This window comes from Ovis aries, chromosome 23 (assembly GCF_016772045.2).
Source record: "Ovis aries strain OAR_USU_Benz2616 breed Rambouillet chromosome 23, ARS-UI_Ramb_v3.0, whole genome shotgun sequence".
In the NCBI taxonomy this organism is placed as follows: Eukaryota; Metazoa; Chordata; class Mammalia; order Artiodactyla; family Bovidae; genus Ovis; species Ovis aries.
In genome coordinates, this window is record NC_056076.1 from 498,470 (window position 1) to 608,455 (window position 109,986).

A 109,986-nucleotide genomic window follows, 5' to 3' on the forward strand; every position below is an offset into this window, starting at 1 on the left:
CAATTTCTGTCCTTTATTGAGCCCATCTTTGCATGAAATGTTCCCTTGGTATCTCTAATTTTCTTGAAGAGATCTCTAGTGTTTCCCATTCTGTTGTTTTCCTCTATTTCTATAAATGATTACAGCCAAGTGTTAATCTCCTGGTTGTACATCATGGAGCATCTGACCTTTAATCCAAAGACTAGTTATTGAGATAAGCTTTGGAAACAATCTTAGAGTGTCCTTTTCAATAACTTAATTAAAACTTTTAGCAATATAACATAACAAGGAACTATCTCAGAAGTGAGTCTTAGTAAGCACACACCTTAATTAACAAAACTAGAACTTAATACTTAGTGACACATAATTTTTTCTTTTTTTTTTCTTTTTTTTTTTTTTTCAGAACTCATTGTGAGGGCATTAACAATGTAGCCATGTAAGGCTTTAACCCATCAAATAAAACTAAGGACTGTCAGAGAACTGGGAAAAGCCAAGCAGCCATCTTAGATTTCCCATAGCCCTGGCTCTTTGATTTTCAGTTGTTGTTTATCTATTTTTAATTTCCTGATTTAAGAGCAGACTATCACCATGTTTTAAAGATATCAAGATAGTAAAAGTCTAACCATGAGGGGTTATCTTTTGCAGAATTTAAGTTTTTCCACCAGCTTAAACTCATTTAGGTAAACTTAATTAAATTTATTTTAAATTTAGTCAGTCCTAACCATGCACAAAACTTTTTCAGGGTCCACCTTCCACAAACCATTTAATCACTTTCTGTAACAGCTACCTGTAAATCAGACTTACTTTCTTTTCCCCTTATAAAATGTAATTTTATTTTTTACATTTTCTTTATTAAAAACATACATCCTACTTTCTTATTAGATTACCAAACAAACATTAATACTAGATATTTAACACTGAATATTTCCCAGTTCACTTGAATCTGAAATTTATTTAGATTAATTTTTCTTGTATTTAGAATTGTTTAATTTGTAAGGGCTTACTTTTCTTTAGGCCAATTAAATTATAACTCGTTTACAACTTCAATGATATTATCAGAAAAAAGATACATAGTGAGACATACATAAATCCAGACAGACTGATTGACTGAGATCTTATTGTTTTTTGCTTGAGATTTAAAATATATCTTTGGGTCCCAGGAAAGGTCCATCTAGTCAAGGCTGTGGTTTTTCCAGTGGTCATGTATGGATGTGAGAGTTGGACTGTGAAGAAAGCTGAGCACTGAAGAATTGATGCTTTTGAACTGTGGTGTTGGGAGAAGACTCTTGAGAGTCCCTTGGACTGCAAGGAGATCCAACCAGTCCATTCTAAAGGAGATCAGCCCTGGGATTTCTTTGGAAGGAATGATGCTAAAGCTGAAACTCCAAAAATAATAAATAAAAAAAGACCAAAAATAAAATAAAATAAAAAAATAAAGCTGAAACTCCAGTACTTTGGCCACCTCATGTGAAGAGGTGACTCATTGGAAAAGACTTTGATGCTGGGAGGGATTGGGGGCAGGAGGAGAAGGGGATGACAGAGGATGAGATGGCTGGATGGCATCACTGACTCAATGGACGTGAGTCTGAGTGAACTCTGGGAGTTGGTGATGGACCGGGAGGCCTGGTGTGTTGCAATTCATGGGGTCGCAAAGAATCGGACACAATTGAGCTACTGAACTGAACTGAACTGAACTTGGGCCCCAGCCAAGATGTCTGACATGGAGAGTGATTTCACATGCAATGAGGAGGAGGACTACGACGTGGAATACTCTGAAGATAGTAATTCTGAGCCAAATGTGGGTTGGGAAAATCAGTACTATAATTCCAAAGCATTAAAAGAAGGTGACCCAAAAGCAGCAGTAAGCAGTTTCCAAAAGATTTTGGAACTTGAAGGTGAAAAAGGAGAATGGGGATTTAAAGCACTGAAACAAATGATTAACTTCAAGTTGACAAACTTTCCAGAAATGATGAACAGATATAAACAACTATTGATCTATATTCAGAGTGCTGTCACAAGAAATTATTCTGAAAAATCCATTAATTCTATTCTTGATTATATCTCTACTTCTAAGCAGAATTCTGGTTTTTTATGTCAGATGAATTTACTGCAGGAATTCTATGAAACAACACTGGAAGCTTTGAAAGATGCTAAGAATGACAGACTGTGGTTTAAGACAGACACAAAGCTGAGGAAATTATATTTAGAATGAGAGGAATATGGAAAGCTTCAAAAAAATTTTATGCCAGTTACATCAGTCCTGCCAGACTGATGATGGAGAAGATGACTTGAAAAAAGGCACACAGTTATTAGAAATATATGCTTTGGAAATTCAAACATACACTGCACAGAAATAACAAAAAACTTAAAGCACTCTATGAACAGTCACTTCACATCAAGTCTGCCATCCCTCATCCATTGATCATGAGAGTTATCAGAGAATGTGGTGGTAAAATGCACTTGAGAGAAAGTGAATTCGAAAAAGCACATGTTGATTTTTTTGAAGTCGTTAAGAACTATGATGAATTGGGAAGTCCAAGATGAACCACTTGCTTAAAATATTTAGTCTTAGCAAATATGCTAATGAAATTGGGAATAAATCCATTTGATTCACAGGAGGTCAAACCTTACAAAAATGATCCAGAAATTCTAGCAATGATGAATTTAGTAAGTGCCTATCAGAGTAACGATATCACTGAATTTGAAAAGATTCTGAAAACAAATCACAGCAACATCATGGATGATCCTTTCATAAGGGAACACACTGAAGTGTTTTTGTGAAATATCAGAACGCAAGTGCTTATAAAATTAATTAAGCTTTACACGAGAATACATATTCCTTTATTTCTAAGGAGTTAAACATAGATGTAGCTGATGTGGAGAGCTTGCCGGTGTGGTGCATATTGGATAACACTGTACATGGCCAAATTGATCAAGTCAACCAACTCCTTGAACTGGATCATCAGAAGAGGCGTGGTGCCCGATATATTGCACTAGATAAATGGACCAACCAACTAAATTCTCTCAACCAGGCTGTAGTCAGTAAACTGGTTTAACAGAGAACAAGCTTTTACAGACATGCTTAAGGCAACAGGGCAGAGATGTAACCCTTAAAAGAACTGGGAATGGCAAAACTACTGTCGGCTGATGTGTCCTGAAAATTGTTGAAGTTATGGCAGAAGTGCTTTTTTTGATCAACTGGTTTGTGTTTTGCTGCTGCATTTATCCCAAAGGGGGGGGGGGGGGGGGAACAGCTTTAATCTCCAGAAGAAAACCAAAATGCCATGGAATTTATGCTGTATTGACATCTTGCCCTAAAACATACAACATCATAGTAATTTGTCATGGGCAACATGACCAGAGAGATTTTTGTCATGATTTTAGATACACTGACATGCTACTGTTGGTTAAATTTAAACATGTTTTACCTGCAGAAATTCTCTCACAAATAGCCTGCAATAACTTGAAATGCATACCCTTTTGAACATACCCTTTTCTCATGTATAAATTAAAATGTTTGCTGCATTTTGCAAAAATAAAATAAAATATATCTTTGACCCCTTTTTTTCTTCGCTTGAAGTTTTAATTTGCCTAAGGCTGAGGTCTCAGGCATAGCTGGCTGTGTATTTCAAGGACATGGAAAGGGTTAACTTCAAGCTTTCCCCTGGGCAGGTCTTTTCACAAGCTCATTGTTTTTAATTGCATATGCAAAAAGAATTGGTTTTGCAGTTTCCAAAAAGAAAAATTTCTCTCACTCTGTTCAATCAGCAATCACACACTCACAATCATCAGAGGCTATCACAATGCTTTCCTTACCCTGAGTCCCCAGGTCTCCCAATCTGTTGCTCCCTTCCTGGGAGCCCAAGGAGGTGATCAGTCTCTTCTTCCACCCGCTGCGGTAGGTTCCTGCCTGGGGATTGGCCCTGGGGCCTTACCTTATCCTGTGGCCATTCCTGGTGAGTTGGTCCATCCCTCCAATGAGTACAGTTGGAGCTCGGCCGTCTGGAGAGTCGGAAAGCCAGTATGAAAGAGAACCCGGAATACCGTCAGGTGGCGCGCCTCCTCCTTCGTCTCCGGGTTCCTTCACTCCAGCCTGGCCGAGTCACCAGTCTGGTGCCTCAAGGGGCTGGCGTGGTTGGAATCTTGCTGGGGCCTCAAGAAATGTTGCAGAAACCAGTACTCAAGAAACCAAGCACCACACTTGGAGAGTTGGAGAACTCAGGTTTATTATGCCAGCAGGCCCAGAGGAGTTAACACTTCACGCTCTGAGCCCGGAACAAAGGGATTAGAGAGTTTTAACAGACAGACTGTAGTGGGCAACACTAGCTGTTAATAGGCTGGTTTAAACTAAGGAAAGGGTGTGTGAGATAAACTCCAGTTCCTAGTATTGCAAGTACCCACTTTCTGAGACTACGTGATCCAGACTTTTCAAGGGGCAAGGTGAGTTACAGAGGCAGAAGGAGGTAAAATTTTAACTTTTCCTCTTCAGGAGGAGAAGGGTATGACAGAGGATAAGATGGTTGGATGGCATTGCGAATTCTATGGACATGAGTTTGAGCAAGCTCCAGCAGTTGGTGGTGGACAGGAAAGCCCAACGTGCTGCAGTCCATGGCGTTGCAAAGAATCAGACACATCTGAGTGGCTGAACTGAATGGAACTGGACAGCAAAGAGATCAAACCAGTCAATCCTAAAGGAAATCAACCCTGAATATTCATTGGAAGGACTGATGCTGAAGCCAAAGTTCCAATACTTTGGCATCAGATTTGAAGAGCTGACTCATTGAAAAAGACCCTGACGCTGGGGAAGATTGAGGTAGGAAGAGAAGGGGGCAAGATGGTTGGATGACGTCACCAACTCAGTGGACGTGAGTTTGTGCAAACTCTTGGATTTAGTGAAGGACAGGGAAGCCTGGTGTGCTGCAGTCCATGGGGTTGCAAAGAATAGATGCAACTTAGCCACTGAACAACAATAAAAATGAAATTACCAAAGAAAAAAAATTGGGGAGTGAAGAAATGCTGCCATCTTGTAGCCGTTCACTGTAACAGCAACTTTTAAGGTGTGTTTGTGGCTCAGGAATGTCTGATTCTTTGCAACCCCATTGATTGTAGACTGCCATGCTCCTGTGTCCATGGAATTTCTCAGGCAAGAATACTGGAGTGGGTATACATTCCCTTCTCCAGGGGATCTTCCTGACCTGGGGATCGAACCCAGGCCTCCTGCACTGCAGGCAGATTCTTTGCCATCTGAACCACCAGGAAAGCCCTTAAAAGGTGTGCTGATGGGCATTTAATGTTCACATGGCCTGTGGGGCTGTAAGTAAAACTCACCTGCCCTCAAGAAATGTCATAGGCATGGTCATCAATTTTTAAAAATCCAATACACAGCAGAAGTTCAAGAAGCCAATTTCAAGAGACATGTTTCACTCACACCCTTTTAAAAAATCACATGAAAAGAAAGATGTCAGCATTGCTAAATATTAGAGAAATGCAAACTAAAACTACACCAAGGTATCACCGTAGAGTGGTCAGAATGGCCACTGGCAGAAACCCTACAAAGGATAAATGCTGGAGACAGTATGGAGAAAAAGAAACCCTCCCACACCGATGCTGGCCATGCAAATTGCGAACAGCCACTCTGGAGGACAGAGTGGCGCTTTCTCAAACAATGAAAAGGCCAGTGAAATTAGAATACTCCCTAACACCACACACAAAATTAAACTCCCAGCAGTTTAAAAATCTAAACCTAGGGATGGGTACTATAAAACTCCTGAGGAAAATATAGGGAGATGTAAACCACAGCAAGTTCTTTTGGGATCTACTTCTTACAATAATCAAAAACAAAACAAGAATAAACAAATTGTGCCTAATTAATCTTAACAGCATTAATCTGCACAGCAGAGGAAATCCTAAAATAAATTCATTTCTTCTTCTCCAGAAAATAATTTAGGATGCACTGTAAATATAACCACAAACTGAGTCAAATATTACAGTAATGCTTTCTTATTATCCAGACAAAACATATCTTAGAGATGTTTTCTTAGGAAACATATATATATATGTTCTTAGGAAATATATATATATATATATATATATATATATATCTGTAACAGATATTCAATCATAAAAGAGTCACCCACTTGATTTTCTCCTAACCCCCACCTTTACAGATTAAAGTCTTGGTGACCAGTGACTATTTAATAAATACATTTAAGAAATTGTTGGCAGAGATGGATCTTTTAAACAATAAATTGTAGTTATATCTCCGAACATAATTTACCTACAAAAAACACTTTAAGTATAGGGAAAGATTGCTTCTGTTTCCCTCAGCTGCAGGGATGACTGCAGTGGCGCGCAGTCTCCCCTCACGTACCACCCTGGGCAGGCCTAACCCTCAGTCGCTCACTGGAGCTCAGCTGCAGGGCTGGCCCAAGGAGCCTCTTCTGTCGAGGGGGATTCAGACTCGTGCTCCCCTAAGAGCCCACAGCACATGGAGCTAGGAGTGCTCACTGCAGCCCCCAGGCTACATGGTCTCATGAGGAGCTACTGTGGGAACAGAGGCGGTGCAGGCCTACACTCCACATCAGTTCAATTTGCCAACTCTGATTTGTGTCCTGAACTGCTTTTCTTTCCTTCTTCTTCTTTCAGAAAGCTATTTTTCTGGTTTTATTTATATTTGTGTCACAGCGTGGTTTTCGGGATCTTAGTTCCCTGACCACATTGGTGCCCCCTTGCAGGGGAGGCCGGGGAAAAACCACAAGGGAACTCCCTGGAACTGCTGTGCTTGGGGTGGTTCTGCTATGTCTGTCTTTCACCCTTTAATTTTACATAATAACCATTAGAACCAGTTTTTAGTTGAAGACAAAAGGATGATTTTTCACTAGGAATTAGCCAGTTATTTTGCACATCCCTTGGAAATTCAAACATTGGTGGGTATTCCTATTTACAAACAGTTATTATACAAGACCAAATGCCATGTTACATGGTTAGATGATGTTGTCAGGCAGAATCCACTTGCATGTAACAACTTGCACCTGGAAGGACCCAGAAATCCCAGGCCCCACTTTGTCCCAGGCCCTGCACCCACCAAGGCTGGGGGCACGTGGAGAGAAAGGTTTGCCCTGCGCATCCTGTTCTAGGACCACCGGTCCAGGATCCAGGCAGCTGCCATCAGTCAGCCAGCACACGCAATGGAAATTCACATCCACTGGAAAGGACAGACAGAGAAACAGAAAATGACAATGTGGCGTGGCATGTGCTATGAGAGGAGACATTCAGGGGAACAACTCAGACAACAGGAGGGCCAAGGGGGTGTGCAGGGCTGGCCAGACCAGGGTGGAGCTGTAGAGGCTCGAGGAGGTGGACACAAAGGTTTCCTTGAACAGCACAGGGGTCGGTGTGACCAGGAAACAACCAGCAGGGGATGCTGAGGAGCTGCCCAGGCACCAGGAAGAGATGGTAGCTGGCCCAGCTCAAGACAATCAGCCAGCACCTTGGGTCACCCAGGCCTGCTCTGGCCTTCTGTTTCCCTGGACACAGGCCACCGAGACAGCTCTGGGCAAAACTGTGTCTTCACCCACCTCCACTCACTCCCTCCTCACCCACCTCAGGTCTTGCTGAGCCCAGAGCACCAGGGATGCCCACCATCCTCCCAGCTGAAGCCCTTCGAGGTCCTGCCAACACACTCACATGGGTGGTCACGAGATGCAACTGGAGTCCAAATCGCACAACCACTCATTTCACCTTGAGTTACTAGGAAACAGCTCTTTACCCATGAATCACACTTTGCATTTGTACTTCCATGCATTTCTGGTCCTTTACAAAACACATTTTCTTACGGACTTTTACACTGAAGTGTCTTTTGCAAAGCAAACATTCAGTTACAACATTTATTTTGGTACAGTTTTTTTATGTGCATAGATGTGTAGTTAAAGAGGGCCATGTATAAAATGAGCTGCTTAGTTTGCCATTTGTTTGAAGTCTGAGGCACCTGAGGGTGAGCTCGCCTGGTGTTTAGGATTGTTTTCTTAGAGTACTGTCTCCCCACCTTCAGCTCCAGACACAAGGGAGATGACAAAACAGGTCCGCATGCTAAAAAATGTCTTCAGGAATCTTCAAACCCAGCTTCTTCCAGGAGTTCAAGGTTAGGGACCAGGACAGTGAGAGGGTGTGTGGGGGAGGGAACAGCAAGTCACCGAAACCAAGTGTCTGTGACCAGCCCACCTTCTGTCAGGAGCACCACCTGGAGCTGGTCTCTGCATGGGCCAGCCCTTGTGCTGAGACAGGGGGAGCAGCTGACCCCAGAAACCACCAGCTAAGTGCTTGTGAGACCAACTGTAAGCCCCAAGCTAAGGTTAAACCGTAACTACATTTACCTGCATATTTACTGTGACAGGCAGTATGCTCAGTACCCTGAGTGACTGTATTCTCCCCTACTCTATTTCCTATAAACCCACTTTATGAAGGTATGATTGACATACAGAAAGCTGAGTTTGGAGAAAGGTTACATCCATGAAGCCATGACCACAGTCTGCACCGTAAACATTTATTTGTAATTACCAGTATCATCATCATTTATGTGTATGGTAAGAATACTTCAAATAGGCTCCATCCTATCATAAATTTTAAGTACACGGTGCAGTATTGTGAAGTACAGGGGCCATATTTCACAGCCAACCTCCAGGACTTATTCATCTGGCGTCACTGAAATGTGTGCCCTTGCACCAGCACCTCCCAACTTCTCAGGGACTCAGGAGGGTGAAGTATTGCCTTGGGCCTTTATAGCTGGGATTGTAGCAGCAGAGACTTGGTGTCTTCCTGCTCTGTCCAGACCTACCTGAGGTCGGTAAATGCTCTGCTCCCGACCCCAGCCCCTTGCTCACACACTGTGGTATAGAGCCCTGAGTTTGGACCCCACGCCCACCCATTCACTAGCAAAAGAAGCCCTTGCTCCCTGGACCACTCTGCTCCTCTTTTCTGGTCTTCTCTCCCCCTAACATGCCCCTCCTTGCTTTCCACCAGAGAAGGAGCTGGTGGAGAAAAGGGAAGCCATCAAGCTACAACAATGGCTCACACATAGGTGTTTCCTGGCGTGAGGGGCTGCTCTGTGTGTCCTGTGGGGTCACACATTAATCTTCATGACAACCTCATGAGGGAAGTTCCCATCACTACGTCCACTTCACGGATGAGGGCCTGAGGAGGGGCAGTGCAGGAATAGAGCACCCTCACACACAATGAGACCCAGACATCCTTAACCTGTGGCTCACCTGGCTTCAGCCACTGCATCCTCGTGTTCTTGGAGACTCTGCTAGGTCCTTTCCACAAATCCCCTCAAGACTTACAGGCTTTTAACTAATCTATATGGGCAAGTTACTTCAAGTTTTCCTGAAAAACAACGCCAAGCAGGCTTCTACCCAGCTATGAGCACATGGGCAGCTGCAACCGGTGCACATAGCATGGCCGAGAGGAGTTACCCCACGTCCAAGGTCAGGGGCAGAAGCCAGGAGGACCTCATGCCTGAGGGACGGTGGCCAAGAAGAGTTACCCAACGTCCGAGGTCAGGGGCAGCAGCCGAGAGTGCCAGTCTGCGATGGCACAGGAACAGCCGAGAGGAGCTACCCCAGTCCGAGGTCAGGGGCGGTGGCCAGGAGGAGCAACCCCACGCCCAAGGAGCAGTGGCTGCATGGGCGCAGGAGAGCCTAGAGGAGCTATTCCATGTTCAAGGTCAGGAGGGGCGGGGGTGAGGAGATACCCCTCGTCCAAGGTAAGAGAAACCCAATAAGATGGTAGGTGTTGCAAGAGGGCATCAGAGGGCAGACACACTAAAACCATAATCACAGAAAACTAGTCAATCTAATCACTCTAGGACCACAGCCTTGTCTAACTCAATGAAACTAAGCCATGCCCTGTGGGGCCACCCAAGATGGGCGGGTCATGGTGGAGAGGTCTGACAGAATGTGGTCCACTGGAGAAGGGAATGGCAAACCACTGCAGTATTCTTGCCTTGAGAACCCCATACACAGTATGAAAGGCAAAATGATAGGATACTGAAAGAGGAACTCCCCAGGTCAGTAGGTGCCCAATATGCTACTGGAGATCAGTGGAGAAATAACTCCATAAAGAATGAAGGGATGGAGCCAAAGCAAAAACAATACCCAGCTGTGGATGTGACTGGTGATAGAAGCAAGGTCCGATGCTGTAAAGAGTAATATTGCATAGGAACCTGGAATGTCAGGTACATGAATCAAGGCAAATTGAAAGTGGTCAAACAAGAGATGGCAAGGGTGAATGTCGACATTCTAGGAATCAGCAAACTAAAATGGACTGGAATGGGTGAATTTAACTCAGATGACCATTATATCTACTACTGCGGGCAGGAATCCCTTAGAAGAAATGGAGTAGCCATCATGGTCAACAGAGTCCGAAATGCAGTACTTGGATGCAGTCTCAAAATGACAGAATGATCTCTATTCATTTCCAAGGCAAACCATTCAATATCACAGTAATCCGAGTCTATGCCCCAACGAGTAACACTGAAGAAGCTGAAGTTGAATGGTTCTGTCACGCGAGTGTATGTTCCTCGATTCTTTGTCTCGTCACAACAAAGATTTGGAGTGACCGACATTAAAGCCCCCTTGGCGTGTCACAGCTCTCAGGTCTTGGATAGACCATGTTATAGCTCTCAGGTCTCGAATGGACCATGTTATAGCTCTCAGGTCTCGAATGGACCGTGTTATAGCTCTCAGGTCTCGAATGGACCGTGTTATAGCTCTTAGACAAATCAGTGCTACAGCTCAGTGTTACAGCTCTATTTTATTTAGAAGATAGCAGGAAAATCCATCTTTCAGGTGTGAGCACGTCGATCTAAAGAGACGAGGAGAAGAGCGCCCCAGCGCGTGGGAGAGAGAGAGAGAGCTGGCTCTGGCTCTTCTATTTATATGTTTATCTCTCCCTGGGCCTGTCCTATGTAAATTAGGCCAGCCAGGAGTGTTGTTTGTTTTACCTGAGGTTCTCACTCCGGTCCTCGGACCTTCTTTTGTTTCATTTTCCACGGCTTTTCCCTTCCTTGTCTGTAGCCACCACCATTTTGGACTCCTTTTCCCTGTTCTACCTACCGAACAGTTCTGTGAAGACTTCGAGACCTTCTACAACTAACACCCAAAAACGATGTCCTTTTCATTATAGGGGACTGGAATGCAAAAGTAGGAAGTCAAGAAACACCTGGAGTAACAGGCAAATTTGGCCTTGGAATGCGGAATGAAGCAGGGCAAAGACTAATAGAGTTTTGCCAAGAAAATTCACTGGTCATAGCAAACACCCTCTTCCAGCAACACAAGAGAAGACTCTACACATGGACATCACCTGATATCAACACCGAAATCAGAATGATTATATTCTTTGCAGCCAAAGATGGAGAAGCTCTATACAGTCAACAAAAACAAGACCCGGAGCTGACTGTGGCTCAGATCATCAACTTTTTATTACCAAATTCAGACTCAAATTGAAGAAAATAGGGAAAATCGCTAGACCATTCAGGTATGACCTACATCAAGTCCCTTATGATTATACAGTAGAAGTGAGAAATAGATTTAAGGGATGAGATCTGATAGATAGAGTGCATGATGAACTATGGACTGAGGTTCGTGACATTGTACAAGAGACAGGGATCAAGATCATCCCCATGGAAAAGAAATGCAAAAAAGCAAAATGGCTGTCTGGGGAGGGCTTACAAATAGCTGTGAAAAGAAGAGAAGCGAAAAGCCAAGGAGAAAAGGAAAGATATAAGCATCTGAATGCAGAGTTCCAAAGAATACCAAGAAGAGATAAGAAAGCCTTCCTCAGCGATCAATGCAAAGAAATAGAGGACAAGAACAGAATGGGAAAGACTAGAGATCTCTTCAAGAAAATTAGAGATCCCAAGGGAACATCTCATGCAAAGATGAGCTCGATAAAGGACAGAAATGGTATGGACCTAACAGAAGCAGAGGATATTAAGAAGAGGTGGCAAAAATATACAGAACTGTACAAAAAAGAGCTTCACGACCCAGATAAACACGATAGTGTGATCACTCATCTAGAGCCAGACATCCTGGAATGTGAAGTCAAGTGGGCCTTAGAAAGCATCACTATAAACAAAGGTAGTGGAGGTGATGGAATTCCAGTTGAGCTATTTCAAATCCTGAAAGATGATGCTGTGAAAGTGCTGTACTCAATATGCCAGCAAATTTGGAAAACTCAGCAGTGGCCACAGGACTGGAAAAGGTCAGTTTTCATTACAATCCCAAAGAAAGGCAATGCCAAAGAATGCTGAAACTACTGCACAATTGCACTCATCTCACACGCTCAAAATTCTCCAAGCCAGGCTTCAGCAATATGTGAACTGTGAACTTCCTGATGTTCAAGCTGGTTTTAGAAAAGGCAGAGGAACCAGAGATCAAATTGCCAACATCCACTGGATCATGGAAAAAGCAAGAGAGTTCTAGAAAAACATCTATTTCTGCTTTCTTGACTATGCCAAAGCCTTTGACTGTGTGGATCACAATAAACTGGAAAATTCTGAAAGAGATGGGAATACCAGGCCACCTGATCTGACTCTTGAGAAATCTGTATGCAGGTCAGGAAGCAACAGTTAGAACTGGACATGGAACAACAGATTGGTTCCAGATAGGAAAAGGAGTATGTCAAGACTGTATATTGTCACCCTGCTTATTTAACTTATATGCAGAGTACATCATGAGAAACGCTGGGCTGGAAGAAACACAAGCTGGAATTAAGACTGCTGGAAGAAATATCAATAACCTCAGATATGCAGGTGACACCACCCTTACGGCAGAAAGTGAAGAGGAACTAAAAAGCCTCTTGATGAGAGTGAAAGAGGAGAGTGAAAAAGTTGGCTTAAAGCTCAACATTCAGAAAATGAAGACCATGGCATCTGGTCCCATCACTTCATGGGAAATAGATGGGGAAACAGTGGAAACAGTGTCAGACTTTATTTCTGGGGGCTCCAAAATCACTGCAGATGGTGACTGCAGCCAGGAAATGAAAAGATGCTTACTCCTTGGAAGAAAAGTTATGACCAACCTAGATAGCATATTCAAAAGCAGAGACATTACTTTGCCAACTAAGGTCTGTCTAGTCAAAGCTATGGTTTTTCCTGCGGTCATGTATGGATGTGAGAGTCGGACTATGAAGAAACCTGAGTGCTGAAGAATTGATGCTTTTGAATTGCGGTGTTGGAAAAGACTCTTGAGAGCCCCTTGGACTGCAAGGAGATCCAACCAGTCCATTCTGAAGGAGATCAGCCCTGGGAATTCTTTGGAGGGAATGATGCTAAAGCTGAAACTCCAGTACTTTGGCCACCTCATGTGAAGAGTTGAATCATTGGAGAAGACTCTGATGCTGGGAGGGATTGGGGGCAGGAGGAGTAGGGGACGACCGAGGATGAGATGGCTGGATGGCATCACTGACTCGATGGACGTGAGTCTGAGTGAACTCTGGGAGTTGGTGATGGACAGGGAGGCCTGGTGTGCTGCGATTCATGGGGTCGCAAAGAGTCGGACATGACTGAGCTACTGAACTGAACTGAACTGATGAGCACATGGAAAACTGAGGACAGACCCCAGAGCCCAGGTCCCAGCAGACAGGAAGCAGCTGCTTTCACTGGAAAAGCAGAGGCAGACCTTGCAACTGGACAAGAGGAAGCGGGCCTGGGAATGAGGGGCCGTGATACCCCGTCACAGCCCGGTCCTCCACTCAAGCACAAGTCCTTAGCAGTGTGCTGGCTCTGCAGTCAACACACTGAAGATGACACGCCCTGTGGGCCAAGGCCAAGTGCCAGCCAACATCCACAGAAGCGAAGAAAAATATAAAACAAAGAGCTGTGCTCTGAGTTTTTGAGATTGAACTGTGATGGGCAACAGCAGCATCACCCCTCTCTAGCACATGTCTGTGCCCAGAGTAGCCTTTTCCAAGGGCAATTGTTGACATTTGTGAGACACTGTTGTTATTGTTGTTCAGTTGCTCAGTCGTGTCCTACTCTTTGTGACCCCATAGACTGCAGCACGCCAGGCCTCCCTGTCCATCACCACCTCCCGGAATTTGTCCAAGTTCATGTTCATTGCATCTGTGATGCTGTCCAGCCATCTCATCCTTTGCTGTCCTCTTCTCCTGCCCTCAATCTTTCCCAGCATCAGCGACTTCTCTAGTGAGTCGTCTGTTCACATCAGAGGACCAAAATCCTGGAGCTTCACCTTCAGCATCAGTCCTTCCAGTGAATATCCAGTGCTGATCTCCCTTAAGATTGACTTGTTTGCTCTCCTTGCCATCCAGGGGACTTTCAGGAATCTTCTCCAGCCTTCTTTGAACCACGGTTCAAAGGCATCAATTCTTTGGTGTTCTGCCTTCTCTTCTGTCCAGCTCTCATACCCATACATGACCACTGGGAAGACTGTAGCCTTGACTATATGAACCTTTGGCGACAGAGTAACGTCTCTACTTTTCAACACACTGTGTAGGTTTGTCATCGCTTTCCTGCCAAGAAGCAATCATCTGATTTCATGGCTGCAGTCACTGTCCGCAGTGATTTGAGGAAGCTGAGAATCACAGAACTCAAGTCTCCCAGAAAGGAGCATGCCCTGTCTACAGGTTTTAAGTTGTTTCAGAAGGTCAGCACTGCTGGCCAGGCCCCAGCTTCACACAGAGGGTCAAGAATTGGGCAGGATCTTTTTGTAAAGCTGCCCCACTAAGCTTCCACTCTAACAAGGTCTTGATTACAGAAATGTATACTCATGCAGATGTTTTTACAATGCAGAAAATAATGGAGAGGAAGTCAAAACTCCCTGTGATTCCATCCCAAGAGATACTCGCCACTAACCTATGGATCCATGTCCTCTCCGCCTCGGGCTGACTGACCTCTCTGACCTTGACTTTGGTCTGGGATGGACATCACATCCCACACTACCCCCTAGATGTCCAGGGTGGAGCTGGCAACACACTGAGGGTCGAGGTGGGGGTGTCTGGCTGGAAGAGCCATCTGAAGAGGCACACTCTGAAGGGCCTGGGCTGCAGACTTGGTGTGAGTCTGTGTCCTCGTCAGACCTCTGTTTATCAGCTGACCCCAGAGCCATGTGACTAAAGGGTCCTCCACAGAGCAGCCACGACCTCACTTCTAACTGGCCCAGTCTGTCTCTTTCTACCCCAAACTCCACATTGTGTATTACCAGTGAGACCAAGACCAAGCCTGCTAGCACCAAGCCCAGCAGCACCCCCTGACTTTTCAGACCCTGCTCCACAGCAGAGGGGAGGGCAGGGAATTTGGGGGTTAACCAGGCCCTCGATTTCCAACTCCTGAGGCCAGGCCACCAGGTCATTCACAAACACTGGACAACAAAAGGTCCTTAAGTCTCACCAAGCTACAGGAGAGGCTCGTCCCTGACTCTTGGGCAGAGAGAGGGATGGGCTCTCCTCCTTCTCTGCAGGCCAGCATTACCACATGCCTAGGCTTCTCCCCCTTGGCATTGCTGACATTCTGGACTGAACTGCTCTGTGTAGGGCTGTCCTGGGCACTGAGTGTCCCGGCAGGGAGGGCCACATGGTTCTGCTCTGGAGCCCCACACTTGCCGCCCTGCTCCGATCAGCCCAGGGCACCCGCAGGCAGGACTCACCAGGCACTCTGGAGTCGGGGGTGGGACTGGAGTCTTCTCCACTGCAGTTGACATCCAAAAATCCTAACTGCTAATTCAGTAACTCATGTGAGGTTGACATTTCTCCTCTCTGTTATCAGGGTCTTAAAAACAATTTATCTCTTTTCATTATTAAATCCCTTTTCATTCTGATGAAACACCTTTGGTCTTCAAATACCTAGAAGTTTTGGGGTTTTTAAAGTTTTTGTCTTTTTTCCATTTATTTATTTGGCTGCACTGGTTCTTAGATGCAGCGTGCAGGACCTTTAGTTGCAGGATACTATCTCTGGGTTGCAGCCTGTGGGATCTAGCTCCCTGACTAGGGATCAAACCTGGGCCCCCGCACTGGGAGTGTGGAGTCACCACAGGACCACCAGAGAAGTCCCTGGAGGTTAAGACTTTGTCTACTGCTACTTGCATCTTGGATGCTGATGACGGTGAGGCATACCCAGGACTTTGGGGAAACCTATTCCCTGGGTCTGTGGCATGTTTCCCTCGACATTGGGGAGATGGGGTACCAGTTTCAGATGGACTATTTGAAGCCATAGACATGAGGAGGACTGTACCCTTACACCTGCCCATTTTCCTTCTTGGCCTCTGTCTGTAACTAGTCTGAAGCCGTGTACACATAGGGAGTGTGCACCTCTGCAGCTGGGCCTTCTGTGCAGACACACCTCTGCTGGGCCGTGCACACTCCCAACACCCTCTCCACGAGACCCAGCTGTGGCTCAGGGAAGGTGCAGCCAGTCTGACTGACAGACCTCTTTAAAGACTTCAAAGTGGGGCCACATGGTGTCCTTTTGCTGCCAGGATACGGCCACGAAGTGGGTGAGGGAAGAGCCGTGGTGCCCACCACACAAATAGAGAAGGCCGAGGCTCAGCTGAGAGAACAGTCCAAGCTTGCCTAGACCCAGGCCCCCATGGGTGCCTGCAGGATGCACGACTGAAGTAAAAGGCCTCCCCATGCTCCCAGCCCTCTGCTGAGGGCCTTATTTAATTGCACACGCAGCTCTGGACACCTCACTGAGGCAGCCAGCTCAGTGATAATTAACAGAACCGCATCTTATGTCGGGATTGTGAGGCAAGCGTGTACTTTGCGTCTGCCAGCCGCAGACAGCCTCCCAGTGAGGCCTCCCAAGACTCCATGACCCCACGGGCCAGCCAGGTCAGGATGCACGGGAAGGTTTTCAATCAAGCTTCTGGACTTTGAAGAGATTTTCCCATTGGAAGACTTTGCTAGGCAAATTGATTGTCTACACTGAACCCACCCACAGGCTTGAAGCCCTCAAGGACCTTGTTCAAGTCTCAGCTGGATGCTCAGCCTCCACACACAACCAGCCAGTGTTCCCAGCCTTTCCTCCTGCTGACTGCACCAACCGACAAGAGCCTGCAACAGAGGAGAGGAGAGGAGAGGAGAGGAGAGACGGGCAGGAAAGACTGCAGAAGGCCGGGGGTCACTGACAGCGCCGAGCAGACACGTGGCGGGGCTCTGACCATAGGCCACCAGCGTGGCAGAGGTGACCACTGCTCCACCAAGTCCTGTGGCCTCAGCCTCCTCTCTCCCCCACCCAGAGAGCTGCTCATCTGCCCTCAGCCTCTTTCCCTCCTTCTTAGAACGTTTGGGCAGGAGCACCCTGTGGGCATGCCCGGAGCTGCTCCTACCCCCGGGAGACAAGAGGCAGCAGCAACCTGGGACTGTCCTTGGGGCCGAAAACCTGCATTCAGCTTAGGAAATCTCCCTTTGAGAGAAAGTCAGCGCTTCTGTACACAGTTTGCTCTGCTACTTGCCCAGTGTGTATCTTTGACATTTTTTGGTTCTACCTGGAATGTACGAGACTTCGTGTAGATGACAGGTTGATCCCAGTCCTTTCTAGCTATCAGAACAACGCTCGGGCTCAGTGTGCTGTCTGGAATAGTCTCCTCTTGACTCTGCGGAAATCTCTCAGCATTTCTTCTGTCTGCCTGCTTACTCCACTTGTTCTGGAACTCAAGTTCTGGCCAGCCTGCTGTTTCTCTTAAGAGCAGGGACTGTAAATCACTGCCTCTCTGATCATAGTCCCTGGCATCCAACAGCATATTTATTAAAAGGAAATAAAAATTAAATTTTAAGTACTACAATTTTGCAATCTGTATTGAAGAGGTTAGAGATATGTGTGCTTTATGGCCTAGTATTTTCATTTTTAGGAGTTGATTCTAATGAAATCAGAAATAAGTAAATTCAAGAAACAGACGATTAGATAAAATCTAAACATTGGAAACATTCTAAATATCCAATAATGAAATGATTAAAATTACACCTGTATTCAAATATTAAAAACAATATTTTCTAAGAACATTTAATGAAAATGCTTTTTATATAACATGAGGTTAAAAAAAGATGAAAATTTTTAAGATATATCAATATATATGCAGAAAAAGAAATAAAGATAAAATATACCAAAAGGTAATAGAATTGATTGCTAAGTAGTATGAGTGATTTTAACTTTTTCTATTTTGTGTTTGAATTCTCCAGATTTATTTCACAGTGAGTTTATGGGCTTCCCTGATGGCTCTGTGGGTAAAGAAAGAAAGTGAAGCTGCTCAGTGGTGTCCGACTCTTTGCAACCCCATGGACTGTAGCCTACCAGGCTCTTCCATCCGTGGAATTTTCCAGGCAAGAGTACTGGAGTGGGTTCCCATTTCCTTCTCCAGGGGATCTTCCTGACCCAGGGTTCGAACCCGGGTCCCCTGCATTGCAGGCAGACGCTTTACTATCTGAGCTACCAGGGAAGCCCCAGTGGGTAAAGAATCTGCCTGCAATGCAGGAGACAATGGAGACGCAGTTAGATCCCTGGAGTGGGAAGATCCTCTGGAGGAGAACAAGGCAACCCACTTCAGTATTCTTGCCTGGAGAATCTCACGGACAGAGAAGCCTGGCAGGCTACAGTCCATAGGCTTGCAAAGAGTTGGACATAACTGAAGCAACTTAGCACAGCACAGTGCATTTTAACAAAGGTACAGTAGTTAATTTCACATTCTAGTTCCTGTCATTTTATTTCGTGAATGCTGATCAATGCAGTATTCACATATATTAGATCTTCATGTCGGCATACCACCATTTTCATTATAAAGGTTCATTGTATGCATGTGTTCCAAAAAATAGAGCCTTTTACTTAAATATCATGTAAGAGATTCCAAAGTCTTGTGAAGACTTCATCACAACTGAGTAAATTTAACAGGAGTAAGGAATAACATTATCCTTAAAAAAAAATTTTTGTCCATCTGATTTTTTTTTTTTTTTTGGTCCTCTCATCTGCGGTATCTCATTTCCATTAAATAGGGTAATGTCTTTGTCCCTAAAGCCACATAATCTTAAATTAAGAACCCCATTTTCTCTCTTTCACTGTTATTTTAAATTTCATCCTTTCTATGTCACTTTGTTGTAGTTGTATCTCCTTTACCATTTTTGACTGGATATTACTTAATGAACAAATCTGAAAGTCTTAAAATAGGTGCGTTTTATCTCATTCACGTTTACAGGCATGCAGATTATATATACTCTCAGTTCCTATTTACTCCACGTTGTGTTTTCTGTCTGTGGAACTGCTTTCTGGCTGCAGGGGCTCTGCACTGCCCTCTGCAGCTCCTTCTGCTGCACATGCACCTTTAGCTGCCCGGCAGCATGTGGGACCTTGGCTGCCTGGCCAAGGATGGAAACCCCGCCCCCTGCATTGGAAGGTAAATTCTTAACCACTGGGCCACCAGGTAAGTCCCTATCTAAAGAATTTTATAAGTATCTCACAATATGTTTGCATTAGTTTCGCACTCTATATATACATAGAATGTTCTGAAATTTTGGAGAGGCTATATTTTTGTTCTAATTCTGTTTTTGATTACATTTAAAACCATAAGTTTAACTAATACATCCCTCTGTATGTATAATTAGCACGTTTGTATTTCTTCTTCCTTTTTCTCCTGTGAATTCAACTAAGAAAAAGTGATATATAATCTACTGAATTGGGTTGTAAATTTGTGTAGCACGCTTCACAGAACTCTTGAAGCACCTACTGGTCCTGTGTTCTTGGCTTCATCAGAGATTCCTCAAGAGCGAGGATTTCGGTTTCCGCAGCCCCGCTTCCAAGAGCGCTCTAGACAGGAAGCACCCACGACATTGCTCACACCTGACGATGTCTTTCTTCCGTTTCTCGCTTCTGCCAGCCCTGGCAGAAGTCTTCCTTCTCATCAGACAGGCCTATGGGTGCTTCTGACCCTTCCGAACCCTTTACCTTTGGCCTGTGCTAGACTACGCCTTAGGATGTTGCCTCCGTGCAGAACCTCTGCCCAAACCATCTACCACCTGGCAGCTCTAACGGACAGATGGACCCAAGGGGGTCAGGCTTCCGTGAGTCCAGTATCACCCAAGACAACGTTGAAAATCAGCCAAAACAGACCCCTTTCCTGGACGACGGGAGGAGGCTAACAAAATCTTGGCGGAAGCGAGCAAGGGAGAAAAAGTGTGGACGTCCCGGGCGAGTCAACCGGGCTTCTCTCCCCTGCTCTTGATTTTGCGGACGGGAGTGAACACCCACCCGGCAGCGGCGTCCTCGGGGGCGGGCCCGTGGGCGGGGCTCGGGGCGGGGACTGGCCGGGGGCGGGCCGACGAGCCCTGGGTGGGGCGTCGGGTGAGTCCTCGGGACGGGGGGCGTGTCCTCCAGACTCGGAGGGTGGGGCCTCAGGGCGCGAGGCTGGGCCTTGAGGCTCGTGGGGCGAGTCCCCGGGATGTGAGCCGGGTTTTCTCAGCGCCGGGCCAGTCCTTAGGGAACCGGATTAGCGGCGGGTCTACAGGGCGCCGAGCGGGACGTGGGCCCTTGGGGCTCGTGGGGCGGGTCCTCGGGGCTCCGGGCGGGTCCTCGGGGGACGGGTGCTCTGGGCCCGGGGCGGGGACTGGCGGCGGGTATTCTGGGCGCTGGGCAGGGATTGGTGGCGGATCCTCCGGGCTCGGGGCGGGACGTGGGTTCTAGGGTATCGGGGGGCGGGTCCTTGGGGCGGCGCGCGCCGCCGTACCCCGCTCCTCCCGCGCGCGGCCCCTTGAGTGCCCAAGGCGCGCGGCCAGCCCTGCTCGGGCCGCTGCACTCGAGCTGCCCCGCGGCCGAGCGAGCGCGGGCAGGGGCCGGGGCCGGGGCCGGGGCCGGGGCCGGGGCCGGGGCCACGGCGGCGGGTGGCGCACCCAGGGTCCTTCTGCAGTCCCCATAGCGAAGAGCGAGGGCGAAGCCAAGGCTAAGCGGGGCCGGAACCATGAACCGGAGTTTCCACAAGTCTCAGACCCTGCGCTTCTACGACTGCAGCGCGGTGGAAGTCAAGAGCAAGGTGAGCCGGGGGCCGGCAGTCTGCGCACCCCCCCCAACGCCCCACGAATGAATGGGCACCCCGAAGGGGACTGGGCGGCGCGAGAGGGGCCGGCGCCGACCACAACTTCGGAGCGCGGCGCGCGTCCGTGAGATGCGCCGGGGTCCCTCAGTCCTTCCCGCCCCTGCGCGCGCACAAAGCCCGGCAGCCCGGTAAGGTTCGGCTCGAGCCCCGGCGCTCGGAGGGCCGCGCGGCCGCCCGACCCTTTGCGAGAGTGGCTCTTTTGTTCCACAAGCCGGCGGCGATCCGGCGCACCGCGCGGTGGAGGGGCGATGTTTCCGGGGCGACCCGGGGGCTGATCGGATTCGGGGCCCTGGAGGGGCCTTGGGGGCCCGGGCCGGGGAAGGGCCCTGGCTGCGCCGCCTCCTTCGCAGCGGAGGAACCTTGGAACCGGCGAGGGGGAGACACGCAGCGGGTCCTCGATCCCCGGACCGGACCCCCAGTCCCCAGCACGGCCCTGCATACCAGCCCCTCAGCCTCCCGACGCGCCCCAGGCCCAGATTCCCCGGGCGCGCCGGACCAGCGGCCCCTCCCGCTGCCCGCGCCCGGGCCCAAGCGTGCCCGAACTTGCGGGTGGCTGTGCGCTTTGGATAATTGGCTGATAGGATCTGGCGCTTCTGCCCGTTGCGGGGGCGGCACCTTCGCGGCAGAAGCTTTTGTCTGCGAGGGTCTCAGGGGTGGACCTTGCCGCAGATGAAGAGCAGCAGTTGTTCGGGGTCCTGGAGGAGGGGGCCTCGGGCGTACCGCTGCCTGGGATCGGCTTTCGCCCCTTCTCTGCGCTCCCCCCGCTCGGCGCGGTCAGGCAAGGAGGAGAACCCCAGTGGTGGTAGACGGGCCAGACCCGAGGGTGGGCTCTGACCTCCAAGTCTGTGCACACTTGGTCGCCGGCGTGTGTGTCCTGGTTCGCTCTCTGGGAAGACTAACCCGATGGCCCCTGTCTGGGCTGCCCGTACCAATCAAGGTGGGGTCCTTTGACATAGGATTTGCAAGGCTTCCTCCGAGGATGGGGGTTCTCTGCAGGAGTCCCACAGAATGAGTTGTGGGATTTCGTCACATCTTGTTGGGCAGTCTATTTATGAACCCTCATATCTAATTACCTCCAATGCTAATTCTGTGACCCTGGCCCAGCACTCATCTCTTTTTAGCCCCAGAACTCCCCACACCCCCAAATCAAAAGTGACCTCTGTGAGTTGTGTGGGGGGGAGGAACCAACAAGCCTGAGTGGGAGCACCAAATAACTGACGTTTCTTCAACTCAGTGGGAATGTGGCTTCTTAGAACTCATTGTCCCCTGACAATAGCCACTGAGCACCCATGGTGTTTCACTTTAACTATTTATTTTGAGATCATCATAGATTAACAGGCAGTTGTGAGAAAGAACACAGAGGCTTCCCCACAGGTACCGTCTTGTATCACAGTGTCACATCCAGGGCCTTGCGGTGTTTTCAGGTCAGTTTGTCATGCGTGCGTTCCTGAGGCAGTCTCCACGAGGACCACTTCCATCGCGAGGGGACCTCCTGGCAGCCTTTCACCCCTGCAAGGTGGCTGTTTGGTTCTAAGTGATGAACACCCCAGGCTGTTCACGAATCTCGCTGGCCGAATGCCCTGGGCTCTGCAGCCATGGTGGCAGGCAGCTGCCTGACCAGATGCAACTCCGGAGGGCTAGCCCTGGAGGAAATGCCCTCACCAGCCTTTATCCTGCAGTCGTGCGCTCTGGACACGGTGGACCCCTGAGGCCTGAAGAGTAAGAGTCTGCCTTTGCCTCTCCCAGGGAACTGGGGGCCATAGGTGTTCTGGTGGCCCAGTGGGTTACCTCAGGCTGCCCCTCCTCCTTGACCCCCAGTGAAGAAGGAGGGCTGCCCCATGGCCCGAGCCTGGGTTCAAGTTCAGATGCAGTGACTGCTCCACCAGGGGTGAGTGGCAGAGGGGCAAAGTTTTGGTTGAATTTGGGAACAGTCCTGGAGGGCCACACCAGGCTGGGCCCTGCTGGGCTGGCTGGTTATACACACAACACCACCGCCCCAGGCCCTTTTCGATAAGGTGGTTTGTCTTACTGTCTGTCCAGTGGGGCCACCTGGCTCCCCCTTCTGTACCACTCTGTCACCCACCCACGGAGTCCATCTCTGCAGGGAGCCTTATTCCAGCTGCTCTTGTCAAAATATGGGAGGCAAACCATTATGACAGTGATGTTTTTATCCAATCTAAATGGTTCACCATAACACCTGGGTTTGCATGTGAAGAAAAATCGTGCCAAAATCCAGCCAGTTCTACCACCCAACCTTGTGAGCTTTCAGACAAGTCATTTAACTTTTCTGAGCCTTAGTTATTTCATATGTACAATGGTCATTGAACCTATTCTGGTAGCCCGACAGGATCAAATGAGGCAATGAACGGTAAAGCACCTGTAAACTGCAGGGCACCCACAGTTGTAAGAGCTAAGCCTTGCAGATCAAGACTCTGTGGCATTTCAGGATATCAGGTCTGAAAATTGCCTCTGATCCTCTCAGAATTGTTGGTGTTAGCCCTCTGCCACAGCTGGTCAATTCCCAAAGCCTTGAGACAGAGAAACTGTCTAGATCTGATGGCTCCCCCCCATCAGATAGCCCCTAACTCTACCCAGCATTTCTGTCAAATACCTGTGATTTGTCTGTCCCTCTCCCAGCCAGCTGCATGCACTTCTGACTCCCCAGTTCTGGTAACGGGGCTGGCATTTCACACTCAATCTGACTTTTTCCTCTCTTCCCAGAAGACCTACAGTGGGAACGGGCTATGCAGATGTCTGGGGAGAATGTCTCAGGCCAAGGGGAGCTGTCTTGGCCCTTCAGAGGGATAGGAGGAAGTCCAGTGCTGGAGAGGAGTCTACAGGGGCCAAGTAGTTGGAATTGACTGGCTGTGTGAGGGGAAGACAGAAGGCCACACAGGGCCATTTTGAGCTCTGTAGTAGCTTTCACTATGTGACTGTCTCATCAGCCCCACCAGCATCTGCATGTGCCTGGAAAGTCTAAAGGAACACAGCTTCCTCATCTCCGCAGTGCGCTCTACACTGCGCCCACCCCCACCCCCGCCTGGAGACCCCTGCCTTAAGTGAGGTCCATGGCGTCCCGGCTTCCTTAGCAGGCAGGTCTCTTCTGTCTTCTCTTTGGCCTCTGGGGCCCTGGTTATGTGGCTTCCCGCACCTGAAGTGTTTTCTCCAAGAATCAGCGCTATCCTGACATTCCTCCTGCCAAGCCTCCTGACGTCTTTGCAGGCAGAGCATTTTCCATCCCACGTCCCTTCCCCACGTTTCCCTCGTTTTGTGGCCTTAGTACTGGTGATGGGGGCCCAGGGCTATGTGACTCACCCGTGGCCTCTGGTGTCCATTGTGTGGGGGGAGAATAACACCACTAAAGGTTTTAATCCAGTTTTGGCTGCTTGGTTTAGATACTGAAAAGTGAAAGTCACTCAGTCTGACTCTTTGAGACCCCATATTCTCCAGGCCAGAATACTAGAGTGGATAGCCTTTCCCTTCTCCAGGGGATCTTCCCAACCCAGGGATCAAACCTAGATCTCCTGCATTGCAGGCAGATTCTTTACCAGCTGAGCCACAAGGGAAGCCCAAGAATACTGGAGTGGGTAGGCTATCCCTTTTTCAGCATATCTTCCCAACCCAGGAATTGTACCGGAGTCTCCTGCATTGCAGGCAGATTCTTTAACCAACCAAGCTATCAGGGAAGCCGTACTGCTGGAGGCTTTTCTGGATTTTAAACAAATACGCTATCATTGTGGAAGATGTGGAAACCACAACAGGCACAAAGGAGGTAATTCTCGCATTCCAAGCATGGTCGCATGTCCCTCTGGCCCTTTATGTGCATCTGTGCATGAAGATGTCTTCGTCAGACAGAATCAGGTCGTATTTTATAGGTGTATTTCTCAGCAGCCTTCAACGTTCCACTTTCAACTTAACAGTGAAGTGTTGTGTTTCCTTATGTCATTAATATTTTCAGAAGACATGTTTTTGAAATGACTACATAGTATTTCATCTTATATGTGAACCATAATTAACCTAACCAATATCCTATTTGGGTTATTTTCCATTTTTTTAGAGTAAACAATGTTGTGAATAACAACTTTGCATTTAAACATTTATATAAACAGTACATATAGAATGTATATCATATAAAGTATATAAAGCATGTCAGGGATTGGAGAAGGAAATGGCAACCCACTCCAGTACTATTGCTTGGAAAATCCCATGGACAGAGGAGTCTGGTGGGCTACAGTCCATGGGGTCACAAAGAGTCGGACACGACTGAGCACGCCAAGTTTATAAAGATATTGATTCTCTTACTTCATTGCAGGACTTTTATTATTTCTTTAGGACAGATTCTTAGAAATGAAATTACTAAGTGAAACGTATGCAAATTTTTAAGACTTTGTATACCTATTGCTGGATTTTCTTCCAGAAAGTCTCTTCTATAAATGTGTACACCCTGCTTCATGTCTATCCCCTCCCTCCCTCTGTATACCCTCCGGTACTGGGTATTTTCTTATTCTTTTAAAATTAGATAAGTGAAACACTACCCCACTGTTTTAATTTGTAGTCTTGGGTTATTGGTGAATAGAATATTCTTATATGTGTTAGGTATCTCTGTGTGTATTTTTAGCTGCCGTATTCTTTCCTGCGTTCTTTTGTCAGTGATCTTATTTTTCACTGTTATGGACCTGCTCATCCACAGGAGATTTTCCAATCAGTGCAGATGCTGCTAGGTGTCGGTGCACCCTGTGGTCCCAGATCTTGTCTCTGCCTGGCCATGCCCTTCCATCTGGGGCTGGAGCGGAGGCCACGCCCTCCCCACGCGCTGGCTGGGCACTTGCCTCCTGCGGGCCAGTTAAGAACCGCCTGACACAGTTTGACTCACCTCTGTGTGTGGCTACACCCTTTTAAGATTCTGGTTTTGTTGTATCATGCACGTCTGTGTTTAAACAGGTTCGGTGACTTGATTTGGGAAATTGCGTCCAGAGGAGACTGTCATCAGAGACCCAGGTGGGGAGTGTCATCTGGTGGGCATGGATGGTGGTGCTGCCCACACCCTGTGAGCAGCAGAAAGCCCCTGTGGACCTTCCTGGGGGCACCCAGTTAGCAGAGGTTCCGGCCATTTCCTGGGACTTGTGACATTTCAAATAGAGGGGTCTTCCAATTTTAGGGCAGGGAAGGCATGTCAGGGATTGGGAGATGCAACCATTCAAGTTGCCTTGAGGAGTCAGAAGGTTAGGGTCAGGGTTAGGGTTAGGGCTACTGTTTGTGAATCAGCAGAAAGAGAGCGGCATCTTGCCCCTTTCCTTCAGAGGGGCCTCCTGGACTTTTAGAGGCAAGCAAGGAGGGAGCCCGAAGTGACATCAGAGCATCGCTGAAACGGACCTCGGGGGCCAGGGAGCGGCAGCACAGTTAGAGTCCAGCGGGCTGCTCACCTGCTTACTGCTCCGCACGTCCTCTCACAGGTTGCTCCTACTGTGAGCCTGAGGAGCAACGAGAGGTGCTGCACACCTTCCAAGCCCCAGTACATACCCTGCAACCCTCCTCTGAGGCGCCCCTGAACACAGGGTCCAGGCTGGACACTGCCCTCTGCGAACAGGTTGCATCCAGAAGTATTTCTTTATACATATATATATAGGCTTCCCAATTGGCACTAGTGGTAAAGAACCACGTGCCAGTGCCGGATACATCAGAGATGTGGGTTCGATCCCTGACCTGGGAAGATCTTCTGGTGGAGGGCATGGCAACGCACTCTAGTATTCTTGCCTGGAGAATCCCATGGACAGAGGAGCCTGGCAGGCTATAGTCCATAGGGTCACAGAGAGTTGGACATGACTGAAGCAACTTAGTGTGTGTGTGTGTGTATACACATATATTATATATAATATACACGCATATATAATATATATACACATGTATAATATATACACATATATAATATATATGTTTTTTAAATTTTCCTACACCAGGTGTGTTAATTGCACTGTGAAAGATCTTTTAGTTATAACATGTGGGATCTAGTTCCCTAATCAAGGACTGAACCCGGACCCCCACCACTGGAAGCACGGAGTCTTAGCCACTGCACCGTGAGAGAAGTCCCAGAAGCATTAAAATAAGTTTAACCACATATATATATTCATAAATACATTTTAGTTGCAAATGATAATCCATTACTCTCCATCACAACCTTGCCAGATAGGTTCTGTTACCACCCCCATTATACACTGAAAAGTCTGGGGGGTTCCACTCAGCTGGGCCCAGTCGAAGAACTCGGGCTGTTCGGCTCCAGACTCCAGTCTCTACCATGCACTGTCTGTGGCCCTAGTGAAGGAGGGTTCCTGCCCTGCCTCCTCCGACAAGCCCTCAAGTCCGGTCCAGATACTGACACAGGTATTCCCACGTAGAATGAAACAGACCCCTTGGGCTCTCTGGGTCCAGAGTTTGGAAGAGTTAGGCCTAGTGCTCAGAGGAAGGAAGTTCTATTTTGCTTCCATCCCTGCAGCAGGTTTTAGCTGTGTGGCCTCAAGGGAAGTACACTCTGCAGTAGTTATTCTTAAAAGTCTACCATCCATTCATGTATTCACTTACTGAGCACCTACTGTATGCAAGGCATGGGGTTCATGCTGGGGTACAGAGGTAACCAAGATAGCCACTATCCCCAGCTTAAAAGCAAATGGCCCAACGAAGGTCCAGTTGTGTGTAGGCAGACTGGAGTGGGTGGGTGTGGGGGTCCTTTATCCTGATGCCCAAAGTATCGCCAGAGCCACAGGGTCGCAGCTGGAGGCTGAGGTCTCCAACCCCCCTGCCACCCGCCCACACAGCAGGAGTAGTCGTGGTGCTCGGGCCTCTAGGAGCTGCTCTCAGCTTCTCTGGAACCAGCAGCGGTGGCACCTGCGCGGGCCGCTTGGAGCCGAGGCAGAGCGCCCTCTCCCCTCCTTGCTTCCAGGAGCAGCTAGGCTCCTCCGGTCTCCAGTTTTCCTCGCCCGGGGACTCTAGTTCTCTCCTAGCCCTGCATTTCTCAGTAGTATGCTCCAAGGAAAGATTCAGTATCTAAAGTGACCAGCAGGGCTTTGCATGAAGTAGGTGCCCAGTAAATGCCACTCGAGTTAACTTCAGATGAGGAACAGGTTTTCCAGCTAGCTACTAGTGCAGGAGATAGTGAAGAACAGGGGAGCCTGGCATGCTGCAGCCCATGGGGCCTCAAAGAGGCGGACATGACTTAGAAACTCAACAACAATGGCTAGTTCAGCAGTGGTCTTTTAGGGTACTTTAGAAAGGAACTGCTTTTTGAGGAAGGTGACCAAAGCTGGAATCACTAATTGACTTAGCCCCAGGGCATCTCTGAGAGGGCTCAGGGGCCTTGTCCCCTCCCCACTAGTGCGTGGAGGGAAGGGAAAGAAGTGGTACAAGATGAGCTAAACAAAAAAGAGAAGCTTTGGAAGTCCAAAGGAAGCGGATTTCAAAGGCCACTTTGGGGGCTTCCTTGGTGACTCAGGCGGAAAAGAATCTGCCTGCCGATGCATCAGACACAGGCTCGATCTCTGGTCCAGGGAGATCCCACAGGCCAGAGAAACTAAGCTCGTGTGCCACAACTACCGATCCTGCACCCTAGAGCCCGGGAGCCGCAACCAGAGAGGCCCCTGCAGTAATCAGCCGCGCCCCACAGCCAGAGAGTAGCCCCGACTCAAGAGAGCTCACGCAGAAATGAAGACCCAGCACAGCCAATTAAATAAATAAAATTATTTTTTTTTAAATCCACATTGATAGTGTCACCTAATTTCCTTAGGTGACAGCTTCGGGGGCTCAGGGCACCTCCTCAGAGCCAGCCCTACACATCTCCCTGCGTGGTGCTCACACCCCTTCCCTGGAGACGGCGCCAGCCTTCTCTGCCTCCTTCAGAGTCACCAGGCTGCCCTGTTACCCACAGGACTGGGTGGGGCAGGACTGGGCACCACTGTTACAGCTGGGGCATCAGTGACCTTTGAAACCTTTCCCCATCCCCTCATTCAGTGCGCCTCTGGTTCCTGGGCTCTGGGAGGTGTGTCCCACACCCCACCGTCCAGCTCTCCGATTTCCAAAGGCTGTGCTCCTTTGGGGCTCTGTGAAGATGCTTGTTGGCAGAGGAGACAAGGGAATGGCTCCTTTCACCATCCCCAGCCAGAGCATCTGCTCTATATTTTGGGGAAAGTGTGTAGCATTTTACTTGTTGCTGCCAAGTCGCTTCAGTTGTGTCCAACTGTGTGCGGCCCCATAGATGGGGGTCCATAGATGGCAGCCAGGCTCCGCCATCCCTGGGATTCTCCAGGCAAGAACACTGGAGTGGGTTGCCATTTCCTTCTCCAATGCATGAAAGTGAAAGTGAAGTCGCTCAGTCATGTCCGACTCTTTGTGACCCCATGGACTGCAGCCCACCAGGCTCCTCTGTCCATGGGATTTTCCAGGCAAGAATACTGGAGTGGGATGCCATTGCCTTCTCTGAATTTTACTTGAGGAAAGTAAAAAAAAAAAAATGTTGCTGCTTAATGAGTTCAAAAACCACCTGGACCCTTCTGCACTGCCCATCCCTGTTAATTCTTCCTTTGTCAGCCTCCCCTTGTCCACAGGCTGCCCTTGCACGTGATCCTCTCCTGCAGTTCAGTTCAGTTCAGTTCAGTCGCTCAGTCCTGTCCTACTCTTTGTGACCCCATGGACTGCAGCACCCCAGACCTCCCTGTCCATCACCAACTCCCAGAGTCCACCCAAACCCGTGTCTATTGAGTTGGTGATGCCATCCAACCATCTCATCCTCTGTCATCCCCTTCTCCTCCTGCCTTCAATCTTTCCCAGCATCAGGGTCTTTTCAAATGAGTCAGCTCTTTGCATCAGGTGCCCAAAGTATTGGAGTTTCAGCTTCAACATCAGTCCTTCCAATGAATAGTCAGGACAGATCTCCTTTATGATGAACTGGTGGATCTCCTTGAAGTCCAAGGGACTCTCAAAGAGTCTTCTCCAACACCACAGTTCAAAACCATCAATTCTTCAGTGCTCAGCTTTCTTTATAGTCCAACTCTCACATCCATACATGACCACTGGAAAAAATCATAGCCTTGACTAGATGGACCTTTGTTGGCAAAGTAATGTCTCTGCTTTTTAATAGCTGTCTAGGTTGGTCATAACTTTCCTTCCAAGGAGTAAACATCTTTTAATTTCATGGCTGCAGTCACCATCTGCAGTGATTTTGGAGCCCCCAAAAATAAAGTCTGCCACTGTTTCCACTGTTTTCTCCATCTATTTGCCATGAAAGTGAAGTCGCTCAGTCGTGTCTGACTCTTTGCAACCCCATGGACTGTAGCCTACCAGGCTCCTCTGTCCATGGAATTTTCCAGGCAATAGTACTGGAGTGGATTGCCATTTCCTTCTCCAGGGGATCTTCCCGACCCAGAGGATCGAACCCAGGTCTCCCACATTGTAGACAGACGCTTTACCGTCTGAGCCACCAGGGAAGTTTGCCATGAAGTGATGGCTAATAGAGTTTTGCCAAGAGAACACACTGGTCATATCAAACACTCTCTTCCAACAACACAAAAGAAGACTCTACGCATGGACATCACCAGATGGCCAACACCAAAATCAGATTGATTATATTCTTTGCAGCCAAAGATGGAGAAGCTCTATACAGTCAGCAAAAACAAGACTGGGAGCTGACTGTGGCTCAGATCATGAACTCCTTGTTTCCAAATTCAGACTAAAATTGAAAAAAGTGGGGAAAACCACTAGATCATTCAGGTATGACCTAAATCAAATCTCTTATGATTATACAGTGGAAGTGAGAAGTAGATTTAAGGGACTAGATCTGATAGACAGAGTGCCTGATGAACTATGCACGGAGGTTCGTGACATTGTACAGGAGACAGGAATCAAGACCATCCTCAAGAAAAAGATCCTTTCCTGCACTTGCCCAGAAAGCTCTGCCGTGCCTCGAGGCTGAGACTGCTGCCTTTCAGGGACCCGTTCACATGTGACACTGGAGTCATTCCTGAGTGGAGTTCAGTGTGTGTGACAGTGTGTGTGTGTGTGTGTGTGTGTGTATTAGTGGCTCAGTTGTGTCTGACTCTGCAACCCTATGGACTGTAGCTCACTCACCAGGCTCCTCTGTCCATGGGATTCTCCAGGCAAGATACTGGAGTGGATAGCCATTTCCTTCACCAGGGGTCTTACTAACCCAAGGATCAAACCCCGGTCTTCTACACTGCAGATGGATTCTTTACCATCTGAGCCACCAGGGAAGCTGTGCGTGACAGTAAAACACACTAATCTCAGGCGTGCAATCTGATGAAATTTTACATGTTTGCACACCTGGTGAACACTGTGCACATCACAGTAAGTGTGCAACACTCCAGCCTTTGAGAAGGTCCCTCCATGTCAGCACCCACCCCCAGTGTAACCGCCGTCAGGGCTTTGTCACCAGGGTGAGCACGCTGGTGCTCAGACTCAATGTCACGGTGCACTAAGCATCCAGAGGGTCCATCCGTGTTGTGTGTATCTGGAGATCGGTTTTTTTAAATGGATTCAGAGTATTCCTTATGCATCTGTATGGATGGAGATTCAGGGGCCCAAAGCCTCCTGTGAGCTCCTCTTCAACACACTTGTGGATTCCACTAGCGGTTCTCAATGTTGCTGTGAGCTGGCTGGGAGCCCTGTACAGCCCAGTGTGCTGTCCCGGAGCCCTGTACAGACCCCAGCCCTGGACTTGAGTGGACCAGGGTGGAGCAGCTGCTGTCAGAGGTCTGAGGGTTCAGGAGTTCCTGAAGGCCTTGAACCACAGCTTATTCATTGTCAATTAATAAATCAAATCAGGGATCTGTTTACCGAGTTGAAAGGCTTTCCTAGCCCTTCCTTTAATTCTGCACTGTGACTCACAGCTTTCAGGCCGTCCTGTGCATTCCGTTACCTGCTGTAGCCCTCTCGGGGGGCTGAGACACCAGGTGGACAGGGTCGGGCCTGGTGCTGCTCAGTGGGTCCAGGACAGCACGTGCCACAGTGTCTTCGAGGAAAGTGAACCGCTGTCCTTTTGAAAGTTGTCTGACTTTCACGTGTGAAATGAAGACCCCGACAGCAGCCTTGATGGTGGTGGGCTGTGGGGCCATGCGCTTTGGTGGCCTTCACTTGGGGTTTGCCTGTGTCGTCCTGCGGCTTCCCACTCGCACACCTGAGGGTGTTGGTGAGTCACATCCTTTGCCTTTGGGAATTTCTTTGCTGCTCCTAAAAGTCCTGCCTAGTGATCGGGTATGTTTATTTTCCGCTTCATCACGTCAGTGTGTCTGTCGAAAGCTGAACTGTGTGTCCATCGGTCTGCAGAGCTTCTCTCTCTGCACCTTTGCTCCCGAGACAGGACACGGGGGACTGAGGCACAGGCCCAGAAAGCCCCTCAGATGGCGTCTCCTGGGAGGTGTGCTGTTGTGCATGGGCCTGGGTAAGGGCCATGGAAGCAAGCCACACCGGCAGCTAAAGCCGGCGTCTACACGGCCAGCTGTGCCTGAGGAACTGGGAGACTACAGTGCTGCTCGCATCCTGTTTTGTGTGGCTCGGGGGCCTGAGCCACTGGCTCCCCGCCCACACGTCATGACCTTGCTTCCCTCACCGGTCTGGAATAATAACGGGGTGTTGCTATGTGACCAAACAAATACTCTGCCTGGAGTGTGGCCCCTCTCGTGGAGGAGGAGCCCCTGGCTCCAGCAGCAGCTGCAGGGATGAGCAGGGCCCCCAACCTTCACAGGAACGCGCTCCTTTTGCCGGAAGGTGATGCCGAGGCTCCACAGGTCAGAATGCTCTTGTGAGAAATGGTGTGTTGGGGCAGCTGCACTCCACCCTCAGGAGAGGATCTGCCCTGGAGCAGCTTTGTCCCTGTTCACCTGGAGCTGGAGTCACTGCGCTCCCCCGCCCCAAACTGGGAACCGTTTCCCAGGAATGTGGCCCACTGCTTGTCAGTGGTGAGCTGAGGGTCCAGGAGGGGCTGGGGAGGAAGGGAGAGTGACACACGCAAGCCTCCGCACCAGGCAGGTGTTGTCTATCTCCTCACAATGCCTCTTCTCCACCCACCCGGTCACAGCCATTCATCAGAGGAGGGTCAGCACCTGGCCCTGGAGAGTAAGCCAACGTGCGCTGTTGAGGTTGCCCTGTGGTTCTTCCTGGAGAGAATTCTGGGGGGCCACTGTCTCTGGGCTCCCTCCCTGTCCTAGGAGCTCGGTCCAGCCTGGTAGGAGCAGTTGCCGCCCGGTCACATCACCTGAGTCCTTTTCTCTTCTTGGGGTTACCACGTCCCTTCTTAGAGCATCAGCTCTGTGCCAGCCCTTCTACTGGGCACTCAGCTCAGGTGCTTCGTGATGCTCATGACACCATACCTGTGGGCTGCAGAGAGGATGCTCATGACCCCCATGCCTCTGGGGTCTGGACCAGGCTGCTAACTCGCCCCAAACAAGGCCCCAGCAACCTTCCATTGCTCCACCATCCTGCTTCTCACCTAGTTCTTGTTATTCCCTGATTCTACCTCGTGGAAAACGGACAACACCTACCTGGTCCAGACTGCTCTGCAGCCCCAGCATGTATCGCTCTCTCTCTCTCCCCAGCCCCTCCAGGACATGGCTCAGGGCTGCACTGCCTCTTCAGTATTCTTCCCGTGTCCTGGGAATCCCCCTCTCTGAGGCCGCCCCATGCGCTTTGGCCTGTGTGCAGTCTGCTGGGGGCAGAAGGGGTGCTGCAGGCAGAGCCCCCTCTGCAGCTGTGCTCAGAGTGTCAGCGGTGACCGAGCAGAGGCCCCTTGGGCTGCAAGGCTGGGGTGGGCAGCTTCTGCTCAGCTCAGCTCTGAGTCCCCATCTAGAGATCGGAGTTAAGGTCATGCTCCTGAGCACCACTTTTCTCTCACAGAGTAATAAAAAAGTGTTTCCTTGTGAAAAAAAAAAAAAAAAAACCCTGAAAAATAACTGCCAGTGATGGAAGGGACAGGGCCTAAAAAAGTCATGACTTGTATTCAGAAATTAGGAAGGTGGCTTAATTGAAGAGGGGTGTACTCCTGTAGGGGCATGCTTCCTGCTCTGTCTTTTATAAACCACACGGGCAGAGGTCTCAGTGCAAGTCTGGGTGCTTGAGAAGGGCTCTGGCAGCCCTGTGGTGCATGTGGAAGCCTGGTGTGCCCTGTACACCTTCCCCACGTGCACTTGGCCAAGAAGAGCAAAAGCTCTGGAACAAGGTGATCGAGTGCAAGCTGCTGTTCAATGGACTCTCACTCAGAACAGGACAGGGATTTGATTCAGGACTCACAACAGCCCTCTGGGGAATATATTGTGTCCTTCTTTTACAAAGGAGGAAATATGCTTGGAGAAGTTTAAATGATCCAGTGTCACCAGCCAGTTCAAGGTGAGTCAGGAGCTTGAACCGAGGTCTCCATCCAGGACCTTGCCTCTTGATGCCTCTGCCTTCTGTCTGCTAAGGCACCACTGACCCAGGCAGTGTCCCCCTCAGCCCATCCCATCCCTGGACACTGCCTCTTTTCCAGGCACTTTTCCTGAGCTCAGGTCCAGATGTGACCGTGCTTCCCTACTCGGGCTGGGGCTCCGGGCCTCTGCCTGAGTGCATTTCTGGATTTCTGTTCCGGGGAAGTGCTATGAAGGAGAGGCGGATGAGCAGCCTGGCACTGACCTCCACACCTGGCCCAGGTGGGCGCTCCAGCCCGCCAGCTCCACCTCGACAGCAGGCTCCCTGCACCTTTTCCTCAGCTTCTAGAGCAGCCGGTTCTGGTCTGCGATATTCCGCCCGCCATGTGTGCCAAGTCGCTTCAGCTGTATCCAGTTCTTTGCAGCTCTGTAGACTGTAACCCACCAGGCTCCTCTGTCCATGGAATTCTCCTGGCAAGAATACTGGAGTGGGTTGCCATGCCCTCCTCAAGGGGATCTTGAGTAACATTGAATTACTTTTCTTGATAAGTTTGTAAGAGAATACGAGGTATTAATTTAATACTGAATATTTCCCAGTTCAAGTGAACCTGAAATTCACTTAACTTCTCTTGCATTTAGAATTGTTTGATTTGTAAGCACTTACTTTTCTTCAAGCCAATTAAATAGAGCTCATTTACAAGTTAACCATGGCAGTATTATCCAAAGACATATACTGAGACATACATATACCCAGACAGACACGAGAGATTTAGCTTCATTTTCTAAACTTAGTCATGAATCAGCTATCACAATGTAAAATTCACTAATTTATAGTGAATAAATAAAAATTGGAATGAATAAAAATTTTGGAATAAATTTGGAATAAATTGGAATTGGAATAAATTTGGAATAAATAAACATGTTGAAGGCTTCTCCTGCCCACCATGGCCCGCTTTGTGCCCGTTGCCAGCTGGCCTGGGCGTCCCCTTCCCGTGGAATTCCCGCACCCCCCGCGGGCGCTCCTTAGACCTCGTCTAGACCCTCTGCAGCGTCAGCCTCAGGTCCTCTCTTTGCTAGTAGCCTTGTGCCTGTGCACAGCTGTTGAAACTTCTGGGTCTCAGCTTCCTGGTCTGTAAAATGGGAACAGCGACACCTGTGGGGTGCTGTGAGGCGAGCTTGGCCCGGACCACACCTTCTCTCCCACCGTCGCGACCACAGCCGTGTCCCGAGATCTCTCTGCTCCCTTCTCGGCCCTGCCCCACTCCTACATTGAGCAGTCCTGGGTCCACAGGTGGAGAGCACACGCAGGGCTCACACAGCCCCCGGCAGCTGCTTGGCAGCCTCACGCAGGAGCCGCTGCTTGTCTGAGCAGTTCTGCAGGTGCTGACGGCTACGCCATCACTGCTCCAGATTGAAGTGGGTGGACGGGGCACAGCAAAGGGCCAGGCTCGGCTGTCCGCTCCACCCCGTCTGACTCACAGGTCTGTGGCCTGATTTTAAACTGTCCCGACGTGTCTGCCCCGGAGGTCACCCCCTGGCAGGTCCCACGCTCTGACAGATGCCTCGTGAGGTTGGCAGCCTGTGCTGCCCGATCGTCCCATAAATGGACGTCTCTCCATGGTTTTCTACACGGCATGCGTGTGTGCGCATGCTCCTTGGCACTGTCCTGAAGTGGCCCTGACGTGTTCGTGCTCCTTCACGGTTGGATGTGTTGTGTTGATTGTGATTCCAGGACCCACCTCGATGAAAAGCAAGCAGGACGTGAGGCATCACAGCCCACGGGGCTGCCCTGTGGCCTCTGGCGCGCAGTGAGGTCCTGCCCCCCTGGTCCCGGGCCATGGTGTGGGATGCGCTCTGGCCCTCTCTTCATCTGATTCCTGCTTTCCTGATACACTCAGTTTAAACCAGGGCCTACGTCTGTCATACAGCGTCTTTGTGTACTTTTCTCAGTTTGTCCTTACACATTTGCACATGCAACCGAAACATCTCAACATTGGGCTCTCAAACCGTCAGCCTTGTGAAGACACTCAACACTAGCCCAGGGCCATACTGGGCACTCAGTTCAGTTCAGTCGCTCAGTCGTGTCTGACTCTTTGCAACCCCATGAATCGCAGCATGCCAGGCCTCCCTGTCCATCACCATCTCCCGGAGTTCACTCAGACTCCGAGTCAGTGATGCCATCCAGCCATCTCATCCTCGGTCGTCCCCTTCTCCTCCTGCCCCCAATCCCTCCCAGCATCAGAGTCTTTCCCAATGAGTCAACTCTTCGCACAAGGTGGCCAAAGTACTGGAGTTTCAGCTTTAGCATCAGTCCTTCCAAAGAAATCCCAGGGTTGATCTCCTTCAGAATGGACTGGTTGGATCTCCTTGCAGTCCAAAGGACTCTCAAGAGTCTTCTCCAACACCACAGTTCAAAACCATCAATTCTTCGGCGCTCAGCCTTCTTCACAGTCCAACTCTCACATCCATACATGACCACAGGAAAAACCATAGCCTTGACTAGACGGACCTTAGTCGGCAAAGTAATGTCTCTGCTTTTGAATATACTGTCTAGGTTGGTCATAACTTTTCTTCCAAGGAGTAGGCGTCTCTTAATTTCATGGCTGCAATCACCATCTGCAGTGATTTTGGAGCCCCCCAAAATAAAGTCTGACACTGTTTCCACTGTTTCCCCATCTATTTGCCATGAAGTGATGGGACCAGATGCCATGATCTTCGTTTTCTGAATGTTGAGCTTTAAGCCAACTTTTTCACTCTCCTCTTTCACTTTCATCAAGAGGCTTTTTACCTCCTCTTCACTTTCTGCCATAAGGGTGGTGTCATCTGCATATCTGAGGTTATTGATATTTCTCCCGGCAATCTTGATTCCAGCTTCTGTTTCTTCCAGTCCAGCGTTTCTCATGATGTACTCTGCATAGAAGTTAAATAAGCAGGGTGACAATATACAGCCTTGACGCACTCCTTTTCCTATTGGGCATTCAGTGCAATCTTAATGAATGAATGAATGGGTGCTAAAAACTAGCCCATAACAGTAACTAGCAAGGTGCTTCCTGGGATGTTCATGACACAGCTTTTTAGACTTTAGTGTGCACCTGAGTCCCTGGGGATCTTGTTAGACTGCAGATTCTGAGTCCCTAGGCCTGGGGCCTAAGGTCATGCATCTCCAGCAGGTTCCAGGTGTTGCTGGCATTGCTGGTTCAAGGAACACACCTTGAGCAGGAGTTGGAACGTAGCACAGGCAGGAGTCCAGGCCTGGGGCTGGGCCTTGCTGCTTTGTTCTGTGTTCAGCCCGAGTACAATATTTTTCTATCTGATTGGGTCACATTGGAGACTTACCCTTGGGTTGTGTTTTCTCTCACTTTCCATATTGTAAAGGCTTCCTTGAGTCCTTCAACCCTTTCTAATACAGCACTTCTGTTGGCTTCATCCTGGCAGCAAGTTTAATCTGTTTGATGAGCTTTTACAGTTTCCACTTTTCACCTTTGTGCATATTTTGATGATGATTTTCCATCAAAATCTACCTGTGCTTCTGATGTCCTGTGATTGCTTTCACCTGAGAGGTCTGAAGTGGCACTTTGGTATGGGTGGGGCTTCGGGGTGGGGCCTCGGTGGGCGGGGCCTTGTGGGGGCGGGGCCTCTGCTGCAGGGTCCGGAGTGCTTGGCTGGGTTTCTGTCTGCAGTGAGGAGCTTGGAAAGATGAGTAATGTGTGGGTTTCCTTTTAACTTTGCGTTGTAAGACAGACTTTAATTACAAGGGGTCGGTCGTCTGTGAAAGAACACAGTAGCTCCCTAGATGCCCTGAGTATGTTCATGATAAACACAACATTTCACAATAGGAGAACAAGCTGAGGAATCCTGGGTGCTTCAGCCCCAGGCTCCTGCCAGGGAGCAGTCAGTGGATATTGGAATGTCTAGGATCCTCCTTGGTCCCTCGAGACTGGGGCAGTTTTAGGATCACTGGAAGAGTCTAGCCCTGAAGGATTTTCCAAGGAAAGTACTGCTATCATAGTAACAAAATGTCCCTTGTGGCACTTACAAGACAGGAGCCAGATGACTTGATCTTTCTCATGTTCAGGAGCATCTGCAAGTCCAAGATACATACCTACCTCCTGGGACTATAAACATCCAGCAAAAGAATGTTTTTCAAGTATAGCAGATAAGTGAAAAAAATCAGAGTAGACCAGTGTGGACAACATACTGCTTGTCAGAGAAGAGGGCAAGGGGACACAGGTCACAGATACTTCCTTTTGAAGGAACAGAGGACTGAAATCATTGGTTCCTGTGGAGACTGTTCACTGAATACCTTTTGAATTTTGAGCTGTGTGGTTCTATTCCATTCACACCATAAAGAAAAATATACCAGGCTCTATGATCCTAATTTTTCTTTAAAAAAAAAAAAAGCATGTTGGAGAAGGTTGAGGAGTGTCCTCTCCCCCATGCAGAGCTTTAGTCACTGGGCCTGCCCAGGTGAGGCTGGGACGGCTGCAGGACAGTGAGCCCTGGGCTCCCAGGGCACCTCAGTGTCACATCACACACTGGACCGGATTTCCCTCCTTCTTTTCTGTCCATCATGAATCTTGCTGCTTTCTCCAGAGTGACTGTGCTCACGGGCACGAGTAGTCAGCTCTGTGGACTGCCTCCAAGGTGAAGATTATCGTGAGCTGTGTATGCAGGAGGGGAAAGAATGTTGTTGTGTTTTTTTAAGAGTATTTTAAGGAAATGATGAAGGAGGATAGAAATTCAGAGTTGCAGACATTTGTCCTTAAAGTTCAGTTCCCCTTTTTTTGTGAAAACTAACCTGAAAGGGTGGAGAAGGCAGTGGCGCCCCACTCCAGCACTCTTGCCTGGAAAATCCCATGGATGGAGGAGCCTGGTGGGCTGCAGTCCATGGGGTGGCGAAGAGTAGGGCACAACTGAGCGACTTCACTTTTCACTTTCATACATTAGAGAAGGAAATGGCAATCCACTCCAGTGTCCTTGCCTGGAGAATCCCAGGGACGGGAGAGCCTGGTGGGCTGCCGTTGATGAGGTTGCACAGAGTCGGACATGACTGAAGGGACTCAGCAGCAGCAGCAGCAGCAGCAGCAGCGGCAACCTGAAAGGGGAGGTGAGCTGGGGGTTGGAGGTGATTGAGTCAGATACGGTGGCAGAGAGTGACCAGAAACATCTCTGGATATCAGTTACCTATATCAGGGATTGAGGAGGGGGCAGCTTGACAGCTACAAGAACGTGGTGTGCTTCCTGCCCCCCCCAAAGCTGTCAGAGACACAGCCCCATGTGCACCGTCACCTCCCACGGCCTCTCCCCAGGTGATGGAAACAGTGGCCCTGGGGCCACCAAGGGACAGCACATGGGGTCAGGTGTAGGAGCGCTCCCCAGACAGAAAGACAACAGCATGAAGGCCCGAGGTGAGAAGACAGTACCATTTATAATCTTCCTCTCCCTCCTTTGATGTTAGATCAGCAGGAGGGTGCTTTACTCAGACTAGGTTTCTTTGGGAATGATATTCCAGTATTAAGCCAGAAGTGCATCTTAATCATCAAAAATATGCTAGACTTTTTAAGTGAAAGTAGCCAAGTGACTTTAAGATGAAACCTGGGGACCATGATTTCAGTTGTAAAAAGAATGAGCTTTTTGGTTGGTTTGAAGTGGCAGTAGCTTAGTGCTGCAGATGGAACACAGGACCAGAGTCGGAAGATGGGTCTGTTTCCAACCTGGAATCCATCAGCTCGACAGCTCTGGGCAGATCTCTCTCCAAGCCCCTCAGCATAGGAGTTCAGAAGTGCACTTCTAGGGGGAACTTATGGTTTAGTTGCGGGCATGAAGACAGCCAGTAAGACTTGCTGCTGCTGCTGCTGCTGCTGCTGCTGCTAAGTCACTTCAGTCATGTCCAACTCTGTGCAACCCCATAGATGGCAGCCCATCAGGCTCTGCCGTCCCTGGGATTCTCCAGACAAGAACACTGGAGTGGGTTGCCATTTCCTTCTCCAATGTGTGAAAGTGAAAAGTGAAAGGGAAGTTGCTCAGTCGTGTCCAACTCTTCGGGACCCCATGGACTGCAGCCCATCAGGCTCCTCCGTCCATGGGATTTTCCAGGCAAGAGTAATGGAGTGGGGTGCCATCGCCTTCTCCGAGTAAGACTTGCAGTGCACACCAAATGAGCCTGGCATGTGCTGAATTAAATATGTTTCCATACAAAAGGGATTTGTTTAAACATATGGATAACTGTAGAGAGAACTCCTCAGGTCTCAAGAAAAAGAAAATTTTACATTTTTAACCTGGAAAGTAAGAGATAATTATGGTAGTGGTAATGAATGAACCATAGAGTGACGTGACTTTGGATGATGAAAATACATTTGTATTGTCAGAGACTTGTGGCTCCAAAAGCATCATTCATATAAAGTTTTAGCTTCTACATGGGACAAGAGGGCCTGAGGGCCTTTTGCCGTTTGGGGTCAGGGTGGAGATGGGCATGTGAAGGAGGCAAGTCCTACCCTGTTCAGAGTGCCTGCCCTCTGTCTTCCCTACCAGTTCAACACTGTTGGACCAATTCAAACTGGAAAAGCTTGCCCTTCCAGCTTAGATGAAGTCTCACATCCTGTTCTCCTCTGCAAGGCCCAGCAGTAATGGGAGTGGGGGTTTCCCTGAGTTCTTAATACATCTTCATCATCTAAACTGATGTGTGCTGACGGGGGATGCCGGACCCTTAGTCTCTCAGTGTTTTCCATCTGCCTGGAGCGAAAGCAGGAGCCTCCATGTGCACCAACCAGTCTGCCACCACCTTCTGGAGTTTCCATATTTCTCAACACAAACTTCCAAAAAGCCTTCAGTTGGCTGTTAAAATAATTATTCTTAGGCTTCTCTGTTTGGAGAAGGCGATGGCACCCCACTCCAGTACTCTTGCCTGGAAAATCCCATGGACGGAGGAGCCTGGTGGACTGCAGTCCATGGGGTCACGAAGAGTCGGACACGACTGAGCAACTTCCCTTTCACTTTTCACTTTCACACACTGGAGAAGGAAATGGCAACCCACTCCAGTCTTCTTGCCTGGAGAATCCCAGGGACAGGGAAGCCTGGTGGTCTATGGTGTCGCACAGAGTCGGACACGACTGAAGCGACTTAGCAGCAGCAGCAGCAGGCTTCTCTGTTGGTTCAGTGGTAAAGAATCTGCCTGTCAATGCAGGAGATGTGGGTTCCATCCCTAATCCAGGAAGATCCCACATGCAACTAAGCCCATGCCCCACAATTACTGAAGCCCGAGAGACCAAGAGCCCGTACTCCCCAACAAGAGAAGCCACCGCAATGAGAAGCCCATGCACCGCAGCTAGAGAGCAGCCCCTGCTCGCTGCAACTAGAGAGAAACCCGAACAGCAACGAAGACCCTGCACAGCCAAAAATGAATAACTAAATAATTTTTAAAAATTATTCTTTGAAGTGAAAGGTAAAACGCCCTATAAACTACAATTCATATGAAATAAAATTCGTATCTTTGAAGTATAAATTCAGTAGGGTCTAGTATTTTCAGAGTTGTGCAGTCATTACCATTATCTAATTTTAGAACATTTTCTTGCGCCTAAAAAGAAACCCCATACCCATTAGCAGCCATTCTCAATTACTTACTACTTCTAGTCCCTGGAAACCACTACTCTACTCTCTTTATGAATGTGCCTGTTCTGTATATCTCATATAAATAGGATCATACAACATATGACCTGACGTGTCTCATGTCTTTCATTAAGATAATGTTTTCAAGGTTCAGATTCGTCATACTTCTCTCCTTGTCATGGGTGAATAATATTCAGGAGTAAGAGCATGTATGGCTTTTGGTTTATCCGTTCATCAACTGAGGAGTTTTCACTCTGTGGCTATCCTGAATATCGCTGTTATGTACGAGTTTTTCTGTAGACCTTTGTGTCCCTTCATCTTGGGTACATACCTAGGGATGAAATTTCTGGGCTATATGGCAATTCTTTGTTCCACATTTTTAGGAGCTGCCAAACTGATCACCAAAATAAAGACATATTTTATATTCCTACAAAAACGTATGAGAGAGTCCAGATTCCTCCACATTCTTACCAACACATTGTCGTTTCTGTCTCTTTTTTTCCACATCAGATGGCACACAGGATCTTACTTCCCTGACCAGGGATTGAACCCATGCTCCCTGCAGTGGAAGCATAACATCTTAACCACTGGAAAGCCTGGGAAGGCCCTGTCCCCTATCTCTTTGATCGTAATCATGCCAGTGGATGACATGGTGGCTTATTACAGTTTTGATTTGTGTTTTCCTAATGACTAATGATGTTGAACATCTTTTCATGTATTTATTGGCCATGTGTATATCTTCTTTGGAGAAATGTCTATCTAGTCCTTTGCCCATTTTTAATAGGTTGTTTGTTGTCATTGAGTTTTAAGGGTTCTTTATATATTTTTGGTGCAAGTCCATTATATATCTAATTTGATAATTTTCCCCCCATTCTGTAGATTATCTTTTCACTTTCCTTGCACAGAAGTTTTCAGTTTTGATGAAGGCCAATTTATCTAATTTTTTTCTTTTGTTTTGCATGCTTAGTATCATATTGAAGAAATTATTGCCTAACCAAAGTAATGAATGTAATCCTATGTATTCTTCTAAGAGGTTTATAATTTTAGTTCTCATATTTATGTCTAGGATCCAGTTTTAGTTTCAGTTCAGTTCAGTTCAGTCACTCAGTCATGTCCGACTCTTTGCGACCCCATAAATCGCAGCACGCCAGGCCTCCCTGTCCATCACCAACTCTCAGAGTTCACTCAGACTCATGTCCATCAAGTCGGTGATGCCATCCAGCCATCTCATCCTCTGTCGTCCCCTTCTCCTCCTGCCCCCAATCCCTCCCAGCATCAGAGTCTTTTCCAATGAGTCAACTCTTCGCATGAGGTGGCCAAAGTACTGGAGTTTCAGCTTTAGCATCAGTCCTTCCAAAGAAATCCCAGGACTGATCTCCTTTAGGGTGGACTGGTTGGATCTCCTTGCAGTCCAACGGACTCTCAAGTCTTTTCCAACACCACAGTTCAAAACCATCAATTCTTCAGTGCTCAGCTTTCTTCAGAGTCCAGATCTCACATCCATGCATGACTACTGGAAAAACCATAGCCTTGACTAGACGGACCTTTGTTGGCAAAGCAATATCTCTGCTTTTCAATATGCTGTCTAGGTTGGTCATAACTTTCCTTCCAAGAAGTAAGCGTCTTTTAATTTCATGGCTGCAGTCACCATCTGCCATGATTTTGGAGCCCCCCAAAATAAAGTCTGACACTGTTTCCACTGTTTCCCCATCTATTTCCCATGAAGTGATGGGACCAGATGCCATGATCTTAGTTTTCTGAATGTTGAGCTTTAAGCCAACTTTTTCACTGTCCACTTTCACTTTCACCAAGAGGCTTTTTAGTTCCTCTTCACTTTCTGCCATAAGGGTGGTGTCATCTGTATATCTGAGGTTATTGATATTTCTCCCGGCAATCTTGATTCCAGCTTGTGTTTCTTCCAGCCCAGCGTTTCTCATGATGTACTCTGCATAGAAGTTAAATAAGCAGGGTGACAATATACAGCCTTGACGTACTCCTTTTCCTATTTGGAACCTGTCTGTTGTTCCATGTCCAGTTCTAACTCTTGCTTCCTGACCTGCATATAGGTTTCTCAAGAGGCACATCAGGTGATCTGGTATTCCCATCTCTTTCAGAATTTTCCACAGTTTATTGTGATCCACACAGTCAAAGGCTTTGGCATAGTCAATAAAGCAGAAATAGATGTTTTTCTGGAACTCTCTTGCTTTTTCCATGATCCAGCAGATGTTGGCAATGTGATCTCTGGTTCCTCTGCCTTTTCTAAAACCAGCTTGAACATCAGGAAGTTCACGATTCATGTACTGAGGAAGCCTGGCTTGGAGAATTTTGAGCATTACTTTACTAGCATGTGAGATGAGTGCAATGGTACGGTAGTTTGAGCATTCTTTGGCGTTGCCTTTCTTTGGGATTGGAATGAAAACAGACCTTTTGCAGTCCTGTGGCCAATGGAGAGTTTTCCAAATTTGCTGGCATATTGAGTGCAGCACTTTCACAGCATCATCTTTCAGGATTTGAAATAGCTCGACTGAAATTCCATCACCTCCACTAGCTTTGTTCGTAGTGATGCTTTCTAAGGCCCACTTGACTTCACATTCCAGGATGTCTGGCTCTAGATGAGTGATCACACCATCATGATTGTCTTGGTCAGGAAGCTCTTTTTTGTACAGTTCTTCTATATATTCTTGCCACCTCTTCTTAATATCTTCTGCTTCTGTTAGGTCCATACCATTTCTGTCCTTTATCGAGCCCATCTTTGCATGAAATGTTCCCTTGATATCTCTAATTTTCTCGAAGAGATCTCTAGTCTTTCTCGTTCTGTTGTTTTCCTCTATTTCTTTGCATTGATCGCTGAAGAAGGCTTTCTTATCTCTCTTTGCTATTCTTTTGAACTCTGCTTTCAGATGCTTATATCTTTCCTTTTGTCCTTTGCTTTGCTTTTCTCTTCTTTTCACAGCTATTTGTAAGGCATTTCTTTTCCATGGGGATGGTCTTGATCCTTGTCTCCTGTACAATGTCACGAACGTCCGTCCATAGTTCATCAGGCACTCTATCTATCAGATCTAGTCCCTTAAATCTATTTCTGAAGTAGGAGTCCAACTTCATTGCTTTGCCTGTGAGTATCAAATTCCCACACCATTTGTTGAAAAGATTACTCTATGCCGCCATTCAGTTGTCTTAGAATTCTTCTTAAAATCAATTGATCACAGATGTAAGGGTTATTTTCCTGGACTCCCAATTTTATTCTATTGATTATATGTCTACTTTTATGCCAGCAGTACACTGTAAGTTTTGAAATTCAGAAACATGAATCCCTGCTGTTCTTCTTTTTCAAGAATCTTATGGATTTTCTGGGTCCCTTGCATTTCCATATAAATTTTAGGGACAGCTTGCCAATTATTGTAAAAAGGCAGCTACGATTTTGATAGGGCTAGAAATGGTTCTGTATTAACAGTCTTCCAGTTCATAAACATTGAATCTTTTTTCCCTTTCCTTCCTTCCCTCATTCCTTTCATGCCATAAGTAACCATCTGCTTCCTGAAGATGTCTGCCAATAACTTTGAGAAAATACTTGGCAAAATGCGAACTCATCAGAGAATTATAGGTAATATATTAGAAATGAAGAACAAGATGGCTACTATTCCAAAAAGTCTTACTTTATGAATTAAAGACTGTTTATTTTGTCCTTTTACATGTCTATATATGTGCTCGCACTATTCAGGTCTTCTTTAATTTTTCAACAATACTCTGTACACTGTAGTTTTCAGTATATGAGTCTTTCACTTCTTTTGTTACATTTATTCCTAAATATTTTAATCTTTTCTGATGCTATTATAAATGAAATTTTCTTAATTTCATTTTCAGTTGCTCATTGCTAGTGTACAGTAATAAAATTAATATTCATATGTTGATACTGTTCCCAGCAATCATACTGAACTCATCTATTAGGTCTAATAAGTAATTATTGCAGATTCCTTAGAGCTGTCTACGTATAAGAATGTATCATTTGGGGATAGACATATTTTTAATTCTTCCTTTTCAACCCAGATGTCTTTTATTTTTTCCCTAGGTGCCCTGGGTAGAACCTGTAGCACAATGTTAAACAGTAGTTGTTAGAGTGGAAATTCTTTCCTTGTTCCACATCTCAGGGTGAAAATCTCTGTCGTTAACCATTAAGCATGAGGTGTTGGGACCGTCCTTGTGGCTTAGATGGTAAACAATCTGCCTGTAGTGCAGAAGACCCAGGTTTGATCCCTGGGTCCGGAAGATACCCTGGAGAAGGGAATGACTACCCATTCCAATATTCTTGCCTGGAGAATTTCATGGACAAAGGAGACTGGTGGGCTACAGTCCATGGGTTGCAAAAGGTCAGACATGACTGAGCAACTAACACACTTTCAGGGTTTATTTGGAAACAGCAAAAAATTGCAATTTGAGCATGCAATCTATGGCAAACCACAGGCATGTTCACAGAACAAAGGAAAGGAATCTGCTTTTATGGGGAAAATGGGGAAGTTGCAGGGTCTGTTCTAAGTGAAAGTTCATTGGAGGAAGGTAGAAGTTCAGACTGGTGATGGCTTCTCATTGGTTGAGCTGTGATGTTTCTCATTGGCAGGACTGTTGCTGAGCAAGGAGAAATTCTTCCTTTGGGATAGTAATGTAGTCACTTCCTGTTTGGGAGTGCAAGGTATGCTTCTTCCTTTGAGGTGTGTACATGAAGATCAGTGTGTGCAAATGATGGTGAGTGGTAATGCACGAGAGCTCCCTCTGCAGGTCATTCCCGACTCTAGTTTTAGTTGAGGTCTCCTTTATTAATTTCCAGAGGTTACCTATGGATTTTCGTAGAAGCCCTCTATCAGGGTGGAGAAGTCCCTTATATTCCTAATTCATTGAGTATTTTAGATCATTAAAATGTGTTAGATTTTGCCAAATGCTGTTTCTGCATCTACTGAGATGATCATGTGGCTTTGTTCTTTATTAATATTATATACAACATGATGTTCAGGTGTTAAACTAATCTTGCATCCCTGTGATAAATCTCACTGGTCATAATGTATTGTTCTTTTTGTATAGTTCTTTACTGGATATGGCCTACTAGTATTTTGTTGAGAATCTCTGAGTCTCTATTCACAGTGGATATTAGTTTGTAGTTTTCCTGTAATGTCTTTTTCTGGCTTTCACAGGGTAATAATACTTCAAAGAATAAGCTGGAAAAGTTCCTTCTTTTGCGTTTTAGATTTGAGAAGAATTGGTGTTATTTATGTAAATGTTTACTAGAATTCACTAGTGAAGCCATATGGACATGGGCTTTTCTTTGTGGGCAGTTTCAAAATTACTAATTAAATATCTTGTAATAAGTTTAATCAGGTTGTCTATTTCTTGTTGAGTCAGTTTTGGTAATCTGTGTATTTCTAGGAATCTATCCTTTTCACCTTGGTTATCAAATTTGTTGACACACAGTTATTAGTAGCATTCCTTTGTCATACTTTTAAAAAGAAAACTTTTAATTTTAGAACAACTCTAGATTTATAGAAAGTTGAGAAAATAGTACAGAGAATTTCCATATGTATACCACATCAAGTTTCCTCTGTTATTACCATCTAATGTTAATAAAATCTAATGGTACATGTGTTATAATAGGTCTGTAAATATTGTACATTTCAATGGAATGCATATTTATTTTTCCTTCAGTTCAGTTCAGTTTAGTCGCTCAGTCATGTCCAACTCTTTGCGACCCCATGAAGCGCAGCACGCCAGGCCTCCCTGTCCATCACCAACTCCCAGAGTTCACTCAGACTCACGTCCATCGAGTCAGTGATGCCATCCAGCCATCTCATCCTTGGTCGTCCCTTCTCCTCCTGCCCCCAATCCTCCCAGCATCAGAGTCTTTTCCAGTGAGTCAACTCTTCGCTTGAGGTTCTCATCTAATACTCTTTTAGCTTTGTGTTTCAAAATCCTGTACAGGATACATTATATTTGTTGTGATATCTCCTTAGGTTCCTCTTGACCATGAGAATTATGCTCTGTTTTGTACTACCTCTATAAGTTGAATGTTGAATTTAATCCATATGTTGAATCCTTAATCCCCAGTTTGATGGCATTTGGGAGTTAATTAGGGTTACATTAGGGTCATGAGTGTGGGAACCTCATGATGCAATTAATGTCCAGAGGAAAAGACACAAAAGTGCTCCATCATGTGAGGACACACAGTATGAAGGCAGCCATCAGCAAATCAGGAAAAGAGCTCTCACCAGATACCGAATCTGCCAGCACCTTGACCTTGGAATGTCCAGCCTTAAGAACTGTGAGAAAAAAATTCTTGTTTAAACTAGCCAGTCCATAGTATTTTGTTATAGCAGCTCAAGAGGGACCTGAGCAGTTTTAAGGAGTGTTGGTCACTTAAAATCCACTATCTTTGTGGATTGTCCTTCAGTGAGATTTGCCTGTTGGGCTTCGCATTACTGTACAGAGAGTACTGGTTTGGAGAGGAAGACTGCAGAGGTAAAGTGCCATTTTCATCACATCTTATCAAGAGTGCACACTGTCAACATGGCCCATTACTGTTGCTGTTGACCTTGATGACACAGCTGGGAATGTTTGCCCCATTTCTCCACTTATCCTTTCTCTCACTTTCCATACAGTATTTGGGATGAGCTCTGGGTTATGTTCTGTCTCCTTGAAGGTGTGTATCTACATCAATTACTTGGAGTTCTTCTGCATGATAGATCTGTCTATTCTCTCCCAATTACTCTTCAGCCATTTATTATGTCATTATGGACATGTGGACATTTATTTTGTACATTGAGTTTAATCCAGTACCACTACTGATTTTGTTGCTCATATTATACCAGCTTCAGCAATTTGGAGCTTTTTCAGTTGGTTTGTATTTCTCTTTGACATATCCCCATGCTTAGGTATTTTGTTTTTAGCACTTTCCTACTGTCTGGTATTATAAAATTTCCCAGGCTCATCTTGTGTATTCTGTATACCATTTCTAGAGTCAGTCAATTCTTCAAGGAGTTTCTTGGGTGTTAGGTATGAGTGTTACTACTGAGATGCTTATGATCCTTCTTTTTTAATATAAACTTATTTACTTTAATTGGAGGCTAATTACTTTACAATATTATATTGGTTTTGCCGTACATCAATCCTTCTTAATCCCTTAAGCTCAGTAGTAATGTTTTCCTCTTTCATTCGTGATTTTAGTACTCTAAATCTTTTCTTGACCCCTCCTACCTAAAATTGGTCAATTTTGTTGATCTTTGATCTTTTCAAAAATCTATTTTTGCGTGTTATTTTCTATAGTTTTTCTATTCTCTATCACATTCTGTTCTAATCGTTATAATTCTTACTACTTGTATTGGATTACTTTTGTGCTTTTTTAGTTTCTAATGGTGGTAGTTTTCAAAACTATGGTTTTTCCAATAGTCATGTATAGATGTGAGAGTTGGACTATAAAGAAAGCTGAGCACTGATGAATTGATGCTTTTGAACTATGGTGTAGGAGAAGACTCTTGAGAGTCCCTTGGACTATAGGGAGATCAAGCCCATCAATCCTCAAAGAAATCAGCCCTGAATATTCATTGGAAGGACTGATGCTGAAGCTGAAACTTCAATACTCAGCCACCTGATGCAAAGAATTGACTCATTTGAAAAACCCTGATGCTGGGAAATTGAATGCAGGAGGAGAAGGGGACGACAGAGGCTGAGATGGTTGGATGGCTTCACCGACTTGATGGACATGAATTTGAGCAATCTCTGGGAGATGGTGATGGTCAGAGAAGCCTGGCATGCTGCTCTATGGCTATTTATAGCTGTGAATCTTTTAAGCACTGTGTTAGCCAAGTCCCTGTTTTCATTTTCTTTAATCTCTTTGTGTTTGCATTGTGCCAGTGTGTTGGTGAATTTCCCAATTTCCTCCAGATTCCCTTTCAGTCCTTTCAAAGTCCCTGAGTCAGAGTGGACTGTAGTGGAATTCTAAACTAAGATCTTGGATTGAACCCCATGCATTGCCAGCTATACCCTAAAATCTTCAGGAATTGAAATTCCAGGCGGAGTGAGCTATCAGGGAAGCCAATATATTTTGAAGTTTACATCTAAGTTTTTTTGTAATAAATGTAGTTGATTACCCCAAGGACTATAGCCTACCAAGCTCCTCCATCCATGGGATTTTCCAGGCAAGAATACTGGAGTGGGTTGCCCTTTCCGTCTCCGGAAGATCTTCCTGACCCAGGGATTGAACCCAGGTCTCCTGTATTGTAGGCAGACACTTTACCATCTGAGTCACCAGGGAAGTCCCTAATAATGTAGTTACAAAAGATAATTTCCAGAGATTTCCCTGGTGGTCCAGTGGATAAGACTCAGAGCTCTCAATGCAGGGGGCCTGGGTTCAATCCCTGGTCAGGGAACAAGATCCCATGTGCGGCAACAAAGACTGAGCATGCTACAGCTAAGACCCAACATAGCCAAATAAATAAAGATTTAAAAAAAAAAAAAGATAATTTCTATCACATTGTAAAAATTCCATTTAAAAATGAAACTTGTACTATATAATCTTTATTCATTAAACAATTGCTGCTGATTGTTTTTAACAGATGTCCTGAGGAAAGGGCTTTTCCCAACAAGTGAGTTCTGACTCAAGCCAAATAAAGACAAACCCTGTGAACAGGGCTTTTCTAGGGACCTGTGAAACAGGTTTAATGATGACAGCTCTGTGCATATGGGGCTCTGAGGTGAGCTCCAAACCAGTTCTGCCCCCTGTAAAACTATTAGGCTGCTGGTTTTCAAAGCTGAGGAACAGAGCACAGGAAGTTAAAACACCGTAAAGCTTGCCACTCTGAGATTCAGATGCTTTTCTGGAATAAACACACCTTGCATTGTTGCTTGCAAACCTTTGATTAATTTCCAGAATTCTCAAAAAGTTGGATTTTTTTACTCTCTTTGCCAGTGCTCTCATTGCTTTTATGGAGGAGCAGGTTTGTGCTGATCATTACTCCACTGTTTTAGACATACTTCAAGGTTAACTTTTAGGACAGCAAATAACTTGTGTTTCCCAAGTTCTTAGCTTTATTGGGTTTCTACCACTCGTTTTGCCTCTTTGCTTCTTGGCCAAGGAAAGGCTTCTCAGTGAAAAAGAACTTTATCAGAAACATAGTTTACTCAATAGCATATTATGTTTGTAGCAACTGAGTCCTAGGTATTGTTCATTCAACAAGCATTTGTCAGAAGTATCCCTTCTTCCTGAAGGAAAAGAGTGTCAAAATAGATAAGACAGATAAATCTTTGTTTTGAAATTATAATGGTCATTTTATTACTTAATATTTTAAAGGAAATAAAAGTGAGTTTCATTTAAAGACTGATTCATTTTTGCTTACTGAGTTCCTTATTTCATTTGAGATAACTAAAAATTTTAAAGAAGTGAACTCCACCCTCCCCTGCCATTTTTACTATTCTATTGTAGGAATAACAGGTATGGTCAGCTGTAAAATTCAATAAATATTAATGCTTGATTCTTTCTTTTTATTTACGTATTTTCAAAATAGTAGGTTGGGACTTCCCTGATGGTACAGTGGATAAGAATCCATCTGCCATTGCAAGGCACATGGGTTTAATCCCTGGTCCAGGCAGACTCCACATGCCACAGAATAACTGAGCCTGTACACCACGACTACTGAACACATACTGTCAACAAGAGAAGCCACTGCAATGAGAAGCCCACACACCACAACACAGAGTAACCCCCACTCACAGCAACTAGAGAAAGCCTGCACAGTAACGAAGACCCAGTACAGCCATAATTGGAAAAAAAAAAATAGTAGGTCGGTTCCTAGGAAACTTCCAGAAATTATCATCCTTATCAATGATAAACACACAAATGATCCACTGTTGGGAGATTATTCAAACTAGTTCCTGAGTCCTTTTGATATGACCCTAATAGTCTTTGATCATTCCTTGCCTCTTAGAAGGATGAGATTCATAGGCTCATACGAATTTCTTGACTCATATCTAGAATTAGCCAGTTTGATAAGGAAGCCTAGATCTTTTTTGAAAAATTGTGTTAAATACACAGAACAAAATACACAAAGCTAGTGGAGGTGATGGAATTCCAGCTGAGCTATTTCAAATCCTAAAAGATGATGCTGTGAAAGTGCTGCACTCAATATGCCAGCAAATTTGGGAAACAGCAGTGGCCACAGCCCTGGAAAAGGTGTTTTCATTCCAATTCCAAAGAAAGGCAATGCCAAAGAATGCTCAAACTACTGCACAATTGCACTTATCTCACACACTAGTAAAATAATGCTCAAAATTCTCCAAACCAGGCTTTAACAGTATGTGAACCATGAACTTCCAGGTGTTTAAACTGGTTTTAGAAAAGGCAGAGGAACCAGAGATCAAATTGCCAACATCCACTGGATCATGGAAAAGCAAGAGAGTTCCACAGAAACATCTATTTCTGCTTTATTGACTATGCCAAAGCCTTTGACTTGTGGATGACAACAAACTGTGGAAAATTCTGAAAGAGATGGGAATACCAGACCACCTGACCTGCCTCTTGAGAAATCTGTATGCAGGTCAGGAAGCAACAGTTCAAACTGGACATGGAACAACAGACTGGTCCCAAATTGGGAAAGGAGTACATCAAGGCTGTATATTGTCACCCTGCTTATTTAACTTCTATGCAGAGTATATCATGAGAAACGCTGGACTGGAAGAAGCACAAGCTGGAATCAAGATTGCTGGGAGAAATATCAAGAACCTCAGATATGCAGATGACACCACCCCTAAGGCATAAAGCAACGAACTAAAGAGCCTCTTGATGAAAGTGAAAGAGAAGAGTGAAAAAGTTGGCTTAAAGTTCAACATTCAGAAAACGAAGATCATGGCATCTGGTCCCATCACTTCATGGGAAATAGATGGGTAACAGTGACAGACTTTATGTTCTTGGGCTCCAAAAGAACTGCAGATGGTGACTGCAGCCATGAAATTAAAAGACGCTTACTCCTTGAAAGAAAAGTTATGATCAACCTAGACAGCGTATTAAAGAGCAGAGATATTACTTTGCCAACAAAGGTCCATCTAATCAAGGCTATGGTTTTTCCACTAGTCTTGTATGGATGTGAGAGTTGGACTATAAAGAAAGCTAGAGTGCCAAAGAATTGATGCTTTTGAACTGTGGTGTTGGAGAAGACTTTTGAGAGTCCCTTGGACTGCAAGGAGATCCAACCAGTCCATCCTAAAGGAAATCAGTCCTGAATATTCTTTGGAAGGACTGATGCTGAACCTGAAACTTTAGTACTTTGGCCACCTGATGCGAAGAGCTGACTCATTTGAAAAGACCCTGATGCTGGGAAAGATTGAAGGCAGGAGAAGGGGACGACAGAGGATGAGATGGTTGGATGGCATCACTGACTCAATGGACATGAGTTTGAGTAAACTCAGGAGTTGGTGATGGTCAGGGAGGCCAGGCATGCTGCAGTCCATGGGGTCGCAAAGAGTCAGACACGACTGAATGAATGAACTGAACTGGAGTTGATTTAAAGTATGGGCATGTGGAGTGTGTGTAGGTTACATTCAAATATTCCAGCATTTTATGTAAGGGACTTGACCTTCTTAGGATTCTGCTGGAATAAAGGTAGGACTGTCCTCACCACTTTTCAAAGCCTTTTTACTCTGTGGATATTGTCCTCTGATGAATAAAATAAAGTTTAAGAATTCTAGTGTCTTTTTTAATTTTGTTACGTGTGCCTTTGGTGTCATATCAAGAAATCATCACCAAACCCCGTGTCCTGAAACTTTCGCCCTATGTTTTTGCTCAAGAATTTTACAGTTGTATGTGTTATATTTAGGCCATGGATACATTTTGAGTTAATTTTTTATAATGGTGTTAGGGAAGGGTCCAACTTCAACATGACAAAATTATTTGATTTTTTAATTTTATATTTTTACTTTCCCGTTAGATCAGATCAGACCAGTTTCTTCTAAATGAAGGAATTAGCTGGCACAATTCATTGCCATATAATTCTTGGTATAATTACCAGAAATTGAAAAAGTTAATGGCTTTAATGACTGGGCAATAAATCTTCCAAGTCACATATTTTCCAAATCTGTTTTCAGCAGACTTGAATGTGGTCCTAATTGAATTGTCGTCTAATAGACTGTTTGAAACAATTCTAATCATAGGCTGCTCTATGGATATTTCTGGCCAAGACTTGGTGAGACTCACAGGCTGAGCATCTCTGTGCCTTCAGAGCTCTCACTGCTGTCTCCTCCTGTCACATGAAAGGCCTCTCAGTACCAACACCATGACAATGAGAAGCAGCAGAAGAATCACTGCTACCCGTGCCATATTTAGCAATCAGGACTTCTCATTAAACCAAAGTTTTTTAAATGTTTCCTTTGGAAGGCTAATAATCATTTGTCAAATCTTATAACTATGTTCCAATTTGATTTAATAATTGCAAAGACAATCTAGAAACTTTTTTACTGTAAAAATCTATTTTTTTTACATTACTTGATTTATAAATGTGATAAAATACACATGCATAAAAGTTACTATCTCAGCCACTTTTTAGTGTACAGTTTGAGGTGAAGTGAAGTGAAAGTCACCCAGTTACGTCAACTCTCTGCAACCCCATGGACTGTAGTCAGCCAGGCCCCTCTGTCCATGGAATTCTCCAGGCAAGAATGCTGGAGTGGGTAGCCTTTCCCTTCTCCAGGGATCTTCCCAACCCAAGGACAGAACCCAGGTCTCCCGCATTGCAAGCGGATTCTTTACCAGCCGAGCCACCAGGGAAGCCCAGTGCAGTTTAGTAGTGTTAATTACATTCACATTGTTGTGCATCTGCTCCAGAACACTTCCATTTTTCAAAACTAAAACTCTACACCCAATAGAAACAACTTTGAAATATTTTCACAAAGAGAGACTTACGGCCTCAAGGGTAATGTTTAACTTCAATTTATCTAATTTTGTTGTAGAGGAGAGTGATAGGGTAACCAAACATAGATTATTAGGATAAAATATCAGGATTAAATTCTCCTGGAGCAGTGCAATGGAAACCAGAGATCAAAGAGAAAAAAACCACCTTGTTCGATTTTCTGATTATTATACAAGAGCTCGTTCATTCTATTTTAAAATGTATGTTGGTAGTATCAAATGACGATGACATTTAGATTTCATTGACTATATTTAAAAGGTCATACGATAAAATATTTATTTTTAAATAAAATATTTACAGCATGCTGGAAATTAGGGCTTCCCTGGTGGCTCAAACAGTAAAGAATCCACCTGCAATGCGGGAGACCTGAGTTCAATCCCTGGGTTACGAAGATCCCCTGGAGGAGGGCATGGCAACCCACTCCAGTACTCTTGCCTGGAGAATCCCTGGGACAGAGAAGTGTGGCAGGCTACAGTCCATGGGGTCACAAAGAGTCAGACATGGCTGAGCGACTAAGCACAGCACAGCTGGAAATTATATTCTTTGCAACTATTTATTTTCATTATGAAAAATTTAGATGCCAACTTAAAGGTGTATTATCCCTTTTATACTGGTAGGTTTTTCCAAAATTTTTGACAGGATATGTCACATGTGAAGACCGCTGCATTAGGAGAGAGGGATCCCTATGGAATACTGAACCAAAATTGAAATTCACTGGAGAATCACATCCTAATGTGTTCAGCGTCTCACTGTGGACTGTGTCTCCACAGCAGGACTCATGAAAGGGTAGCCGCTGAGCTTCACCCTTTTGTCTGTTACATTATTCCATAATCAAACCTGTAAAACAGCTACCAGTTTCAAAGAAAGTTTTAAGAAAAACTTGCATTACTGTGCCTGGCCTAGGTTAGGAAGTAAGTTACACAACTGTATCAAAAGTCTATCTTTCCCTCCCAGCACCACAGAGTAAAAGACAGATGGGAGGAGAGGTTTACAAATCATGTATCTGATAATGAATTATATGCATATATAGAGAGAGAGAGAGAGAGAAATCTATACATATGTAGAGAGAGAGAAAAAGTGAAAGCACAGCGGGGTCAGGGTCAGGGAGCCAGGAAATGGTAGTTACTGCTTGATGGGAGCAGAGTTTTAGTTTTACAAGATAAAGAGTGAAGGCAGATGATAGTGCCGTTGGTTGTGCAGCAGTGTGAAAGTACTTAATGCCCCCGAACTGTATACTTAAGAATGGTTAAGATGGTGAATTTTATGTGTATTTTGCCACAATAAAAAAAGTTCAAAAAAAATGCTTTTATCATCTCACATTTCACACTTCTTTTTGCCCAACTTTGGAACTCATTCAGCAAGTGAAGCATAGGCAACATACAGCTGGATTGACAAAGCCAGCCTCTTTATCAAACACAAACCAGACTTGCTTTCTGTCAGGAAAAACGCAGAATTCATCTGCATTTCAAATTAACATGTATTTTGAGGAAAAGTACTAAAAGAACTATGAAACAAATTGAATTTCATCTGAGATTAATATCAAGTGCAGTCAAGACTATAACACTGCAGAACTAACCTAATACACGCTGCTTCTCATGACTTAAATATGTGGCCTAAGGCTAGGAGTAGGGAGGGGGACAAGGCGTCTGATGTCCCTTGGAGGGAAGTGAGTGTGTTGTATTCAGTTTGGGGGAATATTTGACTGAGGTAAAAGTCAAAAATAGTCTTACTGGTTTCATTAGATATGATTAAACTCTTCTTGCGTATTTAGTGAAAATGAGGCAAGTGTTGATAAAAACTAATTGCTCTGGAAATTAGCATATGTGAGATAGCAAACAGGAAAGATGATGGGTGACTCTTATTGAAATAAACATCATGATGTGACTGGATAACTGATTATGAAAGAAGTCACATTAAACTTGTGTTGTCTGCTTGATCTCGTGTCTTGAAAAGTTGCCAGCCTAGGATGTCTCCCTGTGTGTAAGAGGGGGTGTGCCTTGCCCCCCGGCAGCCTGGCAGCCTGCTCATGTGTGCGTGCTTAGAGAAGATATTGAGAAGTAACAGGGAGAGGGCAAGGGGATGGAGGAGAACACACCCCTGGACCTCAGCGTGTGGAACAGGCTTTAGTTTAATTAGCCACTGAAGGTGGATTTTCCCAAACTTGAAGTTTTTTTTATTTCAGGGGCAATGAAGAATGGTGTTTTCCTTTGCTTTTTAAAAGGGAAATGAGATCTGAGACTGTTTCTCAGGGATCTGTGTAAGCTGAGGTCTGGAGATATTCCCTTTAAGTCAGTGGTTTTATCTGAGTGATTCCCAGACCAGCAGCATCAGCTCCTCCTGGGCACTTGTGAAAAACACACATTCTTGGGCTGCATTCCAAAGTAGCCAGTTCCAGAACTCGGGGGTCCTCCATGACGGATGCCTCCCCAAATTTTAGAGCCACTCACACCTGCATGGTTTGAGTTGCATTGCCCTTGTAGTTGACATAATGTCTAGGTGATGTAACTATTAGTTTTATGTAAACATTAGACATTTCATTTTTGTGTGTTTTGGAACCAATGTAATTAGTTTTCAGTTATATAGAAGAGCACAAAGTCTGTCCTGCCTGATGAATAAAGTTCCCTTTTGCCAAGTGAGGAACAACAGCGTGTCCTAAGCCAGCAGCCTCAGGCCAAACAAACAGGCGGTGTCCTTAGATCGCTGGACAGGTCAGCCTGCGGGAGGTGACCCAGGGTACGCCTAGCAGGTGGCCTGGAGGTCTGCAGGCAACACTGTGGGCATTTGAGCCAGAGCCAGGGGCTGACAGGAAAGAGGTGGGCCCGACTGTTTCCCAGAGCAGGGCAGCGAGCTGCATCTTTTTTAAAGGGACCTGCTCTTTTTAGCCAGAACCCATGCTCCTGTCTCCCAGAGGCTTGTGAAGCATGGTTTTCACCAGGTTCTTTTCTTTCAATTTTGCTGCCACTTCTGATCCTTTTGAAGTGCAGCCATTTGGTGTTTTTAAAATGCAAATCATATCCGGACATTTCCTTCCTTAATATTAAAACTGCCCAGGACTTCCATTCCCCTCAGGGGAGAGTTCAGAAGTTGCAGCTGGCCTTTGTTTCACTCATGCCTCTGAGTGTCTGATGGATGTCCTGGGCTGTGCAGTGTGGCCCAACCTGGGGATGCTCCGGGGTCCCCAGTGAGGAGGGACCCCCACCCTACAGCCTGAGCTGCGCACCTCTCCTGGGGTCCGCAGGACAGGGGTCCATGCGCATGAACTGTTCCCCCATGCTTCCGCCTCCCTTCTCTCGGGGCTCCACGAGGACTGGGGTGCCGATGCAGCCACGTCCAGGCCTCCGGGAGGCCCGGTCATGATGCCTCATCTCCGATGCTGGTCCCTGCTGTTCACGCACCGCTATCTGTTTCCTCCTAGTTTGGAGCCGAGTTCCGAAGGTTCTCTCTGGACCGCCAGAAGCCTGGGAGGTTCGAAGACTTCTACAAGCTCGTCGTGCACACCCACCACATCGCCAACACCGAGGTGACCATTGGCTATGCGGACGTGCATGGCGACCTGCTGCCCATCAACAACGATGACAACTTCTGCAAAGCCGTCTCCAGCGCAAACCCCTTGCTCAGGGTTTTCATCCAGAAACGAGGTACTCAAGAGGCTGAGCCCATGCTCCTGCTTGGCGCTCATTTAAAAAATAAATACACTTTCCAGTTTCATCTGTCATTTCAGAACCATGTTATTCTGATTTCTTTTTTTAATTTATTTTTTAACTGGAGGAAAATTGCTTTACAGTGCTGTGTGGTTCCTGCCGTACAACAAAACAAATTATGTATATATCCCCTCCGCCCATCCCACTTACTCTGTTTTCTGGCCTTTGATAAGAGACTAAAGAAATTAAGATCTGTTTGGTCAACATTAATTTCTTAGAAAATATTCTTAACAATATTTAAACTGCATTTTCCACCTGAAATTGTGTTGACTCGTGATTTTTAAATACTGAGGAAAAATGACATCTATATTTTCAGTATTTTAACCGTAGTCATTAGCCAGTAACCCAAGAATTAAAGTAAAGGTTGTTAGTATATGTTTTCCATTGTCTTTTTAGGATTGGGGGAAAATGTAAGCTTTAGATTATAACTTTGGTTGGTTTTTAGCTCTGAAGGCCTGTAACAGCAGTATAACTTCATGTGAAAATAAATCGCTAACACGGGTTGATGACTGAGGCGGAGGCACTCCGGTGGATTTACTCCTCAGAGCTGCACATTAGACTTGTTTTCTTGTCTCTGGACTTGGGAGAACCTTGACAATTCTAAATACCGTCCTGAAGAGAAGGACACTAGCGGGGGAGGCCTGGCGTGGGGAAAGGGCGCTTTCCAATTCCCGTGTGGGGACTGTCCCTCGCTCCCTGAGGGGCCTCTGCGCTGCCCTGGGGGAGCAGTGTGCGGGCGGGGCCCTGCTCACAGTGTTCTCTGCTGGGACTCCACCGTCTGGGGAGGAGGGAGACTGGCCTTAGTCCCGGGGGCTGTGGGCTCTTCCCGCCCGGAGCAGCAGCAGTGTGCGGGCGGCCGGAAGCGGAGCCCAGAGCTGCCGGCAAGGGGCCGGGGCCTGGTTGTCTCTCCTCCACCTGAGTCCCTGCTTGACTGACAGTGTTCTTACATCGCTCGCCACCAGCTGTCCTGTGGCGAGGGGGCCACACAAGCAGAGCGCGCTGAGCATCGGCCAGGGCCTCCTGTGTGCGGTGGTGGAGGGGACGTGGAGGAGGGCCCGCAGGGGCGCCGCTGACCTCACCTCGATCTGGTTCTCTGGCACCAGATCAGAAGTGCTGCATCTGCGGCCCTGGCTGAGCCGGGGTGTCCTGCTGCTGGTCGCGAAAAGTCAACACAGCTGCCACTTCCTCACGGTGACGGGGGTGGGGCGGGCGCGGGCGCTCCGTGCAGTCACCGGGGCGTCGGGCCCTCCACGGCCCCTCCTTCTGTGTGGCTGCACCTGCACCCACTGCCCGGCACATCTGGGTGCCTGTTCTCCTGCGACCCTCTCAGCCAGGCCCGATCTCGATCAGCCTGCACCGCCGCCATCCTCTCGTCTCTTTGTTCTGGCCTCTCAGTGTTGTATCGTCAGGTGCTCCCAGGGCTGGTGTGTTGTCCAGATCCCACGTCCACAGCTCTGCCGGCCATCCCAGGTTGTGGCGTCGTCTCCCGAGGTGCAGAGAGTGAGGCGTGGGTGTGAGCCGTGCGCATGTGTGAGAAACGGGTCTCTGTGCCGCTGGCACGTGCAGTGGGGTGGGAGGCACTACGGGCGCCCTCGTGACACACCTGTGACGTCGGCTCACCAGGGGAGGCGGGACGCTGCCCGCGGGGCCGCACACGAGGCTGTGCTGCTCCGGCGTGCGGGCTCAGGCCCCGCGTCCTGTCCTTTGTATTTTCGCTTTTTCCCGGCCTCACAGAAGTAGCCCAAAGAATAACCAGCTGCCTCAGGGCTCTAACCCTCTTGTAAGCGTTTTGAGCATCGGGGCTTTGCCTCCAGCCGCTGCCTTTCTGTTCCGTGACCGCAGGGGCGCGCTCACCCCCGCCCTCAGCACTCTCTCAGGGACCCTGACTTCAGGGGGCGCTCACCCCCGCCTTCAGCACTCTCTCAGGGACCCTGACTTCAGGGGGCGCTCACCCCCGCTCCCCACCACTCTTTCAGGGACCCTGACTTCAGGGGGTGCTCACCTCCGCCCCCCACCACTCTCTCCGGGACCCTGAATGCAGGGGCGCTCACCCCCACCCCACCCCACCCCCACCACTCTCTCCGGGACCCTGACAGCAGGGGGCACTCACCCCCGCCCCGCCCCCAGGACTCTCAGGGACCCTGACTTCAGGGGGTGCTCACCCCCGCCCCCAGGACTCTCTCCGGGACCCTGACTTCAGGGGCGCTCACCCCCGCCACCCAGCACTCTATCACCGCCCCGGAGGCCCCTGAGCCTACCATTCTCACCGGTTCTGTGGGGGAGCCCACCTCAGGTTGTTGTCAGGCTTCAAGAGGAGAATGTTTCCGCTGTGTAGGAAGCCTGGCCCCTCGATCCTGTCGCTGTCGTCGGGAGAGGCAGGGGCAGCTGCGCTTCTCCGGACGGCAGGCGGGAAGCAGCACCACCCTGATGCCCCCCGTGCTCAGGAAAGGCCCACCAGCCCTGTGACGGGGCTGCCCTTCCTGGGGGTGGACTGGCCTGAGAGTCCTGGAGGGAACACTCCAACCCCACGTCCTTTCCCACAGCAGGAGCTCTGAGCTTTTGGTCACAGAAATGCTATTTCTGTGATTTTACTGTAACCACACCCACTCGGTCATCTACTTCATAACTTTCTGTACATTGATGGTGGATGAACAGATAAACGAAATGCGAGGTATCTGCCCACTAAGGTATTATTCAGCCATCAGAAGGAGTAAAGCGCTCTGGGGTCCAGCCTGCAGTACAGATAGGAAGCAAGCCCTCGTGGATGAAACCGGCCTGTGTTGTACGGCTCCAGCCCGATCCACACGTCGTGTGTGGGTTCCGTTTGTGACCAGTTTATCTGTAGCAGCGCTTTCACGGCTGTCTGCAGATGCGCACAGGTTGCCAACGCACGTTCCCGCCAAAGCAGAGCAGGCGCTGCTCTGCCTGCTTGTTTCAGCTCACACTGTGAACTGTGTGCTTTTCACGGTCTATTTAGTGCCACATTTTCCACATTTTTCTTTTTTAAATGTATTCAAATACATATAACATAAAATTTAGCAGTGTAGGAGCTTCCCTGTTGACTGAGTGGTAAAGAATCCACCTGCCAATCCCATAGACAGAGGAGCCTGGTGGGCTGCAGTCCGTGGGGTCGCTAAGAGTCGGACAAGACTGAGCAACTTCACTTTCACTTTTCACTTTCATGCATTGGAGAAGGAAATGGCAACCCACTCCAGTGTTCTTGCCTGGAGCATCCCAGGGACGGGGAGCCTGGTGGGCTGCCGTCTATGGGGTCGCACAGAGTCGGACACGACTGAAGCAACTTAGCAGCAGCAGCAGCAGTAGCAATGCAGGAGACACAGGTTGGATCCCGGATCCAGGAAGATCCCACATGCCGCAGAGTCCTCGAGTCCATGTGCCTAGAACCCGGGGGCCACAACCAGAGAAGCCAGCACGATGAGTCTGTGCACCACAACAAGAGAGTAGCCCCCATCTCCACAACTAGAGGAAAGCCAGCACAGCCATGGAGACTCAGCACAGCCAAATAAACAAATAAAATTATGAAAAGAATAGCATTGGGACCATGCAAGTGTTCAGCTCTCCGGCATTAAACGTGCTCCTGCCGTCGTGCAGCAGCCACAACCATCCGCCCCTGAAACTTCATCTCATAAAACTGCATCACTCTGCCTGTTAAACACTGACTCCCCATTTCCCCTCCCTCAAACCTGGCAACCGCCACTTTTTGTCTCTATGATTTTGACAACTCTGAGTACCTCATATAAGTGATATTAGACAGTATTTGTCCTTTTGTACTGGCCTGTTTCAGTGACTGAGCAAAATGTCCTCCAAGCTTCATCCATGCTGCAACCTATGTCACAATTTGCTCTTCCTTTAAGGCTGAATAATAGTACCTTCTGTGGCTACCACGTTTTGCTTTTCCACTATTCCATTGATGAACACGTGGGTTTCTTCCACGTTAAGCTATTGTGAATAATGCTGCTGTGAACATGAGAGACAAAAAGCTCTTTGAGACCCTGCTTTCAATTCCTGAGTATGAACCTAGAAGTGGAATTGCTAGGTCACATGGTAACTGTATTTTTTGTTTTTCTGAGGAAGCCCCATACTGTTTTCCACAGTGGCTATTCCATTTTACATTCCCACCAACAGGGAATAGGGGTTCCGGTTTCTCCACACGCACACTGACACCCATTTTCTGGTTTGGGGGTAATAGCCATCCTGATGGATATGAGCTGGTAGTTCACTGTAGTTTTGATTAGTGTTTCCCATCATTAGTGATGTTGAGCATCTTTTCACTTGCTTAATCATCATTCATATGCCTTCTTTGGAGAGATATCTATTCAAGTCTTTTGCTCATTTTGCACTGGATGGTTTGTTTCTGGTTGTAGAGTTTTGGTTCTCTATTTATCTGGATATTAATCCCTCATTCAGACACATTATTTGCAAATATGTTTCCCTGTTCTGAGCGTTGTCTTTTACTCAGTAGAATGTGTCTTTTCTAAGATATAAATGTACCTTTGTGCCGCATCTTAGTGGTGACATCCTGGACATTTAGTTGCAGCACGTGACTCTTATTTGTGGCACCTGGGATCTAGCTCACTGACCAGGGATCAAACCCAGCGCCCCCCCCACCCCCCCATAGCCTTCACATCGGCAGGTTCCTTTCCTTCTGCATTTACTACACTTATCCCTCTTCTGCCCAGGGCTGTCTACTGTTACAAGCTGTGCAGGTTTTCCCCTCGGATGGGTAAGAGATGTCACTGTACCTTTCACTTTAATGCTTTGCCCACTTAAGAATAACAGCAGTCCCCAGAATGAAGTACTCACAGTGGAGGAATCCAAATCTGGTCAAAATCTGCTCCCTCCCAGCACACTCCCCCCGCCACACACACACACTCCTGTCCTCCCCGGTCCTGTGAGAACAGCTGGAGACTGGCCCAAGGCGGAGGGAATGCAGCAGGAGACCAGCAAAGGCACTGGGAGTGTCTCTATTTTCAGCAGAATAAACAGGAAGTACAGACACTCACTTGTCACCACTTACCCACAAAATAAACCCTCCCAGTACTAGCAACCCCTGTGTTCTTATCATCTATGAGATGGGCCTGTACCCCTCTGGCCCCAGACCAAGACCAGAGGAGGGGCCCTAATGGAATCTCAGTGGCTCTCTGCCCACGGGGTAAGGGGCCTCCCACAGTGCCAGCAGAGGCTTGATGACTTAAGTATACCAAAAGATCTCCAGCATAATTAGAGGACTCTCAACTATTTACTTTTAAAATAAACATAAATGTGGGTCATTTGCAAGTGTCTGTTAACTGTTCTTGGCATTCTGACATTCTTTTGGGTTCCTAGAATGAGGAAGATACATTTTAAAACTTTTTTGGTTATCAGAAACTGCATGATTGGGGGTAGGGTAGGGAGGTAAGGGTATTTGCTTGTGATGTCACTTAAGTGAGTTGCCAGAAAAAGTAATAAAGGGATGTTCTTCAAAATAAGTTGGTTGTGAATTTGGTTACAGATACTGGCAGAATCTATAATTTCTGCTTTGTAAATGCTTTTCTTGGATTCTGCATTAAGTAGCAGGAGGTGTGTTTGGTTTTGGAGTTAGGGGTTCACTGCAGAAAGCACTCAGTGGGTGTAACATTTTAAGTGGCCACAACTGAATTTCTGTATTTTTTTCCATATTTTATTCTGTTTCCTAAGATACTCCCTAAGGTTTTGAGGCTGTGTGTTGAGGGCAGGGTAAGGATGTAATTTCACTGAATTCACTTCCTCTCTGGGCCCACACTTTTCGGAACAGGCGTAGAACCTGCAGGTAAACACCCTCTGCTATGGGAGATGTGTCACAAGACACATTGGCTTTTTTGTCACTGATTTCTGGACGTTTACATGTTTGGAAATTTCCTTTTATTTTCTAATTATAAAAAAGGACAAAAATTCTCCCACTGCTCTACCATGGGAACATGCAGAAAACAAAACGCCTGAACCCCGTGTTCACCCTGGAGTGGGAGTGGATGTGGGAGAGAATGTGCTGACACAGCTCATTAAAAAGCAAACAGAGCCCGAGCCACGCACCATCCAGAAGCGTCCGGGGCTTGTCGTGGGGAGGCTGGCCACTCTGCAGGCGCCATCAGACAGCCAGGGCCGCCCCGTCTCCTGGACGCACTCCCTCCATCCGTGTCACTGCAGCGTCTCCTCCAGCTGGGCCTTTGGGAGGGAGGGGAGACACAGCTGGCTGATCCTGTTCTCTGACCACCCCGCAGACACCTTGTGTATAAACAGTGAGCGTTTACACAGATGGAATGGGAATCTACTTCTTCCTTATTTACTTGCTAGTCATATATACTTTTCAATGTTTTCAAGCCCATAGTATATTAATAATTTGGACTCTTTTAAAAATCTTTACACATCACAAACATATCCTAGGTCATTAAATCCTTTGTAAAACATTTGTTTTAAAAAATGTTTTGTTTTGCTTTTTTCTGGCACATCCCTGGTGGTCCAGTATAAGAATCCATCTTCCAATGTAGGGGACACAGGTTCTATACCTGGTCCAGGAAGACCCCACATGCCACAGGCAACTAACGCCCGTGTGACACAGCTTCTGAGCCTGTGCCCTTGAGCCTGCGAGCCACAGCTTCTGAGCCCCTGGGCTGCAGCTGCTGAAGTCCGAGCACCTCGAGCCTGCACTCCACAAGAGACGCCGCCATAACCAGAAGGCTGTGCAGCAGCGAAGAGCAGCCCCAGCTTGCCACAGCTAGAGAAAGCCCTTGCACAGCAACAAAGGCCCAGGTCAACCAAAAATTAATTAACTTCAAAAGAAACGTTTAAAAAAATTTTTTACTATTTATAACATATTTGTAAAAGAAAATTCAAACAACAGGAAAATAACTCCAGCACTCTGAGATGACCACTGTTAAGTAGTTTGGTGAGGCGCCTCCAGACCCCTTGGTGTAGATACAGCTCATTGGATACAGTTTTATATAAACAGGGTCATAATACACATACTACAGAGATCATTTTAGTCTAGCATCACATTTTTGACTCCTTGTAGATTATATTGTATTTACCGTCTTTTTAACAGACATAGCAATTGTATGAATGTAACAAACTGTGACTAATCCCATATTAATCTAAACTGTTCCAATTTTTCACTATAGTAAACTGTGTTGTACCTTTCATAAACGTGTCAGATTCAGGATTAATTGGTAGAAATGTTCTTGCTGGATTAAAAGGCATGTTTTTAACTAAAGTGTATTTATGCCAGTAGGCCTCTCTTTAGCCGGGCATTAAAATGACATTTGAATTGGGTCTTTTAAAACACACCTTTGAAGACTGTTCTTATGTGGCATGAAAACTCACGAGCTTTGCATTGACCCTCCTGAACACTGCAGTGAGGCCAGCAAGGGTCTCTCAGCGCTGTGGGGTGAGGGGCTGCCCTCGGCTAGGACAGCACCCCTGGGGCCACTGGGAACTCCGAGTCCAGCCTGCCCCCACCCTCCGAGTTCAGGGAGCCCCTCCCAGCCAGGTCTCCCGGGGGGACCTTCAGGACGGGGCTCCAGGGGAGAGGCCATGCAGGGGGCACTGTGCCTGCTGAAGCAGTGTGCTTCCACAGGGGCCGGAGGGTCATGGGGCTGAATGTGGTCACAGTGTCGTTTTCCTGTCTGGTCCAAGCGGGTCGTTTGCCACAATTAACACATGTATTTAAGCTGGTTCTCCGTGAGCATGAGCTCAAGGATTTCCAGTCTGATGGGAAATAAGGCCCAAAAACAGAAGCACGGTTGGGGCTTTCTTTTCATGTTTGAGCTGATAATCCTGGTTGTCAAGCTGCCAGTGTGAGTAGGATTTCTCTTTGTAAAAATCTGTCTAAACACAAAGCAGCAGACTCCTCTGATAACATAACAGGGCTGTGCTTCAGTTTCCAGAGTGGGTTAGGGTTATGTGCCATTGCCCATTTTTAAAGGGAGAGATTCCTTGGCCTTCTGGAACAGCCCTGCCTATAGACTGCGACTGCACCAGCCTCCCCCACGTGCCTGGCGCTGGGGCGCCTCCCACGGAGGCAGAGCCCCGGCGCCCACCTAGCATTCAGACCGGCGAACATGGCCGTTCCTTTCTGGACTTGCTGAGTCTCCAGCGCTATGGCGAGCAGGTTGGTCCTGTTTGTCCTTTGGGGGGCGGGTCGCGGGGCCACTGCAACTCCAGAGAGGGGCCAGGTCCTGCAGGCTGTGCAGGTTGTGCCGAGGCTGATGCAGAACCATGGGAGGTTTAAGCGGATGCTCTGTGAACTGGTGGAGTGTCCTCGTTTATAAAGTGGCTGGTTAAAACAGGGATTTCCCTGGTAGTGCAGTGGATAAGAATCTGCCTGCCAACACAGGAGACGTGGGCTTGATCCCTGGTCCAGGAAGATCCCACGTGTCATGGACCAGCTAAGCCCAAGAGCCACGACTACTGAGCCTTGCGTCGCAACTACTGCAGCACAAGCACCCTGGAACTCACGTGCGGCAGCTACTGTGCCCACACACCTAAAGCCTGTGCTCCACAACGAGAGAAGCCATCCCAGCGAGAAGTCCCTGCACCGAAACGAAGCGCAGCCTCTGCTTGACTCAGCAAGAAAAAGGCCAAGCAAAACAGCAAAGACCCAGGGCAGAACAGTGGCTGGTTAAAACATCTTTTGTTTAGATGAGAAATAGTTGATGAGTATTCATCTTAAATGTTTAAAGATCTTAAGCATTTTGTATTTGATACATTTTTACTGGAAAAAAAAGCTCCAGGATACTGGAAACTTAAATCTTCTTTCTTACCCATCTAGTCTACACCTGCCTGTGTTCTCACGGTCAGTGAGCTGAGGAAGCTGTTTTCATTCCTGTTAGTAATTGCTTTGAATCCAATTAAATGCCACTGCATTTGGAGGGAAATCTTTTGGGGTGAAAATGAAGACAGCTGGAGGAGAAGCTGCACTTGGTGGGGGCTCCACAGGCGCCCCCTGGGAGAAGACTGTGCCCTGGAGCAGCTCCTGTGAAAGCGCCCCACACAGAGACACTAAGGGTGTTCTTGAGACAGGCCATTTCTGTTTAAAGGGCTTCTCATGGCAGAGGACACCTGTGGAGACTGGAGGCAGGTGGAAATCCAGGGGGTGTGTCTTCAGCCCACCCATCCACGGTGATGCAGCCTCAGTGGGGCTCACCAGTGGGGAGGAGGGAACCGCTGTGAACAGGCAGCAGCCGAGGAAAGGAAGCCCTGCTTTCAAAGAGTGGCCGCAAGCCCGGGATGAAGCCGCCCTGTGCCGCCTTCCTCCAGGCCCGAGCTCACAGCTCTGGAGATGCTCGCTTGCTCCTTTTTACCTTTTCCTTCTCCTTCCTTCCCAAGCTCCAGCCTGGCTCCCAGCACTGCAGACTGCTTCTCAGCCTTCTGCCTGTCTTGCCCCCTCCTCTTTCTCTCTGGCTGCACTGGGCCAGGCTGGCCCCCTGCCCATAACTCCCTCCTGGTTCCACAGCTTGGAGGCAGGACTGGCCCCTGACGCACCGCCTGGCCCCGCAGCAACCTCGGGGACCCTCGTCACATTCGTATCACAGCGCACCACGGCGCCTCTCGTGGGCACCCCACACTGTGCCTCGTGTATGTTTGTGTCGTTGCCCAGCTCCATCGCAGCCTGCTTGTTTCCCTTTAACGTCCATTCCTGCCTAAGATCCATCGCTGTTACCTACCCGCTCAGGGAGCCCTTAGAAGTAGCTCCCATCTGGTCTGGAGATCACCAGCATCAGTGCCCCAGGGAGGGGAAGGCCTTGTGAGACGCTTGTCCCAGTTGCAGCCAGGATCCCCAGGGTGAAGGTCAGAGTTGATCCTCCAGCACCTCGTGTTCATGGCCCCAGAATGCACCTATCCCTTCTACTCTCATAACAAATGCTCATTTAACAGTTTGCTGTTGACCAAGGACTTTCCAGCCATCATGTGACTCTCACAACAAACCAGGCTGTAAGATTGTTCTCATTTTGTGCATGATGAAACTAAAGCTTCAGAAAAGGTCAAAGCTTCCAAACATAATTCTCAACTGAAGTTGTTTGGAATCTATTTATAATAGTCCCTGGTGAGGGCTTATCTGGCACCTTTCAACAAAGGATGTACAGAGGTGACATCCAGGCGTTTCACTGTGATGGGTGTGACTTGTGACTGTCAGCAGTCAGAGGAAGCCCCAGCCTTGGGAGCTGGAACCAAGGTGGGCCCCCACCTCACGACCATGTTGTCTTCCTGTCGCCAGGAGAACCCTTATTTAGAATACAGTCAACTTCAGTGGGACCTCAGCACAAGGTGCTTATCATGGGAATGGTTTACCTGTGCTGGTTTGGAGTCCAGAGATTAACATTTCCATCGTGAACTTTTCTCTTTTCCAGAGACGTAAGCAAGATTTGGATTTCCTCTTGCATAGTGATCTGTCTTCCTGTTTTTGCCCTTTTCTCTGTACTTTCCACCCTCTCCGGTGGGAAAGTGATTTCAGCCCGGAGCTGCGTCTCCGTTAGACTCCACCTGCACCCAGGGTCTCATAAACCCGAGCTATCTTGTAGCATTTAACAGGTGCAGGTGGACATTAGGCGATACTGACGGTTGGCACTGGAGCTGCTCACTCCTGCATTGTCTTCTGTGGGGACACCAGGGCAGGCCATGCCCCGGCCTGCCCGCCACACTCCCCATCCCATGAGAACCACTGAGGGAGGGAGGTGCCCTGAAGAGCTGCGCCTTGTCGGCCTGCAGAGGAGAGAGAGTCCTGACACTACCCACATCGAAGGCTGTTTCACTGTGAGAAGGCACAGACAATACCACACTGACCATTTTACCCGTTTTTGAGCGTGTGGGTCAGGGGCACTCAGCCCATTCACAGTGATGTGCAAACACCACCCACCTCCTAAATCTTTTCGTCTCCCAGCTGGAACTGCACCCATTAAAAATAGTGTGTTTTAGTGAGTTAAATCAAATGCCAAAAAGTACCTCTATCCATCTAAGTATAAATCCTATAAAAATGCCCATGGGGCACACTTATAGCTGATAAACGTCTACAGTCTTGTTAGAATTTCTAATCCAAAGTGAGGGATTACACTTTTTCAAACAGTAAATCACTTAGGAAATAACTGTCACTTGCTAGTGGAGTCCCTGCAGAGATCCCACGCCTTCCTGGGGGCTGTCTGTGGCCAGCCCTCCCCCTGGCTCCCATGCACTGACTGCCCTGGCCTGGAGGCCGGCAGTGGGAGCTGTGCTTCTTGGGCTTCAGCTGCGTGTGGGGTCTCAGCAACTCCGGACACGTCGGGGCATCAGCAGTGACTCAGAGGGTCAAGCGCCCTAACTGGTCTTCCTCTTGCCGGGACCCCAGTGAGCTGGCAAGTGCAATCTGTGTCATGACATGTGTTTGCATGTTGGGAGTAGAGTCCCCTGAGACACCGGGACCCCTCAGCCAACAGCCGTGCTGCCTGTCAGCCTCCCTGCAAACCTGCCTCCTTCCGCCTCCCAGACTCAGGAGAGGGAAGCCAGGTGACAGCCGAGCCCGCATGGCTCCCACCTGCGGCTAATAAGCCTTTGACCTTGGAGCCACCCTAGTCTCTTTAAGCATCTTTCAGTGGATGAAATTTCTTTGTGCAGTTGACACTGAAAACACCAGATGCATGTTTCTGATGCTCAGGACCATCAGAGGGCAGAATCTGAGACTGAGGTTTAGATTCAGTGTTTGTCAGCGTGAAGAAGAGAACCCCTAAACCATCTCTCCAGCAGCTTTCTGGCGGCCCTATTGTCGAGGCGCGTGGGCACACTTAACTAGCGCACACTGACGGATCTCCTGTGCCGGCAGAATCAGTGGAATCGCCGTAATTCAGAAGGACCCTGCACTCGGTGCAGCAGCTCCCTGGGCTTTGCATGAGGAGGCTTCCAGATCCGGCGGCCCTGGGTCCTCCTCAGGCCCCTTGGGAGATCCCTGCCGACCACACTCTGTCGTGAGGTGCTTCTGAAACTAAAATACATCCTCCTCACCTTTGCTACTTTTTAAGTCCTCATCCACTGGTGCCACAGACCAGTTAACCTCGTGTGCTGTGAGCTGCTGGGGTCGCTCTGCAGACACTCTCTGCCAGGCCCCGTGGTAACTGGCAGGGGTCCTGGCATCCCGAGGACGGGGGTGAAGGGCGCTGCAGAGACTGTGTGTGCTTCACCAGGAGTCAGGTGTCAGGTCCAGATCTGTTGTCGCAGCGGGAACTCAATGAGCCCTGTTTCCTGCGAAAGGAGGTGGTTTTGTCGTGTGGGCTGCAGGGGCCGGGGAAGACTCCCAGGGTTGCGGAGCCTCACAGGGAAGCCTCGCGTCTTTGAGTCCATGGAGGACTGAGGGGGATGACCTGTCCCTCCTTTACCAAGGACAAACCTGAGTCCCAGAGAGGTCGTGTGGCTTCTCAGAGGTTCAGGTGTCTCCTCCCACAGATGGAGCTGCAAGTGAAGGAAGCTGCGGCTGTCTGGGGCGGTCCGCAGAGGAGCTGGGCACTTGCACAAGCCTGGCCCACAGGCTGAAGTTTCCATGGGCCTAAAGGCGGCATCAGAAAGTGTCCCTGGACAGACCACAAATTCCTCTGGAACGCAAGAAGGATGCGCACTGTGGTTCCTGGCTGCCATGGTTTTTCCGTCTTGGATGCCCCTGCTGTCCAGCCCCTCTGCTGACCTGGCTTGTTGCCGGGGTACCAGACAGCTCTTCAGAAACAGCAGGAAGATAACCTATTCAGCTCTTAAAATCCGGGTCCTCAAGATGTACTGAGGAGAAAACACAGGGTGCAGAGCTGTATGCACACGATGTCACACTGAGCAGGGGTGACGGTCTGTGCTCATGCCTGCTCATATTTGCACAGACAGACTCCGGGCTGATTGATAAATGAGCAAAAGTCATAGCCTCGGGTGGGGATGGGGAGCAGCTAAGGCCTTGGGGTTTGCTTCTGGGGTGATGACAGCGCTCTGGAATTAGGCGACAGTGATGGTTGCACAGCTGAGTGCACCGTTATCGAGGGCCACGTCGAATATGGCTCAGCCAGCAGTGAAAGCAGGTTCTTGAAGCAGGTGTTTCACTTGACTTTGAGCCTCTGCCACGTATATAACATGAGCTGGTCTTCGACCCTGCTCTGGATTCTGGGACTGAGGGCCCTGTGAAGTTGTGTCTTCCGCAGAGTCTTCAGGGTGTGTGGGCTAGAGAGCCCAGGGGAGGGCTGGCCTGAGTGTGTGCAGGGTCCTGGATCTGCTTGCGGGCGTTCATCCTCAGAGGCTGCTGGCGAGGCGCCCAGGTGGCGTCGGCGGCCTTTGCCGTGGGCTCACGGAACAGACATCTGCCTGTTGGCACCACGCAGTGCCCAGCAGCCTCTGCTGAGTAAGGGCTGCTGCCGTGTGTGGGCACTCAGCTGGCGGGCGCTGTGAGGCTCACAGTGCCTGGAGGGTGCAGAGCCAGGCCAGCTGAGGGCAGGGGCGAGGGCCTGTACCCCCTGCCCAGCCGCACTCTGGCACATCCGTGCCCTCCTCTGCTGTCGGGCCCAGTCGTGGGAATTGCTGAAGGAGGTCTGCTCTAAGTATGGGCTTTTCTGCCAACAGTTATTTTCAGCTGTTTGAATTACAGTTGTCCCCTCTGGTAACCGCTGTAGCGTCCTGTAAATACAGGCTGAATCACAGCCCCAGGCAGGAAGGGTGGACACGTGGATGGCTCCACTCCTCCTGGTGGGGCCGGCGACCCCTGAGGCTTTAAGTGGCCACTTGGAGGCAAAGGAGCCATCGAATGTGGCCCTTTCTCTCTGATTCAGTCCTGATACTCTTCCCACACCATCTGCTCTGCAGCTGAACCAAGAGCCCATCATGAGCTGGTGGCAACCCACCGGCTCCAACGTGGGTTGGAAAGCCGGCTTTTCAGAAGTGTCCAACCCCGTTCTGCCCCTGGCAATCCCGTCCTGCTCCTCAGACAGACCCCTAAGAGGCCCGTGTTTTCCTTGGAAATTGAAGGTTCATGTTTCATTTCATCTGACCTCTTGCCTATTTCATAAAAACGATTAAATCTGAGAGGGTGGGAGATGGGGACAGCTCTTCCTGGGATTAATATCCACGAAATGGGGGGCCTGAATCGGGCTTAGCCCCCAACACAGTGTGCTGGGGCTGGTGAGACGAGACCGAGGGTCTTTCATGACTGTTAGTCTTGGGGTGTGGTGTCTGGACCACGAGACAGCACAGCAGCCCCAGCTGGAGGTGAGGGTGGAGGAGGTGAGGGCAGAGGGCAGGGCTGGCATCGGGGCCCCTGGTTCCAGGCTTCTGAAAATGTGCCTCTTGAGAGAGACATCAGCTCCATCTCCTGATGCTTCGTGAAGTGATGGATCCACAGGGCAGCTGCTCACAGCCTGCTCCCTGGTTGCTGAGCTGGAGCTGTGGATTAACCACACTGTTGGAGGGCATGGTGCTGAGTCTTCAGCTGAGCTTCTTGTCTGAGGTCAGCACCTCAGGCCCGGAGGTAGGAGGCTCCGGACAAGACCTGCCTGGGGACCCAGGGAGAGGGAGCGGGGCACTCATCAGGGCCCCACCATTAGCCCTTCTGCAGTGACGCTGAGGCCTATGACCTGCGGAGGGCAGGACACAGTCCTGGCAAGGAAGGACTGTTCTCCCATGACGGCCGGGGGCGGGAGGCATGTTGCTGCAGGTTGGGGCGTGCGCGCCTAGCTGAGAAAGATGACTTCACTCTGCCCTGGCCTCACATGTGTCTGAGGCGGCAGCCCCGAGACACACCTGAGTGATTTCAGATCCCGGAGTAACCGAGTAAAAATGTTCCCCTCTAGTCAAAAATATGACGGCAGCCCTCCTGCCAGGCCCTCCCCGTGGGCTAGGCCGTGGGCACAAGGCCGGGAGGCTTGGCAAGAAGTCCTCCCACATGGGCTTGAGGCGGGAACGGCGAGTTCCGATTGGTGCTTTGTGATCCGTCCCCCTTTGTGGCTTCTGCAAAAATGTAAGAAATTGGGCGGTTGGCTCTGTGTTTCCCTTGACTCGGCATGTTCTTTATTAACCATCTGCCCAGGCTGGGTTGTCCTCCTCCCTCTTCTTCCCAAGAGGAGGAGCGAATGGCCTGCAACCTTCAGGCTGTTTGGAGTTGACATGGCCCCCCAGGTGGGAGGGGGCTGGGGCCGAGGAAGGAGAGAGCACGCCCTCCTGTCAGCCTCTGCAGCTTGGCTTGGGGGACAACATTCAAGGAGGCCATGCTGGATGCCCCGAACTGTGTTCCCTGCCCCTTCCATCTTAAATCCACGCCCTCTTGGAGCAGCTGAGAACTGGCCCCCAGCCACTCCCATGTACCTGGTCTACACTGCAGGCCCTGGCGTCAGCGCCAGGAGTGTCCCCAGAGGAGCCGTCCTCCTCTATCTTCCAGGCTGATCCTCACCACAAACCCAACCCCTCCTCTCCTCCCAGAGCCCCTCCTCCAGGAACCCGCTTAGGAGTTCCTGCTCTCTGACCAGAAAGACATCACGGTGTGTTGCTGGGGCTCGTGGGCGGTTGGGGTCACTGGATTTAAAGATGTGGCCTGCAGCAACATCACAGAAGCGGGCCTGGGGTGGCTCACCATGCGTGTTGACCCAAAGCTCAGCAGCCTCACTTCCAGGAAGAGCCCACGAGAGGCACGAAGAGTGGGGGCCTGTGGGGGTCCCCACACAGAGCAGTTGGAGGGTCGCATGGGTACAGAGGCCTGTCCCTGCAGTGTGCACTAGACATTGCAGAGTGACAAAGACCTGCCCCACACGGACGGCGCTCAAGATGCAGAAAACGAGAAGAGCTGGCGTGAGCCGTGCACACGCAGCACAGACCGAACTGCCCCAGAGCCGCACCTCGAAGCCCTAACCCCAACGTGAGGCTCTTCAGGAGGCAGTTAAGGTTAAATGAGGTCACGGGAGGGGGCCTGTGTCCTTCTAGGAAGAAGAGGAGCCACCAGGGTACCCTCTCCACTGCGAGGAGGCCTCACAAGAATCCACACGCAGCACCAAGTGCAGCTCCAGCCCCAGGACAAAGAATAAACTACCTGCGGTGCTTTGCTCAGCAGCTCCACCTGGCAAGCTAACACAGCGCCCCATTCCGCTCAAAACATGAAGTGTTACTGAGTGGATTTTCTGCATTTGTGTCACGATGGTTAATCGTACATGTCAGCTTGACTGCCGTGAGTGACGCCCAGAGAGGCTGTGTCTGTGCTCATGTCTCCAGGAGAGATGGGCCTCTGAACCAGGGACTGGCTCTCCCCCACCCCACCGGCCAGAGGACCAAATGAGGACAAAGGTGAAGCAGAGGGCCCTCTCTTCTGGGGCTGGAGGGTCTGCCCTCAGACACGGGGACGCCCGGCCTCCATAAACACCACCACGAATCTCCTCTCCTGTCTGTGTCCACATGTGCTGTCAGCTCCGTGTCTCTGGAGAACCTTCCTACACAGACACATGGACACAAAACAGCCTGGAGGACCCCTGCCGCACAGACCCGTGTTAGGCGCATGGAACAGCCTGGGAGGGTTTGCCCGAGACATTTACTAGGGAGGAGCAGGACTGTCGGGGCATTTTCTTTCTGTTTTGTGTATTCAATCCACTTGATCCAATCCGTTTAGTGTCGGCTCCCAACAGGTGCCGAGCACTTTCTCTGTACATTGACTGAATGAACAAGCCAACAGGAGGGAGTGAGTCTTCCTGACGCTGCCTTCACTCCTGCCACCTCTGGAGCAGTGTGCAGGCGAGCACCAGGGTCCTGTACCTAGTGGCATCTGCATCTAGCCTCAGAGGGAGGTTCCCTGGGCCTCGGGGGCCCTGAGGACCGAGGAGGAAGGACCTTTCTTAGCCAGCTCGGCCTCCAGGAAAGGGTGATCCCAGCTGACGTGGCCTCTCCAGGCCTCAGGAAAGTCACCCTAGTGGCTCCTGGCCCCCTGACCTACCTGTGTCTGTGGGCCTAAGGCTGGACCCTGAGCACCTGGAGTGGGTTGGAGGGCAGTTCAGACTTCCTGGCTCCATGCGCCTTTGCTTTCTTGCTCTGGAGCCCTGGGGAGGTTGAGGGGTGGCTCAGAAGGAGCAAACCACTCCCTGGGCTACGGTGACCTAGCTGGGCCTCAGCCTGGCTTCTTCCTGAAGCCATAAAGCTTCACTGGTCATTGACGTCCGAGGTCCCTCCAGCAATCTAGACCCTGAGTCTTGGTGGAGAATCCTGGGTGCTGCCCAGAACTGGCCATGCAGGACCTAGCACTGCTCATAGTGGGCTTTGACAGCATCTCAGCCAACTCTTTGGGGGAGTGGATCAAACATCTCGCAGAACTTGGGCATGGCTTCCTCTTGGCAGAGAAAAGTGTTTCAGAGTTGACTTTATTTTCACTTTGAGGTGCTTTCAAGATTCATCTGCTTGAGGAAATTTTTAACAGAAAACACGGACGATGGTCTGAGTCTTGTCTTCCTGGTAAACTTGTTCAGCGTCCTGGCATGCGTCACCCTCACGAGGCTGGGAAACTGGGAGGAAACGCCATGCTTAACTTTTCAAATTAGGACTCTGTGCATTGTGCGGTTGCATTGCTCATATTCTCATCATGCTGGTTCCAGCAACTTCTATTAACGCATGGTATTTTGTATTGGGCCTCTTCTGCAGGGCAGACAGAAAAGAGCTCCTAAGACCAGCTCCCCCACACACGGTGTTATTTATGTTTCTGTTTTTTAGAACCAGGGCCATAGCTACTTTTGTTTGCTGCTTTACTTAGAAATGCACGGGGACATGACCCTGGGTTAGGCGATGGCTTCCTAAATATAATGCCAAAAGCACACCCAACAGAAGGAAAAATAGATAAACTGGAATTCATCAAAATGTGAAACTTCTGTGTATCAGGGGACACTATCAAGAAAATGGAAACCAACAGAACAGAGTATTTGCAAGTCATATCTTATATTTGTATCTAGAATAGCCGTCTATGGGGTCGCACAGAGTCAGACACGACTGAAGCGACTTAGCAGCAGCAGCAGCAGCAGAACAGAAAGAAAATTCTCACCAATGACAAAAAGGCAAAGGATCTGAACAGACATTTCTCCAGAGAAGATATTCAGATGCCAATAAGCACATGAAAAGATGAAGACAATGAGAAACAAATGTGGAAAAACTAGAGCCTTCAGGCCCTGCCGATAGGAATATGAAATAGCATAGCCACCATGGAAAATAGTTCAGCGATTCCTCAAAAAGCTGAAGTTATGGTTACCATATGACCCAGCAATGTCACTCCTAGCTATCTACCCAAGAGATATGAGCACATGTGTCCACACATTCACACAGCACAGTTCACAAAGGCCCAAAGTGGAAACAAGCCAAGTGTCCATCAAGGATGCATGAATTTTAAAAATGTGGTCCATCTGTACAGAGGAATATTATTCAGCTGTAGATAAGAAATGAACTTGAAAATATAATGCTTACTGAAAGATGTCAGACATAGAAGGCCACATACGGTATGCATCCAGACACTTATATGAAGCGTCCAGACTATAGAGACAGACAGTAGATGAGCACTGGCTTGGGGCTGGAGGGAGGAGGTTGTTTTGAACGGTGGCGTTTTTTTCTGGGGTAATGAAAATGCTCTGGAATTAGATAGTGGTGGTGTTTCCACAACATTATGAATTTACTAAACACCCCAGGATTATACATTTTTTAAGTGGTTTAAATGGTGAATTTTGTGTTATGTGAATGTTATCTCAAGAAAGCACACAACACTTTTTAAGGCAAATGCTCAGGGAAGGAACACGGGCTGGTGAAACACGCAGCTGGGTGGTGCCACTTGGCGCTCTGTGCTGACACCCCTCCATGGACTGGGGCAGGTGTGGGGGCCTTCAAGCTCCTCTCTGAGATTTTGCAGGGGAGGAGGGTGGTGTGGAAATATCCTCCTGGGGTGGGGATACCTCTAGCTGCGTCCATGCTCACCTGCTCGAGGGGTTCACAGGGGAGCAGGCAGGCACGGCCTGAGACAGTTCTCATGGGAAGAAGATACACCGACAGTGGTGACCGAGCAGTGGGTTATGGCTTTGGGGTCTTTCCAAGGAAAATTTAAACTCTATCCCGCTGATTCCTTCCTTGTGTCTCCTTGCGCCTCCTTGTGTGTCAGGGCCAGCAACACACACTCCGTGCCCTGGACTTGGGGTGGGGAGTGGTCTAAAGAATTCTACGTCCAAGTTACCGAAAACAGTACCCAAGGGAAAACTAGAACAGTTCACCCTCTATATCCGCGGTCTCACGTCCACGGATTCGGTTGAACTGAGGACTGAAGAGGATGCGGATGCAGAACCCACAGACGTGGAGGGCCGGCGGCACTGGGCCATTTAAGAGGCCTGAGCCCTCAGACACCCAGGAATGACTTATTTGTTTTGCTTTGTTTTTCGTCAAAAGAAAGCCTGTTGTCAAGCGCCCAGCCTTTCTGAAGCTCACATGAGGAGTTTACTTTGAAAGAACATGTTTTAGATTGAGAGGGAAGCCGGGCTGGAGGACTGGCGAGCTTGTTAGGGAGCGGTGCTCCAGCCTCCCCGCCACAACCACTGCCGTACGAGTTGGAGGTGCCCCTTCCCACCTTCCCAGCTCTCGATGGGCACCTGTGCCCCGCCTGTTTTCAGGTCTCGGGCTGTCTGCACACCTAGCTGGCGGGTGTGTCTCAGCCCACCTGCCTGCGGCTGATGCTCACCTGAGCACCCCAGGGCAGCTTCCAGGCCCGTCACCTGCTTGGCAGATGTAGGACCCAGGGTGCTACTCTGCCATGAGGTGGTTATAAGTGAATACTTCTAATAATAAGGGACCAAAGATTCTTAGGTTTACCAAAAAGGGTGGATCCACAGGTGTGATTATAAGGAAGCTTTGTCACTCAGTCAGCTTTTGGGGTTGGGGGAAGCTGCTGGCCATCCCACAACCCAACCTATGTGAGAGGCAGAGAGGCTAGGAAGCTGGTTAGTCCCTGGCCCCAATGTAGGTGGAGGCCACTGCCTGAGACCTGCTGACCACCATCTGCAGTTTGGTCAACCGAGAGCCAGCCTCGGGGCTGACAGAGCCCGTCCTGCTGAAGTTGCAGGGGGGTGGGCGGGGGGCAGGCAGGCAACTAGCATCTCTCGTGGAAGGAGGAGGGGAAAAAGAAAAATCAAGCAACTGGGAGCACACAAGACACCTCTGTGCCAGTTAAAACAGATGTTGTCACCTGAGAAGCACAAGGCCCAGAAGCCAACTCTAGTTCATGGACACAGTTCAAGGCCCCCGCCCGCCCCGGGACATGAAGCTCACAGCCACTGAGAAGGCCACACCCCGGGAGCCCTGCGAAGGGCCCTCAGCCCTGCTTCCGGGTGCTCTCCTTCCAGGCTCCTGACACTGGTCTGCGGGGGTCTCTGCAGATGGCACAGACGGTGGACCTGCCTCCCTTCGTCCCCAAGATGGCCCAGTGACCCAGGGCTACCAGGGCTTCCCTGCTGGGATGATTAGCAGAGACGCTTAGACACGTGCTGAGTGTCCATGGCAAGCCCCCCAGAGCCTGTGCAGCCCCTGCTAGAACAGCTGTGTCTGCCGCCGGGAGGTGCCACACCCTAAAGCAGCCCCTTCTTCCCAGAAAGTATTGAAATGCAGGTTTACCTCTAGGAAGGGTCCTAGGGCCACAGCTCCAAGAGGGGCCCTGACTGGCCTGAGCCCAACCCCAGCCCCACCCAAGATCTTGGTTCCAGAACCAGCTGAACCATTGCAGGGCAGGAAAGGACAGACGACCACAGACTGGCAGGTGCCAGGCTCGCTTTCGGCTCCCGAGCCATGCGTTCCTTGATCCTTAGAGCAGTTTACTGCTGGGACGTCTTTAGGACTCACTGCCCTACGCCTGACTCTGCACTTATTTTGAGTCATTTCTTTAAAATCCTCTTTAAACTTCCTTTGATTCTGGAACCAGCCCTGATAAAAGCAACCATGATGCCAGACCAACGCCTGGCACACGATCAGTGTGTGGCCCTCAGGTGCCCCTGGAGCCGTCCCACCATGCTTCCTCCCACAGGGGCTCAGCAAGCCCAGGGGCTGCACTCTTGGGGGAGATAGGGGCTAACAGGACGGCTTCCTTTGAGGAAAACGGGGGGTGGGGTGGTGGGGGCCAAGACGAAGCATCTGGAAGTGGCATCTGAATCCCTGCAGCCCAGCGAATCAAATGAGCTGGGAGTGGAGAGAGCTGAGTGCCTGGCGTTGGGGTGGGGGGGACCCTCCAGGGAGTTCTGATCACTGCAGGAACTGAGTTTATCAGCGGCACTGAGGGAAAACAGTCTAAGGAGACAGGTCTTGAGGCTTCAGGACAAAGCTTGTGAGGAAAGAAAACTGCAGGAGTTTCAGATGCCTTTGCAATATGTGGCACATTTTGTTTTTCAGCTTATGTGGCAGACTTTTTAAATGTTGACGCTTCCAGTGTCTCTAAGAATAGACTCGTTCTGACTTGTGTTTGATCCAGCAGCGCAGCGCTTCCGGGAGGTTTGCATGTCTGCTTAATCATGGGCAGGGGAGCTGCTTGGCCTTAGCTACCCTGGACAAGCTCAGACTGGAGGCAGTATTTGCATGCAGATGGGTGATGGCTAATCAAAGGCCCCGCGTGAGCTTCTTAACCCGTGCGGTACGCGTCCCTGAACGGTAGAGGGCCGTTCTCGGCCGCTCCCCCTCCTCTCTGTGCCCCTCCGTCGTCTCATTTCTGCGTCTGGAATCCCTTTCACTTGTAGAATTCCACACAGAAGCCAGCAGTCTGCTCGCACCACTTCCTGTGCTGTGGGTCTGGGTGCTCCTCCGGTGACCATGCAGCAGTCACGGGGGCTCTCCTGTGATCCCGACAGCGATCAGACTCATTCCTGAGCTCTTCCTTCTCTCCATGACGCTAACTCTGCTAGGAGCAAAGAAGACATCCCCAGCTTGTGTCTGAAGAAACTGAGTCAGCAGCACAAGACGGAGGACAGCGGACCTGGCTTATTGGACGGCAGGCGGGGCGCCTGGAGAGGCCTTCTCCTCCCCGCAGGCCTAGCCTAATCGGCAGGAAAAGCTGAGGACACCCCGCTGAGCACCAGGGCAGGGGCTTTCCGTCTGGCAGGCAGAATGCACCTTGGTTTCTACATTTGTCTGGAGCTTCCCAACTTGAGCAGTTACAAGAACGGAGGGGAGTGGGTGGATCCTGTAGTGTGGCCTGTAGGCGTGAGGTGTCTGGGTGCTGAGGTCCGGCATAGCCTGGCCAAGGCCACACCACCTGCCTCCCGCACTTTATTCGAGGGCTTTCCATTGTCTCATTGATCTGTGTCTGTTTTGTGCCAGTACCATATGGTTTTGATTAGTATAGCTTTATAATAGCCTGGATTCAGGGAGCATGTTACCTTTAGCTCTTTTCTTCTCAAGATTGTTTTGACTATTCAGGTTTTCTGTGTTTCCATACATATTTTTAAATTACTTGTTCTGGTTCTATTGGAAGTCTCATGGGTATTTTGACAGGGATTGCATTACTTCTGTAGATTGCCTTGAGCAGTATGGTTATTTTCACAGTATTATGATGACTCTTCCAATCAACAGCATATGTTTCCTTCTATCTGTGTCATCATCAACTTCTTTTGTTAATGTCTCCTAGTTTTCCAAGCACAGGTCTTTACCTCCTTGGATTTATTCCTATGTAATTTATTCTTTTCTGATATGACTATAAATGAGACTGTTTGCTTAACTTCTCTTTCTGATAGTTCATTCTCAATATATAGAAATGAAACAGATTTTGAATACTAATTTTGTATGCTGCAACCTTACTGACTTAATTGATGAGCTCTAGTAGGTTTTTTTATGGCATCTTTAGGATTTTCTATGTATAGGATCATGTTATCTTTAAATAGTGACAATTTTATTTCTTTCCAATTTGGATTCCTCTTTTTGCTTTTTCCTGTCTGCTCCGGTTAGGACATCTAGTACAATGTTGAATATAACTGGTGAAAGTTGGCGACCTCGTTTTCTTCCTCATCTTAGGGAAAGTGGTTTGAGCATTTCACTGTTGAGTATGATGTTAGGTGTGGGCTTATCCTATATGACCTTTCTTCAGTTCAGTTCAATCGCTCAGTCGTGTCCGACTCTCTGCAACCCCATGGACTGTAGTATGCCAGGCCTCCCAACATCACCAACTCCCAGAGTTTACCCAAACTCATGTCCACGGAGTCGGTGATGCCATCCAACCATCTCATCCTCTATCATCCCCTTCTGCCTTCAATCTTTCCCAACATCAGCGTCTTTTCAAATGAGTCAGCTCTTTGCATCAAGTAGCCAAAGTATTAGAGTTTCAGCTTCAACATCAGTTCTTCCAATGAACATTCAGGACTGATATCCTTTAGGATGGACTGGTTGGATTTCCTTGCAGTCCAAGAGACTCTCAAGAGTCTTCTCCAACACCACAGTTCAAAAGCATCAATTCTTCAGCACTCAACTTTCTTTATAGTCCAACTCTCACATCCATACAAGACTACTGGAAAAACCATAGCCTTAACTAGACGGACCTTTGTTGGCAAAGTAATGTCTCTGCTTTTGAATGTGCTGTCTAGGTTGATCATACCTTTTCTTCCAAGGAGGAAGTGTCTTTTAATTTCATGGCTTCAGTCACCATTTGCAGTGATTTTGGAGCCCCCAAAATAAAGTCTGACACTGTTTCCACTGTTTCTCCATCTATTTGCCATGAAGTGATGGGACTGGATGCCATGATCTTTGTTTTCTGAATGTTGAGCTTTAAGCCGACTTTTTCACTCTCCTCTTTCACTTTCATCAAGAGGCTCTTTAGTTCTTCTTCACTTTCTGCCATAAGGGTGATGTCATCTGCCTATCTGAGGTTATTGATATTTCTCCCAGCAATCTTGATTCCAGCTTGCACTTCATCCATCCCAGCATTTCTCATGATGTATTCTGCATATAAATTAAATAAGCCTGGTGCCAATATTCAGCCTTGACATACTCCTTTTCCTATTTGGAACCAGTCCGTTGTTCCATGTCCAGTTCTAACTGTTGCTTCCTGACCTGCATACAGATTTCTCAAGAGGTGGCCTGGTATTCCCATCTCTTTCAGAATTTTCCATAGTTTATTGTGATCCACACAATCAAAGGCTTTGGCATAGTCAATAAAGCATGTCCGACTCTTTATAGCAGAAATAGTTGTGTTTCTGGAACTCTCTTGCTCTTTTGAGATCCAACAGATGTTGGCAATTCGATCTCTGGTTCCTCTGCTTTTTCTAAAACTAGCTTCAACATCTGGAAGTTCACGATTCACATATTGTTCAAGCCTGGCTTGGAGAATTTTGAGCATTACTTTGCTAGTGTCTGAGATGAGTGCAATTGTGCAGTAGTTTGAGCATTCTTTGGCATTGCCTTTCTTTGGGATTGGAATGAAAACTGACATTTTCCAGTCCTGTGGCCACTGCTGAGTTCTCCAAATTTGCTGGCATATTAAGTGCAGCACTTTCACAGCATCATCTTTCAGGATTTGAAATAGCTCAACTGGAATTCCATCACCTCCACTAGCTTTGTTCGTAGTGATGCTTCCTAAGGCCCACTTGACTTCACATTCCAGGATGTCTGACTCTAGATGAGTGATCACACCATCGTGATTATCTGGGTCATGAAGACTTTTTTTGTACAGTTCTGTGTATTCTTGCCACCTCTTCTTAATATCTTCTGCTTCTGTTATGACCATACCATTTCTGTCCTTTATCGAGCCCATCTTTGCATGAAATGTTCCCTTGGCATCTCTAATTTTCTTGAAGAGATCTCTAGTCTTTCCCATTCTGTTGTTTGCCTCTATGTCTTTGCACTGATCACTGAGGAAGGCTTTCTTATCTCTTCTTGCTATTCTTTGGAACTCTGCATTCAAATGGATATATCTTTCCTTTTCTCCTTTGCTTTTCACTTCTTTTCACAGCTATTTGTAAGGCCTCCTCAGACAGCCATTTTGCTTTTTTGCATTTCTTTTTCTTGGGGATGGTCTTGCTCCCTATTTCCTGTACAATGTTATGAACCTCTGTCCATAGTTCATCAGGCACTCTATCAGATGTAGTCCCTTAAATCTATTTCTCACTTCCACTGAATAATCATTAGGGATTTGATTTAGGTCATACCTGAATGGTCTAGTGGTTTTCCCTAGTTTCTTGAATTTCAGTCTGAATTTGGCAAAAAGGAGTTCATGATCTGAGCCACAGTCAGCTCCCAGTCTTGTTTTTGCTGACAGTATAGAGCTTCTCCATCTGTGGCTGCAAAGAATATAATCAATCTGATTTCAGTGTTGACCATCTAGTGATGTCCATGTGTAGAGTCTTCTCTTGTGTTGTTGGAAGAGGGTGTTTGCTATGACCAGTACGTTCTCTTGGCAAAATTCTGTTAGCCTTTGACCAGCTTTGTTTTGTACTCCAAGGCCAAATTTGCCTGTTACTCCAGGTGTTTCTTGACTTCCTACTTTTGCATTCCAGTCCCCTATAATGAAAAGGACATCTTTTTGGGGTGTTAATTCTAGAAGGTCTTGTAGGTCTTCATAGAACCATTCAACTTCAGCTTACTGGTTGGGGCATGGACTTGGATTACCATGATATTGAATGGTTTGCCTTGGAAACGAACAGCGATCGTTCTGTCATTTTTGAGATTGCATCCAAGTACTGCATTTCAGACTCTCTTGTTGACCATGATGGCTCCTCCATCTCTTCTAGGGGATTCTTGCCCGCAGTAGTAGATATAATGGTCACCTGAGTTAAATACACCCATTCCAGTCCATTTTAGTTCGCTGATTCCTAAAATGCCGACATTCACTCTTGCCATCTATTTGACCACTTCCAATTTGCCTTGATTCATGGACCTAACATTCCTATGCAATATTGCTCTTTACAGCATTGGACCTTGCTTCCATCACCAGTCACATCCACAGCCTTGTCTAATGCAGTGAAACGATGAGCCATGCCATGTAGGGCCACCCAAGACAGACAGGTCATAATGGAGAGTTCTGACAAAATGTGGTCCACTGGAGAAAGGAATGGCAAACCGCTTCAGTATTCTTGCCTTCAGAACCCCACGAAGAGTATGAAAAGGCAAAAGATAGGACATTGAAAGATGAACTCTCCAGGTCAGCAGGTGCCCAGTATGCTACTGGAGATCAGTGGAGAAATAACTCCAAAAGAATGAAGAGATGGAGCCAAAGCAAAAACAACACCCAGTTGTGGATGTGACTGGTGATGGAAATAAGCTCCAACCTTTCTTATGTTTAGGTATGGTCCCCCCCTACCCACTGTGGAGAATTTTTATCATAAATAGATGTTGAATTCTGTCAAAAGCTTTTTCTGCATCTAGTGAGATGATCCTGTGATTTTTATCTTTCAAATTTATGAAAATGCTATATCACATTGATTGATCTGTGAGTGTGAAACCATACTTGCTTCCCTGGGATGAATCCTGTGTAATCGTGGTGTATGATCTTTTTAATATATTGTTGGATTCAGTTTGCTAACATTTTGTTGAGAATATTTGTGTCTATGCTCATCAGAGATATTGGCCTATAATTTTTTTTGATAGCTTTTTCTTGATGAGTCTTGCTAAAAATTTATCAATTTTATCTTTTCAAAGGACCAGCTCCTAGTTTTATCTGTTCTATTTTTTAAGCCTCTATTTTATTTATTTCTGCTGATCTTTATGATTTATTTCCTTCTACTAACTTTGGGTTTTGTTTGTTCTTTTTTCTAGTTCCGTTGTGTGAAAGGTTGGATTGTCTGAGATGTTTCTTGTTTCCTTAGATAGGCTTGTATTACTGTAAACTTCTCTCTTACATTTGCTGTGTCCCATAGATTTTGGATCAGTGTGTTTTTATTTTCATTTGTCTCCAAATATTTTTTTATTTCATCTTACTAAAGATGCATTGGTTCTTTAGTAGTATATTGTTTAACCTCTACACGCTTTTGTCTTTTGCAGTTTTTTTGTTGTTGTTGTTCTTGAGTTGGTTTTGTAGTCTCATAGCATAGTGGTAAGGAAATGGCAACCCACTCCAGTGTTCTTGCCTGGAGAATCCCAGGGATGGGGGAGCCTGGTGGGCTGCCGTCTATGGGGTCACACAGGATCGGACACGACTGAAGCGACTTAGCAGCAGCAGCATAGTGGTTGGAAAAAATGCTTGACGTGATTTAAATGTTTTAAAATTTTCCAAGACTTGGTTTATGGCCCAGCATGTGATCTATCCATGTGCACTTGAAAAGAATGCATATTCTGATGCTTTGGGGCAGAATTCTATAAGTCCATGTAATCTAATCTTATCCTAAGACCAGTTTCCTTAATGATTTTCCATCTGATCTGTTTATGTTGTTGTTGCTTCGTTTCTCAGCTGTGTCTGACTCTTTGCAACTCCATAGACTGCAGCCTGCCAGGCTCCTCTGTCCATGGGACTTCCCAGGCAGGAATGCTGGAGTGGGTTGCCATTTCCTTCTCCAGGAGGTCTTCCCAACCCAGGAACTGAACCCACATTTCCTGCACTGGCAGGCGGATTCTTTGCCACTGAGCCACCAGGGAAGCCCTCGTTGATGTTAGTGGGATGTTAAGATCCTCACTATTACTGTGCTGCTGCCGGTCTCCCCCTTTCTGTCTGTTAATATTTGCTCTCTGTATTTAGGTGCTACTGCTTTGAGTATGTATATATCTACAACTATTATATCTTTTTACTTGGGTGATACCTTGATCATTACTGAACGTCGTTCTTTGTTACTTGTTACAGTCTACCTTAACATCTATTTTGTCTAGTATTCTTATCTTGGCTTTATTTCCATTTCCGTTTGCATGGAATAAATTTTGTCTATACCCTTTCAATCTGTGTTTTTAGATATGAAGTGAGTTTCCTGCAGCATGTACGTGGCTCTTGTTTTTGTAGGCATTCAGCCATTCTGTATCTTTTGATTGGAGGATTTAGTCCATTTACATTGAAAGTAATTATTAACAGGTACATACTTATTGTCATTTTAGTTAATTTTGAGTTGTTTTGTAGCTCTTTTTGGATCCTTTCTTCTTTTGTTCCCTTGTCTTTTGACAGTATCTTTAGTGTTATGTTTGGAAAACTTTCTCTTTTGTTTGTATTATAGGTTTTTGGTTTGTGGTTACCATGAGGGATGATAAGTTGTTGATCTTGCAATTCCAAACACATTTAAACAACTGCAGTTTTACTCCCCTCCCCCCACAATTACCATTTGACATCACATTTTACATACTTTTTGTTTTTCTATCCCTTAACTACCTATTGCAGATACAGATGATGTACTGATTTTGTCTTTTAACTTCCCTACTACCATTGTATGTGGTAGGTTCACTATCTTTCCTCTATATGTGGTTTTACTGGTGAGCTTTTTTCCTTTTGTAGTTTTCATGTTTCTAGTTGTAGTCTTTCCTAGTTTGCTTAAAGAAGTCCTTTTAACATTTCTTGTAAGGCTGGTTTCATGGTGCTGAACTCTTTTAGTTTTGGCCTAGCTGTAAAACTTCTGATCTCATCAGATCTGAATGAGAACCTTGCCAAGTAGAATATTCTTGGTTGTAGGTTTTTCCCTTTCATCACTTTAAATATATGGTGCCACTCCCTTCTGGCCTGCAGAGTTTCTGCTGAAAAGTCCCTTGTGTGTTGCCTTTGTTTTTGCCTTTAATATTAATGCTGCCATTAATATTCTCTGCCATGAATATACTCTTTATCTCAATTTCTGCCATTTTAATTACAAATTATCTTGGTGTGGTCCTCTTTGGACTGATCCTGCGTGGGCTTTCTACTTTCTGGACCTGGATGTCTGCTTCCTTTCCCAGGTTAGGGAAGTTTTCAGCTAGTATATCCTAAATGTATTTTCAGCCCCTTTTTGTATTTCTGGGACCCCTCTGATGCAAATGTTAGTACAGTTGATATTATCCTAGAGACCTCTTAAACTACCCTCATTTTATTTTTCTGTTCAGCTTGCACTACTCTGATTTCCACTACTCTGTCTACCAGCTCGCTGATCCAGACCTGTATCATTTAATCTGCTGTTGATTCCTTCTAGTGTATTTTCATTTTAGTTATTGTATGTCTCTGATCATTCTTTATATTTCCTTGCTCTTTGTTTAAAACTTCTAACTTTTCAATCTGCTCATCCATTCTTCTCTCAAGTTCTTTGATTACTTTGATGATCATTACCATAAGCTTACCATGAGTTTTACCATGGTAAAACCAGTTTACCTTGCTCAGTTTACCATGAGCAAAATGAGTTTACCATTTACCAGGTAAACTGCTTATCTCTATTTCTCTTGGTTCTTCTGGGTTTTGTTTTTTTCTCATTTGGAATCTGTTCCTCTATTGCCTCATTTTGCCTAATTTGCTGTTTTTATTTCTGTGTATCTCATATGTTGGTTACATTCCTGATCTTAGAGAAGCAGCCTTTTTTAGGAGATATCATATGTTCCTCACAGCACACACCTCTCTGGTCACCAGAGCTATATACTGCATGAGGGCTTGTGAGCCCTTCTGTTACAGCAGGATGGCCCTATGGGCAGTCTGGTAGGTGCAGCTGGCCCCGTCTGCCGGTTTGCCAGGCTCTATTCTGGGTGGAGGCTGCTGGCCTCCGGGTGGCAGAGCCAGGTCACAGGGCAGCTGGCTGCAGAGCCCTGCCTGCCTGAGGTCTAGTGCTCACTGTTGGGTGGATCCTGGCTCCAGGGTGGATGGCTGCAAAACCAGATTTCCTGGATCTAGTGTTGGCCTGTTGGTGGGTAGTTTCTTCAGTATCCCAAAGCTGATACTGGCCTGCTGGTGAGTGGGACTTTCTCCTTGGGCAGCTGGCTGAGGATTCTAAGGTATCTCAGAGCTGCTGTTGGCTTTAAGGTGGGTGATTCTGGGCCCTGGGGGTCCATGGGTTAGTTCTGGCTCACTGGTGGTTGAAGCCAGGTCCTGAGGCCTCTCACTGAAAGGCCATTGGGGTTTCGTAGCAGGTTTCATCCCACTGTTGGCAGTGGAGGCGAGGTGGGGCGGGGGGCGGGCGGTTGACAGTTGGATCCTGAGATATCCTGAGACTGTGGCCAGCCTGCCCATGGCCTGAGAGCTGATAAGGCAAGCTGCAGTAATCCTATGGCCAGTGTCCACCCACTGGCAGGTGAAGCTGGGTCCTGGAGTCTCTGGTTGTGGGGGTCCTGGAGTCTCTGGTTGTGGGGGTCCTGGAGTCTCTGGTTGTGGTGCTCCTGGGGCTGATGTCTGTCTGCTGGTGGCCAGGGCTCAGGGGGCTCTGAGGCTCATTGGTGAGCAAAGTTGGGTCCTGGAGTCTCTAACTGCAGTGTTCCTAGGGGAACACTGGATGTAGCTCCAGTGTGTGGTGCCAGGGCCTTCTGGTGGAGAAGGTGTTTGCAGGAGTGGCTGTGGACTCAGGGGGTCTTTAGGCAACCTTCATGCTGGTATGTGGGGCTGTGTCCCTGCCCAGCTCCCAGTGCTGGTGCCTTCAGACTGTTGGGCAGGGGATGGGCTGGGTCCTGAAGCTAATAAACTAGAGGGAGAAGTCAAAGATGGCACTTTCTAGTGCTAGAGTCCAGGTGACAGGTGAGTTTCCCTGAATGGCTGCCACCAGCATCTGTGTCCCTACGGTGATCTGCAGTCACCTTCTACCTACCCAGGAGACTCTCTGAGACCCACAGGTGGGTCTACCCCAGCCTCCTTTCATATTGCTGCTTCTGGGTTCTGGAGCATGTAAAATTACATTGTGTCTTAATTAAGCTTGATTATATTGTCACCTTGGGTCTCTTTGACTTCTTCTTACTTAGAGTTCATTGAGCATGGGCATTTACATTTGCACATTTCATCACATTTGGGAGTTTTTAGCCATTATTTCTTCAAATAGTCCCTCCACCCTTTTCTCTTCTCCTGCTGCTGCTGCTTGCTGCTGCTAAGTCACATCAGTCGTGTCCGACTCTGTGGGACCCCATAAACGGCAGCCCACCAGGCCCCTCCATCCCTGGGATTCTCCAGGCAAGAACACTGGAGTAGGTTGCCATTTCCTTCTCCAGTGCATGAAAGTGAAATCGCTCAGTTGTGTCCGACTCTTAGTGACTCCGTCGACTATAGCCTACCAGGCTCCTCTGTCCATAGGATTCTCCAGGCAAAAGTACTGGAGTAGGTTGCCACTGCCTTCTCCACTTCTCCTTCTGAGACTCTCACAAACTACATGTCAGTTTGCTTAATGGTGTCCAGGTGACTGCGTAGGCTCTGTTCACTTTTCTTTAATCTTTTGTTGTTTTTCCTCAGAAAGGATAATTTCTACTGTCCTGTCTTCAAGTTCACTAATTCCTTCTTCTGCCTGCTCAAATCTGCCTTGGAATCCCCCATTCACTACTTTCCATTATTGTAATTTCATCTCCAGAATTTCAGTTTAGTTTCCTTTTAGGTTTTCTGTCTCTCTACTGATATTTCCATTTTGTTCACACATTGTTTTCTTGACTTGCCCTATATCTTTTTGTTTTTAATCATGTCTTAGGCCATTGTTTTAAAGTCTTTGTCTAGTAAATCTGCCATCAGGTTGTTTCAGGGACCGTTTCTATTATGATTTTCCTTTGAGTGGGGGCACATTCTTATTTCTTTGTAGGCTTTGTGATTCTCTGTTGTTGTTGAACAATGAGGATTCATAATGTGGTAGCTCTGGAAATTAGATTGTACCCCTTCTCCAGGATTTGCTACAGTTTTTTCTTTTTTCTTTTTTTTTTTAATTGTTGCAGACCGTCTTTGTGCTGAGTATCAGCATTAAAGTGTGAACTTAAGGTCTTCTAAGGTCCTTTCTGAGCCTTTCCCTGACCATGCACAGTCACTTTCTAACTCTCCCTATATATAGAGCTGTTTTTAATGTCCTGGACTTTAAGCTTTGGCTTCCAAAATGGGAAAAGGTGAAAAATGAAGGGAGAGAAAGGGTGCCAGTCCTCTCACTCTCTGGGAAGTTCCTTCAGGTGGAAGGGGAGGGGCTTGGAGCAACACAGGGAGGTGCAGCAATAGCCACCCACCCATCTACACCTTTGTGACGAGAAGGATCAATCAGTAGTCAGAGCAGATGCCTGATGTTTGGAGGACAGGTCCCACAACCTGCTCCAGGATCAGTGCACAGCTGCCTGCCAGGGTGCTGGGGTGGACTGGGTAGCTGCTGCTGTGCTAAGAGTTCAAATTACCCAGAATTGACTGCCATTAGCACCCAGCTCTTCCCTTGGAAGTTGAGCCTTCAACAGACTCTCAAGTTCCAAATTAGTTACATCAGACTGACTCTGCCCCTGCAGTTGTTGTCCAGGTGGGGGGCCATTCCTGGTGTCCCTGCTCCACTGTCACTGCAGAATCCAGTCAGGCACATATAAACCTTGCATCTATTGTTAATTGTCTTAACCTTTCAACCACTCTCTTGGTTGCCTGTAGAGCTGAATTTAGGGAGGTGACTGTGCTTGAACTTGGCATCCAACATTTGCCTGGTAAATATTGTTGGGCCAGTTTGGCTGATGGCAGGATTGCTGTGGGTTCATCAAAACCACTAGTGAAGCTATTGCAGTAGCCTGCATGTCATCCAAGAAGCTGACGTGTGACAAAATGAACTGATGATTCAGCTCCAAGGCATGTGTGGGAGCTTTGTGTTTTAGTTAGTTCTTTACACCACTTGATTTGCTCACCCTCTCAGACTTCCTGGGGTCACACATCAGAGAGGTGTTGGGAGGCAAGCTGCAGAAAGTCAGGACTTACTTGACGCTCTGAGTGTTCAGTGCAGCCTGACTTGTGCTTTCCCCACTGCCCCCGATCTGTGCTCTCACTGTCCTCTCTGTGCTTTTCCAGAAGAGGCTGAGCACTGCAGCTTCGGGGCGGGCTCGCTGTCCAGGCGGCGGCGCCCACTGGCCCTGCGGGAGGACGGCCCCCGCCGGCGCACACACCTGCACATCGGCCTGCCGCACGACTTCCGCCCTGTGTCCTCCATCATCGACGTGGACATCGTCCCCGAGACGCACCGCCGCGTGAGGCTGTACCGGCATGGCTGCCAGAAGCCGCTGGGCTTCTACATTCGCGACGGCACGAGCGTGCGTGTGGCCCCGCAGGGGCTGGAGAAGGTGCCCGGCGTCTTCATCTCCCGCATGGTGCCTGGCGGCCTTGCGGAGAGCACCGGGCTGCTGGCCGTGGACGACGAGGTCCTGGAGGTGAACGGGATCGAGGTGGCCGGGAAGACACTGGACCAGGTCACGGACATGATGATCGCCAACAGCCACAACCTCATCGTGACGGTCAAGCCCGCCAACCAGAGGAACAACGTGGTGCGGGGCAGCCGAGCCTCAGGCAGCTCCGGCCGCTCCTCGGACAGCATAGCCAGCCGCCACAGCCTGCCCGCGGCCCACGTCCTGCAAAACTTGCCCCCGGACGAGATGGAGAGCGACGAGGAGGCCGACGTGGTCCTCGAGGGCGTGCTGGAGCCCCGGCTGGCACCCAGGCCACCTCCAGGCAGCCTCGCGCGCGTCAACGGCGCGGGCCTGGCACCCGGCCTCCATAGCCCTGGGCGGGAGGGCAGCGTCCAGAGGCTTCTCAGCTCCCTCCGCTCTGACCCCCGCCACAGCCTGGCCCTGCCCCCAGGAGGGGTGGAGGAGCACGGGCCGGCAGTCACCCTGTAGGGCCAGGCACCAGACAGCTCAGTTTACCAAGGAGAAAGAAATACTTCTAAAATTTTATTCCAATTTTAAAATAAGAAAAAATTGTATACTTCACTCCTCCTATTTGTTGTTTTTACTTATCTCTCCCTTTTCATCCATAACCCTATTCTTTCTTTCAAATCATGAATAGAAAAAAACTTTATAGAGTTTCTCCGTAGAACATAAAATACACACACACGCACAGTATACTAGCCCAGGCGCAGGGTCCAGCACCTTTGTGAAGTGGTAGAAATGACCTGAGTGCAGAAAATAGTTCATTTTTAAATTTTAAAAACACAATTTTTTAAAATGAAGTCTTTAAATTACTTTTGTATTGGGTTGGCCAAAAATCTCATTCAGGTTTTTCTGTAAGATGCTATGAGAAAGCCCAAAGAAACTTTTTGGCCAAACCAGTAAATAGTCATCATGTTTTCACTGTGCTTCCTGCCGACTTGCACTCATCCTGCTGAGACTAGAAGGCTGTGAAGACAGAATGTGGCCAGAAGGCAGAGACTGGAATTTAAGAGCAAGTGCACCCAAACCTGTACTAAGCATGACTGCAGAGGGTGAATTTCAGAATTTCACAGTTTGTAGTCCTGTCTCAAATAGCCAAGTGGGGGTTGAACTCCCACACCTCGCTTGGAAGAGAGAACCCATGTGAAATGGTCATGGTGGTCATGGCAACTGTGGGCAACTTTGTGAGACCTTTGAAGGTGAATTTAACTTTGGAAGAGAGTGGAAGGTGCAGCTCACCATCTGTGATCAAAAGCCATTATCTCCTCTGAGATAAACACCAGGCTGTTCCTGGGACTGTGACTGTGAGCGTGGTTATGACGTGTTTCCGTGAGGAATGGTGGCCAAGCCAGGCACACGTCACTCGGGCCTCTGAGAGGTCTCAGCCATTCGGATGTATGCGTTCTGCATCTTTGCTTTTAAATAACAAGTCACATGAAATGTAAAGATTTTTAACACAGAGTAAATTCAATATCACTTCCCTTTGATATTTGACCAATATTTACATATTTAGTCATCTTAAAGGTTTATTCATGTTTCATCCAAATTTTATATGAAGTGTATTTTTTGGTTGAACCCAGTGTTGAGGAGAAAATGTTACACTTATCCTTTGAAAACTGAACTTTCACCCAAAAAAGTTTCCATGTAAATACAGGTAGATGTATTTTTTTTGTAGGTTGCCCTTTGGGAAACTATGCAGCTGCTTCTCCTGTGGTCTAGCACCCCCTGCTGGTCAGTGGCAGAACTGACTTTATGGATGTCAGTTTGATAACAGATGTCAGCGTATCACAATGTTTTTATTTCTCCTGAATTCATTAAGTGAAAAGAAACTTATTTTTCTCTTGGAAACTATTTATTGGACATAAATAGCTTTTACTGAGTAGCTGTGGTCTCCTGCACCTTTGTTTTTGTTATTTGTATGCCAGGATCACTGTCTGTTTTGGTCCTAAAATACAGGGAAGACCAAGGATGCTCCCCTTCTGAGGTCTAGGACGCCCAGGTTTATGGGCTCCAATGAACTGTACGAGCATTTTGGGGCCCCAGGAGTAGGAAGTATTTCTTTTACTATGATAAGTGTTATAGAACCAAAACTCTAAGGCAAAGTTTCTATCACTAAGTTATTGCTGGTCACTGAATATCTTCTCAAAAGACAAGGTGTGTTACCAAGAAGGAAAGTTATATTTCTTACCATATCTTAAGTTGTTAAACAAATGTGAATAATTTTTTAAAGGAAAAAAAGGCTTATGCTGAGATTTGTGTGCTATTGTTCATAATTTTAGGAGTTACAAATTGTCTTGAGCAGCTGCTTGAGTGTATTTTTCTACCCAAGTCTATATTTCTACAATTTTCTTCTTAAAAAAAAGAAAAAGACAAAAAAAACTATGTTGTATACACATGAAAGTTTTCTTGGTTTTTATATATCAAAGAATAAAAACTCCTTCTTTGCTTTTAATATTTGCCAGCTGGTTCTAAATATCGGAGACCATGTGTGTTAATGATCAGCAGAGATAAACTTACCCTCAGGATGAAACGCCTCTAATGTTTACCAAGTGCCTCTCGTGTGCCAGGTTTGTTCCCTTGATGCTCATACATTCTTCACAGGCAAGCAGCAGTAGCCCCATTTTACAGAGGGAAAAATGGGCTCAGACTGAAGTAGGCAGTAGGGCATTTCAAATGACAAACTCCACTCATATTTGACCGGAGGTGGTTGTGTTTAGGTCCAGGACCTTCTTTGGAAGTCAATATGAAACAGCTTTTCTGAAAAACTAACCATGCAGCTTTTTGAAAATACACCCTGGTTTGAAAATTTTCCAATAACACTTATACATTCAGTACTGTCAATGATAAATACATCAAGATCCACTCGTGCAGTAAATTACAAATGTCAAGGTGACGGCAGCAAGCACCAGCAATTCCTGGAAGAAATAGCACATATGCTTTGCCAGCATGAGGCACTGCACAACACCCTCCCTGACACACTGGGCTACAGACAGCCCTTTCCATTGGGAGGGAACACCAGCAGCGCTTCTAGAGTGACCCCACACCTGTGAGAGGCAGATGGGGAGGCAGGTACTGAGGCTGGATCCATGCTCTGAGTTGACTCAGGGGTGGGGTCAGAGATGCAGGGGAACATACCTGGCCGACCAGCTGGGGAGTGCAGGTCACGTGACCTAGTAGTGATGCATGTTGCCAGCCCCAGAGCCCGCAACACCTCGGGAGAACCAGCCTTGCAGCCAACAAGGAGACCCTATCCACCAATCAGTGGTTATGTAGCATCTCAGTTTTACAGAGCAGCCGAAGACTGGCAGTGGCGTCTTGCAGTGAGTCACAAAGATGTCTGGAAAATGCTGGTACTAAGATCCTAACTTAACATCAGGTAACCTTCAAAAAGTGTTTCCTGACAGGCAGAAATACTATTCAGTGATTAACTTTTTCTTCCAACACACCTACTCCTTTCTGCCTCTGACATCAACTTGCTACATATTTCTTATCCCAAAGACCTCCCAGGTCAACACACAAGTTCCTTTTCCATGTTTCCTCATTTATCTTATTTTCTTCAGGATCTTCATAAAAAGATAACTTTCAGGGATTGAGAACTTTGCTTTACCAGACAGTTTCCTAAGCAGTGGTCCCCTCTCTAGGAAATAAGCACTGTTTTCCACATTCCCTTTCCCAGGGAGCTTTGTAAGGAAACATTTCTTGAGTTGAACCTTCTTGACCCTAAGCTAGTGTTCTGGGGAAAGAGCTCTCTCCACACAAGTGTTGCTTCTAGTGGATTCTGTCAAGCATGCCCACATGTGTTTCATGGCAAACCGAAGGTCTGTGTTATTGCTCCAGAACTAAATCACAGTCTTCATACAAGCCCACCCACATGAACTGAATATAAACTGAAGCAACTACCAGGGAAACACTGCAAATTCCACCCAGAATGGAATATTACTACACACACATAATGGAATATTACTACACACACACACAATGGGATATTACTACACACACACACAATGGAATATTACTACACACACACACAATGGGATATTACTACACACACACACAATGGGATATTACTACATACACACACAATGGGATATTAGTACACACACACACAATGGAATATTACTACACACACACACAATGGAATATTACTACATACACACACAATGGAATATTACTACGCATACACAAAATGGGATATTACTACACACACATAATGGGATATTACTATGCACACACACAATGGGATATTACTACGCACACGCACAATGGGACATTATACACAAACAATGGGATATTACTGTATACATATACAATGGGATATTACTGTATGCACACACAATGGGATATTACTATATACACACACACACACAATGGGATATTACTATATACACACACACACACAATGGGATATTATAACTCCACACAATGGGAATCACAATCATTACTTTGTAATAATTTTACTATACACACACAATGGACTATTATTACACACACACACAATGGGATATTACTACACACAATGGGATATTACTATGCATACACACAATGGGATATTACTACAGCCACAATGGAATATTACTGTACACACACAGGGGATATTACTACACACACACAATGTAATATTACTACACACACACACAGTCATAAGAAAAAAAGGAGTCAATGCCATTTGCAGAAACACGGGAGGACCTAGAAAGTACACTTAGTGAAATAAATCAGATGGAGAAAGACAAATACTATAATGATATTTATTTCTAGAATATAAAACTAATGAATATATATATATATCAAAACCAAAACAGACTCACAGATAGAAAAAACAAACTAGTGGTCACCTCTGGGGAGAGGGAAATGGGCAGGAGCATGTTAGCAGGATGGGACTAAGTTACAGAAACTACTGTGTATAAAATTCATAATCAGCAAGGATATACTGTACAACAAAGGGAATTATAATCATCACTTTGTAACAATTTTTAGCGGAGCATATTCTATAAAAATATGCACTCACTATGTGGGACACTTGAGACTAATGTAACATTGTAAATCTATCCTTCAAAAACAGCAGCAAGAGAAAAACAACTTATATACAAGAGAAGCTCCAAAATACCATCAGCAGTATTTTCAGCAGAAACTTTGCAGGCCAGTAAGGAGTAGAACAATATATTCAAAGTGCTGAAAGAAAACATTTCCAACCAATAACACTCTCTTGGCAAAGTTACCATTCAGAACTGAGAGAGAGAGAAAGAGTTTTCCAGACAAGCAAAAAGTAATGGAGTTCATCACAAGTAAACCAGCCTTACAAGAAATGTGAAAAGAATGATTTTAAGCTCTAATTAGTAAAAAGAAAATATATGAAAGTCTAATTCTCACTGAAAAAAGGTAAAGGTAGCGGATTGTTGTTGTTGTTCAGTCACCAGGTCATGTCCAACTCTTCAGGACCCCGTGGGCTGCAGCACACCAGGCTTCCATGTCCCTCACCATCTCCCAGAGTTTGCCCAAGTTCATGCATAACGAAATTATGAGCCATGCCACTTGGGGCCACCCACGATGGATGGGTCATGGTGAAGAGTTCTGACAAAAGATGATCCACTGGAGAAGGGAATGGCAAACCACTCCAGTATACCAGCTGTGAGAACCCCATGAGCTGTATGCTGCTGCTGCTGCTGCTGCTGCTAAGTCGCGTCAGTTGTGTCCAACTCTGTGCGACCCCAGAGACGGCAGCCCACCAGGCTCCCCCGTCCCTGGGATTCTCCAGGCAAGAACACTGGAGTGGGTTGCCATTTCCCTTCTCCAATGTAGGAAACTGAAAAGTGAAAGTGAAGTCGCTCAGTCGTGTCTGACTCTTTGCGACCCCATGGACTGCAGCCCACCAGGCTCTTCCACCCATGGGATTTTCCAGGCAAGAGTACTGGAGTGGGATGAACTGTATAAAAAGGCAAAACATGGATTCATCACTTATAAAGCTAATATGAAGGTTAAGAAACTAAAGTAGTAAAAACAACTCTTAACTACAACATATACATAATAGAAAGGAATCTAAGAACACTAAAGAAAGTCATCAAACCACAAGGGAGAGAGTAAGAAGAAGCAGAGAAACTACAAAACAGTCAGAAACCAGGTAACAAGATGGGAATGTACATATACCCATCAATAATAACTTTAAATCAAATTGGTTAAGTTTTCTAATCAAAAGACTGACTAGGGAAAAAAAAGACAGGGGCTGCTGGATTAAAAAAAAAAAAACAAGACCCATCTATATGCCATCTACACATCAGATGTAAGAACACACATAGGCTGAAAATGAAGGGGTGGAAAAAGATGTTCCATGCAAATGGAAACCAAAAGAAAGCTGCAACAGCTAGACTTTAAAACAAAATAGACTTTAAAACAAAGTCTGTGATAAGAGACACAAAGGGCATCACACAATGATAAAGGGGTCAATCCACAAGAGGATATAACATTTGTAAATATTTATGCTGGAGGAGGAAACAGCAATCCACTCCAGTATTCTTGCCTGGGAAATCCCATGGGCAGAGGAGCCTGGAGGGCTACAGGTCAGACACGACTTAGCAACTAAACAACAAGAAGTACTACTGATGCACCCAACACAGGGGCCTCTGCATATATAAAGAAAATACTAACAGGCCTAGTATAATTATATACATATAATTTTCATTAATGTATTTACATAAACACATATACATACAAAGGAATACTACTCAGCCATAAAAAAGAATAAACTCTTGCCATTTGCGACAACATGGATGGGCATGGACTACTTAGCATGGACCTGAGGGCACCATGCCAAGTGAAGTCAGTCAGACACAGACAGACACTCTGATCTCACTTATGAGTGGGTCAATTGGATTTAATCACATTTTCCTGGTAACTCTGGCAGATGACACACCCCTTGTATTTTTAAAGAACTGACTGAACGCATCAATTTTAGAAAATGTGTAAAGTACAGAAAAACACCAAGAAAGGAGTCATGGCTCGTCTCGCACAGGTGCAGCTTGCCCTTCTCTCATCTCGTGCACATCACAGCTGACCCTCACCGGCCCTATGCCCTGAGCACTGAGTGAAAGCAAATGCGTGAGGCCTTTGGACACCCATGTTCACGGCCGCCTTGCTCATGGAAGAACGGGTAAACAGAAAATGGAAATGCATACAACGGAATATCATTCAGCCTTTAAGAGAAAGGACACTCTGACACACACCACAACATGGATGAATCTGGAGGACACTGTGCTCAGTAAAATAAGCCACTCATAAAAAGACTAGCACTGAATGATTCCATGTAAAGGAGATCCCTATAGCAGGCAAAAATCATAGAGAGACAAAAACTAGAATGCTGGGTTCTAGGGGTGGGGGGAGGTGAGATTTGGGAGTCAGTGTTGAATAGAGACAGCACTTCAATTGGGGAAGATAAAAATGTTCTGGCGACTTGCCTGGAGGTCCAATGGCTAAGACTCTGTGCTCCTAGTGCGGGGGACCGAGGTTTAGTCCCTGGTCAGGCATCCCACATACCGCAAAGCAAACCAAAGACCCCGTGTGCCACAACAAAGACCCAACTCAGTCAAAGAAATAAAATGTTTTAAAAGTCCCATCAACCCATAAAATGAATATTTTTTACACTGTTCTGTGGCTGGATGGCGGTGGCAGTGGCCCAACAATGTAGAACCATTTAATGCCACCAAACTGTAAACGTGTTAGGTAACTTTTATGTTCTGCATATTCTAACACAACGTTTAAAACTGGGGGGGAAGGAAAGGAGTCCAAACTTCTGGTCCTAAGCTGTCGAGGAATATGCTTTGGACTCAGCTGATTTGTTCATTCGGCTCCTTCCCTGTCTCTTCAGGCTGCTTGGGTACAAACATCCTTTTGCACACACGCTACCCTGTTGACCTGTGGTCTGATAACCAGCAAAGTGTGGAGCATGAATCACTTTGGGGTCCGTGCTTGAATGGGTCTTGAAGGTCACATGACACTTTCCTGGAGTACATTAGTTTCCCAACAACAAATCTGAGGATAACGCTGATCCTTCCAGATCAAGGAACAAAGAAGCAGCTGACTGAAGCGTCATTTGACTTCCCTGGCGGCTCAGACGGTAAAGCGTCTGTCTACAGTGTGAGAGACCTGGGTTCGTTACCTGGGTTGGCAAGATTCCCTGGAGAAGGAAATGGCAACCCACTCTAGTACTCTTGCCTTGAAAATCCCATGGACAGAGGAGCTTGGTGCAGGCTACTATCCATGGGGTCACAAAGAGTCGGGCACGAATGACCGACTTTATTTTCACCTGAAGCATTCCAGACGGAAACAGAAGGGCAGCGAGGCTGGGGGACGAGAAGTAGCTTGAATGTGATGTTTCCTAACTGAATGCAGAATTCAGGACCCAAGGAAAAGCATGGAATGAACCCCAGACCCCTACAACAAAGACGAGACTCATGCACCACTTAGATTCCAACTGTTTTAAAAAAAAAAAAAAAAAGTGATTTTCTGACTTCCCTGGTATCTAAAGGTTAAGAGTCCGCCTGCCAGGGCAAGGGACGCGGACAGTTCCACACGCCAAGGGACAACTGCTCCCACGCATCACAACTGCTGAAGCCCAAGCGCCCCAGAACCCAGGCTCCCCACAAGCCTCCCGATGAGAGAGAAGCCAGCGACCGCAAGGGAGAGCAGGCCCCTCACCGCATCGAGAGAAAAGCCTGCGTGCGGCAAGGGAGACACAGCGCGGCCGCTAGACCCATCAATGACGCTTCACACGCGCTTGGCACAAGGCCAGCCAGCACGGCGACCAGGGCCGTACCGACACCCAGCTTGGGAGAGCAGGCAAGCCGGGGGGAGGTGGTCCAGCCGCCCAGGGCCGAGCAGGGCTCGGGGCCTCGGGCCGTGGGGTCTCCCGGAGCCGGAGGCGCAGACTGGGATTCTCCTCGCGCCTGAGGGGGTGAGGCCGAGGCGGCTCCAGGCCGCGGGCGCGCGCCACTCACGAGCGCTCGGACCTGACCGCCGGCCCTTCGGGCGCGGCGCTCTCTACCCGGCGTCGGCGTCGGCAGCAGGGCCCACCCAGCGGCAGGCCGCGGGCGGAGACACCCCAGGCCCGTCGGTGATCCACTTGGGCGGCTCACTGTCCAGCTCGGAAAGCGGCTCCTTCTCACCCTCCTCAATCTCTGCAGGGTGTTCCTGCCCTTCCCAGGCTGAAAAGCGCAGTTGGAGAATATGAAAGCCAACACACCTTGAGTCAGTTGGCCAGTCCCTTCCCTCCCCTCCGCGGGGCTCAAGGGCTGGGGGCCGCCCGCCGGCGCCCCCGCCCTCCGCGCAGCTTCGCGGTGCTCTTGGAGCAGCCTTCCAGCCTCGCGCCACATGACACGGCCACACGTGCTCAGCAGGCGGGCAGTCACCACGGCCCCGTGTCACCCGGCCTGAGTAAATGCACGCACCCCTCCGGGCGAGCTGGCTTGCCCGCAAGTAGGAAACCCTAACCTCTCTCTCCCACAGATCAACTAGAGGCTCAGGTGAGCGGCCTGCAGGCATTATGCAAATACACTCTCCGGAACCATTTCTACTGAAATGAAAAAACAAAAGCTTCACACCTGTTTCTTATTGGGACTCTCAAAATTTGCCTTTAAAGAAAGCCTCATTTCTCATCAAACAAATGAGAAGGCACAAGGAGTATGAGCCTGTGTTAAGATAGCTGCTCAGGAGGGCAGGACTTGGGTGCTGGTTCGAGCTCGGGTTACCCGAGGAGAGTCTGTTTTCTGCCGCTTCACCACTTATGGAGCGGGGATGATGGACGAAGGAGTGATGTCCCCGGCGGCTACGCTCGCTGTCTACAGCCACACCAGTGCTGCGTTACAGACATAGCAGGCTCTACTGCACGCGATCAAGAATTGAATATGTGTCCTTTAAAATTAATACGAGTAGAAAGAACCTCAGCCCCTACTCCACTATTCCTACAAGGTTTTACAAATTGCGATAATGGAAAAAAGAAAGAAGTTAAATTAACACTTCTATTTTGCAACCCTATCAACTTAAAAACAAACATTCCACGTGAAAAGTTTTGCAATTCAAATTACATAGTTTCTAATACACTACTCTTTGCACAGTTGTTAAAACTTAAAAACTTTTTCTTCATATATTCAATGCACAAATTTAGCTACTCCTGAACAGTGGAAACAGTGTCAGACTTCATTGTTTTAGGCTCCAAAATCACTGCACATGGTGATTGCAGCAATGAAATTAAGACGTTTACTCCTTGGAAGGAAAGTTATGACCAACCTAGACAGCATATTGAAAAGCAGAGATATTACTTTGCCAACAAAGGTCCAACTAGTCAAGGCTATGGTTTTTCCAGTGGTCACATATGGATGTGAGAGTTGAACTGTGAAGAAAGCTGAGCACTGAAGAATTGATGCTTTTGAACTGTGGTGTTGGAGAAGACTCTTGAGAGTCCCTTGGACTGCAAGGAGATCCAACCAGTCGATCCTAAAGGAGATCAGTCCTGGGTGTTCATTGGAAGGACTGATGCTGAAGCTGAAACTCCAATACTGTGGCCACCTCATACGAAGAGTTGACCCATTGGAAAAGACCCTGATGCTAGGAGGGATTGGGGGCAGGAGAAGGGCATGACAGAGGATGAGATGGTTGGATGGCATCACTGACTCGATGGACATGAGTGAACTCCGGGAGTTGGTGATAGACAAGGAGGCCTGGCATGCTGTGATTCATGGGGTCGCAGAGTCAGACACAACTGAGCGACTGAACTGAACTGACTGAAACTAACGAACTGAGCGACTGAACTGAAACTAACGTTTCCTTATTACAGAACAAACCTTCAGGTAAGAGTTTTGAAGACCTTCAAATGAGCTGATGAGTTTGTGGATATGTTGGATTATATCTTAAACACTGCTGTCATTTAAACACTAAGATATGGTCATATGTTCAAATTACCAAGATATATGGATTTTTAACTAATCTATCCAAATGTTCAGATGCCAACTGAACTTGCAACAATAACAAAAAAAGCTATTTGATGTATTTACTATCTTTTCATTTCAGGTTATGATTTTGTAACCAGCACCTGGCAAAGAATAAGCATTAGGATCCAAATCTCTACAGCAATTCATGCTTTCAGTCTGGGGCAGTGTAACACCAGCTCACAGGTGGGCTCAGGTGAACCACACAAGGACCAGAAGCGATGTAAACACAGACCCACATCACACACGTGTGCCAACTCCACGATCCTCCAGTGACGAGGCACTGAGCAACTGAACTCAAAGTGTCCAACATTAATTAATGGCCAAAATTCTGACAACTTTTAGAAACCTCTAATATGTAATACAGTAATGAAGACCACATTTATACAAAACATCAGTGACTTCTTGTCGGCTCACCCTTTTCTGTTAGAGTTTAGGTTTGCAACAACTCCACATGACTGTAGTGAAAGTGCATCTCACACCCTAACCCACTGAAGTGAGGCAGACACAGACCTGCACACACTTGATGTGTGTAAAGCATTCTGAATGCTTCAGAGGGTCTCAAGTTGAAGCACTTGCTTCAACAAGCTCCACAGTTGAAGCACTTCACCTTCTTTTATTGGGACTCAGGTTGCCCTTTGCATTTTTATTACCATCATTCTCCTCCTGGACATGTCACTCTCAATCAAGATAAGCTCTGATAGGCAGACAGATGTACACAGCACACACCCAGGAAAATCTGGACCAAAGGTACTTTACTGCTTTAAGAACAAAGGTCTGTAACATCACCTCTACAGCGAAATATTTATAAAAGGATGTTACTGATGCTCTTAGGTGTGCACACAAATATTGTCTCAGCCATGATAAACCACTATTAGAAGATTGTAACATTACCAAATGTAGGTAGCAGCTTTACTTTACAAACACATATTCCATTTTAAGTCAAAGAAAATTAATCATTCCAGCACTGTCTTCCTTCACATCGTTTATCCTCATGGGCAGAAGATCCTGAACATAAGGAGTGCATGGAGAAATAGAAGACAATTTCCTAGACTCTTATGCTATTCTACATAGTTCTGAGGCAAGATGTTGCGAGTGCACACGCACACACGCACACTCAGTAAAGCAATTGGAGATTCATTCCCTGTGGACCAAAACTCCCAAGACAAGAATAGCAAGACAATTAGGGGAGGAGACTGGTCCCTGCCCAGACCACATATTTCTCAAAGTCAGGAGACCTCTGTGACCATATATGAGGAAAAAAGGCTCCCCCTGGAGGTCCAAGGGAGTGATGCTAACTAATGACAGGCTACCCACAGGCCTCTTCAGTAGAATCCATCTTGGCTAAGACATGTGAGTGAACACATGGGAGGATCCTCAGTTCAGTTTAATTGCTCAGTTGTGTCCGACTCTTTGCGACCTCATGGACTGCAGCACCCCAGGCCTCCCTCTCCATCACCAACTCCTGGAGTTTACTCAAACTCATGTCCACTGAGTTGGTGATACCATCCAACCATCTCATCCCTTTGTCCCCTTCTCCTGCCTTCAATATTTCCCTGCATCAGGGTATTTTCCAGTGAGGGAGTTCTTCCCATAAGGTGGCCAAGTACTGGAGTTTAAGCTTCAACAGTCCTTCCAATGAACATTCAGGACTGATATCCTTTAGGATGGACTGACTGGATCTCTTTGCTGTCCAAGGACTCTCAAGTCTTCTCCAACACCACAGTTTAAAAGCATCGATTCTTCGGCGCTCAGCTCTCTTTATGGTCCAACTCTCACATCCATACATGACCACTGGAAAAGCCAGAGCTTTGACTAGACAGACCTTTGTTGGCAAAGTAATGTCTCTGCTTTTTAATATGCTATCTAGGTTGGTCATAACTTTCCTTCCAAGGAGCAAGCATCTTTTAATTTCATTGCTGCAATCGCCATCTGCAGTGATTTTGGCACCCAGAAAAATAAAGTCAGCCACTGTTTTCACTGTTTCCTCATCTATCTGCCATGAAGTGATGGGACTGGATGCCATGATCTTAGTTTTCTGAACGTTGAGCTTTCAGCCAACTTTTTCACTCTCCTCTTTCACTCTCATCAAGAGGCTTTTTAGTTCCTCTTCACTTTCTGCCATGAGGGTGGTGTCATCTGCATATCTGAGATTCTTGATATTTCTCCCGGCAATCTTGATTCCAGCTTGTGCTTCTTCCAGTCCAGCGTTTCTCATGATGTACTCTGCATAGAAGTTAAATAAGTAGGGTGACAATATACAGCCTTGACGTACTCTTCTTATGTGGAACCAGTCTGTTGTTCCACGTCCAGTTCTAACTGTTGCTTCCTGACCTGCATATAGGTTTCTCAAGAGGCAGGTCAGGTGGTCTGTATTCCCATCTCTTGCAGAATTTTCCAGTTTATTGTGATCCACACAGTCAAAGGCTTTGGCATAGTCAAGAAAGCAGAAATAGATGTTTTTCTGGAACTCTCTTGCTTTTTCCATGATCCAGTGGGTGTTGGCAATTTGATCTCTGGTTCCTCTGCCTTTTCTAAAACCAGCTTGAACATCAGAAAGTTCACAGTTCACATATTGCTGAAGCCTGGCTTGGAGAATTTTGAGCATTACTTTACTAGCGTGTGAGATGAGTGCAATTGTGCGGTAGTTTGAGTATTCTTTGGCATTGCCTTTCTTAGGGATTGGCATGAAAACTGACCTTTTCCAGTCCTGTGGCCACTGCTGAGTTTCCCATATTGGCTGGCATATTGAGTGCAGCACTTTCACAGCATCATCTTTCAGGATTTGAAATAGCTCAACTGGAATTCCATCACCTCCACTAGCTTTGTTCGTATGATGCTTCCTAAGGCCCACTTGACTTCACATTCCAGGATGTCTGGCTGTAGGTAAGTGATCACACACCATCGTGAGCATCTGGGTCATGAAGATCCTTTTGTACAGTTCTGTGTATTCTTGCCACCTCTTCTTAATTAATATCTTCTGCTTCTGTTAGGTCCATACCATTTCTGTCCTTTATTGAGCCCATGTTTTCATGAAATGTTCCCTTGGTATCTCTAATTTTCTCGAAGAGATCTCTAGTCTTTCCCATTCTGTTGTTTTCCTCTATTTCTTTGCACTGATCACTGAGGAAGGCTTTCTTCTCTCTCCTTGCTATTCTTTGGAACTCTGCATTCAGACGGGTATATCGTTCCTTTTCTCCTTTGCTTTTTGCTTCCCATCTTTTCACAGCTATTTGTAAGGCCTCCTCAGACAAAAGCCATTTTGCTTTTTTGCATTTCTTTTTCTTGGGGATAGTCTTGATTTCTGTCTCCTGTACAATGTCATGAACCTCCATCCATAGTTCATCAGGCACTCTGTCTATCAGATCTAGTCCCTTGAATCTATTTCTCACTTCCACTGTATAGTTATAAGGGGTTTGATTTAGGTCATACCTGAATAGTCTAGTGGTTTTCTCCACTTTCTTGAATTTCAGTCTGAATTTGGCAATAAGGAGTTCATGATCTGAGCCACAGTCAGCTCCCGGTTTTGTTTTTGCTGACTGTATAGAGCTTCTCCATCTGTGGCTGCAAAGAATATAATCAATTTGATTTCGGTGTCAACCATCTGGTGACGTCCATGTATAGAGTCTTCTCTTGTGTTCCTGGAAGAGGGTGTTTGCTATGACCAATGCGTTCTTTGGCAAAACTCTATTAGCCTTTGCCCTGCTTAATTCTGAACTCCAAGGCCAAATTTGCCCGTTACTCCAGGTGTTTCTTGACTTCCGACTTTTGCATTCCAGTCCCCTATAATGAAAAGGACATCTTTTTGGGGTGTTAGTTCAATATACAGCCTTGATCCTGAAAGATACCAAATATGGATTGTGAACCAGGCAAATTAAAATGACTGGCCAAAGGAAACCCAGAAGTGCCCCACAAAAGTAATTCAGACTGCCACCAGGGTACAACTCAGGGACTCTTGAGTCCACCCCTTGTATATCCACATGTACTATATTCTCTTCCTCCTAATAAAAACTTCACTTGCTTCACCACTTTCCATCTATGGAAACTCTTTTCTGCAAAGCCAAAGGGTCAGTGGCCTGGTCAGTGACCACTGGCCCAGTGGATAGGATCTGGTGCTCTCACCACTGCAACCCAGCCTCAGTTTCTCGCTGGAAACCCAAGGCCCGCTCCAACCTGTGGTAGGCCAAGGCCACCCCAGATCAGTTTGAGTTACAACCAAATGATCTGGACTGAGGTGGACCTTATATTAGAAGGCAAAAGCCCCAGGGTTACCCTCTAGTCTATAATGTGTTCTGAACTCTTTGAATCTGTCTAGTTTAAGTTGAAGTATAGTTGATTTACATGTGTTAGTTTTAGATGTACAGCACAGTGACTAGGTGTTTTGCAGATTAACTTCCATTATAGGTTATTACAAGATATTGAGTGTCTAATGTTTCTTTGTAGCCACTCTGTCAACACTGTGGGAGAGGAAAGCGTAGATACCAATGAATCTGTCCTTACACAGGTCACTGCATGGAAGCAGCTTGCTAATTCGGTGTTCAGGAAGTGGCAAAGACTTATTCTGTTTCTAGTGCACTGAAAATAAAACATGGTTATACTGAGGCCATTTTTTATGAAATACAGAGCAATCACCTCTCCACACATGCATTTTGTAAATGGAAAAACAGGCATAGTGTGGTCAGGTTCTGGCTGAATAAGGTTAAATAGCTCATACCCTGGACTTCTTAGCAAATTAGATTGGGAATGTCATTTAATTATATGTCAATCCTCAGACGTTACAGGTATTTTGATCCTGGAAGTAAGATGTTTCTTTAGGACAACACTGCAGTTCTGGGAATTCCCTGGCAGTCCAGTGATTACAACTCCATTCTTTCACCGCAGAGGGCTTGGGTTCAATCCCTGGTCAGGGAACTAAAATCCTGTAAGCTTTGCAGCACAGCCAAAACGAACAAAACAGAAAAAAAGAAAAACCAGTGTGCAGTTATAAAGGTATATTTAAAGATTCATTTTTAAGTGGGACTCAAATATATAAGAACTTGCAATCATGGTAAAGTTCCTGGAAAATCTAAGTTGATTACTGAATAAATATCATCATGAATTTACCAAGTTTTCCATTTTCATTTTTCTGAATTGATCCTGTGTTGTCAGTAACATCTACTTTCAGTATCCCAGCCTCCCCTTTAGTCATCAAGTCATTTAACACAGAACATCATGTAGAAGCTAAAAAGTTGGCAATGCTAATAGCTAGGATAGGGTTAGAAAATACGGTTAGTACTGGGTGTTGATATATGTGTATTCTACTTACTTCTAAATTAGCAACTTATTGGACCAAGATGGTCACCACCACCACCTATGAATAGAAACAAGGTCAGCAATGAAATACATGGTGATAAGGAACCACTGTGGTAACAATGAGTTCTGGTGCACAGTTATTGATTTTCTAATAAGTTATTAGAAAAGCACTCACCTTAGAGCTGAATATAATTTAAAAGGCCTCTGCTAACATCCTTGGAGTCATGTGACTGGAGCTGAGAGCAGTGTGCTAGACTTGGGCTTCCCCAGCGCATTCCAAAAACTCCTGCACAGCTACTGTGCCTTCCTTGTCTACAGTTGTCTTATTGATGTAATCATTCATTATTTGAGAGCGTGTATAAAATCCAAACAAAATTAAATTTTAAAAATAACCAAAAATTACCTTTCCTGCAAAATGCATTTCTTTAAAATGATCTCGTGAATTCCCTGGTGTTTTCCTAAGTCATCTTCCACAAGATAACGGCAGAGGCTAAATCTCTTGTCCTTTTTAGGACCAAAGATACTTTCCTTGCAATGAGACCTTAAATCTGTCTGCATGGAAACTGCTTCCAGAATCTGAGTGTAGTCTGTTTCCAGAATCTGAGTGTAGTCTGCTTCCAGAATCTGAGTGTAGTCTGTTTCCAGAATCTGAGTGTAGTCTGCTTCCAGAATCTGAGTGTAGTCTGCTTCCAGAATCTGAGTGTAGTCTGCTTCCAGAATCTGAGTGTAGTCTGCTTCCAGAATCTGAGTGTAGTCTGCTTCCAGAATCTGAGTGTAGTCTGTTTCCAGAATCTGAGTGTAGTCTGTTTCCAGAATCTGAGTGTAGTCTGCTTCCAGAATCTGAGTGTAGTCTGCTTCCAGAATCTGAGTGTAGTCTGCTTCCAGAATCTGAGTGTAGTCTGCTTCCAGAATCTGAGTGTAGTCTGCTTCCAGAATCTGAGTGTAGTCTGCTTCCAGAATCTGAGTGTAGTCTGCTTCCAGAATCTGAGTGTAGTCTGTTTCCAGAATCTGAGTGTAGTCTGTTTCCAGAATCTGAGTGTAGTCTGTTTCCAGAATCTGAGTGTAGTCTGTTTCCAGAATCTGAGTGTAGTCTGTTTCCAGAATCTGAGTGTAGCCTGCTTCCAGAATCTGAGTGTAGCCTGCTTCCAGAATCTGAGTGTAGCCTGTTTCCAGAATCTGAGTGTAGTCTGCTTCCAGAATCTGAGTGTAGTCTGCTTCCAGAATCTGAGTGTAGTCTGCTTCCAGAATCTGAGTGTAGTCTGTTTGACGTCATACTAATGTGCGTGTGTCAGTGTCGTTATTTCACAGACAATGTAAGATTTTCTGGGTCTTCAAACAGTTCTGAAAGCTGCTCCACAGGGGTTGGGGAAGCAAAACGAGTCAACTTATCTATAAAACCCTAGCAAAACTATTGTTTTTATTGATTATACAATTTAACACTCAAGATAGATCTATAGAGAAACATTAAGAAAAACTATTGAACTGTTATAGTTTGCTATTATTCAATTTTCTCTAGCTTAGACAAGTGGTAAATTATCTAACATTATATTAAACTTTCCATACCATGCACTGTAAACCGTAAGAAACTAATTTTTGAAAAAATATATTTATGACAACTAATTCTGAATTTGCATTTGATAATATGACCACGATCTTAGTTTATCTATAGCAAACACATCTATATGGCTGAAGTAGCATTAATAAAGATTAATAAAATTTTCAATGTTTTATTATTCAAAGTTTTATCTCTGAAAAGGAATTTATGTAATTTTTGTTTGTTTAAAAGTAAACAATCATTGCTCATATTTTATGGGTGGGATAAAAAAAGTGGTTTCTGAAGCACCTTCTTT

At 47.1% G+C, this 109,986-nt stretch overlaps 1 protein-coding gene and 1 pseudogene across 1 annotated transcript; both read left to right on the plus strand.

The window, feature by feature from the left end:
* Nucleotides 1-1,680: 1,680 nt before the first annotated feature.
* LOC101107322 (COP9 signalosome complex subunit 2-like) lies at nucleotides 1,681-3,211 on the plus strand (annotated as a pseudogene).
* A 17,522-nt stretch (nucleotides 3,212-20,733) lies between these two features.
* PARD6G (par-6 family cell polarity regulator gamma) lies at nucleotides 20,734-94,326 on the plus strand. Its single transcript, XM_004020391.5, has 3 exons — nucleotides 20,734-21,002; nucleotides 58,415-58,637; nucleotides 91,522-94,326. The coding sequence occupies exons 1-3, from the start codon at nucleotides 20,931-20,933 to the stop codon at nucleotides 92,340-92,342; spliced, it is 1,116 nt and encodes a 371-aa protein (XP_004020440.4). The 5' UTR covers nucleotides 20,734-20,930; the 3' UTR covers nucleotides 92,343-94,326.
* Nucleotides 94,327-109,986: the final 15,660 nt, after the last annotated feature.

Coding starts and splice junctions, on each gene's coding strand:
- PARD6G (XM_004020391.5), top strand. CDS start 20,931: ATGAACCGGAGTTTCCACAAGTCTCAGACCCTGCGCTTCTACGACTGC. Junction 21,003..58,414: donor CGGTGGAAGTCAAGAGCAAG/GTGAGCCGGGGG, acceptor GTTTCCTCCTAG/TTTGGAGCCGAGTTCCGAAG. Junction 58,638..91,521: donor GGTTTTCATCCAGAAACGAG/GTACTCAAGAGG, acceptor GTGCTTTTCCAG/AAGAGGCTGAGCACTGCAGC.